General features: G+C 40.6%; 1 long non-coding RNA gene and 1 other non-coding gene across 9 annotated transcripts; one reads left to right on the top strand and one right to left on the bottom strand.

The window, feature by feature from the left end:
* Positions 1-7,916: 7,916 nt before the first annotated feature.
* LOC144376575 (small nucleolar RNA U13) lies at positions 7,917-8,018 on the bottom strand. Its single transcript, XR_013437157.1, has one exon. It is a non-coding gene; the product is annotated as a small nucleolar RNA U13 (small nucleolar RNA).
* Positions 8,019-36,067: 28,049 nt separating this feature from the next.
* On the top strand, positions 36,068-137,947 carry LOC144376217 (uncharacterized). Of its 8 annotated transcripts, none has more exons than XR_013436453.1 (10): positions 36,068-37,283; positions 39,438-39,488; positions 43,160-43,327; positions 65,065-65,113; positions 106,885-107,008; positions 107,871-109,393; positions 109,677-109,762; positions 110,288-110,352; positions 120,195-120,350; positions 122,277-129,785. It is a non-coding gene; the product is annotated as an uncharacterized LOC144376217 (long non-coding RNA). The 8 variants fall into 8 exon arrangements; XR_013436448.1 differs by having other exon boundaries at positions 36,069-37,283; positions 107,871-109,406; XR_013436450.1 differs by lacking the exon at positions 110,288-110,352 and adding an exon at positions 137,374-137,947 and having other exon boundaries at positions 36,070-37,283; positions 107,871-109,406; positions 122,277-122,476.
* Positions 137,948-144,179: the final 6,232 nt, after the last annotated feature.

The following is a 144,179-nucleotide window of genomic DNA, read 5'->3' as shown; positions in this document are numbered from 1 at the left end:
CTACCTCTGAATTTCTAGAACACACAGACCAGCACATCAGAGGCTCCTGAGGCTCCTGGCTTTGGTATCATAAAACTTCTTTTCTTTTCTTAAGAGAGAGATAGGAGAGAGAGTGAGAGAGGAGAGAGAGAGAGAGAGAGAGAGAGAGAGAGAGAGAGAGAGAGAGAGAGAGAGAATTTTTTCAGTTTTTGGTGGACACAACATCTTCATTTTATTTTATATGGTACTGAGGCTTGAACCCAGTGCCCCTTGTATGCCAGGTGAGCACATTACCACTTGCGCCACATTCCCAGCCCTTATAAAACTGATTTTCAGGAGGATAAAATAATTTACATTAAATCACACAACTGACATCTAATCTGTAAACATATTTGAAACTTTGGAAAAATCAGAGCTAACCAGGATTGAACTTGCAGTCACGTAAATGCCTGTGTGCGGATCATGTGTTAGCACATTCTCAGATGAGGGTCCCCAGCTATGAGCTATCACTGTGTGGACTTGTCCAGATGGTTCATCAGGTATACAGTTTATTCCATGCATAGAAATTTGATGATTTCATCACGTGAGTGGGTGCACAATGAGCTGAAGAGTAGCCAAGCCTGGGTGGGCAGTTTTCAATGACAGATGCCACAGGGAAACAGTCGGCAGATGTTGATAAGCAATGGTGTGCCTGTCTCTGTCCTGGCCATGGTGTAGCCCAGAGCAAGTTATTTCCAATGTGTTTTGCCCAAAAGATGTGAAAGAAAGCTAGGAAAAAAAACACTGGTTCAATCTATACAAAAACAAAGTGCAAAGGTTGTAAAAAGGTCTATGGCAATAAAGATAATTTAGACCTGTGCTTAAGTGTGTTCTGCCCCCACTAAGAAGAGAGAAAAAGGAGGACATTCATGAGACACCAGTTGTTGTCAGCATCAGACTCAAATATCACAGTATACCCAAGGCAGGATCCAGAGCCCATTTCACAGATGAGGAACCTGAGACTTGGCATACGTCCTTCTCCCAAGGAGTCAGCACTGGACACAGGGTCTTTAGTAGGGATAAATCACCATGGAAAAATAACTCCTGTGCTCTTTCAATGAGGGGTCACAATGTCCTTTGTCTTCTAGAGAATGTGATGGCCAAGACCTAAGTTCAGGCATGAAGGGTTCCCTGTTCCAGATCATATCCCAGGGCTGGGTGTGAAAAGGCCAGATAGCTACAAGGGACCCTTTTCAGGCTTGCTTATCCCATGTTTCACATCAGTCTGGATGGTCTTGGGGCCAGTCACTGCTGTCAGCTCCACCTCAAAGGCCACCCAATACCTTCATTTAGCATGAGCTGATGCCATGGCCCTCCTAAGCTTCTGTGGCACCTATAACAGAATCAGAGAATAGTCATAATCAAAAGGTGCTGATTGGATAGGCCCCAACCTGCAGACTGACCCTTTGAGTGTAACAGGGATGAAAGTGAGAAGGGATAGACGCAGGGCTAGGAATACTCTCTGGAGGGCATGAGGAGCTCAGCAGTTCCCTGTCCTTGCTCTGTGGCTGTCACTCAGTTCTTCACCCTGCTCTTGCCTTGTCCATCCCTCCTCTCTTTCTTTTCTTCTCTATGTTTATTTCCTAGCTTCTGGCCTGGATCATATCCACAGACCTACAAAGGGCCTCATGGCCCTGCAAATGGCCATGGAATACCCATTTCTCTCCTTGCCTACCTACACCTTTCTCTAACACTAGGACATTTCTTATTTTGCCTGCTGCTCCCAACTTTGCAAAATCCCACAGGAGCTCCTTGGGAGATACTGGTGGTCACACCCCAGCCCCAAAAAATGAGTCATGGGGGCAAAGTAAATCACAGAGGCCCTATTCCCCTTGAAGTGGTTAGATTAGGCAGGAATAGGACAGCACTTTATGATCAAGAAGATGTGAGGAGACATCATCTGGAGGCCTGTAGCAGAGGTGGTCCTGGCCATTGGGAAGAAGATGGCAAAGAAGCAGTTCCTTCCACATCATTGTCCACTGCAGTCACTGGATGTAGTGCCTGACTTGTGGCTGGTGGTTGGTAGGGAGCTACCTTCCCCTAACACAGGAAAACATGCAGAGTAAGATGGAGACTGAGATTTTGGACAACGCTCAGGGTGTGAGTTAGTCAACTCTGGAATCACCCTGATTCCATAATTTGCAGTATGTGAGAAAATGCATTTCTTTTGTCATTGAAGCTATTTTGAATTAATTTGTATGTTATTTTCTCTAAAGTCACCTGAGCTTAAACAAGTATCTTCCACCTCATGTAACACGTTCCATGGACTCTGAAAACTTTCCATAAGGTACAGGCCCTGTCCCCCACAGAGGCTACCTCTTAGTCATAACCACTGTGAATCCTGCCCCCTGACAGTGCTAATATGTGCCCAATTTTGAATTCTTTACCTTGGCCTGCATTATCCCCCCACTTTCTCCTGTCATGCCCAAAGATATGGCAAATTTTACTTAAATTGAATCCCCAAACTTCTGCTTCTAGTAATGATGGGTTAGGCCAATTAGAAGCAAAACAATATGAAAGCTGAAAACAATGTAAAATCATCTGATTCAGGGCATTTGAGAATCAAGGGGAGCCAGAGTTTGAGTGAAGATGGAGTCCCCAATGGTGAGCTCAGCTTAAAGGCTACTTCCCCTGGAGCCATTTTCCAATGTAGAGAGGGTAGCTCAGATATGGAGTGGCACCTATAACAGAATCAGACAATAGTCACTCTTATGGTTTGCATTTGAACAGGAAATCCATGTAGCAAAATGAACTTAAACCCCTATCTCTCACCCTGTACAAAACTCAAAGTTGATCAAGGACTTAGACAGTAGAACAGATACCCTGCATTTAATAGAAAAAAAGGTAGTGCCAAATCTCCAACATGTTGGCTTAGTAACTGACTTTCTTACCAATACCCTTAAAGAACTAGAAGTAAAATCAGGAATCAATAAATGGAATGGAATCAAACATACATGCTTCTTCACAGGAAAGAAAACCATTCATAACATGAAGAGAGAGCCTACAGAATGGAAGAAAATTTCTACCACATGCACCTCAGATAGAGCATTAATCTCCAAGATATACAAAAAACCTAAAAAATTCAACACCATAAATACAAATTACCCTCAATAAATGGGCAAAGGAACTGAACAGACACTTCACAGAAAAAGAAATACAATCTATCAACAAATATATAAAAAATGTTCAACATCTCTAGCAATTACAGAAGTGCAAATCAAAACTACATTGAGGTTTCAGCTCTCTCCAGTCACAATGGCAATCATAAAGAATAAAAGCAATAATAAATGTTGGCAAGGATGTCAGGAAAAACGGTACACTCATGTGCTGCTGGTTACACTGCCAATTGGTGTAACCACTCTGGAAAACAGTACGAAGATTGCTAAGAAAACTTGGAATGGAACCACCATTTGACCCAATTATTCTACTTTTCATTTTATACCCAAAGAACTTAAAATTAGCATACAACAGTGATGCAGCCACGTTAATATTTATGGCAGCTTAATTCACAATATCTAAACTATGGAACCAACCTAGATGCCTTTCAAGAGATGAATGGGTAAAATAAATGTGATATATACACACAATGGAATATTTCTCAGCCTTAAAGAAGAATGAAATCATTGCATTTGCAGATAAATGGATGGAGCTGTAGAATATTATGCTAAGTGCAAGATGTCAATCCCAAAGAACCAAAGGCTGAATGTTTTCTAGGATATGTGGATGCTAATTCACGATAAGTGATTGTGTGGAGGAGCTAGGGAAGAGTAGTGTTACTTTGAATTAGACAGAAAGGAGGAAGTATGAGGTTAGGAAGGATAGTAGAATGATTAAGATATTATGACCCAAAAAATAAAAAAAAATATTATGACCCTATATACATATATGATTACATGTCTTGTGTAACTACATCATGTACAAACAGAACAATGAGAAGTCATACTCTATTTATATATGATGTATCAAAATGCATTCTACTGTCATGTACAACTAGCTAGAGAAAATTTTTAAAAATTAAAAAATATAACATGAGTTACAGAAAGACTAGTTAAACATTGAGTAAAATCCATAAAGGAAAAGTCTTGATAAATTGTTCTATAATAATTCTAACACCCTCAAGTAATGAAAAGAAACCAGGAAAATGTCAAAGGTAAGCCATATAGCAGAAGGAAATCTAGTTGTGTGTCCCCTAGTGACATGTTGGTCAATGATGGACCACATATGCAATGGTATTACTATAGAACTGTACTGGAAAATTTCTTCTAGCCAGTCATAGCATCCCAATACGGTAGCAGAATACACTGCTCATGCATTACACTGTGGCAGTACTGACATAAACAAAACCTGCCACACTGATAGTCATTTAAAAGTAGGGCACCTACAATTATGTACAGTAATAATTGATAATAAATGACTGTTGTTGGCTTATGTATTTATGATGTTATGTTTTTATCATTATTTTAGAGTTTAACTTAAAAAAATTAGTGTCTAAGAGTATGCTGTGCTACATACTGATTGACAGCCACCACATGCACCTTGCATTTACTATGTATCTTTTTTTGGTGCAAAAAATTGAACCACTGAACCATATCCCCAGCCTTTTAAAAAATTTGATATAGGATCTTGCTTAGTTGCTTAGGACCCTGCTAAGTTGCTGAGGCTGGCTTTGAACTTGTGATCCTCCTGCCTCAGCCTCCCAAGCTGCTGGGATTACAGATGTATACCACCAAACCCAGTTTATCACATCTCTTGATAGCATTATTTCCTCTTGTGCATGATGTAATCTTGTGTTGCTTTGTTTCTCATAGTTCTGAAAGCAATATGCTATACAACACACACACACACACACACACACACACACACCATATAGACAAAGTGTATAACAGGCTACATATGGTCTAGGTTGCTGTAAATATATTTGATGATGTTTGCAAAATGACAGTCAACTAAAGACATATTCCCCAGAACATCCCTATCATTAAGTGACACATGACTGTATTATTGCACGTTTAACATCCAATGGATTTCTACAAATTAATTAAGAAAATGACAACCAAATAGAAAACTAAGCAGGAGGCTTCAAAGGAACAAAAAATAGATAATAAAGGAAAATTAAATTAAAATCACAATGTATTATGTCGGCATACCTCATAAAGGTCAAAATGGAAAAGATAGAACCCTCAACTTCAGTGAGATGTGAATTGGTAGAACTATCACACACTACAGAAAAAAAAAAACTTTGGGAAGACATATTGGTACAATTTAATAATACCAAAATTGTGAATAAGGTAGGACCCAGCAAATTGACCCCTGGCTACATCTTTAACAGAATGCACAGATGTGTGTATCAAGGGACAATGAACAATAGTATTCATTGCAATAGTGCTTGAGACAGCCCCAAACTGAAAAATGACCCAAATGTACATGAATAACAGATCTACACATAAGATGTAGTGCTAAGTAGGAATGATCACCAGCTAAGCAGTGAGCACTAACACCAGAACACTCACTGTGTGATTCCATTAATATAAAATGAGCAAAATCCAGCAAAAGGAAACTATTATTTAGTTGCTAAGGGAAAACAAGGAAGTTATTTCCGTAATTGGGATAATGGCTACTTTTAGGGACAGGTCCTGGAAGTAGCAATATTCTCCTCTCAAATTAGGTCCTGATTACACAGGTATTTACTTTGTGATAAATATTTTTTCTGATTGTGTCTTATATTTCACAATAAAAAGAAACAGATAAAAGGACATTTTGCACCAAATCACCACAAGATGAAGTCTTCCAGAAACAGTCTCACTTGGCTTCCCACAGTCCACATCAGCATACACACTCAGATTAGAAATACTGTAGTAGTCCAATGACAGTCATGTGTTTACCTTCTGAACTCTGGCTCTTATAGCTGATCACATCTCATTCGATTTTAGTGCACGAAGCTGCACACCACATGCAGACATTTGGGATGCAACCACAAGCCTTTCTATGAATTGAATTTCCTTTGGGATTTATTAGTTTTTCTCTTCTTAATTTCCCTACATAACTTCCTCAACAATTCATCTGATCCCCTCTTAGTACATGCATATTGATTAGTAATTGTATTTTTTTCCTTTTATGCATTTTATAGTAGCCTCAGTTCTTATAAGTAGTATTGTCTCAATCTTCCATTTCTGTGCAACCAACAGCTCTAAATTCATGAGTCAGAACAATGGAGTCTTTGCCATGACTCAGAAATCTGGGCTGCTCTCATCTGGACTGCGCAATAGAATCTGCAGCTGGAACATCCAATATGGCTTGGGCTATTAGGAACTCTCTTTCCATAGGGTAATTGTCCAGCAGAGTAACTAATTCTCTACGTGAGGTTCAGGAATTCTGTTAGTCCATTTTTTTTTTTGGTTATTTTAACAAAATACTGGAGGTTGAACACTTTATTTTTAAAAAAAAAAAGGTTTATTAGTTTTCAGTTCTAGAGATTGAAGGGTGTGGCATTGCTTCTGCTCAGCTCTGTTAAAGGCTTTCTGGTTCCACCACACCAATGATGGGAGCACATGGAGAGGGAAAGATCACATGGTGAGATAGGAAGTCAGAAGTACTCAGCAGCCTGGCTTGCTCCTTATTACAGCTTGCTCTCACAGGCACTAACTCACTCTGGAAGACCAAGGATGAAAACCCATGAGCTAATTACCTTGCATTAGGCCCCACTTCTTAAAGGTTTCACCAAATCCCAACATCATCACACTAAATATCAAGCTTCCAACACATGAACCTTATCCAGACCAGAGCATTCTATGTCACTGTAAGGACTGTGGATTTTAATTCTACAAGATGACAGACCATTGGTATGATTGTAGTATAGAATTTATGATCAAAACATACTCTGCTCCTGCATATAGACATAGCAAAAGGGGATCACAAGAGAAAACAGGAGACAGGACAGATTTGATGGCTAAGATTTGAATGTGGTTTCCACTATTCAGGGTGGTTGGATTCTGGAATTGTTTGCAAAATAGAGAAGTGTCAAGGGTGACTCCTATTTGGAGAGGAAGCAACCCAGCAAATGGGGATACTGTGTATAGACTGACAGGTGGATAGTTGTATTAGTCAGTGTTCTGCCACTATAACAAATACCTGAGTTAGTCAACCTATGAAAAATAAGAAAGATGTATTCTGTCTCACAGTTTTGGGAATTTGGGTTTATGGTCAGTTGGCCTGGCTGCTTAGGGCCTGTGGCAAAGTGGCACATCATGGTGGAGAGTGCATAGCAGAGCAGATTATTCACTGAATGCTGAGTCAAGAGAAAAAGAGAAAGAAACTGACATCTTATAATCCCCTTTGAAGGCACACCCTCTGAGCCAAAATTTCCCATGAGGCCTCATTCCTTAGTTTCCACCAATTTCCAATAGTGACACCCTGCAGATCAAGATTTTAACACCTGGTTCTTTGGGGGATGTTGAGGGTCTAAACCATGGCAACAGTGAACAGTGAGTCTAGTTTGGTGGCTGTAGCTTTTAAAGATTCTTCAGTCACCATGGAGAGCTGTGGGTTGGGTGGAAAGTTGTCATTTGAAGCATACATTTGGAGTCCTCTGGTCCTAAGAGAAGAGCATGCCTAAGAATGTGTCCTCATAGGGAACAGCAGTGGGCAAATGGAATGAGGCATTTCAGTGTCATACTAATGAGCCCAAAAAGAGGGCAATGAAGCGGCCTGACCCTACCCTTTGTCAAGAGGACCACTTGCCCAGAGCCAGGGCCTCTTACCTGAAGGTCCATCCCAGCAGGACCCAGACCTTTCTTAAAGATACACCAAGACAGCTTCCCCACAAATAGCATTTATTAAAACTTGTGTTCTTCCTACAAGGGTTTGCCAAGGTAAAGGTGAGAGTTGTTCTCCATTTTTCACATCAGACTGATAATGTGCTCACACTGCAACAAAGTTTGAGGGAGGCAAATCTCACACAATGGCATTAAAACATGCATTGTACATAAGAACATCCAAGGAATCATGCTTTTGTTAGTTAATTTATGTCAAGTAAGACTGTGATATGATAATTGCAAATTACAATATTGTATAATTTGGAACTCCAAAAGGGAAATACAAGTTGTTTTGCAAGATAAAGTACAGCATCCTGAGACCCACAAACTTTAGACTAAAAATTGAATATTGTGTAAAAATCATAGCTCAGTAGGCTTTTGACTGGCATTTTATGGGCCACTGCTGAGAAATGCTGTTCTACACTTTGCATGTTACCTTATTTAATATGGGAAATTACCTTGAAATAAAGTAGCTTCTCTCCTCCACATTTTGCAGGTGAAAAAATGGAGTCACAGGGAGAGGTTCCCTAACTCTCCCCATTTACCTTATATTAAAGTTGTCAGAATTAAAATGGAGCCTCTTGGGTTAAGCTTGAACAAAATGTAAATTAATCAGGGAGGCGGTAATGGAGGCAATGTCACCTGCATTTGCCTGTTAACAAGAACTGCTACAAGAGACTGCCAGAACCATCCCCTTGCACAAAGCCATCACAACCTTGCTCACAAAACACTTCTGTAAGAACTGTCCAACAACTGCCCACCTAACCTCAGGTAATGACACTTCTAGGATTCTTGGTGAATATTGGTTTATTCATGCAATATTGATATTCTTCATGCAATCTTCCTGGAGACTGAACCCAGAGGGCTTTTACCACTGAGTCACATCCTTATTCCTTTTTAATTTTAATTTTTATTAGGAAAATGAGTCTTAGTTACTAGGGTCTCAGTAAGTGGCTGAGGTTGGCCTTGAACTTGCAATCCTCCTGGCCCTGGGATTACAGGCATGCATCACCATGCTTTTATTATACACATGGTTTATTATCACATGCATATTCTCATTGCAATGTTTTTCCAGAATAAACTTAATTTTTGAAGAATCTCTCTATGCTTGGTACTGCACTAGCTGACTAGGAGAGCTAAAGGACTGGGTTGCAAGCCCACCACTTCTCTCTTATCCGGGGTGGCATCTATACCTTGTGTAACAGCCTTCATACTCAGGATGGGTGATGTAGCCTACTTCTTCCACACTAAAACACTGCAAAACCAGTATCAAAATCAGCAGGCAATATCAAAAGTCATTCCAATTAACCCACAAACAATTCGGAGAATATAAATAACAAATTCAGACTTTGACACATATTTGGGAGGTGACATGGGGCACACCTAAGTTACAATAGTGATGTACTGAATGATGTGCCAGATCATTGACCTAGCTGGAATTTTTTGTGCCTCTAATTGAAAGACTGTGGGAGGGCTTAGCCTGTGGAGAAGATCACATTTGCAGGCGGGGCAGAGTGAGCACACAAATCCAGAGGTCTCCTTTCTTCATTAACTGGCACCCAGTTAATGCTTATGGGCCCAGTTCTCCACATCCACACAGAATCCCAGGGCACCCCACCTGGCAGGGATTGTGTTTTGTCCAGTGCCTGTGAGCAGCATCAGGGAGGCCATGCAGGCAGCTTGATGAATAGGGGAAGACACAGTGACCACACTTGCCTGCAAAAAGGTGAGGCTTGTGAGTGAGCAAGGCATGTGAAACTGTTAACTAGCACAAAGTGTCATTCAGATGTGCCAACAGGTGAACAACACAACTCACACTTCCCCTGCAGGACTGCTGGGGGTGTGTAATTCTCCTTCATCAGATAGGTCACCCTTGCACTGGGAGCACTAAGGAATTGCAATGCAAGTTTCCTTCATTGATTGTACACTGTGGTCTCTTGAAACAAGCTACAGATCCAGATCTGTTGGAGAAAATGGGCAAAATGTGTCTGGAAAAGACCCCAAAGTCATTACAATATTGTTCTCCCATGAAATAGAGTTTCGCAGAAACTTCCAAAACAAATCGCCTATTTGAAAAATAAATACCACAAAAGAAATAAAATTGTATGTGTGTGTGTGTGTGTGTGTGTGTGTGTGTGTGTGTGCATGTGTGCATGCACACAAATTTTCTGATGAAATTCGGTGGAATAGATTGATTCTTCATATTAAGTAGATTTCACAAAATGATCCCAGATGTTACATAAACAAATTTACATCCTAAGAACTATGTATTTATTTTAGAGTTTATAAAAAAATAAAATTAGTATATCCAACCTATGACATCAGTGGTGACCTAAAGTTTTCTTTATGAGTTTACATAAAAAGAATCAATTTCAGGTTATGGGTAGTTTATCCATTTTGAATGAATTGTCATTAATCAGTTCAATGTCTATTAAATATCCATTTGGAGGTTGGAAGAAAATTCATACTAAAAACTATTTGGATACATTTTTAATCCTCACTATGTCTTTTAAACCCATTGGGGCACACTTTTCTCCCTCCTCCATTACCTGAGGAGAAGCCCCTGAACAGTTCACCTTTAGTACATCTTGGGGAAACAGTGTCAACTTCCAAGCCCAGCCAGGGTTCCAGAAGAAGGCTCTGTGTTTGGTAAGTAATGCATGTGTCTTCTGTTTCACTTTCCACGGTTTTAGTTACAAGTGATCAATTATAGCCCAAAAATATTAAATGGGAGATTTCAGAAATAGCAATTCACCAGTCTTAAAATGATGTGCCATTCTGAATAGATATTCTGATGAACTCTCACACTGTCCCATTCCATCTCATCTGGAAGGTGCAGGATTTTGTCACATGACAGGTAAGGATGCGTATGCTAGCCACGTTCTTCCCCCACCTAAGCTGGAGCGCATGTGTGCACACCTAGTTCTACCAGAACACACAGTAGAGAGGGGCAGTCACCTTAGATTTGCCTCAGGAAGTTTTTTAACCTCTTGTTTTTGCATCATTGCAAAGCCGCAAATTGAACCCAGGGTCTGGCACAACCTAGGTAAGTGCTCTGCCACTAAGCTACACCCAGGCTGGGGAGCTTTAATAAGAGGGAATCTAGTCTTCCCAGTACAACCTGTCTGTAATTATAAAACAATCTCTTTATTGACCTGTTTCATGGACCAAGACCCAAAATGACTTGGACAAAATAACTCTCTACCCTGCCCCCAAACATCAGGGCAGTGATGACGTTCTCCATGTCTGGATCCTGTTAAATTAAATAAATTTGTATAAAGCCAAATGTAAAATTATACATCTGGAGGAACAAGAGTTTGTTTGTTCCTGGTGGCGGGGGGGCTCTGCCACCGGCTGAGATACCCCTGGGCAGGAAGCACTCACCATGTAGATTCTGGAGATGGTGTGGGGTACTCGCTGGCCTGGGGCCAGGCCAAGCATGAGCAGTCCCATGTACACAGCTAGGCGAAAGCCAGGTTGCCTGGCTGTCATCACCACAGCACAATACCAAGGGGCTTGTGTTTGTTTATAGAGGCCACACTCTCTGCTCATATTACCACACTCTGTGAAGCATCAGGACTTTCTCAGGACATGCTCTCCCTGCCACCTACTAAAGGGGTGGATGGTTCCCCAGGCTCCAAAGACCTGACCCCACACACTGCTCTCTCTTTGTGTCACATGGATACTCCTTGGGCTTCTTAATTTATTGTCCTCTGCTCACACTCTACAGATTTCAGAATTTGCTTTTCATAATTCAATCTCATTTTCCATATTTTTTTCTTTATTCCATATTTAAAGCCAATAATAATTGACTCTGGTACAAAAAAAGCCAAGGAAGAAAGAGGCCCATGTGCCACACTTTCTCATGTGTATATCACACAGAGGGCAAGTATTGTGTCCTGAGACAACAGAGCAAAAAGGCCACACTATTTCCCACCTTCCATTCCCTTAATGAAATTGCTCCCTCCCTCTCCAGCCCTGTATACATACTCAGAATGGAGCCATCACTACCCCTTGGAGCTGCTGTTCTATTATTACAGAACTACAAGGGGAGGGCAGACAGGGTGAGCAGGAGGCAAAGAGGAACCTCTGGTCACAGCAGCCACACCTGTCCTACCTAGAGCACCCGGTCATGACTTCAGAATGCACAGCCTCATCATGCATCTGCTGTCCTCTACTTCATTCTAGTCTCTGTCACAGCATACCATCACAAGGCCTATAAACAACAGAAATTTATTTCTCATAGTCTTGAAGGCTAAAAAATCTAAGACCAAGGCACTGGAAGATCTGATGTTTGATGAAGACCCACTTTCTCATCCACAGGTGGCATCTTCTCTCTGTGTCCTCACCTGGAAGAAGGGTGGGTGGTCCTTTGGAAGTTTTTTCTTTTTCCCAGAGGTGCTTTACCACTGAGCTACACCCTCAACTCATTTGATGTCTTATTTTGAGACAGGGTCTCACTAAGTGGCTTAGGGTCTTACCACATTGCTGATGTTAGCATTGAACTTGTAATCCTCCTGCCTCAGCCCCCACCACACCACTGGAATTAGAGACATGCACCACTGAACTTGGCCTTGGGCCTTTCTTTAAAGGATACTAATTCCATTCATGAGGTATCTGCCCCTTGGCCTAATCACCTCCAGAGGCCCCATTTTCTAATACCTTGGAGGTGAGGATTTCAACATATGAATTTGGGGATGTCACAGTCAAATCACAAACAGCAACTATGTGAGAACAGAGCAGTTCCCCAAGCAGCCCTAGGAGAAGAACCCTGTTCTGATGCTGGGTGTCCTTCCATCCTGCTGTGTGGTTCTTTTCCATTGAGGATAAGGTTAGGAGCCCTGTATGGATGTCTCATCTCCTCTTTGTGTGTTAGTGGTTGTATCCATGATCACAATTGTGCTGTTTTCCCAGATAATAATATTTGCTTTTTTCCCCATAAACATGTGGCCATTGGAAGGGCCATTCTGAGAGGACAGAAGGACTTTGGTAGAAGGGAAGCAGGCCCTTTGGTCTAGGTGGGTCCCTCCTTCCTTGGGCTGCCCCTTCCCCACAGGGTCTCTCTAGGAAAAGCAGAAACACCCATGCCTACTTAAGATTCTTTTGGGCTGGGGGTGTGGCGCTGCGGTAGAGTACATTCATGGACCTGGGTTCCAATCCATTTCCATTGCTGTAGCAATCAGCGTTTTGTGAAAATGAACTCCCCACCCTTTACTCAAACCATTCCTGTCTGAATTTCATGAGCATCCAAAAGTTCAAGTAGCTTTTTCTTAGCAGAGCCAGATCTCAATTCTTATTTTGCTTAACAGCAGAAACTCTTCAGGTACAACATGTCCTGTGCTCAAGAACAAAGCAGCAGATAACATTTACTGGATGCTAAGAAGTGGATCAGTTTCCTTCTGAGGACTTTACAAACATAATATATAGTAATCCTAGCACAAGCAAGCAGTCATTCACATTTTACCGATGAGGAAACCCAAGTGCTGGATAATAAAGTAATTTTCTCACTGCTCCTCCCAGCAGGATTGTATACTTTAGCAGAGAATTGCTGCATAAAGGCATCACTATCAGCTATGGCTGAGTTTCCAGTAGACAGAAACTAATAAATATGGGTCATGGTATCTGCTTTCCACTGCACCTTGCATGTAAAGAGCTGTTGCTAATTTTATACCTGCATATACAGACTCCAGGAAGATTTGCCTTCCATCTTAGGCTCAGCTGGTTATCAGATCCTCTACAGACCCCTGGAATTGTGTTTTGCTTGAAAAGCACAGGGAGGGGATGGAGAAAACGTTTCTCCCATCTGAGTGCCCACAGCCAATGCTCAAGTCCCTTCCCAGACACATCTGGGTCCCTTCCCTGCTCCACAATCTCCTACAGGCTTGGTGGCTGGTAAGAGCACTGGGGACAGGGGAAGAAGAGATAGGGTTGGATGAGACTGTGCAGAGCTGGGTTGGGACCAGGGAGATTAGATCATGGTGTGACTTTGGTTTCACAGGAAAAACAGAATCTAGCCAAGCCCCAGTTTCTGCTCTGCTCCTCTCTGGGCCTTGAATCAGGTGCCTGGTGTTTCAGGAAATGGAACCCTCTTGGCTTCCTCACCAAGTATCAACAGATGTGGGGTGTTTTCTAGAACTCTCCCTCTCCTTCCCATCCTACACTGCTCTTTCTGTTGTGGCTGTGGGGTCAAGGAGACACATTGTGACCCATCGATGGGCTTGCCATCTGTGGAAATGCAGTGGGGGAGAGAATATTCCTCTCAAGCTCTTAGCATAATGTTTACAGAGATTGAAAGGTTGAAGGAGCAGCTCAATAAGTACTGTGCACATGTTGCCTGGATTCAACATTGAATGTCTACGAAATTTCCTCTCTCTCCCCATCCCCTCTTGCTGAACTGCTTAGAAGTTAGTTATGGACATCATTATATTTTATCTATAAACTCCTTTGCAAACATCTACTGAAAAAAAAAGATGGGATCATTGGATTAATCAGTGAACCAATAGCATGTGTCACAGTAGTCCCTCTTTATCCATAAAGGACACATTACAGGACCCTCAGTGGGATCTCAAAAATTCAACTGGTATCAAACCCTATATACACTATGCTTCTTTCCTATATAGCATATCCTAAAGTCTACTTCATAAATTAGGCACAGCCAAATGATTGGTAATAAACTGTAATAAAAGAGAACCATTATAACCATGTATGTTGATGAAAGTTATGTGAATATGGTCTCTTCCTCTTTCTGAAATTCTGAAAATGTGGTCCTCCTCTTTTTTGTGATGATGTGAGATGATGTAACTGTTACCGCTGTTGGCTGGTGACGAGTCCTTGCTTCCCCATGTTGAAGAATAACTCCAAAGAAGCACGCCGAGGCAAGGTCAGAGTAGGAATTAGAAGTTTATTAAAGGACAGCAGAAAAGACTTCTCCCTAGAAAGAAGGGGACCCAAGAGGTGGAATCCGTGGAAGTGCGGTTGTTTCTCCTTTTTATAGTTTTGGGGATGGAATGTAGGTTGGAAGGCCTGAGGGGTGGGACACTTCTTTGTGATGGGCTATCTTTAAGTTTGCTGGGGGCTTTTCATTAACACTTCTTTGAGGTGGACTTAGACCTAGGGCCTTTTCGGACTTCATTAACATTCCATGAGTTGTCCTGTGTTTCCTAGAATCATTCTCAGCATGGCCTCCATTTTAGATTTCACTCGGTATTAGACCTGATTTACCTAACTACACTGACTACCTAATTTTAAATCTGGCTTCATAACCACTCTGTGAAATGAGGTGAGGTGGATGACATGGACATCTTGACACAGTGTCAGGTTACCATGTGATGGTTACATGAACACAAGTATTGCATCACCAGGACAACTGATCTGTAATGGATACAGGAACCAAGTAAGTAAGGATTGGGTACCCTATACAGATGAGTACACTGGACAAAGGGACAATCCATGTCCCAGCATGGATGGAGGGGGATGGAATAAGATTTTATCATGCAATTTTAAATTTATGAGTTGTTTATTTCTAGAATTTTCTGTTTAATATTTTTGAACCAAGGCTGGCTGAAACAAAAGCAGGAAACTGAAACCTCAAATAATATAAGAGAGAGAAAGAGAGTGCACGCAGGAGAGAGAGAGAGAGAGAGAGAGAGAGAGAGAGAGAGAGAGAGAGAGAGAGAGATTGAGATTGATCTTAAGAGACTGGCAAGTCCCAAACTTGAAGGGCCATCGGCAGTCTGCAAATGTAGGTAAGAGTTTATTTTGTAGAATTGAATATAAAATCCCTATGGCAGCTGGCAGACTGGAACACTCAGGTGGGATTCCTGTGTAACAGTTTAGAAGCAAAGTTTTTTTTTTTTTTTTCTTCAGGGTTTCTCTGTCTTTATTTTCTTAAGGCCTTCAACTGATTGGGGAAGGTCTGCACACATTCTGGAAAATTCATCTGCTTTATTCAAAGTCAACTAATTCAAATGCTGATCAATCACATCTACAAATATTGGTATTTGATCAAACAACTGGGCATCTTAGCTAAGGTGACACATATAATTTAAAGATATGTTAAATTAAGAATGAGATTACTATAATAATAATATGAAGTTTATGATCCAATACTTCCTTAGAAGCCAGCTCTACTGTTGCATAGAAAAGGAAAATTTTGTGTAGAGAAGGAAAAGTCTCAATGCTATTGCATCAGCTTATGCAACTCACAGAGGATTTACACAAAGCCAATGAAAATGGAAAACAGGGCTAGAGGAGGGAACATGGGATGGACCAGAAAAGGAAGCAGTTCCCTGATGGCCTGTTTTGACTTATGATCCACACAAATGTGTCACCTAGTAAAAAAAATAAAAATAAAAAGTAAAATATCAAAAGGAGGCAAATTGTAAGCAAAACAACATAAGCCATGGCTCCACCCTGGTTCTAGTCTCTTCACTGGAGGTTTTGCCCACCCAGTGATCTGGATACATTCTAAGGAAATCAGAACAAAATATAAATGAGTAGCATATAAAATCATGCAGGCTGAGATTATCACTGATTCTTAGTAAAGCAAGGGCCATGTCTGAGAAGTGTCAGAGACACTTACCATTTGGATTCTGGCAGGTACTGGATCCAGACCTGGAACCAACCAACAGAATCTGCTGGAGGATCTGTCCCTATGTCCCTGGTCCAGTCTCTCCCTCTGAAACCCCTTCTGGTAGCCTTATAGAGAGCATCTGGGCAAGCCCCAGGCTATTACTGCACTTTGACCCCTCTGCTCAGCAGGCTGGGAGTCCCCATTTCTCACTAGATGCTCTGGAGGGTAGGCGGGGCATGTAGAATAGCTGTATGTAGAATGAGGATGTATTAAGGAAGACAAATTGAGCATCCCTTATCTCAAAATCATAAACTTTTGAAATATAATGTGGGCACTCAAAAAGTTTTGAAATTTGGGACTATTTCAGATTTTGTGTTTTTAGATTAAGGAAGCTCAAACAGTAAAATCTCTGTAAATATTCCCAAATCCAAAATAAATTCTGAAATGTTAAATACTTCTGCTCCCAAGGGTTCCACTGAGGGGTACTCACCTTGTGTGTACAATTGCCTGGTTCCCACACCCCTGCCACCTTGTTGTGCTCATAGAGCCTGTGAGGCCCCTGAGCCTAGGCCTGGCTATGGTGCTGTACCTTCCCTAAGACCAGCACCAAAGGCGTGAGCTCAGAGGGCAAATTTGTTTTATTCTCAAGGCACTGAATTTCTGTGCTCATCCAAGTGGCCTTTTAGATATGACTACTCGGTGACCTTTTCCCTTCACCAAACATCTATATGTAGGATGGTTTTTCCACCCACCTGTGCTAGCTAGGAAACTTCCAGAAGACTAAGAACGCAAGCCATACTTTCCAAAGTGTGCTTCTCATGCCACTTGGAGACTGTACACTGCAGGGAGAAAGCAGATGGCCTTATGATGACTCTTCCTTCTTGTGCATGAACCATCAGGGAGCCTCCAAGGATAAGTTTTCCAGGATTTTTAGACAGAAACGACATCCCTCCTTTGACTTGGCTCCTAGAGCCATGTGTCACCATTTCCATAGCATCCTGTTGATTACCAGCCAGCCTTGACCATGAGACCAGATCTAAGGGGAGGGAGTTGGTCTCCCCAACACTCAAGGGGGAGGGCCAGGTTTATTGTTTGGGGGTGACAGACATTGTCAGCTGAGCTGCCTGTCCCAAAATAAGTCCTGTCCCCTCCTTCTGCTAAAGCTGAGGCTCTGAGTTGGAGATGGGACTTGAATCCCCAACCCTCCAGCCCAGGGCTGCTGCTACCAGGCCACACATATTCCCCATGGACCATATATATTTTCTGCTTCTAGGGCTTTCTAAATGAAATAAAGCAAACACATTCCTTCCAGGGATGACCTATATGCAGGCAATTCTGCCCATGGTTATTTAAGATAAAAATGAAGTATGATTGGTTTTTACTTTTAAATGAGAATCCAGCTGCTACAGGGGCTGGCCCAGACCCCCATTTTCTTCTGTAGTCCCGGGAGTTTCTTCCTTAAAGGCTTTCCTTAGGGACTCCATCTAGTCCTGATCGACTGGGATGTATAAAAAGAGGCCTCACTCTCAAGATCAGGTACGTGGAGGATGCTCTGTCAGTGTTTTGCCCACGGTAAGGACGTGAGAAAAGTCCTCTTAGATTCATGATCTACTTTAGGTATACCATCACCTCTGGACGAAGGTGAAGTCTGAATGATTATAATTAAGACCCCCAAAATACAGTAGCTAAAATAAGTTTGGTTCCTTCTCCTTTGAGATGACAATGACCTGGGCCAGTGCTACAGCTCTATTGTTTTCAATGCCTGGCTTTATTTCTGTGTTCCAATTACTTAGGTTGGAGAGCCAGGGTAGAGGGGTGTAGTGTACACTCTGTTTCTTTACTGAGGCATACATCACTTCCTGTCTCATTTTATTGGCCTGAACTTGGTCATATGGTCATATCTAGCCACAAAGAAGACCAGAAAATGTGATCTGTAGATCAAAGTTAACTCATCCAGTTAAAACTGAGGGTTTTTATTCCTAAATGGAAAAAAATAATAAATGGAAATTGGGGACAGTGATTTGCCTATGCACTGTGCTCACACATTTCTCTTCTTGATTTCCCATGAGAGAGCAGTATTTATGGAAATGCCATGACATTAGACTTCAGGAAGCATTTGTTACTGACCAACAGTGCAGGTTATATACAGGTGCTTGCTTGCCTCTGATCGAGCAAGATTTTAAGAAAGAAATCTGTGGTCTGAATGACCACTATTTCCTGGTCATTGGTTGTTTCTGGTATTCTGTTGGTCTTTAAGTCCAAGCTCTCTCAGAAGCTAGAAGTCAACCTCAATTACTTTATCTAAAAATTAAATATTTTGTCACGCAGCTTTCAATTATATAACAACACACCTGAGATAACTACTTAGAAAGAGTAAAGGTTTATTTGGGCTCATAGTTTCTGAGATTTTGGTCCATGTAGCCTGACTCCATTGCTCTTATGACTGTGGAGAATGAAACTGAACTTCATGGCGGGCAACATGAGGAAGAGCAAAGCTGCTCACTTCAAAATCAAATGAAAAATATTGAGAGAGGAAGGGGATGGAGTTACCCTCAGTGACCCCCCACTTTCACCCACCAGGCTCCATCTCCATCACTTCTCAATAATGACACAGACTACTGGCCAAGCCACTTAAAATACTTGGGAGTTTGGGAGACATTCGTCTATATGGTAGCAGATACTATGTTATTTACTGTCTAGGATGAGTTTGAGGATTGAATGGAAAAATATATATATATAAAGCACTAGGTCATAAACATAATAGAAAAGAGTCAGGTAGGACATAAACCACAGAGCCCAGTTTGCTACATTAATAAATAGATCTCTGTCAGGCATGTCAAAGAAGACCCTCAGGTCCTTCCCCAAACTGTCCCCTGCTGACTCTACTGCTTCTTGGGTCTCACTCCAGGGACAGCCTCACTATACTGGTGTTGGGTAGACTAGGAAACTGATTGAGTTCATTCTTCAATGTTGTGTGGTAGAAGCAGCCCTGAGGATGGCGCTATAATTTGGATCTGGAATGTCTCCACAAAGCCCATTTGTCAAAGGTGCATCCTTCTGTTTGGGCTGCTTTTGAGAGGTACTAGAACCATTAGGAGGTGGAGCCTCATAGGATGCTTTAGGTGACTTGGGGGTATGTCCTCGGAGGGGATTGTAGGACCCCAGTCTCTTCCTTTCTCCCTCCTTCCCCCACCCCTCTCTTGCTTCCTAGTCATGAAATACATGGCTTGGTTCCACCTCACATTTCCTGTCATGATATATTGTCTCATCAAAGGCCCAAAAGCAATGAGATTAACCAATCCTGGATTGAAACCTCTGAACTGAGCCAGTAAACTTTCTCTTTTTATAAGTTGATTATCTTAGCATTTGTTACAGTAACAGAGAGCTGACTAATACAGATGGTATAGACTGCCTATTAATCCCTACCTGGTTTGACTGATGGCTTTCTGACTAAGGCTGAGCATCTTGGGCTCCAGTCATTAGTCAGCTCATGGTTTATGGGTGCACTTAGACATGTGGGGGTTAATCAGGAGAATTTGGGACTATCCTCTCCCTGTGAGTCATGTGGAGGCATGCCCAACTCTCACAGTGCTTCTCAGATAGTCCAATTGTGTAAAAGTCTGGGATTTAGGTCTTATCTTCTGTAGGTTGTAATCACTTTAGTATAGACTCTGAGCACCCCCCCTACCCGTTGGGCTTCCTGTCTTCATGAAATAGCTCAGCCAGCTTAAGGTATCTGCTCTGATGATCTCTATGAAAACCCTGGACAGATAGGAGTGAATTGTTAGCAGGCACTGTCAGCAGGCAGGCTCATATAACTGACTGGATGATGTGTACAAGAGCTGATCACACCTGGCACCTAAATAAAAGGGTGAACTTACCAGATGTGAGTCTTTTTAGTTGTGAGTCTTTTTAGTTGGTACAAACATTTCTATTCCTGGCCCAAGGAGTGTCTTGCTTGCAATTAAGCACAAATCCTAATGTATATCTAATGCCCATATTATCTCCTAGAGATATTGTGTCATTCTTATGTTATAAATGAGTAAGAGATGGAACTTAATCTGAACTTAAGGATTCTTGTTTTCTTGGGATGCTGAAGCTGAAATAGGTGTTCATTTTTCACTGATTATCATAATGTCCAAATTTCCAAAGAAGAAGGAGGAGGCAGAGGAGAAGGAGGAGGTGGTGAAGAAGGAGGAAGAGGGAAGAAGAGGAAGAGGAAGAAGAATAAAGAGAAGGAAATGAAGAAGGAGGAGGAGGAAGAGGAGGTGGGGTAGGAGGAGGAGGAGGAGGAATAAGAATGAGAAGGAAAAGGAGGAGGAGAAGAAGAAAGAGGAGGAGAAATAACAAGAGGAAGATGAAGAAGAAGAAATGGAGGGAAGATGAAAGGAATGAGAAGATGGTTGAATTGACATGAGGTTGTCTTGCTTCATGTTGTTTCACACATGTCAAATATAATGACTCCTGCCCTTACCTATCCCCACCACGTTTGCAGAAGCAAAGAAAATAACTTATATTCTCAGAATGTGAGAAAGAAAAAAAAAGGAAACTCTGAAGGACAGCTGACAACTCTGATTGCCATTTTCCCAGGGTCTCCATAATCCTAATTTCCATTTATGTAACAACTCAAGCATGTCCCATATGTGAAAAACAAAAGGCGAGGACATAGCAGCGCCACAGATACCCCTACCCCCTTAAAATGATAGGTTTTCATTTGCCTCCAATGTTACTCAAAGCTGTGGAATCTAACTTTTCAAGCCCTGGTTCTTTTGAACAACAAAATATGGATCAAGCATCAATAAATAAAAACTATAAAACTATGTGTCCATATTGAGTATTCCTTATCTGAAATGCCAGATGTCAGAGTGTTTTTTTGATTGTGAAATCTTTGCATAGACTTTACCAGGTGAACATTGCTAATCTAAAAATCCAGAATCCAAAATACTGACACTTTTTGAGCATTGTAATCAGAAAGCTTCAGATTTCAAAGCATTTTGGATTTGGATCTTCTGAATAGAGAGGTTCAATCTGAATATGGTTCAAGGAAGATAATGAAGAAAAAGGATTGGCTCAAGAAAAACTAAAATATTTTCATTTGGTTTATTCGGAAAGCACACAAAAAAGCTGAAAATGGTATTTGCTCATTTACAGACATAAAAGAAAAATGTCAATCTCAGGAAAAACAATCTTTAGTTAAATTTGCTAGCTGAATCACAAATTCTTAAATGGTAGAGGGTGCTAGAATTTTGGAGATGACATGGAGCTCTTCATTGTGCTGTTACCTACACACATGGCTAAAGTGCCTGATGAGATTCTAGGAAGGCAAATTCTGGAAACAGGAACTTTGAAACTGAGTTTGCACTGAGGAACAGCATTTATGTTCTCCAAGGGTGTGTGGGGTCTCACTTCTGGTTCATTATGGATTACACTCATGTCCTTCCACACCAGATTCACTGTGCTGGCCTCCTGAAGTCTACAGGCAGTGACATGTGATGGCCTGGGCACCAAGAGGAGAAACACCTGTGGCTGGCAGGCTGGGCTTGATGCAGCCTGCTCTGGCCCTGCCTGCCTCCCTCCCAGACTCATTGTTCTGTACACATAAATGGCCTAGCAAGTCTCAACCAGGTTTAAAGTGTCATCTCTTTTCCTAGGAACAAAGAAGTCACTTCTTTCTACTAAACTTGGTGCTGCATTGTAGGAGGTAATTCACAAAAACGGTTAACATTTACAAATTGGATTACACTTAGCACTTCTTCTTTTGGAATTCTGTCATTCATTTTATTGTCCAATATATTTTGCAGAGAGATGGTCCCATAGTCACTCAGAGGTAAGCAAAGAAACAATGGTGACCATTCTTTGTGTACTTGCTATGTGACATATGGCTTAACTGTGTTTTCTGCAATCCTTGGTTTCTTAAATCAGTAAAGAACAGAGTAGAATGATCCAGTCTGTGTTTTGCAGATGAAGAGACTGAGACCCAAAGCAGCTAAGTAATTCCCAATATGTCACAGCTAATGAATAAAATCCAAGTACTAACCTTTCCGACCTGAAGACATCCTCCCACATACCCTAGTGGCTGAATGTCCATTCAGGCGCCAGCCAGGAGCCACCCATAGATCCTTCCAACTCCCTAGCAGACAGGCCTTGCCAAGTTCTCACCTCCTCTGTGAAGAGGATTGCACCTCCCAGGATTTCTCCATAATGCTCTGCTTTGTGGTTCAAATCAAGAGCAAGAGTGGAAACCAGGGTCAGTGGCAATCATAATCCTGTAATCCCAGTTATTCAAGAGTCTGAGGAAGGAGGATCAAGGCTTGAGGCCAGCCTGGGAAACTTGGAAAGACCCTGTCTCAAAGTAAAATAAAAGGGCTAGGGATATACTTCAATGATACTATGCACAAGGCCCTGGGTTGAGTCCCCAGTGATAAAGAAAAGAAAAGAAACAAATCAGAGGTAAAACATTATTGCTCCTAGAATGGTCAAAATATTCCTCTGTAGGCACACAGAAAAAGAAAAAAATTCCCCAAGGGTTCTTTGAGAAAATAATGACATCCATTTTTGAAAGTACCTACTGGAAAAAAAAAATTGTGCTAATTTAAATTACTTAAAGGATCAATCTAAATGAAGATAAGCATTGAGGGAAACTACTTTAATGAATTGAAAAGAGTGACCAGTGCTTAATTCTTTACATCAGAATGTGTCCAGACTTTATTTTTTTTCCTTAAATGGTTTCACACTCCTGTTACATCTTATTATCCATGGTTACTCACCTACATTAATACTCACATTCCTATAAGCCTAGTTTCATGAGCCTAGCATCTCCTGAGTAGATAAATGCCTCCAGAAATTAGTCATAAGAAAACTCAGCCTCTCTGTGATCATGGCCTTTGTCAGTTTCTGGACAATGGGTAGAAAGAGAAACATAGAAAGTGGCACACTTGAGGAACAAGACCTCAGAAGGTTTGATGTTCTAAAGACTTTCTGGAAGCCAGCGTTTTCTGTTTGAAGAATTGAGTGAGTTCCCCCTGGCCAGGGGCATCATGAGAATTCGAGGACACTTGTCAGGACTTGCAGGTCTCAGGGGCCTCTGGAACCTGGGTATTGTGGTAATTATTCAACCCACAGCAAGAGACAGCACACAGGACAGAGCCCCTCTGTTCCACTCTGCCTTCAGCCCCTCCCAGGTACTTAGACCAGGAGTTCACTGACCAAACTCCTTTCTATCCTGAGGCAGTTTCTCTGCCTCACTGCAGACAGGTGGGGAAGCAGAGGCAAAGGTGAAGGGACTCTGCAGGGCCTGCAGAGTGGGCAGCAGGCAGAGCTCAGGCCAGCTCCATCCCGGACGGTTCCTCAAGGAGGATGGAGTGTGACAAGGGCCAAGTAAGCTGCAGGAATTCCACAATCCTGCTTTTGGAAATGACTTAACTCTTAAAATAGATCTGTAAGAATTGGAGTTTAGGTGGTGATGCTCATTTCAACAACACAATGACATAAACAAAAGTCATGGCCTGGTGACTTAGTGGTGTCCTCAGTCTCTCATCTACAATAGCCTTACACCATGAAGTCAAATAGAGCCAACCTCAGCTTTGAGACCTGGGCAGCTGGGACCACAGCACAGTTGGTGAAGAAACCGGTAATTAATTACCTGTGAGTCACAACTAACACCCCTCCTTCCTTTTTTCTCTCTCTCTTCCTCCCTTCCTTCTGTGGTCTCATCCTCCCTCTCTCTCTCTCTCTTTCTCTCTCTCCCTCCCTCCCTCCCTCCTCTCTTTCTTTCTCTTCCTTCCTCCTCATTTAGGAGCCTGACCAACTCTACCACAAAATTCATGGCATTTACGATGTGTTAAAGCACAGTGTACCCCAGAAGAATGTACAACTGTCATATATCAATCAAAAGTAAAAATATCAAAAGAAAAAAGGCAACTGGATTTGGCAGAGCCCTGGAGACAAGCACAGGAGTGTGTGTGATGTTTTTAGTTTTAAAATGAGCACATAATATTTGTACCTATTTATGAGGTAGAATTAATGATTGTTGAATGAAAAAAATAAGGACTCACAACTGGCAATGGGGCCCTTTCTCTAATCCTTTCTTTTTACTCAACAGACACAAAGGAAAAGAAACAAAATCATCCAGGGCCTGAGGGAGGTCTACCTTAGGCCAGAGAGAGTTCAGCCAGAAGGCCCTACCTGTAGGCTGGGCCACCAGCTCAGTCGCAATTATCAGTTTCTTAATCTGGAGAGTGAACAGTTGGCCAAGAAGATAGGCCAAAAAAAGCAATTTCACACTCACTGAGCTGTGGTTTGAAGCTACATGCATGCACTCTAGTTTAACCTACTAAATCCAGTTAAAAGTAGTTTAACCTACGAATTCCAGGTTTCTATGTCATTCATTCTAGTTCACTGGTGATTAACTTTTGTTTTTCAAAATGATTTAATGTTTGTGGTTCTGTTCCATAACAGGATTTGTACAGAAAGTCTAAGGATTTGAAGCTTTTAGTAAACACCATGTGGAAGTCTGATTCTGTAATGGGAGGGGCATGGAGTGGGGGAGAGAACTCCCCCACCTTAGAGATGTCATGGAAAAAATACAGTGGTTCTTCAGCATGGTGCCCCATGGTCACTGAGGGGCTGTGAGCATCCTATACACAGGTTTACTCAGCCAGCAGAGGAGATATGGATAACACTGGCATTGGTGAGTTTAATTCCTAAAAAAAAAAAATAAACAAGTATTGCCAAGCCTGGAACACAGCCCACAGCAGTCAGCAAGAGAGCCTCTCATCCTGAACATAAGCATGGCTGTCCTGAGCAAGACTGTCACCAAACAGAAATTCCTTCCAAAAGGAATGATAAAGTTCTTCGATAGTTTTTTTTAAGACGGAAGTGGCATCACCAAGAATTATTGTTTTCCTCCTGTGACAACTGTGAAACCGTCTCACCAGAAAAAAAATGACAGATAGCCAGGAAGCTTTAGATCTTGTCTGTTTCCATGATCAGTAGAAATCCTGTGACCAACAGAAAGAGAAAACAGGAGCCAGCAGCAGAAAGTGAACTGGAAAGAGCTCAGCACCCTGGGAATGGCTCTGTCCCCCAACCTGTGGAACTCTTCTCTGGGGCACTGAGGTCCTCTCTTTAGCACACACTTACCTGCCACTTGCCTGAGCACAGGGTAACTAGAACACAGAGAGTCCTATAAGCACAAGGGTTAGAGGGGCAGGGAATGAGAAAAGAAGAATGATGTTTCATATTATTAATAGGGAGTGCCAAGAAATGCCAACAATGGGACACACTCTTGTCAAGTGGAGGATGAGAAGCCCCACCAATATGAAGTGGGTTGGGGTTCACACTGGGAACTATCCCTGGAGACAAAGGCCAGTATCCTTGGAATAAGACAAGCCAGAAACCCTTGCCCAACTGGGAGAGTGGAGCCCAGCAGGGGAGGTTGGAAGACAGCCAGGTTTTTTCCAGAGAGTGCACAACCCATGGGAACCCGGTTGTATTATATGAGGTAAAGCCAGTTGTATTATATGAGGTGCCAGTGGTGAGGGCCTGCCCTTAGGAATGGAATGCTGCTTCCCCTTGGAGAAGCTATCCTCAGGGCACACAGGTCCTAAGAGAGCTAAATGGCACCCCTGGAATTCTGCCCTATACTCGTGATACAACTACTCTAAATGAAATTATCTGAATTAGGAAAGGTTCTTTTCCTAGAAGTGCTCACTACATTTCCTTAGAGCAGTACAATGGAAAAGTCAGCAGATGGGTTTTCAACAGGAGGGGAGATGGAGAGCCGAATGACATGAAGCCATTGAAGGCGCACTTATGATCACAACACAATCCTGGAAAAATATGTTTGTAAGAGGAAAGTAAAAGCCAAGTGTGAAGCATAGGGACACTCGGATCCTGATGGGATGGGAAGGAACAGGCTTGTGCAGAACAAGAGATACTGGGATAAAACTGATCAGGTGGGGGATGGGCAGGGTCATTGGCTTCTTTTCTTCCATTTTCTAGGGTGTTTTGCAGGTGCATATCAAGGTGGAAATGTAGGCTACTGCCTACAGTTTGGAGCTGTCCTTCAACCCATGAAGCTCTCCAGCATCTGTGTTGAGGATCTCAGAAGCCCAGTACCCAAGGGGCATAGCTGACCATGTGGGTCAGGGGGAAAATCCTGCAGGGCATAGTGCAGCCTGGAACCTTAGTATTAAATCCCCTGAGCATGGCTATGATCCCCAAAGCATTTCCACAAATATTGATGGACCAACCCTGCAGACAAATTGGCTGGACCTCTTTGGGCAGGGTTTGTGCCTGTGCTCTTGTAATTTTTCCTCCCTCCAGGTGGACAAAGGAGTTGCAAGAGAGATCAGCTTGGGTCCCTGGAATCTGCACCAGAAAATATGTCTCCAGAGCTTCCCACAGGAGAAGCTAATCCTCCCTGGAAGAGAGATGGACTATTAAGTGGGTTTCCCATGGCTTTAATTTGGAAAAAAATTCAAGTGTGCCAATATTTATGCCAGTTTCCCCTTATCCTAGGTGCAAACAAGGCCCCTACATGTCCTCATGCCTATCAGCTCAACCCAATCAACACAGAGACCAATTTTGACCATCTCCACTTCTTCCACCTTCCCCACCACAGAAATGTATACCCCAATTTTGAAGGTGGAGACTTAATGTCTGAAGATGGGAATTCCCAGTTTTGAGGGAGTGGAAATGCACAGACTTTGCTATATTAAAAGGTGGGGGGAGGTTGGGTGGATGGCCCATGCCCATAATACAAACTCAGGAGGCTGAGGCAGGAGGATCACAAGTTCAAAGCCAGTGTCAGCAATTTAGCAAGACTGAACCACCCAGAAATTTATCAAGATAATTTCTTAACAAAAGAAAGAAAAATAAATTAAAGACTGGGGCTGTAGCTCAGTGAAAAAGTAACCCTTGGTTTAATTCCTAGTACCAACAAATAAAATAAGTGGCACACATGTTTGTTCTGGGGCCATCTCAGACCAGCCGATGCCCTAACCCCTAGGTACATGTCACAGACCTCATGGGCCTAACGGGTTTCATGAGGACTCAGGCTAGAGCATTTCAGTAAACTCCTCTGAACTTTTTCCCCTAGCTTCGCTCCACATCCATAGCAGCTCCCAGAACACCCAATATTTAATGCCTGGAAAGTCATCTTCATATAGCAAAAGCCTTAGAGATCAAGGATATGGGACAAGGGATATAGGATGACCTCATACATTCATGAGAGCTGTTTGCTCTGGGAAGTTTATTTGCTTCCAGTATGAAAAAGGAAGTGAAGAGGACACTCTGCTACTTTTACATTATGGCTGAGTTCCTAATAGGCTTTCTCTATTCCCACCTGAAGATGTAAGATGATCCCTTCACAGAAGTGCACAAGAAGAGCCCAGCAGCTTTGCTTCTTCCCAGTGGGCTCTAGGGTTCAAAGAGCAGCTTAGGATCAGATCTGGGAAGGACATGCTGGGTGGAGCACTGGGATGTCCATCATGGGCTGTCAAATGAAACCAAGGGGTAGTCCTGATCTTCAGGTTCCTATATTTATTTTACAAAAGTCGGATTGATAACAATACATCTCATCTGGTCCCTGTAAGCTTTTACTCTTGCAAAATTAGAGGAATAAAACTTGCTTTGGAAAGATTGTTACTGCTCCTTCAATAAGTGTCTTTATGATGCAACTTCATGTTTGGGTATTCCTTTAGCCTGCATGTAGAAAATGCCCTTCCCCAGATAGAATCTGTTTCTAGAATTTGCCATTGTCTTAGCCTTTACTGCTGCTGTAATAGAATATCACAGACTGGGTGATTTATAAACAATAGAATTCAATTTAGTTGATGGTTTTGGAGGCCAGGAAGTCCAAGAGCATGGTCCTGGCATCTGGAAAGGGCCTTTGTGCACATTATAACATGATAGAAGCTGGAAGGGCAAGAGAGAGGGAGTGAGGGAAATGGAGAAATACAAAGGAAAGGGGAAAACCCCTCCTGTTATCAGAAATCCATTCCCACCATAATTAGCCCACTCTAAACCTTTTCTTAAGGGCAGAACTCTGTGACCTGATCACTCCATGAAGTTCTCAGTGATCAGCACTGTTGCATTGGAATTCAGTTTCCAACATATTCGGTTTCCATGCTCCAACCAGAGTGTCCTTCCAGACCTGATCCTCGGCACTCTTGAGCTCCAGAGCACACTGGGAAAAAGCAAACCCCCCTCAGGACATGCCTGGCTCTCCTTGTCCACCTCTGTGAAAGAACTCAGGCATAATATGAAAGTGGCAGGGTACATGTTCATTTCATTTTTAGTAGTAAGAATGAATTTGCCTTTTCAGCTAGAGGAATTTTTTTTGCAGACAATTCAATGTGTGTGTGTGTGTGTGTGTGTGTGTGTGTGTGTGTGTGCATGTGCGCATGCGCGCATGTACATAAATATAAGTATATAATATATATATGACATATATTATATGTATATCTGTATATTTATATAATAAACATACAGATATACATATATATATAATATTAGTAAAAATTCACAGTTTTTATCTCATTTGACCCCTTAGCATTTGAATTAATTCTAGTGGCCAGGTAAAATAATCTACCTAGTCTTATGTTCATTAATGCCTTTAGAGAGACAATGCTCTCAATTTTAACATTCTTCACCTGGAGTCTAAAGGGTCTCAGCCGGCAGCAAACTTCCAGCTGCCAGCAAACTTCCAGCTGCCTGCTGGTCTCCCCAAGAGTTTCTGGGTAAGCTGGTTGCAGTGGCATATGCTTGTAATCCAACCAGCTCAGCAGGTAGGAGAATCGAGAGAGCCAGCCTCAGTAAAAAGAAGGAACTAAGCAATTCAGTGAGACCCTGTCTTTAAATAAATACAAAATAGAGCTGGGGATGGGGCTTAGTGACTGAGTTTCCCCAAGTTCAATTCACAATGCAAAAAAGAAAAAAAAAGAGTCTCTGGTTAGGATGGGGTGAGGTTTACATGAGCATAAATGGGAAAAATCAGCCTGCACACTTGTTAACCTCTAACTGATCTTGGTATTGACCAGTTTGAATGTGGGCAGCAGACCCAGCAGGAACAACACACCTCACAACCTGCCCTGTTGCCTTCACAGCTATTCCCATGACACATTGAAGTGACTGCAGGCAAACCATGTGTGGTTGGTTTCCTTTGAACTCTCTGTATTTCAATTCATTAAAAAATATTTTCATAGACTTTATGTGGGCAAACTGAGCTACAATAGGTTGGGAACACAGCTCAGCTGGGAATTCAACATGTTCATGTCCCTTGAAACTCAAGCCAGATCCAACAGGTCCCATGGAACTGATAATATGTAATTTCCTTTTCATACTATCTTCAGACTGCATTCTGCCCTCATTCTAATCTTACCAGGGAAACAAAGTAAAGGCACCTCAGGTTTTATTATCCTCAGAGCCCTGAAGCAGAGAGAGGTTCTGTGATTTGACCAAGGTCACACAGATGGAAAACAGTGAAGGAAGAATTTGTTCTCTGGAACACACTTGACCTCCCAGGTGGAAGTGAGACCGGCAGTGTCTTCTGTCCCTCCTTCTGTTGTTTAACCCCTTCATGGGAACCTGATCAGTTAAGTCTCTTCCAGACCTTTCCTGGGCAGTTCCATCATTTATTCAGTCTCCCAATCTCCTCTCACCTGGCTCCTTCCTACATCATGGCAGCCTTGTGCTTTTCTGTAGAGAACCACAGCAGCCCATTTTACAGATGTAGCCAGATCCATGAAAAAAAAACTGAGCATGCCAATGAGCTGGTGCCCTGAGGAACAAGCTCTGCTGATCAAGCTACAGGTGGGACAAAGAATAGAGAAATGAGGTTGGAGCAGCAAGGAGAACTGAGAGCAAAGCAGAAGGCACCTGGGAAGCCCATTATAAGAGATTGATATGGGGTGAGGGAGGGTGATTTGATATTCATCTCTGTACAGCCTCTTAAAACTGAGTTACTCTAAAAATTACAAATTACTGTAATTTTCTGGCATTTTTTTCTTCTACCAATATCTGTCTAGTACATTCTGTCTTTATGCCATTTTCTTTTTCCTTCTATTATCCTTTTTAGCCTGATCCAGGCCTGATCCTTGACACTCATGTTGACTTAAATTTTAAAGTATTGTATTTGTTAAATCAAAGGTATATAACATCCCATTCTCTCTCTCTCTCCACTTCATTAAAAGAAAACAGCTGAAATTGTTTCAAAATTGTTTCTTACTGGTGTGAAAGAAGTCAGTAGTTCTTAACATAATAAAAAGTCTTCCAAAGGGTAATTACTCTTAAAAAGTGAAAGATAATGAAATTAAATTTTGGTACCCGAGCACTTCATGATTAGAAAAAAATGGTTAAATATTAAGTAACAAGTGTTTCTTATTGAAATTTAATATACTGTTTTAAACTTTTAATAAAAATCCAAATTAGAATTTAGGAACATTTTAACTTGATTAGACTCTTCACTTTTGAATGAAAACAAAAAGTTCATGTGTGCCTAATTAATATAGGTTGAAGAATAGTTTATAGAACTATAAAATTTCTTAACTATAAAATTTCTGTAAAGAACATAAGATACTAATACACTATATTTGTATATTAACTATGTGAGTATATTCAAATAGTCATGTAAGGTTGTTGTTTGGGGAAAATTCCAAGCATCACCTGGAAATCCATGCCTAGTTGGATATAAATAATGTCTGAAATAATAGCTCAATCTGATATAATCACTCTAGTAAAGAAAATTTTGTACATATGTGTGTGAGTGTGTGTGTGTGTGTGTGTATATATGTTTGCATACATATATATATACACACACACACACACACACACACAGTTATTCAATTTGATACAAAAATATGCACTGCTTACTAAAGACACTGCAAATGAGGATCAACATTGCATCATTAACAACCACAAAACTTAATAAACTCACCTAAGTTGTGTGTTGTAAATACCAAATAATTACAAACAGCCGTTAGGGACTGATACCAGAAGCATATGCACCTGCACTGTGTTGCCTGAGCTAAGTAACTACAGAGTATTTTAATGTAGAATGTATTATATAAAATCCAAACAAAGGGATCCCATTATAAGAGATTGATTTGGGGTGAGAGAGGGTGATATGATATTCATCTCTGTACAGCCTCTTAAAACTGATTTACTGCAATGGCTTGTGGAACTAACAAATGTTTATTTGAATGAATATTCATTTGTTCACATCAAGTCCCAGTAGAAAACTCTTTCCTCTTAAAAGGTCAAATTTTCCTCTTATGCAGTGTTTACTATTATGGTTGCCAATTGTCTGTTTAGAAGATATAATATTAAGGAGATATGTAAAGTAGAGTCTTGAAGGATAATGATGTAGAATCTGAAGCAGAGATAAATATGCTAATTAGAAACAGCAATAATTTCAGATATAAACATTATAGTGACTTACCTTATATTTCTTGACAGCATGGTGATAATTTCTCATCAACCAGTCATGAATTCTCTCTCAAATTACCTTATTATCACACTGCTTGAGTTATAAAAATTTATTTAAGAAAGAATATTATCAGGCTGGTGATGTGGCTCAGTGGTACATCACTTACCTAGCATGAATGAGGCCCTGGGATTGAGTCCCCAACATTGCAAAAATAAATAAATAAATAAATAAATAAATAAATAAATAAACAAACAAACAAATAAATTAATTAAAAAAAGAAAATATATAAGAAAAATAAATAACATTACCAAAAAGTTAAGTAACTTATTTAAATAACTATAAAAATCAAATAAAGAATTTTATTGTGAAGAAGCTTTAGAAGCTATACAATTCTATATGAATAGAAATAATCATCATCTGGAAGATTGTCTGCATTTCTGCCACTTGCTGTAAAAAATATTGCTTTCTCCCATGTTTACTTTTCAAGCAAACAGCAATATCAGAACTACATATAGCCTGTTTGTTTCATAATTTCATGTATTGAGGCCAGTTTATCATACCTGAAGTTATTTTGGCTCTGCAAAAGATTATTTTGGCAGAAGTTTTATTAGTATCTTCAAATTGTCTTTTAGGAAACTTGGCTAGATTTACTGCCTAAGATGGCCAGTTATAAATTTTAAACCTTATTACTGCACACTCGCAATCTCCTTCTCCAAGTCAGTAGTACTATGGTATTTTCTGGTGCAATGATTCAAACATAAATTTGTTACAGAATTCCTTAACAAATAGGATAATTTTAGGAGCAGAGTTATAATGAAATAATCATTTGGCTTTATGTTTTTGGTGCATGAAATGCCTAATATATTTGCAGCATAACTCAGTCTCCATTATCTATGGTATTAGAAGAATAGCTATAACATCTACAGTAAAATATATATCTAATTCAAAAGCTATTTGAGTCAGCCTTCTTTCCTCAAACTCTCAGACATCTATTTATTCATGGGAAAAGGTACATTATTCTATGTACTACTACATTAACAAACCTAGCTTTCATAGCAACTTGGACAAAGCATTAATGTATCTAAATTTTTATTATTTCCTTAGGATAAGGGGCTGGGGTTGTAGCTCAGTGGTAGAGCACTTGCGTAGCATGTGTCAGGCTCTGGGTTCCATTCTCAGCACTACATATAGTTTCTAGGGTGAATTATGAGCATTGGAATTGCAGAGCCGACATGTTTGTTACTGTACAGGTTTGAAACATATTGTTAAATTTACAAAAACCATACAGCATATTCATTGTCTACTCAAATATTACTTCTCTTTAGCCTTCCTTACTCCCTGAGGCAAAATGAAAACAATTAAGTGCTATGCACCATGTTAAGAGCTGATCATACAACAATGAGCCAACAAAGTCCCTGCCTCTTGATGAGCTTATAGACTCATTAACAAGACAGACATTTATTAGATAACTATACACACCTTGCATGATCCTTCTCCTGCACATCCCTTGAACTTTATATCTAACTCCATTATGACATTACCCTTTTAAACTTAATTGGTATTTTTTTTCTTGTTAGACTTAGTTACTTAAGGTCAGGGACAAACATTTGTGACTATAGTGTCTAAGTGGGATCAGAGTTTCTGCAATCAAACAATCTTAATCTACATCCTGTCTCCACACTTATGCATCTTTGGATAATTTTTTGACAACTCATGCCTCAGTTTCTTAATGTATAAAATTAATGGTGATAGTTATAATATTCACCCTATAGTGTTGCAAAAGGATTAAGTCCTAGGACATGTACAGAACTTAGAATAGTGCTTGACATATAATAAGTGCTTAAGAACTAATAGCTATAACCATCTTTCCAGATCTAGTATAAGTATTTTGTAATGTCTAACACTTAGCTTAATAGATAAATAAATGCATTTAATTATATTAATAATTCTGAGTTCTTCAACATAGTCAACAATTTGATGACTAGTCTTAAAAATTAGTATGTGCTTTTGCCATATGACATGAAATTGAAAGTTTGATTCTAAAATAATGATTATTTTGCCTCTAAGAACATTTGTTGTCAGCTAAACAATGGCAGAAATTATATTATCAAATTAAAGAGTTAATTCAAAGATCAACATTATCTTATGTGCCATTAAAAAAGAAAAATCACTACCAATTAAACTGTGATAATATTTTTTGTTACTTAGAATTCTTATTTTATGTTTGCTGAAATAATTTTCTTAAACTTATTTGGTCGTTTAAGTAAAACTACTCACGTGGTGAGGAAAGGTGGCTGAGCTGGGGTCCATGTGGGAGGCAGTCGGGGTGGCGATGGTGGCAGCGGCAGGTTCCGCAGCAGCTTCATTCACGACGGGAGGTAAGGCTGCGAGGCTGGGGTCCTCCTGGGGGGCAGCTGGGGTGGCAATGGCGGTGGCGGCGGCAGCGTCCTTCCCGCCCTCCCCCCCTCCCCTGTGAGGTAAGGTGGTGAGGCTGGGGTCTGTGGGCGTCCGCCAAGGCAGCGGAAGCGGCAGCTTAGTTCAAGCCGCGAGATAAGGCCTTGGAGCTGGGGTCCTCCTGGGGGGCAGCCAGGGTGGCAGCATAGTTCACACCACGAGATAAGGCTGAGGGGCTGGGGCCCACGTGTGCGTAAGCCGGCGCGGTGGTGGGTGGCTTCAGCTGGGTTCAACGCCGCGAGGTAAGTCGGTGAAGCTGGGGTCCCTGTTGGGGGTGGGGGGCAGCGGTGCTACAGTCATTCATGCGCGAGGAAAGGCGGGGAGGCTTGGGTCCGCCTGGGCGTCAGCCAGGGGCTGGTTGGGGTCCGCGTTGGCGTCAGCTGCAGCAGCCACGGCGGTTTTGGCGGTGGCAGCTTAGTCCAAACCCTAGGTAAGGCAGCGGTGCTGGAGTCATTCACGCTGCTAGGTAAGGCAGTGGGCTGAGGTCCTGGTGGGCTTCAGCTGGGCAATGGCGGCGACTGCAGCAGCTTTGTTCCAGCAGTGAGGTAAGGCAGCAGGGCTGGGATCCTCCTGGGGGGCAGCGGGGGTGGGCGGTTGGAGGGGGGCAGCGGCAGCTTCCTTCCCGCTTCGAGGTTAAGTTAGCGGGATTGGGGTCCGCATGGGGTCAGCTGGGGCGGGGGCGGAGGTAAGGGAGCGGCAGTTTAGTTCAAGCCACGAGGTAAGGTGGTGGGGCTGGGGTTTGCATGCGGGCCAGTGGGGGGAGGGAGGGGCGGCGGCAGCATAGTTCATACCACCAGATAAGGCTGAGGGGCTGTGATCCAGGTGGGCGTCAGCTGGGCGCAGCGGTGGCTTCAGCTTGGTTCCCGCTGAGAGGTAAGTCAGGGAACCTGGGGTCCGTGTTGTGGTGGGGTTGGGGGGCGGCCGGCGGCGGCTTTGTTTCCCGCGGCGAGGTAAGGCTGCGGGGGCTTGGGTTCGCCTGGACCCAGGGCGGCTGCAGCAGCAGCAGCAGCAGCAGCAGCAGGTGGTAAGGCAGCGGGGTTGGGGTCTGCTGGAGGTCAGCTGCCATTGCGGTTTGGGCAGTGGCAGTTTCGTTCAAGCCCTGAGGAAAGACAGCGGCGCTGGGGTCCGTGTGGGGGCAGCCGGGCTGTGGTGGCGGCCGTGGCAGTTTCGTTCAAGCCGCGAGTTAATGCGGCGGGGCTGGGATCCGCGTGAGGGGCAGCTGGGGTGGAGGCGGCAGCTTCGCTCAAGCCGCGAGTTAAGGCAGCGGGTACAAGGGTCTGCATGGGGGGGCAGCGGTGGTAAGGCGGCTGGGCTGGGGTGTCAGCCTGGGTGGCGATGGCGGCGGCAGCTTTGTTCCCGCCACGACGTAAGGAGTCAGGGCTGGGGTCTGGGTGGGGGACCCGCGGGGAGGCAGGAACCAAGGAGAGGTAGGGCAGGAGGGTGGGCACCCAGGCGGAGGCGGAGTGCACACAGCAAGAAACACACACAAGCTTCCTGGAGCGAGGCTGGGAAGACCACGTTGGCCACCTCCTGCTGCACATCAGACCTGAGCCAGCTGCCCTTTCACATGGGGAGTCACATGGGGAGTTTCCGCGCTTTGCAGCAAAAGCCTTATTAGCCTTAGTTAAAAATAATCCAAAAACAATTCAAACAAGTCAAAGTGCCATTTAATGGAGATTCTCCAGGGCACTGTTTGGTGGGCAGGCTCCCCTTGGATGGCGGTAGAAGCTTCGCTCCAGTGGGCTGGGCTCCGTGTGGGGGGCAGCCGGGCCCAGGCGGCAGCTTCTTTCACACTGGCGCCCGCCACAGGTGTCCCCGAGCCACGGTGGGGCTGCTTGGCTGTTCCCATTACTTGGCAGCTGGGGCGGAGAGCTGGCCAAGCGCACCACTCCTCACAAGGGCCGCGGAGCTGCTCAGAAGCCAGCAGTGGCAGCGGCTCACCTATGAGGGCGCAAAAATTTGTTGCAGCTCTTGGGGCTTTGTTTTTCCTTGGGCTTTTACCCCTTTTCATTAACTTTGGACAAAATGTTGGTCAGTGATGTAAAGATTCAGCAAGGAACCTTGGTGAATGGGAAGCTTTTAAGAAAGCACAGTTTGGATTCTGCTTTTCCCAGGGTGGCAGCTGGGTCTTGGCTGGATAAATCTTCACTGCTGGCCATGGAAATCACTAGGGAAGCTTGTTAGTTGAGTTTTAAATTTCCCAGTGTTGTGTTTAAAGGTTTTACAGTGCATAGAAGAGGAATGTTCACCTGAAACAAGCATATGAGTGATTAACAGGGTATGTTTTCCTCTGGGAGAGGGAATTGGTAGCCAAGGCAGCCCCCCACACGGACCCCAGCACCGCTGCCTTTCCTCAGGGCTAGCACTAAGCTATGAATAGTTAGACGTGTAGTGACTTTTTCACATTTTTCAGCAAAATATGTTATTTACAATGTGTCATATGTTGTTAATGCTCATTGCCTGAAGTTCCCTGGAAAATCTGTTTCAAGCCTTCTGAGAAAGTAGACAATTGATAGATTGTCCAAGGAATGGGGAAAAAAATGTGAGTGGGTGAGTTTGGACAATCCCTGAGAGCTGGCATTATAAGACTCATCCTATCCCCAGTAACATTGCCATACAATAAATATGAACATTTTGAAGCCTTTTTATAAGATACAATTTGAGGATAATATTAAGATAAGAAAATGCTGTTGATTTCTTGGATTAACATTTCTTCCCTCTTCCTTTTTCTTTTTAAAATGTTTTCCAAGTGATAACTTCATCAAGATGGCCAGTGATGAGCAAAAGTCCAATGATGACAACCCCAGCAGCAGCAGTGGCAGTTCAGATAAGGACCAGGGAGACCCTGCTGCTCCAGAGCCTGAAGATCAAGAAGACTTAAGGCGGCAGGGCTGGGGTCCACGTGGGGAGGGAGCAGCCGCCATGAATGAAGAAGAAAAAGAAGAAGAGCACCAAACTCCCTAGCAAAACCACTGCTAGTTATCCACTAGTGTAACAGGTAACATTGTCAGGTTGTCTTCCAAGCAATTGGATGTTTGTATTTTTACTTTCAGAGCAAGACTCCAGAATTATTTCATGATTAGTTATATTTGTACTTGAGTGAATTGTCATCCTTTAGGGAGCATGAAAATGTCCTCACTAAAATTATGCTCCAAAGCAAACTTATTTTGTACTTTGGTAACTTCAGGAGGAGTCTTAGAGATTGAATTCTCATTCTGACAGTTTAAGGAGTTGGCAAGGAAAATTTGGTGAAACTGAATTAGATGGTACACTGGGGATGTTTCCTTTGGTGAGTTATGCTTTTGAGTGAAATTGGCACATCTAGAGATTAGTAGTGTCTCTTTTCATGATATGAAATGATCAAAAAAGTTTACATTTGCTAAAAAATTTTGAACGTCAGGCCTTGGCTGTATTTGAAATCGGATTTTAAATTTGCTTAGTTTTACAAACAAGGCTTTAAATCCTGCATAATAGATATAATTTTTTGTAGTTAAATTATAGTTATCCCTCCTTGTTCTTGTGAGGGCAAATAAAACTGAAAAGTAGTTATTCACAATCTCAATTGTCACTTTGCTGTTGAAAACGTTCATTGTCTTTGCACATCTTTAAAACTTGTGGATGTTCTTGACATAGTAGTGAAAATCAACAGCAGGAAAAACATTTTGTTGAGTGTAAGTGAAAGATTATTTGTTGCCTGCTGACTTTTATTTTTTTATGATGGCAAAAAAAAAGATTTAATTAAAAGGACTCCATCAGTGATAGTGGTTGTATTGAGTAGAACTCTTGTAATCAAACACAAAATGTATCTATAGCATTACCTAGTGTTGATGTTTTGTTGATTTTCATTAATCATCACTAAAGGAAAAATAAAATATAAAAACTGATCAATTATTGCATTTTATAGTGAATCATGTTCTTATTTTTCTATACATTTTGACGGTCATCGTACTTGTTGGGAGTCTCCCTGAGAACTCCCCAGGGCGTTGCAGACATGGTGGCAGGCAAATTGCTAGTAGGTGGCTAAGAATTCCCCAGGCCTTTCAGATAAGGAGCCCCTAATGCAATATGGCGGCGGGCAAATTGCCAGTGGGCGAATAAAAAGTTGTTTTGAAATTTCTCTAATTGGTCCTCCCATCTTCTGCACTAGTGCACAGTTCATTCCCCCATGAATCTTATGCAGGGCGGACATGCGTGTACCCTAGGTGATGACCTTACCTTTACTATGATTGGCCCAGAGAGCTTCCTGGTTTAAGATAACTGACTTTCACTTTCTATATAAGCTAGCACCAGCTTGCAGTATAGTGCTTCATCTTGGTCACTGCTACCTGTATGTGCATTTTAATCTCCGACTACAAACCTTGGCCTTTCAGTACTATTAATCAAACACTTAATGAATTTGAGAATATTATATTGAATAGCAGCAGTCTTTGAAATAATTCAAAATTCTTCTCAGTGTGTTGCAATATTGTGGAGAGTAACAATAAAATTTTGAAAACATTTTAAATTTCAAGAAAATCAGAGAAATGCTCTTTTTCCCCTTACCTCAAGGCCCTCTTTCCTCCAAGAGTATGAAATTTAAATTTACATGCTGTACCTAAGATCAGAGAAAAGAAATGGTTAAATAAGATTGCCAAAATAGTCCTTGGAAGTTTTTCATTGGTAAAGGTATTTGTAAATTTTAAACTTTTTTTAGACAGATAAAATATTGACAAAACTATTAATGTGCTCTTCCAATAGCTTTCTAATTTTTACCACAGTAAAAGTGGATTGAAGTCATTGTCAAAAATATTCTAGTGCTTTTCCTCCTTCCTTTTTGTCTCATTTGCATATAAGCTTGAAAAGAGAATTTCTTTGGTAAAAAGAGTTTTAAAATAGATTTTATATCGTTTTGTTGAATAGTGGTGGAGGACTTTCTCAAATCAGGTGTAAATGACTTAACTATTTAAAGTAGCAAGTAAGAAAAAAGCTGCAAAGTTTCTGTTAAGGAGTTTGGGTTATACCTCTGAGAACAAAGAGGAAGCAGCCATGTTAGCATTACTGAAGGCAAAACCAGCCTTGCTTTTACCTGCATGGCGGTAGAGGGCAGTCTGATTTTCTGGTTATTCTGTAGACTGTCTCAAATCCTTTTTGTCTGTTCCCATTTCACTAACAGAATTCAGAAGGAGCTAGCTGAAATAACCCTTAATCCTCCTCCTAACTGCAGGTAAGAAACAAATTTTGTTGTTTTGATTTCTAAATTGTGGAACGATATTAGGATATGAACCTATTATCCTTGTATGCATGTGCAGCAGAAGAGGCTAGCTAGCTATGTTTGCTTCCTTAAAGCTTTGCAAGTGCTTTAAACAAAAATTTCCTAGGTGAATTAAATTAAATTAGGAGAAAAATACTCTTTAGCATGTATCATATATTCTGTACTTATGAATATACTGATCTTGTGCTTCTTGCTGAGATTTGTTTGAGTGGTGTTGATTTTTCTATAATATTTCTGTGGAATATATTTACTCAAAAGTATTTTGTAGAAACCTGTAAAGTTTTAAGTTTCAAAGTTATTGCTTGTGTGCAATCTGAATTGATTTTCCAAATTTAGAAATTGTTGAATGTGTTATTATAAAATGTTAAAGCATTAAACAAGAGTATAGTTGTTTCTGTTTAATTTATTCAGTAACTTGCCTAAAGGACAAATTTTATGTGCTAAGCTATGGTTATAGCTGTTATTTTCTAGAAAACACATTGTTGAAATTATTTACATTTTAAGCAAATGTCCTAATGACTTGGGAAAATTCTTAGCAGTAAATTAATTGGAATTGTGAGAAGAATCACTTTCTGTGGAACTCAGAATTTAAGATTGGTTGACAAATTGTATTAAAAGTAGCTGGTTGATTTTTTTTCATTTGTGTCTTATATAGTGTTCTGTTTATTTTTGAATTGTGACTGACTGTATGGTTGACAAAATTTATCAAATTTAGAGAGCAATATTATAAATAACTTGCATAGAAATATGTGCTCATGAATGAGAGAGGAAAGGATGCTAGAATTAAGGCAGTGTTATGATTTGATATAAAAATGTTTTGGTGTTTAACCTGTGTTTTGGTTGTTGAGGGCTTCGATCAAGTCAAGATGGCGCCTGGCAGTTTGCCAGGAGGAGTGGTCTGTGAGGCAATGCCACCAAGCCATTAAGATGATGGAGATTCCTTATTGGCTGACTGCTGTATCTAGATGATGCTAATTAAGTTAAGCTGTGTGTAATTAGTTAGGTATATATACTGCTGTTGTTCCATAATGAGCTTGAAAAGTAAATTGAAACACACACACACACACACACACACACACACACACACACATACACACGAGAATCAGGATATTATTATAGTATTCCAATATAAAATTAAAGGGGCCTCAACTAAAAAATTATAATTAAATTAGAAGAAACCAAGTGGAACAATTTGCAAACCCCTAGTGTCAAGCACTACTCAGTCTCTCCAGTTTGAACACCTATGCCCATCACATTAGCTATTTTAGAATATGAGAATATAAAGAAGTACCAGTAGATATTTTAGAATATGAGAATATAAAGAAGTACCAGATTTTAACATTCAGAATTCAGAAAATATTTACCTTAGCTACTTATTATTTGGAATGTTCATAAAACACAATGTAATGTCTTTTTGAAGTGGGATATAATATGAAAAATCAAAGAGAGTAATGTTTTATTAGAAAAATGTGTTTCATATTTGATGTTAGAACACAACACATTTGTTTTCTAACTTAGATTCAATAAAGATAAGGAGCTTAAAGTTATCTGGACAGAAGAAGAGAAAGGAATCAGTCATCAGTTAGAATGAAAGAAAGCACATGATTACACCTGAAAGGGTGTTAGCAGATGCTGTCCAATAAATTCACAGAAGATGCTTCTGCTTTAATAAATTGTTGTGCTATCAGCCAGGCACGGTGGTGCACAACTGTAATCCCAGTGGCTTGGAGACTCATGAGTTCAAAGCTAGCCTCAGCAACATCAAGGCACTAAGCACTAAGCAACTCAGTGAGACCAACTCTAAATAAGAATACAAAATATGGGGGCTGGGTTTCTTTTCTGCATATAGTGTTTGCTTAGCATGTGTGAGGCACTGTGTTTGATTCTCAGTACCACATATAAATAAATAATAAATAAAGGTCCATCGACAACTAAAAAATATCTAAAAAAAAAAATACAAAATAGGGCTGGGATGTGGCTCAATAGTCCAGTGCCTCTGAATTCAATCACTGGTACCAAAACAAACAAACAAACAAACAAACTGTTGTGCTATGAAATCCTTTTGAAGCACTTGAGGTTCATTTTCTCTACTTGTACTGACAGATCAAGGTTTTGTGTGTCCCAAAATCTATAATTTAGTGCCAATTATCTGTTTATCTTCTGAGCATGAAAGGGAAATCTAAGCCTTGAAATTTTTTTATTATTACTGTTATTATTATTACCCTGGCAAGAACCACAATAGTGCTTTCATGAAGCATAAGAAAATTTGAGGTTCTAAGACTTTATTCTGAAAAAAATTAATTTTATAAATATTATTTCATGTTCAAAGTATGTTCATATACACCCTTACATTTTCAAATGACCAACCAATTATGAACACTTAAAAAGAATGTGTTTCATTATTCACATAGATGGTAATAAAGTTGTAGCTTAAATTTTAGCATTAGTACTCATTCTCTAATTCTGCGTTATTTCTATCCATTGTCAAACATCTAACAATATTTTAGGAATAGGATGTCAATTTTTTTATGTTCAGAAAGTTCAATGTAAAATAAAAAATAATTATCCTCTTGATTATGGCTAATATTTTCTGTATAATCTTATGAATCATTATTACTGGATAAGCATTTTTCAAAACCAGGATCAAACATTTTTTTTTCAACTTAATTACCTTTTATACCTATTATTAGAGTAAATAAATTGGCATCATAATTTTAAGTTAATATTTTTTTTCACATAATGGATATGCTAAAATTAAATCCATTCCTTTATATGGACTTGTAGAAGCTACGCCCAATTTTCAGGTGCTATAAACAATGTCACTGTAATCTTTATATATAAATAGTGTTTGGTTTTCAAACTTGTCATATTTTGGAAGAATATTCATGAGCTAAAAGGTGTTCATATTGTTAACTATTTTTTTAACATCAGAAAATACATTAATTTGCTCTTTGATTAGTCTAAATGCAGCTTGAACTTTGCCCATTGTCCTCCATCTTTTACAACACAGTTGTTTTCAGTTATTAAATTGTGGAAACAATAAAGACATTATTCTGAAACAACTCTTAATAGGCATAAAAATTTAAAAAAATGTTATCACTAAGAGATAATCTATAAATCTAAAAAGCTCCCATTTCACATACAATAAAGAAATTTCTTTAGCTCTACTCTATTTACTTGTGCTTGATAGCATATGGACATTATTTAAGTTTCACTGTCAGCAAAACAGCACAAATTTAACAGTTTTGTGATCCATTTTTACTAAATAGCAGAAGAGAAAGTGTTATGTCAAGGGCAGTGTGAGTTTAATTTTCTGTATCGTTTAAAATTACTTGAGTGTATCCCCAAAGAAAACTAATATATTGATCAGATATAATGTAAATAAAACCTTAGCATGAGTTGTTTGCATATACTAGCAAAAGAGAGGTAAGTGAAAATGATCTATGAAAGTTCATAATGCTTTTCTAGCACACAAGAAATCTATGCGATAATAATAACAAGAGACAAAATTTGATGTGTGGCAGAAGAAATATATTTTAGTGAAAAAAGTTTGAAATTCAATTGTGGCTTTAAAATATTCTTCTATATTAGATTATGTACATACACATTTAATTTTATTGTAGATAGAAAAAGAGAAAATATTGCATCCTGGTCACTCTCCAGAAATCTGCCCATGTCACAGACTGGTGGACAGACAGCACTCTGACTCACCCTGTGCAGGCAAGCAAGGAGCTTCCTGTCCCAGCCACATCAGAGGAAGATGCAAGACAAGCACCAGTTCACCTGCCATGGTATGAGGGAGGATCTAGGGACCAATGCCCAGAGACACATTCTTTTTAACAAATGCAACCCTTACTTCCTCAGCCACTGGAAGTGGAGCATGGGTCTACTGGGGGAGTGGCCAATCTGACCTATGGTCTCTCACCCACCTACCAGAACCACTCACCTGGGTTGCTAGAAGGTGAAGGCATGCTGGGTCACAGTGACTACTGCATCCTTCTGTCAGCACTTAGGGACCCCTCAGTTCCACTGGACCTGGGACGGACTGCAGGGGGATGGGAGGATGTGAGGATATACTTTAATATGTGTATATATAAGCATTTACTTATTATATCTTTATATGTGTGTATATATCTTATGTTTGTATATACATACATGCTTATGAACTTTATACTTCCATGTGTATATTGATACCTAACTTGAGAGTAGAGCTTCTATTTATCTTTATTTTTTTGAATACTGTTTCTTTTTTTTTTTTTTGAATACTGTTTCTTCCATATTTATAACTCTGTTTGGAAGCATAGAGGGAATAATTTAATTTTCCTGTCTCATAAATGCTCATTTCTTTTGTCCTATAATACATATCAGTCAAAGAATAAAATTGCAATAATTCCACAGTGTGATTACTGGAAGCATTCTGGAGTTTTATTGTTAGTATTGTTATTTTTGGTTTTGGTTTTTAGCATATACTCTCCCATTTCTTCCTTTTTTTCTTTCTTTTTTATTTTTTGCATTTTCTTTTTCTTTTTTGCCAGTGTTTTTTAAAAATTGATTTAAAAAATAAGTGACAGCAGAATGCATTACAATTCTTATGACACATATAGAGCACACTTTTTCCTATCTCTGGTTGTATATAAAGTATGTTGACATTAATTCGTGTTTTCATACATATACTTTGGATAATGATGTCTATCACATTCCAACATCCTTGCTAGTCCCCTCACCATTCTTTTCTCTCCCACCCCTCTGCTCTATCTAGATTTCATCTATTCCTCCCATGTTTACCATACCTACCTCTCTATCAGTTAGCCTCCTTATATCAGAGAAAATATTCAGCATTTGTTGTTTGGGGATTTGCTAACTTCACTTAGCATTATATTCTCCAACGCCATCCATTTACCTGCAAATGCCATGATTTTATTCTCTTTTATTGCTGAGTAAAATTCCATTGTGTATACATGACACATTTCTTTTATCCATTCATCCACTGAAGAGCATCTAGATTGGCTCCATAGTTCAGATATTGTGAATTGTGCTGCTATAAACATTGTTGTGGCTGTGTCTCTATACTATGCTGTTTTTAAGTCCTTTGAGTATAGACTGAGAAGAGGGATAGCTGGGTCAAATGGTGGTTCCATTCCCAGATTTCCAAGGAATCTCCATACTGCTTTTCATATTGGCTGCACAACTTTGCAGTCCCACCACATATGTATGAGTGTACCTTTTTCCCCACATCCTCACCAACACTGTTGTTGTTTGTCTTCATAATAGCTACCATTCGGACTGGAGTGAGATGATATCTAAGAGTGGGTTTGATTTGCATTTCTCTAATTGTTGGGATAATGAGAATTTTTCAAATACTTGTTGATTGATTCTATATCCTTTTCTAGAAGTCTTTTCAGGTCCTTGGCCCATTTGTTGATTGGGTTATTCATTTTTTGATGCTTTTTGAATTCTTTATATACCCCAGAGATTAGTGCTCTATCTAATGTGTGAGGGGGTAAAAATTTGCTCTCAGTATGTAGGTTCTCTGTTCACCTAACAGATTGTTTCTTTTGCTGAGAAGAAAATTTTTAGTTTGATTCCGTCCATTTTATTGATTCTTGGTTTTAATTATTGCATTATAGGAATCTTATTAAGGAAGTTGGGGCTTCATACCGCATGATGAAGATTAGGGCCTTGTTTTTCTTCTATTAGACACAGAGTCTCTGGTTTAATTTCTAGGTTCTTGATCCACTTTGAGTTGACTTTTGTGCAAGGTGAAAGATAGGGATTTAATTTCATTTTTTGCATATGGATTTCCAGTTTTCCTAGCACCATTTGTTGTTGTATTTTCTCCAGTGCATGTTTTTGGCACCTTTGTCTAATATAAGATAATTATAATTTGGGGGGTTTGTCTCTGTGTCCTCTATTCTGTATCCTTGGTCTACCAGTCTGTTTTGGTGCTGATACCATGATGTTTTTGTTACTATTGATCTGTAGTATAGTTTAATATCTGGTAAAGTGATGTATCACTTTTCTTGCTAAGGATTTCTTTCGATATTTTGGGTCTCTTATTTTTCCAGATTAATTTCATGATTGCTTTTTCTGTTTCTATGAGGAATGCCATTAGGATTCTGATTGGAACTGCATTGAATCTGTATAGTGCTTTTGGTAGTATAGTCATTCTGATAATATTAATTCTGCCTATCCAAGAGCAAGATAGGTCTTTCCATCTTCTAAGGTCTTCTTTTATTTCTTTCTTTAGGGATCTGTAGTTTTCATTGTATAGATCTTTCACCTCTTTTGTTGTTAAGTTGATTCCCAAGTATCTTATTTTTTGAAGGTATTGTAAATGGGGTAGTTTCCTCATTTCTTTCTCAGAGGATTTTCACTGTTATACAGAAATTCCTTTGATTTATGAGTGTTGATTTTATATCCTGCTACTTAGCTAAATTCATTTAGTATTTCTAGAAGTTTTCTGGTGGAGTTTTTTGGGTCTTCTAGGTATAGAATTATATCATGAACAAATAGTGCCAGTTTGAATTGTTCTATTCCTGTGTGTATCCTTTTAATTCTTTCATATGTGTAATTACTCTGGCCAGTGTTTCAAGAACTATGTCGAATAGATGTAATGAAAAATGGCATCCCTGTCTTGTTCCAGTTTTTAGAGAGAATGCTTTTAATTTTTCTCTATTTAAAATGATGTTGGCCTGAGGCTTAGCATAGATAGCTTTTACAAGATATGTTCCTGTTATTCCTAGTTTTCCTAGTGTTTTGAACATGTAAAGGTGCTGTATTTTGTCAGATGCTTTTTCTGCATCTATTGAGATGATCATATGATTCTTTGAGTTTATTGACGTGATGAATTACATTTATTGATTTTTGTATGTTGAATCAGCCTTTCATCCATGAGCTGCATCCCATTTGGTCATGGTGCACAAACTTTTAGATATGTTTTTGTATTCAATTTGCCAGAATTTTATTGAAAATTTTTGCATCTATGTTCATTAGAGATATTGGTCTGAAGTTTTCTTTCTTTAATGTGTCTTTGCCTGGTTTTGGGATCAGGGTGATATTGGCTTCATATAATGAGTTTGGAAGTTGCTGCCTCTTTTTCTATTTCCTCAAATAAATTACAGAGTATTGAGGAATTCCTCTTTAAAGGTCTTTTAGAACTTGGCTGAGTATACATCTGATCCTAGACTTTTCTTGACTGGTAAGCTTCTGATGGTGTGCTCTATTTCATCACTTGATATTGGTCTGTTTAAGTTGTGTATGTCTTCCTGATTCAATCTGGGCACATTGTATGACTGAAGAAATTTGTCCATGCCTTCAATTGTCTTCTATTTTATTGGAGTATAAGTTTTAAAAATAATTTCTAATTATCCTCTGTATTTCTGTAGTGTCTGTTGTGATATTACCTTTTTCATCATGTGTGCTAGTAATTTTAGTTTTATCTCTTCTCTTTATTAGCATAGCTAAGGGACTTCCGATTTTATTTATTTTTTTAAAAAAAACTTCTTTTGTTTTGATTTCATTGATTTCAGCTCTAATTTTAATTATTTCTTGCCTTCTACTGCTTTTGCTGCTGATTTGTTCTTCTTTTTCTAAGGCTTTAGATGCAGTGTCAGGTAATTTATTTGTTGACTTTTTTAAAGGAATTAACTTCATACAATTAATTTTCCTTTTAGTATTGCTTTCATAGTGTCCAAAAGATTTTGATATGTTTTGTCTTTGTTCTCATTTACCCCTAAGAATTTTTTAATCTCTTTCTTGATGTCTTCTGTAACCCATTGTTCTTTCAGTAGCATATTGTTTAGTCTCCAAGTGATAGTGAAAATTTTATTTTTTATTTTGTAATTCATTTCCAATTTCACTCCATTATGATCTGATAAAATGCATGGTAGTATCTCTACTATTTGTATTTGCTAAGAGTTGCTTTGTGGCATATTATATGGTCTATTTTAGATAAGGATCTATGTGCTGCTGAAAAAATAAGTGTATCCGCTTGATGCAGGTTGAAATATTCTATATATGTCAGTTAAGTCTAAGTTATTGATTTTATTATTGAGTTCTATAGTTTTTATTCAACTTTTGTTTTGAAGATCTGTCCAGTGATGAGAGAGATCTTTTAAAATCACCCAAGATTATTGTGCTGTGGTCAAATTGACTTTTGAACATGACAAGAATTTGTTTGATAAACATTGCTGCATCATTGTTTGGGGCATATAATATACATTTATGATTGTAATGTCTTATTAGTGTATGGTTCCCTTGAGCAGTATGTAATGTCCACCTTTATCCCTTTTGATTAACTTTCACTTGAAGTCTACTTTATTGGATATGAGGATGGAAACCCCTGCTTGCTTCAGCAGTTGATGTGCATATTATGATTTTTCTTATCCTTTCACCTTCAGTCTGTGTATGTCTTTTCTTATCAGATAAATCTTCTGTAGGGAGAATATTGTTGGATCTTTTTTTTTTTTTTAAATCCAGTCTGCTAGCCTAAGTCTTTTAATTGGTGAGTTTAAGCCATTAACATTTAGGATCATTATTGAGATATGGTTTGTATTGCCAGCTATATTTGTTTATTTTTATTTAACACATTTATAGTTTCAGGGAAACAGAAATTCAAACTTGATTTGCCTTAATTGAATATATAGTGATTAGCTTATAATTCACTACTAGAGGTATTTTGGGATCTTAGGAAAGGCGAATAAGCTGTGAAAGCACAATTTCCCATATTTGCCTTCCTTGTTTCCTTACTACCATACAGCAGGTATAGAGTGTGCTCCCAATGTTGATATGTGGGTTTCTATATGGAATCAGGCAGCAATTCGATAACATCAGTGATTCAGATTTTTTAAATTCCTTAAATCCTGCAGTTGTTTTGTCCTCAATTTTATGTGCGTAACAGATTGACTTCTCTTATAGAAAAAAATTACATACATATTTAAGAGTATTTATTGGTTCAATAAAATAGAATATCCATTGATAGGCAAAGTCTATAAAAGGTTGGTAGATTCAGTTGCTTAATAAGATCACTAGTGACACAGTTTCTCTGTACACTGTCATGAAGGGAGCCAGCTTTACACTAAAATGAGCTTTCTGGATGGAATTGGATGGCTTCCAGCACAAGGAGCACCAATGCCTGCCTCATTTACATTCAGCTCAAGAGAGAGTGCTGGAACAACATGGACAAGTTGTCATGAGCTTCATTCTTAGAGAACTAGCTGAGCTAAATAATGCACAAATGCACAGAAAAAAAATCTATGAACTCTCTGCTTTCCTTCTTTTACAACTGGGTTTCAATAGCCTATTTCTTTCAACACTTTACCTTCATTGCAAATTTCCAGTACAATGATTTCAGTTTTCGCTAACAGTGAAAAAACATTCCATTTCTCATTTGACAGATGGAATTTGCGTTACATTTCCTTAAGTCATAAAGAAAAAGAGATGAATGACAACTCTATCTCCTAACAATAACTGCCCACCAATGCTGCATTAATTTAGTGTGCATGATAATGCCAGAGGTAATTTATTATATCTGAAAATTCATAGTATGCATCATTATCCCTCTACTAAAATTTGCTTAAAATTTGTGAAAGATGATTGATAAAGCTAACACTATTTTAACCACTAGTGGAGAAAAATATTTTTAAAGGAGAACATTATTGAGAACTGAGATAACCATATTTTATGACTGATAGTACTTGTTTGATCCCACTAGTTATAGCATGAATGCATGCATTAAACTTATATTTTAATATTTTTAGTTATTTATACTGAACATTGTCATCTAAGGGCAAATCTCTTGTAATATGTGGAATTAAATTTGCTATGTTAATAGAGCATCAGTTTCTATTCTAGAAGGTATTGAAATTCAAGAAAAACTGTGTCAATGTATTGAAAGGAAATAAGCTGAAGGAATTTTTCCTTAATCTTAAAATTTATATTTCTTTTGATAAATGTAAATCCACATATATTACCACAGCCTTCTTCAAAACTATTTCACTGCAAATATTTATATAGTTTTTTGTTTGTTTGGTTAATGATGAACATTTTGAAATGCTACATTAAATAGTTTGTAGGGTTAAATGAAATAAAAAATTTGGTTCTGATTAGTGTAAATAAATAATTATGAATTAGATTTGAAACAATTGAAAATAATCACATATAACTTCTAAAAACAGAGGAAAGATTATTTTACAAATGCTTTGACTCCGAAGAACTTTCTTTTGAATATTTTTCTATTTAATGCCACTGAGATGTATCTCCTCATGTAAATCACTAATCTTTCCTAAACTTAAAATAAATTCAATAACATCATTTTGAAAGTTTAATTGTTTGGAGACTTACATACAAGTTGTTGCAGAATAACCAAGTATTAGTTACTTCTTCATGCTAAAAATTTACTTTCACAATACTTACTTATCAGAACCATAAAATGTAGTGATTCATATATAACTACATTTACTACTTGATGGGTAACTATTACTTGAATTATTTTGTGAAGCTCTTTGATTAAATGAGATAAGAGCAATTTCTTTTTTTCCAGTAAATTTATCTCTTATTTTATAGTTTGACTAATACTTAGTATTATATTAAATCTAAAGCAAAACAAAACTAGTTATTATTGTTAAATGAATAACATCAAAGGTTTTAGAATCACACATAGTGGTCCAGATACCAGGAAAAATTAGTCAAGGTAGGTTCATAACTATAGGAGGAAACTCAAGCCAGACTTGGGGAAGGAAAAAAAAAACTGTTTTGATACCTTTTAAGAGAAAATAACTTTTCTAACATATGGCAAAATAGGACTGATGGAGAGAGATCATGTTCAAGGATGAAGTGTTTTGGGTAAAATTAACTTTCCTTTACTCCAGTGTATTGGAAGAAGAGAAAAGAGGTCTAAAACCTCCAAGTCCCAAGTGTTCAGTTTGCCTTGTATCATGTATGAGACAAGAAATGAACAAGTCTTGCAAAAGGCTAGGTAAAATAATTACCTTGGATAGTAAAAGAAATTTTACTAAAATTAATATTAGCAGGTCTGTTATTGAAGTCCAGAATCTTCTGCTGTGTCATCTTAAGACTTCTCATCCTGATTTATTTTCTTAGCAATGAATGAGGAATAATATACTTTTCTGAGGATTAATGGAATGATCATTCCAAACATTTTATATGTTTGGTAAACTATGAAGCCCCACTCAAATTTCAGATATGACAATTTTAATTGATAGTAATGCAATATTGAAATGTGGTAGAGACATAAAACAAGATCCCCTAAAATGTATGGGAAAATTTACAGAGGTGCTGAGGAATACTGACAATTTTGAGTTATTAGACTTAGAAAGTGTCAAAACTATTACTTTTGAAACAATATTAACAAATCTAATAATAATAATGGCTAGGACTATAGTTCTTTTGTGGAGTGTCTTGCACATGTGATGTGTTGGGTTTAATACTCATCACCACATAAAATAAATAAAATATGATTGTGTCCATCTACAATTAAAAATATTATAAAAGATATGTTAACAACAACAGCAACTCCACAGGTGGAGACTTTTGTAAGTATATATTATATTATTTCTTCTAAAAGCACCAACAGAGGCAAAGTAATTAATTTTTTCTAAAGTTTTTAATCTCAAATTCATTTTATTATATATCCCTTTGAGAGAAATACTTGAAATGAATGGAATTAACCCACCATATCTCTTCTCATGTCTTATTTGATTTTACCAGGTTGAGTATTCTAAATATTTACTTGCCAAAGCATTTTGAACATTATTATTTCCAAGAATGATAATAATAAATAACTTGAGTTTACCAGGATAAATCATTATTGTTATAGAATTAATTCAGATAAAATCAAATATATTTAGAACTACATGCATTTTTACAACTAGGAGTTAATTGTAATTTCAAAAACTAATGTCTATTTTGTGATATATGAATAATGACATAGTTGTGTCTTATTAAACTAAATTAGTAATTTCTTACTGTTTTAGTAATTCACGTAATTTCTCTGTAATTTTGAAAATGTTTGTAATAAGTATATACAAATGAGTTGAAGCTCATTTGTTTTTATGTAAACAGAGTAATTATAATCTCAAAGTGACTTAACTGTCAAAATGAATATGCTTATGGAAAAATCCAGGCTTACTGCATTGAATTAGAAAATATTAGGTAACTGGCTTTGAACACAATAAATATATTCATAAAATTCAAGAAGGCATTATATAATAAATGTTGGAGGATATGATACTGAGTTTCTCTCTTTTTCTCTGTGATAATGAAAACAAATTATGACAATGTTCATTTTAATAGAAATGAAGGCAATTGATCTTAGTTCAAGAGAATAAAAAATTATGAGGTTGGTCACAATCCAATCTATTCTTCCTTTGTCTTTGGGGGAAGTGTCATTCTTATATATGCTCATTAAAATTTAATTGGAATAAAAGTGTACTCTTTGATACTCTTCCATGAGAATATTGAAAATATGATGTGTATCTCTAAACACCAAGCTGTAGTCAATTACAAGTCATACTTTTGATCTGTGAACATTTTACTTTGGATATACCCAAGTATCACTGTTACTATATTCAGAAAGTAGGTTTAAGTCCCAAAGAGAGAATGTTAATGAAAATTTATTTTTGGCTCTTTTCTATTTTCAACCTTTGAGTGGGTCATTTAATGATCTTTCCACATGAAAACTCACATTCTCTTGGCAAATTATATTTATGTCTGTTTTATGTTAATGTTTTATTTCTGTACAGTTTCTCTATTTTCCACTATTTTTTCCTGCCATATTCTTTTTTAGGATTGCTATTTTACTTTTGCCTTTTCTGTTACATGGAATGTATAAATAAGGTGTTAAAAGGTACAAAACATTCTACAAGTGAGCCCCACTTTTTGTATCTGAATAGGGAATGAAATTAAACTGAACATCAGAATCTGTTAGTAATTTATTGAGAAAAAAGTTACTAAGATGAGTTTAAACTTATTAACACTATTAAATCATATCTAATATTTAACATTATATGATTCAATATACCTATAAAATACAATCATACAAAATGTGTTGATATTAAGTAATATAACTCAAATTAAGATAGCAGATAAAAGCTATATAAGTTTTTTTTTTTTGGGTGGGGGATACAGGAGAATACTTTTGAAATATGCACATAACTGCCCATTCTTTTACAGAAAATCTACTGCACCAAGATATCAACCTGCAGAAAAATCACACATAGTATTACTAAGCATATTTCCAAAAAAAATGTACAACATGCACAGTTGGAAAGTACAAAATTTTAAAAAATGTTTTCAGCAACAAGTGTGCTATATATTTACTTATTTTATGCACTTGGAAATTTCAAAATTTTTAAAAAATGTCAGCAACAGGTGTGCTACATATTTCCTTATTTTAATTAAAAATTTTTGTAGTCGAGTGATGCAATATCTTTTTTATTTTTTTAAATGTGGTAGGCAAGAGCTCTACCAACTGAGCTACAAAACCAAACTTCATATTTAAAAGAATGTGAAAAATGTGTGTGTGTGTGTGTGTGTGTGTGTGTGTGTGTTTATCTCCATTAGATTTCTTGATTTTCTTCTTAACTCCATGCTCTCTTACTAGACTGAAACCTGAAGCTTTATTCTTTGAAGAGAATCCTTCAGATCCTGTGAATTATAGGAAACCAGGTAGATTTGAGGATAACTCTCCAAAATGTAAGCAAGGAAAAATAATAAAAAATTTCACAACAACTATAGACCATTCAAATTTTATTACATAGCCCAAACCAAGAGATATGATAGACAGTAGAAGAGAATGCATAAACAGAGTTTTCTATTATAATTTGGACCAATCCTTACTCAGAAAGAAATAAAGAAATGGAAAACTGACATAACCATCAACATCTGAATACAAAGATAATCAATAATGAAAAATAGGAGGAGGTCCAGTGGGAGGCAGACAGCGACAGGAGCAGTGGCCTAGGGAGAAGGGGCTCCTGTCCTGGGAGGTCTGGCACCCCACTGCAGTGCCTGCTGTCTCTCCCTTCCATGGGCTTTCATTGTCCTCCCACTGCCTACCTTCCTCTTGGCCCACCAGCAGCCCTGGAGTCATGCCTTTGGGTGACCCCTTCTGTGTCGCCACAGAGATGCTGGCCTAGATCTTGAAGCTGCAAGACACTGAGGTGGAGATCATGGTGGTGGAGATGACAAGGATGATGGCTGCAGCAGTGGCCAAGACCATTGTATCTGTCTCTGGGTGGCCAGGGGCCGGCCGGCCACCATCACCGTCCCTTGTCCATGATCATGCTGCAGTCAATGGTCATAAAGGACAAGACGAGTAACTTGTAAGGAAATGTTTAACTGTGAATTTGACATATGAGAGTCACACCCATAAATACCAGTGGCAAACACACGAAATGACCTAAACACATTAGACAATGTGCCCTGAACATTGTCCAGTACTTTTTTCCTCTTTTATGACCTTAGTGCTTCAAAGCTGTACTCCACTTTATTTTAAGGCACTTATGTTCAATCTGTTTCAATAGTCTTGAAAAGTGTGTCCCTGACTATTTAATTCCATTCAGGATAATTTTATTTTGATACCTTAAAAATAGTCAAAGCAATATAAAGTACATGCTCATAAGAAAAATATTTAAATCATTTTTGTTTCCTTCTATCTAGATCTAGTCATAAAGTAATATGATTAAGTCAACTAAAAACTGATTGGAAATTATAATTCAGGTGTTTTTCTATAAATTGTCTTAAGTTATCCTTTACCTACATATCAGAGTCTGTTTTCTCACCAAACTGTTAACTCTTTGAACTTTTTTACATATTACTAGGTTATTTTGCCTTTAAAAAGTGACTTACTTAAAAATAATTTTTGTTATTAATACTGTTTTAAACACATTGCCTATAACTATTTTCTCTTTGTTTTTAATGCTTCCTTATCTGAAACCCCTTGATTTTGTTTTGCTAAAACTCATTTACTAAGACCTAACTATCTTTGGGTTTGCTGTAGTGGCCTTGACTAAAACCATATTATTGGGTGCCCCTAATGACTGGCACTGACTTTGTGGCCCAAGTCTGTTGGTTGCTATTTACTAATTCAGCAGTATTTAGTTATCTCTGTAAAGTGATAATCATTTTTGGCCTTCTGTCTCAGGTGAATGAGAGAGAACAAGGTGAAGGAGAGTGGAGAGAAATGTTAGGATTTCCTTAGATAATTTAATTTTTAAAAGGACAAAAATAGCATCTTTCTGAATTCAAACAACTGATCTACTAAGGGGAAATTTTGGAACATAGACTTCTGTTCCCAAATCCTTTTTAATTATTTTATAACAGGCATGAAACTAAGCAGATTACGTCATGCCACAGCTTAGAGAATATATGAACTATGGAGATAAGTAAGACTGACAAACTCATCGTCAGAGAAGTTCATGAAGTTGGATAAGCAGTATTTCAAACAGAGCTATTGTAGACATAATACTGTCACATAAGGTAAATATATTTGATGTCTTAGGAGAAGAAAATTTTAGTTACCATCCTGTAGACATTTTTGTATAGAATATTAATAAAAATTTTAGAATAAAAAATATAAAATTAAATATTTTTTAAAGATTATCAACTTGCCCTTGTGGGTTTTTTGGTTGGTGGATGGAATATGTTTTTGTATTTTATTTAAACTCTCTTTGCTTCTGCCTTACAAATGAAGTGTAAGTGTATGTTGAAGTGGCCAAACAGGGATTTCAGGAGAACTCAATATTTCAATCCTATTAGAGAATTCAGCTACTGATGTTCCAGGAAAAAAATAGAAAAGCAGCACAGATTTTGAGAAACTTCCTTCAAAAACTTATCACATTGTCTGTGAACATTTTACAGTGGTTCAAACAATCACAAGTCATGTTTCATTACAACACTGCTGTATCTTCCAGCTTAGTCAGGGAAAGGTAAAAGGGAAGTGAACTAATAACGGACAGCAACATAATTCCATGTCCCTATGTTAAATAATTCTGTGACTAATTAAAAAAAATACCCTAGCTATTTTACTTGAAGAAACAATGAGTCTTTTAAATTTATGGCATGAATCACTTAAAGAGATTAACATACTAAAAACTTGTTCTACAACATGTATTTCAAAATACTTGCCCAGAAATCCAAGGATGTTATGTGATAATACCAGTTAATGCAATATAATTGCCAGCCTTGGTATTTTAATGTGGAAATGCCAGGACCTAAAATCAGTCTTTTAATATTTCAACCTGATTCCTCCAGGTAAAGAAATACATAACAATCTTGGAAGCTTATTTTTTTCTTACAGAAATAATTTTAGTAAACTTGTTAGATTAGTTAACAGGTGAAATCTAACAGCTCTTTAAAGAGATTGACTCCAACAGGATTTTATGATTTTTACAGTAATAGGGAAAATAATCTCAGAACATATAGGAAGTCCTAATTTTGTTTAAAAAATTAATAATTTCCATTCATGTGAGTTTTATTTATACTCTCTGTATATACAATGGAAAAGTACCATTTATTGTAAAGCTAAAGGAGATATCAAAGGCATAAAACTAAATTGTATTAATTCCTTGAATTAGACATTTGATTAGTGAATAAAGCATGTTAAGAGGAGTTAAATTGTTACAGGTTACATGGAATTTAAATTGATCATAATAAATAACTGAAAGCCAACACATAAACATAATTCCCGTATATTGTAAAGACTAAGAAAAATATTTCATATTAAAATCTGATAAAAATACTGATCAAGATTACAAATTCTAAGGTGACATGAAAAATAATTTAAGTGTAGATTCATTTTTTGGTATACTAGCTTTTTACATAGACCCCAATTCAATGCATCTCAATATAACTTTACAGCACATTATGTGAAATAATCTTGTTATTTATAAAGTATATTTCATTTTGAAAATTTAAAAAATAACAGCAGCTTTAATTTCACACAGACTACCACCATCTAAATGTGAAATACTTTTAGTAAGGTATCTAAAGGTTAACTTAAATATCATAAATAAAAATCTCTGATAACTCTCAAATGCAATATAATAAATATAATAGATGCAATTATGGAAGGAGTATTGAATTGCTATGTAAATCTATAGCTAAGAAGCCTACCTTGCTTTTTGTAATGTTACCACAAAAAAGAAATAATACAGTGAGCCACAGTTGCAGTTTAACCAGATGGTCATCCACTAAAGTTTTTGAAAACATTTTAAATATTTCTTAAGGTTCTTGACAGTTGAGGGAAAACAAGATTCTTCATCAAATTCTGACTAAGCCAATACCATAAAGATTCTCTGAGATTATTGTAAGCTACAACTAATGTTGTACTACATTTGAACATTCAGGAGTGATGTCTTCCTAGGTGCCTATCTGGCTCCGAGACTTATTTGCCTGAATGCATTAAATGAAAAATGAGTTTTGGGGGTGAACTTAATATTTAGCATAATTAATTAAAAGTTAATTTATTATAGATTTGATATCATGTTAACAATACCCTCTTTTCTTTATTTTATTTTACTTGTCATGTAAAATTTAAAAAGACCTTATGGGATATGGACAGACTGACCTCAAATAGGTTACATACTGTAAGTTTTATGTACAAGTATAATATATATATATATATAATTCTAAGAAAGTTGAAATCCATGTGTAGTCAGACTTCTAGATAATAATGAGGATCTAACTTTGATTTTGATTATTGAATAGGCTTTATTGTTTTGCTTAAGTAAAATAATAAGTAGTATTTTTTATTCAAGTAGAAGTGAGTTTTGCTTAATATAATTAAGTAAAAATGCACATGCACTATTTTGTGTGAAAATAAAATTTAGATGAAGAGAACACAGTCTTAAATTATATTTCTTTATAAAGTACTATCATTTTATATCTTTAATTAATTAACTTATATGTAATTCTGAATATTAAACCTGGTGCCTCACATGCACTAGGCAAGTGCTCTACCATTGAGCTACAAACCCAGCCCTAAAATACTATCTTTTTTTAAAAAAAAAAGAGAGAATTTTTTAATATTTATTTTTCAGTTTTCAGTGGACACAACATTTTATTTTTTTTTTTATGTAGTGCTAAATATCAAAGCGAGCACCCCGTGCATGCCAGGTGAGCTCATTACTGCTTGAGCCACATTCCCAGCCCAAAATACTATCTTTTAAAACTACATAAAATAATGCTTTATAAGATTATACTAATAATTTCAGAATATACACATAGCTAGATATACATTGATATGAGTATTAATGTAAATTCATGCATAGATTGCTGTTCTTAGGTAAATACATTGTCTAGGACTTATCTGGATATACCAATAAATATGTGGGCATAGAAGCCACTGAAGTTCTATGGAAAACTGCCTCCAAGGAAGAGTCTCATGGCACTAAATTCAGAATTAATTTTTCAAGCCCCTAGACATTTATCAATTTTAAGTTACAATAACAGTATTAATGAATTAAAGACTATTCTGATTAACTTTTTTATTTGAATAATAAATGAATATAAAAGTAATGAAATTTGCTTCAAAAAATCTCAATGGTGAATATATATATATATCTCCAAATTCCTTCAGCTTCTTTTATAGACATAGAAAAATGAAATTATTTACACAGAATTATTAACACAGGTTTATCTAAAGAAAAGTTTTACTCATATAATAACCTTTACTTTTCTCTATATAATATTAACTTTCAGTTTCTATGCATTTAACTTTGAAAAAAAAACTTTTTGACATCTTCTAGGTTTGGGGAAACAGCTAGTAGTTTCTGTATTAATGGTGGGAAAGACAGAATTGTGGTCAAGAACACAAGGGAAACTAACTTGCATCAAAGCATCACATAAAGCTGAGCATAAATAAATCATTTTGACACAGAACATTTAAATCCACAATCTTAAAAGTATTTTCTAAACCTGTGGGAAATTAATAAATAGCATTAGTATGTTGACCTTAACAATATAAATCACATATTAATCTGAGTTTAAAAGTATATACTAAAGAGACAGAATTGCATGAGACCTTACTTAGTTGAAATAATGTTAAAATTTTTGTAGAGCTAATTACAAAGAGTTGTGGCTGTATAATAAAGCTAGGAACAGAGGCCAATATTCTATGGTAGATCTAGGAACACAGCACTTACTTAGTCTCTGTGCCAATTATATACAGAATTGTAATGCCAGGAAGGTTTTCCAGATAAGGTGACATTCAAGATGAGACCTGAGGGATAAGTATGGAATGTCAAGGAAAGGCATTCCAAGTAGGGAGACATGATTTTTCCAAAAGTATTTTTTTAAATTATTTGCTAGCCATTCATTCAACAAGTATGTATTGAATAACAGCCATTTTGCTCCAGGCACCCCCTAGCACGGGAGGCCCGGAAGGGTGACTGATGTCTGCTCCTGCCCTGGTGTCCCCTGCTTGCTCTTGGGAGGACCTGCTTGTGACTGTGGCAGAGAGGGAGTTTCTGATTGCCTTGGCCAACCGGCCAGCCAAGCAATTGCCTTGCCTGAACAGGAGAGAATGGAGGCAGTGAGGGCTGCCACCAGTGCGGGAACACGGGGAAAGCCGACACCAGTGCTGGGCCATAGTGTGCCCCGGGTGACCATGCCCAAGTGGTCACTGGTTCTGTCCCTGGCACACAAGGCACACAGGCCAGGACCCCTTGGACCGGGAGCTGCCAGCATTTGGCAGCTCAGCAAGGAAACCATGGTTAAGCAATAAGTTACATTTTTTATATTATGGCAGACACAGGAAACTAATAAGCCTAAATAAATTTCTTTTATGTTTAATTGCATATCAGGACTATTTCTCTAAGGGCCTGGACTAGAACAACTGAAAGATTTTGTCAACTTGAAAAAATTCTGAGTTCATAAAATTACCTTTTTCTTTTTCGTTTCAAATGTTTACAATTTTAATAAGATAAAAAGTTGACATTTTCCCATTAAAAAGAAAAAAATGTGTATTTTACATAAAACATTTTTTATTGGTGGTCATTGCCATTTACATTTAAAAAATAATCTAAGTTGATACAGACTTTACATTTTTTAATTTTCAAATATGTTGGTACAAATAACAGAATATGTGTTAACAGCTTAATGGAAGTTATCCAGCAGCACATGACAAGGACTCACATTATGGACTGGAAGATTGTGACCTTATAATGCAGTGACAAAATATGACAAAACTTTTTTTCTGTTTTTCGTCATAAGGCAGATCAGATACGATTGCAGTTATAAACTAAGATGTTATAATACATAGACTTGAGTTGAAGTTTTCTCAAAAATCATAAGTTGAAATCTTAAACCTGAGTTCTTCAGAGTATGGTTGCTTTTAGAGATAAAATGCTTAAAGAGGTAACTGAGTTAAGTGTTTGGGCTGTACCTCAGTGGCAGAGCACTTGCCTAGCACATATGAGGCACTGGGTTCAATCTTTAGCACCCCGTTAAAAGAAATAAATAAAAGTTCTGAAATATTTTTTTAAAGAGGTAACTGAGTTAAATTGTGATCATTATGATGAGCCCTAATTCAATATGGCCAGTGTCCTTATAAGAAGAGCACTTTAGAACACAGACATGCACAGAAGGAAGACCACAGGAGGACAGCAGAAATGGCTATCCAAGAAAAAAGATCTCAGATGAAATAAAACCTGGTATTACCTTAATTCTGGAATTCTAGGTTTCATACTTAAGAAAATGAGATTGTACATTAATTCTCTTGCCTCTATTAGTAAAATTTTATAAAGAAAGATAATAGCATGTAGATAACATATGCTGAGAGAGAAGGGACAGATACTTTATGTTGAGAAAGCCCTTCTCCAAGGGCAGCAGAGACTGGCCTTGGGTCTTTCTGGGACCTTCAACTCAGCAGCCCACACCTGCCTAGTACCTTTTCTTGTCAGGCAGGCACCATCTCAGGAAGCTCTTCTCATCCTACAGGTTGCTCAAGGGGGACAATCTGTGGCACAAACTTCTCCAGTCCCCCTGAAATTGGTGTGGGTCCCTGGTCACCCCCGAGTCCTGAGGCATCACAAAGTTAGTGCATGTTCCTCAAGCCCTGGAGCAGAGCGTGAGTCCCTGGAAGGGCAGGAGAGACTGGACCTGGCTGCTGGAGGGTTCCGACTGGAAGCCTGCACTGGAACCAGGCTGAGAGGTGGCCAGGCCTGGTAGGGGAGAAGTTACTTGCCACTTGCCCCTGCTTTGCATATTCACAAGGCTGAGCTCCACCTCCTGCTCCTGAAAGCAGCTGAGAGAAATTACATTATTCATAAGAAGCATTCCCACCCCCCAGGAAGGCCTAGATGATTATTCATGAGGAAGCATGGCCCCTAGATGATTATGCATGAGGAAGTGTTGCCCCACTTTAATTTTAATTGCTTTGGGGTCCAAAATTTTCTGAGGACAAGTGGAAATGACAGGCTGAGGAGGGGGAAAAAGGGAAGCTATAGGTGACACTCTGGCTTTCCAGGAGAAAAAGTTCCACACATTACAAGAAGGATATGGAGAAGGAAATAGAAATGCAGTGCGACATCCACATCCCACTATCTAGAAGTTTAAGATTCATTTTTGAGAAGTTGCAGGAATGGGCCTGGGTGAGGACTCAGCAGCCATAATCAGCTGTGAGGCAGCCAGGGGCTTTGCACTGGGAGGAGTCACCTGTGGAGCTTTAGGAGTTTTCGTTGGCAGACCAAGAGATGAGCCACCAGTGTCACCCTAGGATGACCTGCCTCAGGAGCCCAGGTGAGAGGGCTTTCACTTTATAGAGGATTTGACTTTTTTATCTCTGTAGACTTCAGTTTTCCAAACAGGCCAGATTAGCTAGTGTGGTAGAACTCAAGATTGGCCAATCACCAAAATGTGGCAGTTGTGTAAAGCACACTGGCTGTGCTCACCTGGTGAAAACTTAGGAAAAGCTTTGTTTTTGTACCTAAAGGGTTTTTAAATCTCATTAAAAAGAGAATCCACATTTTCTCCTGTTGACTCTGAGTCTCTCAGCTTCTAATCCTGTACATGGCAGTTGCCTAGTGAATGCTGAATGAGTAATTGAAGTAGCATGAAAAAGATCTTTCAAGACCAAAGAGCAGAAAAAAAATACCCAGCTACTATAGTGAAAATCAATTACTCTGAATGAGCATGGAGTACCAGAATTATTAGGGCCAAATGGAATTTGTTAAACTAGTGAATAATAATTCATTGAAACAAGCTCTGTGACAAGTCTAAGTCACAGAGTGAACTTTGGCAAAGTTTCTCTTGCTGAGCTTCACTTTCCTTTTCCTTAGTAGCTTTATGTTTTACTTACAAATCCATGATTTTTTGGGGGGGTACTAAAGATTGAATTCAGGGACAGTCAACCACTGAACCACATCCTGAACTCTATTTTTGAATTTTTTATTTAGAAAGAGGGTCTCCCTGAGTTGCTTAGTGCCTTGCTTTTGCTAAAGCTGGCTGTGAACTCATGATCATCCTGTTAGTCTCTCAAGCCGCAGGGATTACAGGCACGTGCCATCACACCAAGCCCAAGATCAAATTTTAATTAATATTTGTACATGCTGTGAGTTATAGGATGATGTCAGTTTATTCCCTCCTTTTTTATTTCTTTCTCCACCTCCTTTATGCCTGGGATGTCTTCTTATTCTAATACTATTTCATGAAACGACTTTCTTTTCTTCACTAAGTTCACTTTTCTCTTTAAAATTAAGAAGTCAATTTAATATTAGAGGAAATCTCTCTTTCTTTCTGGCTTTATGAATCTTTTCAACCCATTTCTCCTTACATGCACTCCCTTGGAGCAAAGTTATCTTTTATATGATGTATATGTTAAGATGGTCATCTAGTTGAAATTCAAAATTCATGTGTTGGATATTGTTCAGTTGATGGGGTTTTCCCATTAAAACTATGAGAAAAATGTGTAGAAATTCTTAGTATATAAAAAGAAGTCTTTAGTGTATCAAGTATGACCTTTTTGGACAAACCTAATAAACTGAGTTTTGCTTCACTTGGCAAAAAAAATGTGACTTAGGTCTCAGTTAACAAAACAATAGCTGGTCAATTTTTACTTTGGATTCACACACAGAAGGCTTAAAATATTAATTGTGCCACCATTTAAAATAGAGTATTTGAGATTTAAGTCAAGAGGTAAGCCTGGAATCATTTTATTTTCCCAAAGGAACACAGAAATATTGACTGTCAATAAGATGATAAATGCTTGCCACAAAGACAATATATCAAACAAGAGTGAATAATATGGATACCCTGTAAAATTTCAAATGTTTGTGTATCCATTATGCAAAAAATTACTTATGCAAAGACATTTGAAAGAGCTAAAATTCTTAAAGCCCAGAGTTGGAAAATCTTTTTTTTCAGTTTTAAGGTAATGAATTAGAACAAGGTGATACAATACACATAGAACTATTCTCTGAGAATATGTGACTCTAGGGCCACATTTCCTGGGGCTATCAGCTTGTGAGATTTCAAAATTAAGCAGGGCTTGTAGTTTCGTAAGAGACCTCCACAAAACCTTTTCTCAAAGGGAGAATCAACAGTAGTAACAGAATATAAGAGGTTAAAAGGGGCCTGGTTATTTTGAGAAAATTATTTGGGCATTTTTCTTGAAGCAGGCTGATTCTAAAATTCCATAAAAAAAAACCCAACCATGTTTAGACACAAAAAAAATAAGCAAGCCCAACACCTAGGGAGTTACTGGTCACTGCATCATATTAGATGAAGTTAAAGCAAAAGAGTACCTTTACTTTGAGGAGTCAGTCAAGAAAAATTCTTACATTGTGAATCAAACTTTTTGTATTTTTAAGTCTCACTTCTGTCACTAAATAAGCTGACTGTCCCTGTGTTAGTCAAATATTTTTCTGGATCTAGATTTTTTCACCTAGAAAATTAAATATTTGAACTAGATGACTAGATGACATTAAAAATCCCTCCTACCTCTAAAATTTTGAGAAATACCAAAATCACAGGGGAAAAATGGGCAGGGAATAGATTCTGCACTGGACAGTGAGAAAGAACAATTGAGAGACTAGAGGAAAATTGGGAGATTGAACACTAATTGTTTAAAGCAAACATGATTTGTTACAAAAAATGAAACGTGTATCAGAGAGTCTACAAGTGCTTTACAAATAATGAAAATTCAGTCCTTGAAATAACAGTTTGGAATTAGTTTTGTTATTTTTTTTTTTTTTTGTAAATGAGAAAACTGAGGAAGATAACTTGCTTGAGGTCATATGTGAGTACATTACGAACTGAGATGTGATTTTAAGCAGTGCAGCTCCATCGCAGTACAAGTGCTTAACTGCTATGATATGCTACTTCTCCTGATAAATAGATGCTCACATAAGAGCACAGAAAGTTGGGTCAATTGTCTCCATTTTACAAAAAGGGCACTTGTCCTAGAGTAATTAAGTAATTTAGCAAGAGTCTTATAACTGCTAGGTATTTGAGTCAGAATTTGAACACTCGTCTCTTAACTCCAAAGCCTCTTTTTACTAGATTGCATTGCTTGTTATTTGTCTCAATATAGACACATTCATGTGTGTAAAATTTAATTTTACTCATAAATAATAATTCTAAATAATTAAATGTATAGTAAAAGAGCCTAAATTGAATCTTTTCTCAAAATCAAGTGTTCTCAATAACTCAAAGTTTTCAGTAATAATATAAATTTAATCCAGGCTATCTGTATACTCTAAAAACACAGGTATAATAGTGCAATGTGTTCTAATTAATTGATGCTATTCTGAGGGCTAATTTTACTAGACATGCCACCATAATATTTCATGGTCACAGAGAAATAAAAAAGAACCCTACCAGTAAAGAAAGTTATTCAAAAGCCCTTATTTCTCTTATTTATTGTCTATAAGACTAATAACTACCCCCAGTGGATTGCTATGGTTTAATGGGCTAAAACTGGATCTGAAACTCTTATTGCTATTACCCCATGCTCTTCATTTTAATTCACAAAATTTAAGGGAGTCAACAGATATGTTGATTCAGATTTAATAGATCAATGCTGAAGTCAAAAGAGATAACTTGGAAGATTTAAGAACTATTAGGTAGTTTTCAGCCTCATAAAAATATTGTAGTAATAGCCCCTAGTGCTGCTCTGAAGAAGCAATTAGAAAGTAATTAAATATTATCTGATGTTTGTAATTTCTATCACTAATTTGTGGCAGTGTTCTGAAATAAAATGAACACAAACTCTGAATGAATTGCGTCTTCCATCCTGGATCGAAGAGGCTTTGACCTATACTACATCTTGTAGTGACCTGGACATTGACCCCATCAGGAAGTTTGAGGGTATGTCTTCAGACCTAGGTGTGTTGTCCCATGGCCCCTTGGGTCAAATTACACTTATCTGCCCTTTGTATCCCTGCCCCTTCTGGCCTTTATTTGGATGGAATTTTTTAAGAATAAGGGTCCCCCCAATAAGAGCCCACTTCTTAACGTGCTTATTCTCTCTCGCCAGCCTCTTCTGACTTTCTCTTGCTCTCCCATTTAGGGATCCTGAGGCCAAGAGAAGAGAAAGCTGTCCTGAAGCTCCTTTAAAGGTAAAGTGTGTGTGTCTCTGTTTTATTTGCTGTGCCTGGATATTCACACGAACAAACATAAGTTCAACTACCTGTGGGGGGTGGGAGAGAGAGAGAGGGGGGGGGAGGTGGATACAATACTTTTATTTATTTTTATGTAGTAGTTAAGATAAAATGCAGTGCCTTACACATGCAAGTTGAGTGCTCTACCCTTAGCCACAAACCCCAGCCCTCAGCCCTCATTTATTGACAAATATCTTCTAGTATCTTGAATCAATCAGCAATGCAATAAATAATCGCCTATCCAAAATATTTTTTTCTTCAAATGGGTTACTTTACAAATATTTTATTCAGAATCAAATAAAACATTGAAAAAAAAGCCTCAGTAGAAATTAAATTAAGACCTTTGAAAAGAAAAGGGCCATTTTACTTTAGTGTGTTTCAATGTGTGTGAAGCAAAAAGCATAAAAAATAGATGTTTTAAGTATTAACTTTAAAAAAAATTTGGTATACAATACATAAAAAAACCATACCTCACATATTCTCATTTGTACAATTTAGTGCAACCAAGAACCTTAACTATGTTCTGTAACTTTCACTACTTTATGCTTCCAAACATTTTTAATCACCTCTAAAAGAAAATTTACCCATTACAATCCAAATTCTTGCCACCTTCTTGACCCAGGTAACATCTATTTTATGTCGTTTTTTCTATTTGTATGAATTTGCCTGGTATGGTTACTTCCTCCTTGGAATCATTTAGTATTTCTATAATTGTTTTAGGCTTTCTTCATATGGCATAATGTTTACAAGATTTACTTCCATTGTATAATGCATAAGAATTTTATTATTTTATAAAGATAGAATATTATTTCCTGATAGCCCACATTTTTGTAAATGCATGCATCTAAATATTTTTGTTGTTTGGGTGCTAAAGATTTAAACCAAAAGCAATATGCCACTAAGCCACACTCCAGCCTCTCTTATTTTTTTATTTAAAGACAGGGTCTTATTAAGACACTGAGGTTCCAAAAATACTAATTTGTAATTTGTCTAAAAATTTTCATATGTATGGTAGAATAAACTCTCGGGTTAATTAATATAATATTTATTTTAACAGTAACATTACAATCACAGAATTAGTGACTAGGCCTGAACTCATGTTTAAACCAACTTAATTTTAAATAAAATGATGTATTACTATGAAAAGACATGCACATGGCTACAAAAAAATCAATTTCAAGGATATTGATGCATATATATATTCTGTCTTCATAATATTATGTATACTGCCAACCCCCATTAAAAGCATTCCTAAATATATACCTCACGTGATAATTTTCCTTAATTTAGAACTTTTATATATTAACATCTATATTCATACATATTTGGACAAATACATACTTTTGACACTTCATGTATGCAGACATTCTCATTCACTGTCTAACACACACCCTGTTACAAAAGGACTTTTAGTCCAAATGCTAAATTCATTCTTCTTCCTAAATGACACTGCAAACATACCTACTGTCCCTGTTTCACTGCATGTTTCTTCTACATTGAAGTATCTGAGGTACAGGATCCTCTGCCATGGTGTATTGATGTCTATAGCACTCCTGTGCAGAACCTAATTCAACACTATGTATCCAAATCACAGGCCCAATGCCCTTCTATGTTTTAGATCTTACCTAGTTATAAATTTTCATCTGTACACTTCACCTATACATTCTTATAAATACTCCAATTTCCCAAAACAAATATTCACCCACCAGAATGACTCCTAACCCAAATCGACCATGATATTAACCCTAACCATACTCTGCTTTCTCAATCTAATTTCACATAAGAGCAGGATCCCTGGAGAAGATGTAGGCAGTAAAACCTGAGAGACATAATGTAATCTTGCACAGCAAATACCCTGGGATATGTCTGAATAAGCCTCTTTCTTCTCAATGCAGGGAAGATGGACAGAATCAGGCCTGTGTGGATAGCTGATCCCGGGCTCCTAATTCAACACTATGTATCCAAATCACAGGCCCAAAATATATAAATAAGTAAAAGAGCCAACGTCAGAGCCAATGGGATTAGTCAGCAGACCATCACACAGTATCTCTGTGATGGAAAGAGTCCAGGGATGCCTGACAGGCAATGAGCACCATCCTGGGACATCATATGAGAGGAAGCCAGGGGAAGGCTGTGCTGATAGTAGGGATTTCCTTTCCAGGTAGTATGAAGGAAGCTGTGGACTTGCTTTTTGGAGATGGATCATTCCATCTTAGGACTCCAGTGTCATTGAGTAAATTACTTTTTTGTGTTGCACAAATAGTAGTTCAGAGGATTAAATAAGTTAATACAATTAAAAATAAATCTCTCTACAAAATTCTAAAGAGGTAGACTGATTTTTCTGTGAAAGGTGAGCTAATTCATTCAGGAAGTACAATTTAAAATGAGCTCTGTCCCTTCTAAGTACATCTTTGTAAGTATTGGTGATGTAGCCTGGAGTTGAGTATTTGCTCCCTTTATGTAATATTCCAAAGATCTGGGTGTAAGTATAGCTTGAGTTTCTTTATCTTTTTAAAATCAAGCATGGTGCTTAGTTATCAGATACATTGATAGGAAAGAGTCGATACAAGAGCAAAACCCAGAAAGTGATATTTAAATATAAAATATTTAAATTGCCCATGATTGTCCTCTCTCATTTGTTTTTTAATGTGCAGGAGCATTCTGTGGCCTGAGAGTTAGACTTCAAATCTCATTCAATATATTGTAAAATATACTGTCATGGAAACCAGAGTTCATCTATTATTTACATTATCAAATTAACATTTTTTTGTCTTTCGATTAATCCAATACCATGTTAACATCTAAACTTTTCACTGATTGCAGAGATTATAATAACTAAGTAAACACTCAATTTTTTAAATTTTATTTTTAAAATTTTTTAATTTATTTTTTAAATAAATGATAGCAGAAAACATTACAATTCTTATGGCACATATACAGCACAATTTTTCATCTCAAGTTGTATATAAAATATGTTCACCCTAATTTGTATCTTCATACATGTACTTTGGATAATGATTTCCATCACATTCCACCATCCTTACTAACCTCCTGCCTCTTTCCTTCTCCTCCTACCCCACTGTCCTATTTAGAGTTCATCTATTCCTCCCATGCTCCCATTCCCTACCCAACTATGAATAGGCCTCCTTATATTAGAGAAAATATTTGGCATTTGTTTGGGGGGATTAGCTAACTTCACTTAGCATTATCTTCTCCAATACCATCCATTCACCTGCAAATGCTATAATTTTATTCTCTTATTGCTGAGTAATATTCCATTGTGTATATATGCCACATTTTTTTGTCCATTCATTTACTGAAGGGTCAATTCAATTATTTTAAAAAAGCCCAGTGGGCTTGCATATTGTTTTTCTGATCTGAAGAGACACAAACCCATTATGATTCAGGCTTCCTGCAGTAGGTACTTTGGAGGTCATAAACATAAAGGAAAAAGTCTTCTAGTTTCAAATCTACGTATTTCCATTATATATAATTTTAAAAAGTTAACAGCTCAGAATATGATAAGTAGTCATTAAAAAATGGTAATACTAAATTCACTATGTTTTTTTAGATTACTTTCACTGCATATTTAAGTTATTTTTTCCTAAGAGAGTAGCATTCAGCTGATTAGAATTAGTGTTTATGGTTGCAACTCTGATTGCATGTAATGAGTGTTTCAATGAATATTCCTTGATATTGCTACCAAACTTCATGCTCATTCCTGAAGTGTGATTTACAAAGCTTAATATATCAATACTTCTTCTGAAGGATTATTTATGTGTTTTCTCTTTTATGTGTATGATTTTTCTTTTATACTTATGCATTTGATTTATTTCTGTATTTGTGTTGTTTTCTATTGATTTTTGAAAAGTAATGAAGTATTTCTTAGCAACACTTTTATGACAAATAAAAGAAATGGGTCTTATGAACTGTACTGGGAAGGCTGAGTAGAGAAGTTTGGACAGGTTCAGGTGTTTCCAGTGACCAAAGACAGAGAGGCAGTTCCGAAGGGGCTGAGCATCATGGCAAGCGATCTTGTGGCCATATTTGAGTCAGTGATTTTTTTGAGTTTCTTACTGGAAGAGAAAAATTATTGTAGTGATAGTAATGGATTTGTATTATTATTCAACATAGAATTACATGCTCTTAAAGTTTATTTTTTATTTATACATGACAGTAGAATATATTTTAACATATAAAAGTAGAGTACAATTTCCCATTCTTTTGGTTGTACATGATGTGGAATTACATTGGTCGGGTATTCATCTTTGAACATAGGAAAGTGATGTCAGATTCATTCTAGTATCTTCCCTATTCCCATTCCCCCTCCCTTCCCTTCATTCCCCTTTATCTAATCCAAAGTAGTTCTGTTCTTCCCCTACCCTAGTGTGAGTTAGCATCCACATATCAGAGAGAACATTTTGCGTTTTTTTTTTTGGGGGGGGGTTGGCTTATTTCACTTAGCATGATAGTCTCTAGTTCCATCCATATACGGGCTAATGCCATAATTTCATTTCTCTTTATGGCTTAGTAATATTCCATTGTACATATACTACATTTTAAGAGTTTATTTTTAAAAGCTCTGCTTGTGGTGGTTCTTCAGGAATTCCCATTTAAAGCCTAAGGGTAGGTAGGTTCCAGGTATACATTTAATAGAGTGGCCCTGACATGATATGCCTTACATTTTTATTTCAAGAAACATAAACTATTTAAAAGTTAACATCTCTCAATGCCTCCCCTAATTTTTTTTAAATTGATATATTTTTAAATACCTTCATTTTGTTTATTTATTTTTATGTGGTGCTCAGGACTGAACACAGTGCCTCACACAGGTGAGGCAAGCGCTCTACCACTGAGCCACAACCTCAGCCCCAAAATTGATAGATTTTAAGAAGTACAACTTATTCCCAATTATGAAAATTCATGTCATTAGATACAGGTAAAATTCCTTTTTTAAAGAGACACTTTTTATTGTTGTTTACTTTCAGGACAAGTTTAATTTGTAATTAAATATTAGTTCAATTTTAAAGCCTTTAACATGACTATCTTTTTGCACCAAAATATTTTCCTCTTTAATTAGAGGTTATAAGTTTACTTATTTGAATTCCCCATTAAAGAAGTACTCTCGGGAGATAGTAGAGGATAGGAAAGGCAGCAGAATACAACATATACTAGTATGGCAATATGTAAATCAATGGAAGTGTATCTGATGTGATTCTGCAATCTGTATACGGGGTAAAAATGAGAGGTCAAAACCCACTTGAATCAAAGTGTGAAATATGATATGTCAAGAGCTTTGTAATGTTTTGAACAACCAACAATAAAAAAAAGTACTCTCAATTTTAGCTTTTGACCAGAAATGCATATCTAAGGCATTGTTACTGAGATATATTTGGACTGACATGGTCCAACAATAATCATATTCTTGCAATTTTTAAAATTGTTTATTAATTTTTTATTAGTTGCTCATGACAATACAATGATCCTGACATATCATACATTTTAATCAAATGGGGTATAATTTCTCATTTTTCCAAGTCTACAGGTTGCAGAATCACATTAGTTATACGGCCACGTATATACATACAGCAACACTAGTGTCTATTTTATTCTGCTGCCCTTCCTATCTCCCCTTCCCCATCCCTCTCCTCCCATCACCTCTCTCTACCCAATCAAATGTGACACATTTCTCTTCCCCTCCTCACATCATCATACATGTATTTTTTATAATGATGAGGGTCTGCTTTCACCTTCTGTGCAATTGATACAGGTGAAATTTCTAACAAAATTGGATTTGACTGTTTACTTTGTTGCCATCAAAATTAAATTTGTATTTTCTAAAATTAAGAGTTAGTATGTTTTATACAAAAACAGATTGCTGAATATGCATTCTAAATAAAAACATGCTATAATATTAATTTTCACTTTTTCTTTTCAAAATCTTTCTTAAGAAACTTTCTACTCCACATTTATCCAGTTAAATGTTAAAAAATAAAAAAAAAACACCCACGAAACTATCTCCATGTGAGCTTTCACTCCACATTTTGCTTGTTCATGGACTCTAGGGACCGTAGACTCTAGGGATTGTAGCTGACTCATAGCATTCAGATGCTGTTGCCTTCCAGCCTCATTGGCAACTTCTTATTCTGTCAGTCATGGGGGCTGTAGGTGCAGACCTAGATATCAGAGCCATGATCTTGGCAGAGGTGGTTGAAATTGACTAGAAAATCATATCAGAATTTTTTTTCTTTTCTACTTCCCCAAGTGCTTGCATAAATGCTCTTTTCCAAGAAAGGACTGCTTTGTTCATAACTCAGATGCTGAAATTGTGAACTCTAAAGCTGAAAGTGGCCACCTGCATTTGTGATCCCATTGGAGACAGTAGAAATTGTAAACTTCTTTGATTGCAACTGTATCAAAAGTGGCAGTGAGAATGCAGTATCAATTTTTTTTGCATAACGAAAGTAGATAGAGACAAATGGAACTGATTTGATTGTTCCTCTTTTCCTTGTAATTCTCAGCCTTACCAATGCCATTGAATATGTTTCCACAGAACATAAAGTGCAATCATCTGTCATCATTTCCATTTATCTAATCCAAAGTACTTCTATTCTCCCCTTACCCCATTGTGAGTTAGCATAAGCTAATCTGTGTTATGCATTCTGTAGAAACTGTACTTTGAATTTTGTATTTTAACATTTTTACCTCATCTGTTGGTGGATCCAGGAAAATATTTGCCTAATACTTCCAATACTAGTCATTGCTGAGCATTTTATAAACTCTTGTTAACACTAAGATACTTATTTCTCACTTCCATACAGTTAGTAGTATATACATTTATGTTATGAGCATCAGGAAGATAAATAAGAATATAAAAATGATTAGGTAAGGGAAAATATTTAAATTTGTCCATAAGATACTCAATAGCTTTTTACAACATGAGGATTGACAATTTGAATTCTGAAATTTCCCAAATAGGGTATGATATAAAATTTATTGGATTTTAATTCAAGAAATGTTTTTTAAAAAACTTAAAAGAGTAAATGATAATTTAAAATATCTGAAAGTATGTCAATCTCTGATACAAATCAGAATATTACTAAATATTCAAGGTGAATCTTACCCTCATATTTTTTCCATAGAACCTAGGTTTGTTTTTTGTTTTGTTATGTTTTATTTTTTTATTTTCATCATTAAGCACAGGCAGATGCCTAATGGAATTGGCCTATGTTCCATCAAGTAGGTCAATTCAAATCACAGCAAAGGGACTTGCAAACTAGATTTCTATAAGGTGGATGAAATACAGGGATGATTTTGCCTTTGCACATCAGATATTTAATTCTATTTAATTTTTCTAAAAAGTTTAGACCTATGAGGGCCAAGAATTTTTTTTTAAGCTAACATTATTTTTATCCTGAGATAAAGAAAGTTTTTTTGTTTGTTTGTTTTTAACCCTGATAGATGCACTATGGGTGTTAAGTGCTGTGGACAGGCCAAAGGTAAAAATTTGTGTTTTCATTATGTTCATGTGCTAGCACACAGCCCTTTCTTGGCAGTTACATAGCTTTATTTAGTCAGCTTTCACAAACTGCAAAATGGTAGCATGGGGAAGCAACTTGAAACAACAAGGTTTGGACAGAATCTGCCCTGGAGTAATTATATGGAAGGTAAGCATTCATCTGCTTTTGTTCTTTTCTGCTCCTCCTCTAGTTTAAGAGCCTCCATATTCTCCATAGAGCTTAAGTTACCAGATGAGATAAACAGAATAAACTGGCCAGGTTTGTTATAGTCAGCAGCCTTCAGAGAGGCAGTGTTAGGTGTGACTTTGTTTCCAACTATGACAAATTATAGAATTACCCTCAGAATCTGGACTCTGCTGGACTCAGTTGCCTGTTTTGGATGGTTGAACACTTTCCAGGAATGCTTAGATTCATTAGTGCTGTTCCTTCCTTGCAAGATGGTATTTGGATGCACAGGACGGTCTCCTTCCCTTGTGGAACTGTATAATAGGAGGAGTCATCATGGTATACATCAACTCCTCATGCTGGTCCTTGGCTCTTGCTTGTGCTGAGGAAGTTTGCCTGTCCTTAACCCTGAAGACTAGTTGCATCTTCTCCTGAAGCCTATGGTGGACTTTCTAAGTGTTCCCAGGGAGCAGTCATCATCCTGTGCTGAATGTGTCCCATGTCATTTGGCTTATTGCTGATGGTGTGGTGGCCTCCCTGAAGTCTATGAGTTTCATTTATGGCCTGAGCAGAAAGTCAGGGCCTGGATTATGTTTACTTTGCCCCTGTCATGTTGACCTTCTGTTTAGATTCTGTTAAACTCAGCTTACTTCTTTGCTTCCTTTTGATGACATTTTGATGGAAATTCTGAGTCACTCTGAGCCAGTGGAAAAAAGTACTGATTTGTTTGTCCTGGCAGGTTAGGCTCAGAACTGACCTATCAGCTCAGCTGCAACAACTAGTCACTTTGTCCAACGAAACCACAGAGGACATGGAAAATGAAAGCTTTACCTGGCCAGGGAGTGTAAAACCAGGAACTGCAGTCTGTCTCTGACTTGGCATGGTCCAACATGTGATTTTTCAGCTTTACTATGGTGTGATAGTGATTTGCATTCTACAGAAACTGTACTTTGAATTTTATATTTTAACATTTCTTGGGCCACATAATCTACTATTAAGGTTGAACAACCTGTCCTCTATAGCATATTGTGGTATTTGGTAGCTTAGGTGTAGGTGTATTTAATGCATTTTTCCATTTACAATGTTTTTAAATGATGGGTTCATCACTTTGCAATGCCATGTGAAGGAATATTAGTATTTCGAAAAGGGTGGTAATTGCTGATGACCACTGCCCCTACAAGATCATATCCCTAAATTCCATAGGGAAATGAAGCAAAAGCCTGCCTGTGATTTTCATATATTCCTCTGACTCTTCTGATCTTCTGGGCCTTTGTTCCTGAGCAAGGAGTGTGGATTACTTTCCCACCATGTGTTAGGCATTTCTTTCTCCTGAGCAGCCTGAAGTCATCACATCCTACTTTCCTCTTTTCTGAATTGTTCATACTCTCTCTGGATTATCTGGGACATAATAGAATAATGATACCTGCCAAACAGCAATAACTAAAGGCAAGGAATGACAATTACAGCAGCTTATTTCAAAATTATTTCTTTGTATATGATCTGTGTGGTTAGTATAACATGGTGACCACAATTTTTCCATGAAAGTTTTCCAATCATCTGAGAGTAAGTAATACTTAAGGCTCACTTGGTACCTTCCCAAATGGTGCTGGGAGGCCTTCTTGGGACCAACCACATTCTAACCTAGTTGGATAGCAAATTCTACTTCTTTTCTTTTTCAAAATAACTATTCTTATTTTTTAGCTTCTTATATTATTTCTGATACACTGCGAATATTAGTGTGTGCTCTTTTAATAACCAAGATGTCTTTGTTTACTTAACCTGTTTAAGAATGAAATGCTTGACCCTATGGAGGTGTATTTTGCCCATGCCTTGCCATACTTTCAATGGCTCTTCATCCATGCACAAACAACTGCATTGCGTCTTCTGTGGACTGAGAGATTCCCCTTTTCTCCATTCAGGGATCCTGGTAAAAGGCCTATCAACAAAGGGGGCCTTCATTCCTGGCCAAAGGCTGAGGTTGAATTAGCGACCTTTCATGAGGCAGTTGGGATCACTACAGTGCGTGGATCCTTTTTAAATCAAAGCACAAGGGATTCCTAAACAGCAGATCTAATTTGAAGCATAGAAATTGCTCCAGACTAATGGAATGTCTCATTTTGCTGAATGTTAGTGGAGACCTTCCTGAGTAAAGGTTGACTATAAGACTGTTTCTGGAACTCCCTCACCTCTCTTCCCCATAATCCTTTAAGTATCACTCCTATTATGTTGCTCCATGGAAATAAGGTCAAATGTCACACTACGGGGACACATGCCCCCTCTTGGAATATTCTTTATGAGTGGAATTCACTGTTTGTGAAGATTGGACCTTCTCTATTGGACCTCCTCTTGGACCTCATGTGTATTATAACAATATATATCCTATGACAGGGAATCTACTTGTGCCTCTTTTCTCCCAAGACCCTCACAGCACATTTAAAAATTGCAGTGAATTAACCTATCATAGTATCCTTAGAGAAAATGTCTTTCCATCAATGGGATTTTTTTTCCCAGAATCATTTGGCAGATCATACAAATAAATAGAGTATTTAGTTCTCATGGAATTATTTCTGAGGGCCTCACCCTTGAATTTCATGCCATGGATGTATACTACATTTAATTTTTGAAAAAAAAAAAACAGTGACTAACTAACTTCCTTAGGAATAGTAACAAAAAGCTCTCAGATTTGGGGTACCTGGCCTCCTGCTTGCTGGGCAGACTCCCAATTGTTATGAGGATATCAAAGGAACATACTACTGTTCTTACCTCCTGTGTGACAATCTGAAATCTTATGTATTGAAGTAACTCAGGGGACCTCTGGAAGATGCACAGAGATGCTTTCATTGACCCTGATCAGATCTTTGAACAACACCTAGTAAATGTGAGGATTCTACATGATAAAATCAGCTTGGTGGCATACCTATTCATGTATAAATTAGATACTGTATATATTCAGATTGTCTATAGGCTTTCTAGGCAATTCTAGTTTTATTTTTAATGTGAAAAGTTAGCAGAACTGTTTTAGAATTTGTCAGTAAAGAACTTCCAACAACTAAGACCTGAAAGCACCAGATCAACACAGATCTTCAAAATGTCATGGTGCCTCTCTGGCCTCTTCCTTTTCAACTTGTCCAGGAGACTGTGCACATGAAAAAACAGAGTAACACACATTATTGGTAGATTTTTGCCTATGTAGGAAGAGCTACAGAAGTGCATATCAAATGCCAAAAGGCACTGAAAGTTGTTGCTGGGGATGGTACACACAAAACTTCAGGAAGCTAGTGGTGACCTCTCATGATGTGTTCTCAAACCAGGCTCCTTTTCCCCCCAAAACAGCATGCCAGTCACTGAAATGAGTTTTGTAAAGGAGCAAGGGTTTATCCACAAGTTGGCCAAGCATGAAGATGGGAAGCCTAAGTCTCATATTGACCTCCTGGGAATAGGGTTTGGGGACATTTATGGGATATGGAAATAGGGTATTTAAGGTGTGGGCATAATTGGAGGTGAGGTAATCAGTGGTTTTTATAGGTGTAATCAATCTTCATGGCTCTTCCTGGGTTGTGTATTCAGAAAATGTCAGCATTAGCATGATATGAGAGTGGAGGTTTGGCCTTTTGATATCAATAGGACACCCATTGCATACCTGAACAGCCCCATTGGAAGAGTCCTTTTTTAAAAAATAAATAAATAAATAAATAAATAAAACAAAATTAAAAAACAGCCTTCTCGTGCCTGAAAAATTACCTAGGTAACCATTATCATTGTTACACCTGTGTCAGAGGTGCTGCCTACAGCAAGGCTAGTAGGAGACTAATATTATTTTGCTAAACTGAGTGACCTTCAGAGTTAGTGATTTTTAAAGGTAACTAAAAGAAGTAACTAAGCAGGGAGTGTAGGGTCTCAGAGTCAGAGAAATACAAAGGCTTGATTAGTGTAAGTGAGAGTAGGCCAGCTGTGTTTGCTGTAGGCTAGTAATTGTCAAATTTAGGGTTCATTCTTCCCTTGGAGACTTGGGACAAATTCTTCTGATGATTAAGTTCTTGAGAATGATCTGAGTGGGGAATATGAGGTTGACCTTGATGGAGCCTTTGTGCTTCAGAAGATACATTTTTACCATTGTAGGTCGTCCTTTTACTACATGCCCAAGGGATGATTGATTGTGGCCCATCTAGCAAGGGTTTGGTTTTAAATGTACTTTTTTTTGCCTCAGTATTTCTGACATTTAATTGAACATCTCAGATTAATCAATATAAACTTATTTTCAATTTATTTTTGAATTGCTTATTCGCAGAGCCACTGTAGAGTATGTATGCACTTCATTAGAAACTGTTTTACCATTAGGTTTTTTGATTGTGATTTTTTTAATTATGGATGTACTTTTTGGGAAATTGCACACCAGCTCAGGCTTCTGGAAAATTGCAAGAAACATGGAGAAGCGAGTCAGAGAATACCTAGATGGCTCTAGAGAAAAGATTCTGCATTTTCTACACCCTGGTAGCCAGAAAGCCTGCATGTAGATAACTGGAATTGTTCACTAAGGAATCAAAGCTAAAGTAAATACTTTTGTAAATTCCAGGGTCATGTGCAAAACCTCAGGTGTAAAGCCCAGAGATCTCTGAGAGAGTGAGCAAGTACCATGCATCCAGCTGTTTGCATCTTCCTATGAACACTGCCTATTGTCTGCCCTCTAACTCACACTGGTTATCTAGAAACCCAAATGAGACACCTGTGAATTCAGATGCAGTTAATTGAGGAAAGAAACAGAGCTGGTTCCTATGCAATTAGAAACAATGTTAACAGTGGGGGAAAACATACCTTGGCTACAATTCCAACTTGGCATTTATTTGAGTGAAATCTGGATACCCTGAAGTTGGGCAAATCTGTGCTCTTATGCTTGTCAGTGCTGGCTTTGCAGGCACAAGGCCCTGGGTTCAATCCCCAGTACTTACACACAGACAAAAAAAATAGAGGAAGGCATGCAATTATTTTTACCTTTCATCTCTGAGTAATTTTCCACTCTTTAAAAAGCTGACACTCTGACACTCTTTAGGGCAGTGTATTCCCGGGGGCCACCAAAACATTGGCCCGAGTAATGTAATCATCTTTGGCCCGAGTAATGAAGGCAGGGAAAGTTCTGAGCTTTTCACATGATTGTGGCTAGTTTTGTTTTCTTCATTTTCTCATCTTCTTCTCCAAATTATCCAGTATTTTTGAGTTACCTCCTGAGGAACCTGTAGTAAAACTGGCAGATGACTGATTACTAATCATGGAATTGCTGCAGATTGCAACACTTGGTGTGACCTCTTGCTGTAATTTCCATGAGGGCAGCAATACCTGCTGCAGGCAGCCTGACTGTTTTCCATCAGGTTATGGTACCTGGAGGAGAATTATTAGGCACTTCACACATCTTCTTATTGGGTCTTTACACAGGGGGAATAATGTTTCTGTGGCAGATGGTTTCCCAGATTTTAGGACCGTGCTCTGTCCAATTGGGGCCCTGTGGACATGTTTTTATTTCTATAAATAGGTTTTTGTTGTTGCTGCTTTTGTTTTGTTTATTCTGCCAGGCTTTCTTTGAAGAGGCTGAAGGTGGTGAAGAGGAGGCAATAGACAAGTAGCATATGCTGTGGGCAGTGGGAGAGCTATGGTGATAGAAATAGGTAGTTTACAAAATGAAAAAAAAGAGGTGTGTTAATAATATGTTCATTTCCTCTTACCCATGAAGACATGCAAGATACAACAGTGTGCTACAAAAAATATTTGCCAGTACCATTGCTTAGAACAGTATTTTCCCAAAGGTGCCATACTAAAAACTGCTTTTCATTTTAAATTTGTGCATCTTTTTGAAATTTCAGATTAAAATGTAAATAGCATATGAGATCTGTGATATCACAGGATAGCAAGAGCATAAAACTAAAGAAAGAGAATTATGAAACAAACAAAAGAAATTATCATAGCTGAGTGCCTGGTGAATGCCAGAGACCATGCTCTGTGTTTTATGCACATTTATTCCCTGAATCCTCACATGGGCCCTGCTATGTAAGAATAAAGAGATTGTGTGAGAAAGGACACCAGTTGTACAGTGTAACCTAGATCATTATGAAGTCACAGGCCATCAGCTGCAGGACCTACACAAAAACTGTTTTGTCACAGCCAGCATGGGGGATTCAGGTGAGAGATGCAATTGTGACTGTGAAGTTAAGATGATTCAGCATGTGGATTCTCTTTCTCAGGGCACAGGGGAAGCAGGTTCTCTCAGTGTAGGCAGGTGCATAAAAATGACTAATCCCTTTCAAGATTTGTTTCTGTGAAATTAAGTCAGTGTCTAAAAGCATCTGTATTTTAATTTCCCAAGAAATGAGAATCCAACAGGATTGTTTTTTACAGGGCTATGGGCCTGTGCAGGACCTTGTGCATGCTAGGCAAGTACTGTACCACTGAGCTATACTTCCAGCCCCAGGATCAGTGCTTTAAGTTCCCTAAAGATACCATCTACACCACTTAACACAACCACTGTTTTGAAATTAATCTCAAAGAGACACAGAGGTGAACAGATGGTGTGCCAAAATACCTATTTACTCATTCTTTTTTTAAAAATATTTTTTAGTTGTTGATGGACCTTTAATTTATTTGTACGTGGTGTTAAGGACCGAACCCACATGCTGGGCAAGTGCTCTGTCACTGAGCCACAACCTCAGCGCCCCAGCCTATTGCCTCATTCTTAACAATCATGATCCAGCTCACGTAAATAGATGAGCACATGACACATCACGACACCTACATTTTATGGAATACTGAAATATGCAGGCACTTTCTGTTAAAAGAATGAAATAAATATACTTATTGATAAACAAGCTTTAAGAAACATTTGGTAAAGCACAGAAAAACAATGTGTTACTGTTGGGAGGTGCCACTCAGGAAACGAGTGCCCGTTAGCCTGGAGTGATGAGAATATGGAGATGTGGCAAGCCAGCCATTGTCCATGTGTGTGAAATATGGGCATCAAGCACACAAAGTGGACTGAACTGATGTTGTCCCTCTGTTCTCTGGTCTTTTTGCTTGCTTTGCCATAATCCCCACACACTCATGAGATGGGCATGGCCTCCCTAGATGTCAGTCAACCTGCTGACAGCAGACACCATGAGGCTAGATTCAATCCCCTGAAACCTGACCCCTTGCCTCATTTGAATGTCCTCTCCACTTTTTTTTCTTAATAGTAATCACAGCAACTTGAAACTGTGTTTCTATAACCAGGGTTAAGCAATTCTCTTTCTCTCTCTCTCTCTCTCTCTCTCTCTCTCTCTCTCTCTCTCTCTCTCTCTCTCTCTCTCTCTCTTCATGGACCTCTAAGGTCAGAGGAGTCATCACAGGACCCAAATAAAAAGGTATATTTCTGTCTCGGTGTGGTTATTTCATGCAGCTTAGTTCACCTGGAGTGACCCTGAGTGTTTAGTTGTGACATATGACATACTACATTGTGTGATGATTTGATATTCTTGAGATTAACATATACATTTTTGTGCACATAAATGTATGGAGTATTTCTGGAAAAATACTTAAGAAATTATTAATGGAATTTCTTTTTCTGGGTATAGAAGTAGAGGTAAAGAACATAAAATTATTTCCAGTTTTAAACCACATGCATGCATTGCTATTCAATTAAATACTAGGATTTGAAATGAATAAAGAGAAAAATACTTTATAGAATTTAAAAAAATATATAGCATTCAAATTTCTATTTTAACCTTTTTAAAAGTATGTAGTTCAGTTGTGTTTAAAAGGCTTACATTGTTAGGCTACAGATCTCTGGAACTTTTTTATCTTGCAAAACTAAAATTTGGTACCACTGAACATTAATTCCATCCCTTTGTCTTTTGGAAGCAACTTCTTTGTTTCTATGAATTTGAATATTTTAAATACTTTCTACCAAGTGAAATTATACAGTGTATATTCTCTTATTACAGACTTATTTTGCTTAGCCTATTGTCTTTAAGGTTTATCCATGTTACAGCATGTGATTGGATTTCCATTTTTTATAAGGCTTCCTATATTCCACTATATGTACATTCCACATTTTCTTCATCCATTAATGTGTTCATAGATACTTTGGTTGTTTCTACTTCTTGGCTACTGCAAATAATGCTTTGGTGAATATGGGTATACAAATATTTCTTTGATATCTGGATTTCAATTTTTTTTTATATACACACACACACAATCAGAAGTAGGATTGCTGGATTAGATGGTAGTTTTTTGTTAATTTATTTGGAATAACTTTCATGTTTTCCATAGTGGTTGCATTATTTTGCTTTTATCAACAGCCCATATGGATTGTAATTACTTTGCACTCTTCCCATAAAATTGTTTTCATTCATTTTCTTTACCCATTGAAATATAGTAAGTAGTTCTTTCTTATCTATGTTTTTCTTTCTGTGTTTTGTTACTATGATCAACCATTTCTTAAAAACACTAACATTTGTCTTTATTCTTTGAAGAGATACCACAATCACATAAATAACATTTATTGTATAATTATACTAGTTCCATTTTATTATCAGTTGTTGGTAATCTCTTACTGTGTCTAATTTATAAATTAAACTTTATTGAAATTGTGCATGTATTGGCAAAACCTAGTATATTTAGGATTTGGCATTATTGGGCCTCCTCTGGGGTGTCCAAATTTGGCTCCCTTTGGGATGGGGGGCTATTGTACCCTTAGGATGTGTAGGGAGAGGAAGTCTGCAAATGCAAGTTTTTTGAGTTTGAGAACCCTTATTTATTGTTGCATTTTCTTGTTGGATTTTCCAGAAACACAAGGCTCTGGCTTCAGCTTATCCAGGCCAGGTGTATTTAAAACAATAGTCCTGAGAAGTGAGGTGCTGTTGCCCCTCAGATGAAGGGCAAGCCTGCTGCTGCTGTCCTTCCTGTGGCTCAGCATTCCTCTGCTGTGGAAAGCCCTGCTGTGTGCACCAGCACACATGCTGCACTCTGGGTCACTACTTAGGGAGGCCCAGCAAATCCACATGATCTTCACTGAGTCTAGTCTCCTCTGTTGTGGGAGGTTTCTAAAATCCTGCCACTGTCTAGAGAGTTTCCTGGATTGGAAGATCTACAGCTTCCTACCTAAGCTTTCCATTATGCATCTAAAGCACTTTCAGTTATTTTTTTCTCTGGGTCTTCCATGTTGATCTCTTCCTTCAATTGCATGTTTGACATAAATTTTGTCATGTATAACATACATATGATAATGGCTAGAAGACATTATTTCTACTCATTTTGCAAAATTTAATAAATTAAAATTAAATTAAGTTGATACATTTAAAAAACTCATTGCTTTTTGAAATTATTGGTTAAGTGATTATTTAGTCTTGAGTATCCTTCATATCAATACAATCTAAATCATTTATCTCTACCATGAATATATTCCTAATACAAGCTCTTCGATTAAAAAATAAAAATAAATACCACCACGTTTTTTTAAAAAAATTGTTTTTGTTATGGTACCAGGGATTGAACTCAGGGACACTCTACCACTGAGTCACATCTCAGCACTATTTTGTATTTTATTTAGAGACAGAGTCTTCCAGAATTGCTTAGCACCTCGATTTTGTTGAGGCTGGCTTTGAATTCACGATCCTCCTGCTTTAGCCTCCTGATCTGCTGGAATTACAGGTGTTTGCCACTGTGCCCAGCTACCTTTTTTTAAATAAAATTAGTACATTATCATTATAAATAATATTGGGGTTCATTTTGACATAATTATACAAGCATGAGTATAATTTTTTCCACTTCAGGCCCCAATACTTCTCCTTTTCCTCCCCTCCTCGCTTCCGTTTCTTTTTCTGTACTGGTTTTCTTCTACTTATTTATAGTTTTGTTAAAAATAGTCTTATCAGATATAAATAAAATATATTTCTGCTTAAAAGATAAAAGGACAAGTCCTCTAGGGATGTATCTTGCTATTACGTCTGATATGGTGTCTTTGTAAATACCTACAATGACAGTTTCAGGACAACAGCATGCAGCTCACCTTCTGTTCATATCCTAGGTAATCTCTTCTCCATAATTTATGATTGGAAAGACTTTCTTTCACTTTGTCCTTAAGAAAGAAAACAGGTCTTCACTTGCTAAGAGCTGACGGAGAGCACAGTTATGAAAAAAATATTAAAACATCAGGGCACTTTTCTAAAAGTAGCAGCAAACAAAGAAGAATGGCAGGCAGAAGAAATGCCAGAACTTTTCTTCAAAATATGTCTGCAACACACTGAGCAATGCTCAAAATAAATCACATTTCCTGTTCATCATGCAAATGCAAGTTTTTTGGGTTTGAGCACCTGTCTTCTATTTTATATTTGTTTTTTCTTTATAGAAGTTTGAATTTTAAGAATTCTATACAATTCTGTATTGCAAAAAAAGTTTTAGAGCTATCAGAAAAGATTCTAAGAAGTGAATATAGAGGCTGGGGTTATGACTCAGCAGTAGTGTGTTCACCTAGCATGAGCAAGGCCCTGGGTTTGATCCTCAGCACCACATAATAATAAATAAACAAAAATAAAGGTATTGTGTAAAACAAAAAAATAAATATTTTATAAAAATAAGTGAATACAGAATTGCTGTGGTACTATTTTTTAATCTGTATATCACTAGGTAATGAAGGAAAGGGTGAATTAACTATATCTCCTTGAAGTAGATCAACAAGTGTATACATTCAATTAGCTTCCAGCAATATCCAGGCTTTATTGATACATCCGCCTGTCAGTCATAGCAATGAATCTTAAAAATGAAAGAAAAGAGTTCTGTCTCAGTTTCCTAGGGGTCCTGTACCAAAGTACCAGAAACTGGATGGTGTGAATGACAAAAATTTATTCTCTCATGGTTCTGGATGTTAGATATCCAAAGGCAATGTGCAAGCAGGGATGTGTTGCTCTGAAGGTTCTAGGGGAATATCTGTTCTCAGGTTCTTTTTTTTTTTTTTTACTCTTTTTTTTTTCATTGTTGGTCGTTCAAAACATTACACAGTTCTTAATACATCATCTTTCACAGTTTGATTCAAGTGGGTTATGAACTCCCAACTTTACCCCGTATACAGATTGCTGTTTCACATCAGTTACACTTCCATTGATTGACATATTGCCTTTCTAGTGTCTGATGTATTCTGCTGTCTGTCCTATTCTCTACTATCCCCCCTCCCCTCCCCTCCCCTCCCCTCCCCTTTTCTCATCCCTGTTTAATGTAAATCTTCTTCTCAAGCTCTTCGTCCTTACCCTGTCCTTGTTTACTCCCCTTATATCAAAGGGGTCATTTGGTATTTGTTTTTTAACGATTGACTAGCTTCACTTAGCATAATCTGCTCTAATGCCATCCATTTCCCTCCAAATTCTATGATTTTGTCGTTCCTTAATGCAGAGTAATACTCCATTGTGTATAAATGCCACATTTTTTTTTATCCATTCATCTATTGAAGGGCATCTAGGCTGATTCCATAATCTTGCTATAGTGAATTGTGCTGCTATGAACATCGTTGTAGCAGTGTCTCTGTAACATGCTCTTATTAGGTGGTGTTCCTTGGTTTGCAGGTGCATCACTCCAATCTGTCATCATGTGGCACTCTATTTGTGTTACATCATTGTTTTAGTGAACTTTCCTTCACTGTGAACAAACGACCTGACAAAAACAACTTAAAGGAGGAAGAGTTCATTTTGGCTCATGGATTTATAAGCTCAGTTCATGGTCAGATAACTCCATATCTCATAACTCAGTTCATGGTCAGATAACATGGTACAAAGATGTGGCAGAGGATGTCAGCTCAGGACACATAAATAAGGAAGAAGAGGGAGAAGTCTAGTCACCAGGGAAAAATAAAAACTCCAAAGGCACATCCCCCAGTGACCTACTTTTTCCAGCCACATCCTGATGTGCCTACAGTTATCACTCAGTTAATCCATACCAATGGATCAAACCACTGATTAAGTTAAAGCTCTCACAATCTAATCATTTCACATCTGAATATTCTTGTATTAGCCCACAAATGAGCTTTTGACTTCATATCTAAATCATAACATTCAGCCCAAACCCCTAAACTCTCATGTTTATTTTACAGCACAAAATAGACTTAGTCTATTTTGAAGAGTCCCCATAATGTTAACAGTTTTAGCACTATCCAAAAGTCTAAGTTCAAACTCTCATCTAAGATTCAAAGCAAACTCATGAATGTTTTTTTCCCTATAAAGATCAAAAGTAAGTCACATATATCCTAAATTTGCATAGAATAAACATTTTCTATCCTTAAGAGAGAAATAGAGACATAGATAGAAGGGATGGGACCAAAGCAAGAACTAAATCCACCTGGGAAAACAAGTTCTGAAGTTCCATATCCAATATCTGGAGCACCTGGCACCACAATTCTTTCTTATACAAGGTGAAGCTTGTATAACTTCACCTCTGGACTTGCTATTTGTAGTCCACATGGACTTCTTCTTTGCTTTTTTCTGATCTGTTTCTACAGTTTTCCTCAGCAGATGCTCCATGTTACTAACACCCTTGAGGGTCTCCAGTGCAGCTTTGGGTTTCTTCTCACATATTTTTGTATTATCCACTCAAGGATAGCCCTCTAACTCCAAACCTACTGCACCTTGCCTGGTCTCCCAGGTCTTCCTTAGAAATCCCAGTGGAAGCCTCCATGACCCCCTAACTCCATCATCCTAAATTCCTTCAAAAAAAAAGCACCACATGCTTGAAGCCAAGGTCAGCCATCATCTTGAGCAGTACCCAAGCCACTTACACTATTGGCTACAGCAGCCTCTGAGTACCTGGGCAATTGAGCATGTTGAAACAACTTCTTAGACCCCCACCCTATGCAAGCAGGATGCCCCCATGGCTTCTTCTGAATGGAATTTTTGTTTTACACCCTTGAATCTGAAATGGGTATGGTCTTTCCAATTTCCAAAATGCCCTCAATCTATCTTCCTGTTTTCTCTATGCCAATTCCTTAGCATCTCTTTAGTGACTATAAACTCTTTAACAATCACAACTATCTCAGTCCCAGTTTTATTCACACTTTTCTGGCCAAACTCTATGATTTTCAAATCTGTGTGCTTCACTTTCTGTTTCTGATTATCACAAAAAAAGTTGGTTAAAAGCCACCAGCAATATCCATGCCACCACCTGAATGTGTATTGCCTCCACCAGATTAATTTAATCACATTTAAGTTAAGTGTCTCAGAAAGTCTCAAGGCATCGGCAAAACATAGCCATGTTTCTTTGCCAAACTACAACACTAATGGCCCCTAATCAAATTTCCAATAAAATCCTCCTCTACTGAAACTTCACGATCCCAGTCTTTACTTTTCACAGTTCTATCATCATTCTGGTGTTTTTAACTCCCAGCAGAATCACCAATTAAATTCTATTTACAGTATTCTAAAGCTTTTCCAGGTTGTGTCTCTAAACTTTTCAAAATCCTCCCCCAGGGAACCAGCTTTGTAAACCACAGGTTCACAGCAATGCCCCACTCTCCTTACTGATTTCTCTTTTCGTCAGCTTTGTTTCACTGTGATCAAAAGATCTGACAAGTACTACTTAGAATAGGAAAAGCTAAATTTGACTCATGGATTCAGAGATTCAGTCCATCATTGGACAACTCCATAGCTTTTGACGACAGTGAGTTCTTGCTCTCATGAGACTGAATTAGTCAGAGGTGAGGCAGAGGTGAGGCAGAACATTATGGTGGACAGGCATGGGAGAGGGAAGCAACACATATTATGATAACCAGGAAAGGGAGAAATAGAGGGGGTGGGTATTTCTGATTTGTTCCCAAGGGACAAAATATAAATCCCAAAGGTACAACCCCAGTGTTTCCTTCAGCCACTTACTACCTGTCTACAGTTACCATCTAGTTAATTCCTATCAGTGGATTAATTCACTGATTGAGTTTAGGCTTTCATAATCTAATTATTTCCCCTCTGAACTTTCTTTATTGTCTCACACATGAGCTTTTGGGGGACACCTCATACCTAAACCATAAGAATTCTTTTCTGTGTCTTTGTGTTTTTCCTCTTCTTATAAGTATACTGGTTATACTGTATTAGCGCTCCCCCCAGTCACCTCATCTTGATTATATCTGCAAAGACATTTTTTTCAAATAAGATGACATTTAAAGATTCCTGGAGTTGCTAGGGTTTGAATACACTTTGTTCTCACCAAAACTCTTGTTGAGACTTGATCCTCAGTGTGGTGGCTTAAGGCCTAAAAAGTGATTAAATCCTTAGGAGTAATTAATGCTTGTCTTTCAACAATGAGTTCTTGCTCTCATGAGATTGGATTAGTCAGTGAGAGAGGGTTTATTCTAAAGCAAGTTTATGCAAAGTTTTTTGCCTCTTTGCATGTACCCACTCATCACTCTCCTAAATGATGCCATCCTGCATGTTATAATGTAGCATACCTTTATTTTGTACTTTCTAACCTTCAGAATTATGAGTCAAAATGAATCTCTTTTCTCTATAAATTATGTGGTCTTAGACATTCTGTCATAGCAATAAAAAGAATAGATTAAGACAAATTCTTAACAACATGACAACATTTCAACATGATAGTGGTCACTGTGATGGTTAATTTTATGTGTTAAGTTGACTAGGCTAAGGGATGCCCAGATAGTTGTCAAAATATATTTTTAATATAACTGGAGATTGTTTTTGAAAAACATTAGCACTTGAATTGGTAGACTGAATAAAGAGGATTGCCCTCAACCTCATACAATCTATTTCTGGCCTGCCCAGAATGGAAAGTTGTAGGAACAGCAAGTTTCTTTCCTGTTTGAGCTGAGATATTGGTATCCTTCTGCCCTTGGACATTCAGGCCTGGTTCTGAGGCCTTTCAGACTCAGGCTTGGACTTAAACCTTTGGCTTCCTGCTTCATAGACCTTCAGGCTTAGATCTTGCACACAGCAGATTGTGAGACTTCTTGGCTTCTATAATGATGTATGCCATTTACTAGAATAAGCCTCCATATATATTCATCTGTCTTATCTGTTTTATATATCTGTCATCTGTCTGCATCTCCTGTTAATTCTTTCTCTGATGAATCTTGGCAAATGTAGCCAGGAAAGACAGAGGTGGCATAAGTGATAGTTTTCTAAGAGAAAAGGCATTTTCTCATTTTGTTTGATTTGTTTTTTAGAAGGGAGGAAGAACTAAGATCTGGGGGTTAATAAGAAATTTATTACAAAATGCTTTGGACTCTTCATCAAACAGAATGTGTGTGCATGAGAGAACAGCAACTCCAAGGGCTATGTGGCATTAGAGCCAGAAAGGAAGCCCAAGTTTGTGTCAAGATGAAGAACAGTGTCATTTAATATTCTGTGTACCAGGCTTTGTTTTAATCATTCCAATAGTACCCAAGCATGAGGACAGTGGCCAGAGGAGTCCTGGGCATTGCTCATGTGAGGATGCTGAGTTATGTCATTTTGCTGTACTCCTGTTCATAGAGGCCTGTCACCTTTTTTCAAATTTTCACAAGAAAGCAAAGATCCCAAACTGTGTGGTGACTATATGGATTCTGTCTTCCTAGCAATGGTGAGACAGAGAACAGGCATGGTTCCCCAAGTTCATAAGGCAGCATCCAGGAGGCATTCAGTGTTGGGCAAAATGCTTTGTTTGTGATGCAGGCCAATAATCGACCAGGCAAAGGGAGAAAGGATGAATTGAGGATACAGGTGAGAAGTTGGAGGGGTATGACCCACCTGCAGAAGAGGAGGGATTCCACCTGATTCCTGCAGCCTTATTTCACTTGCCCTCCCAGATAGTGGTCAAAGAATATGCCTAGACTGATCCTTGTCTATTTATAATTCATTATATCATTCTCAAATTCCATTTCAAATTCATTTTCTCATGTAAGCTTAATTTGCAGTTGAGCTTGCTTTGTTTTTGCTTTCTGCTTTGTTTTCTTTCTCCTGATTTCAGCTGTATTATTCCAAGTTATTTCTTTATTCAGGTACTATTTTCCTTATTAACACCATTTCATTCTGCATTCCAGAGGCTAACTTTGTAGTCTTCATATCTGTTTCATCTATTTGGCAGCCCCAATTTGTTCCCAAGGGATCCAGTCTAAAGGGCATTCACCTGGGAAACTCTGTTCTCAGTGTTCTATTAACTGGCTGATTTCAGTTGGAGGTGCTTTCAATCAAAACCAACTGACTGTAGTTGGTTGGTGTAAGCATCCAAATCATAGGCTAGGAGGCTGTGGATCCTTAGCTTTCCTCTCAATGGAATCCTGAGTGTGAAGCTTTCTGGGTTTTGTTTATTTGTTTGTTTTGTTGTTGTTGTGTGTGGTTTTTTTTTTTTTTTTTTTTTTGGTACCAGGGAATTTTACCACTGAGTTACATCCTTATCCCTTTTTATACATTATTTTGAGACAGGGCCTCACTAGGTTACTGAGGCTGTCTTTGAACTTGTGATCCTCCTGCCTCAGCCTCCTGAGCCACTGGGATTACAAGGGTGTGTCACTCTACCCAGTGCTTTCTGTCTTTTAGTATTCATTAGTTTAAGATGGAAAGGTATTAGTAATGGTAATATGTCGACAAAATAGTGGAACTCTTACTGTGTGAAGTTTTTGTTGGTAGAGAAATTCTTGTTCACATTGCCTGGTGGGTAAGTAGGATGAGGACTTGTGTCCCGCCACTGGGTGGCTCCATATGAAGTGCAATGGCAAGTGTCTTCATAGCCTGCAAATGAGGATGAGGACAGATGGCAGAAGCCCAGAGTGCACAGGAAGTCTGTACTTGTGTGACCAGGTTGATGGGGTCCCATCACCACAGGAAGTTTATATGCCAGAAGTTCTAAACTTCTTTCTATATCACGAATCACTGTCAGCTTCATTGGCAATCTTCGCATTAATTAAGATATTCTTTTGTTTGTTTAATTTTTTATGGTGGTCAAATACACATAATTGACATTTTAAAACCAATTTTAAGTGAATAGTTCATTGGCATTAAATAAATTCTCATTGCTGTGTCATCATAATAATTATCTATCTTCAGAACTATTTGTTTTCCCAAAGGGAAAATGTATGGCGATTCAATACTGACCTTTTTTTTTTTTTTCTGAGCTCCTGTGAGTACCATCACTCTTTCTGTCTCTATGAATTTGGCTGCTCTTTATACTGCTTAGAAGCAGAATCATATGGTATATATCATGTAATGATTGGCTTATTTCACTCAGCATAATATATTTCATGTTAGAGAGAGAGGGGGAAATACATTTTATCTCTTCACTTTATTTTAATTTAATTTTGTCAACTCTTGTTTTAATTTGTTCTTTTTCCAGGCACTTGTGATATAAAATTTTTGCATGATATCTTCTTATTTTCATCAATCTCATTATATTTCTCTTGCAATGTTTTCCTTGACTCATTGGTTGTTTATTTTAAGGTATATTGTTTGATTTCCACATATTTGAACATTTTCCAGTTTTCTTTCACTCACTACTTTGTTTTCTTTGAATTATGATAAAAATATACTTTGTATGATACAGATACTTTGAATTTTTCAAAATTCATTAATTATTGTCTTATGATTTATGGTGCTGGAATATGCTGCATGTGCATTTGCAAAAAGTGTATATGCTTATTTTTAGGCCGAGAGTTTCCTATATCTTTTTAGGTCTAATTGGTTGATCATATTGGCTAAGTCTTTTAATTCATTTTGATCTCATTATATTCTGTCCACTATTGAAAGTGTGCTACTGAAGTCTCCGACCATTCTTTTGGGTATGTGTAATTTATGTTCAATTTTTGTTCTGTTCATATTTTCAATTTCTATTTTTTTTTCTATTTAATTTGAAGTGGTTTGATGTTTGCTACATATATATTTATTATGATTTTTACATCATTTTGGTCAATAGATCATGTTATTATGTTATTTCCCTCTTGAAACAATTTTTGGCATTGTATGTTTCTGTCTGTTGTTACTAATAACCATGCCTGACTCTCCTCCAAATTTCATAAACTATCTTTTTCTATCCTTCCACATTCAACCTGTACTTGAATACTTGAGTCTTAAGTGAGTTCCTTGTAGGCCATTTAGTTACTCTCCTCCAAATTTCGTAAACTATCTTTTTCTATCCTTCCACATTCAACCTATACTTGAATACTTGAGTCTTAAGTGAGTTCCTTGTAGGCCATTTAGTTCAATCCTGTTTGTTTTTTTAAACCATTACTATAACGTGTACCTTTGGATTGGATAATTTAACCCTATTTTATTTAAAGTAGTGACTTTTACTGATGGCCTTACAATTGGCATTTTTTTTTTTTGTTTGTGGGGGTACCAGGGATTGAACTCATGGACACTCAACCACTGAGGCACATCCAGAGTCTTATTTTATATTTTATTTATAGATGGGGTCTCATTGAATTGCTCAGTGCCTCAGTTGCCGCTTGGTAATTTGGTTTCTTTATTTTTACATTTGTTTTGTTTAGGGGCTTTCTTCATGTTAAATTGAGTTTTTGTTGTACAGCGTTTTTTAGACCCTTCTATTTTCTTTTTGTGTAAATTCTGTAATTTTTTGTAATTATCATAGATTTTACATGTAACATACAAAAGGTAAAACAATCTACTTTAAATTGATACCAGCTTAATATCATAACATACAAAACTCTTTAGTACCTCCTCCTTCATTTTCTATTATTGGTGTTACAAATTACATCTTTATGTATTTTTTACCCATCAACATAGATTTATAACTATTTTATGTCTTTGGCTTTCAAATCTTATAGAAAAATGAATTGTAGCTACAAACCAAAATTTTAGTAATAACTGGTCTTAAATTTTTTCATGTCCAATTTATCTGTAGCCCAAGTGTGCCAGGGTACTGGGGTTGTTATAGACAGACCAAAGAAAGTGACTGAGTGCAGTATGGGAGACATGTGGTTTGCTGGAGAAAGCTTGTGTGAGATCAGTGACTGCTCCAAGAAGAGTTCAGTGCTGACAGGCTGACAGCGCTTCTGCCCTCACAGTACTTTGCTAGCTAATGACTCTTCTCTCTCAGTGTTTTTTTCACTGGTGGGTGGCTGGAAAAGTGAAATATATTCTTTCCACAAAGCTATGTATTCCATGTCTGTCCCCACTCAGAAAAGGGTTTTTTTGTTTGTTTGTTTTATGTTAAACTACAGAAGCAGTGATGTCATCAGCATTAGCAGGCTTAGCCTGACTACATCCTGAGGAGCAACTGGCCTGATGTATGTGCAAGAAAGTAGCTTTCTGCACATAGAACAGTTGTTCTGTATTTTCCAGTGTGCAAAAGAGATAGCCAGTGTCTTTTGAGATAGTATGCATCCAGACTTTCCAGTTCAGTATTACTTTCATTATTCTCTTAACTTGGTGAGGTATTTGGGAACAGAGAGGGGACATTCAGGGACATAATGTATCATTGAACCTCTTTGCTTTAGGGAAAATGTACCATGTATTTACATTTACTAGAGAACTTGATACTCTTATATGGCTTTGAGTTACTTTTTATCATCCTTTTATTTCAACTTAAAGAACTTTCTTTAGCATTTTTTTTTGTAGGGAAGGTATAATGAAAATGGACTCTTTTAGCCACTGTTTATGTGAGAATGATTCAGGAGAATTACAAGTTCAAGTCTATCCTGGCCAACTCAGTGATGACATCTGACTCAAAATAAATTCTATAAGAACTGGGCATGTTAGAATACTGGCCTAGCATGAATGAGGACCTGTGTCCCATCCTTAGTACAGCAAAAAAGAGAATAAAAGAAACCTTTTTTTCTAGTAAGTCCAAAATTTATAATTTCAGAAGCTTTATCTTGTTCTTTTGAGTAGACCAAGTTTATTGATTCTTTGTTTGTTGAAAATTGAGCATTAAAGGAAACAGTCACCACACTAGTTCTGTTCATGAGGAGCCCTCACTAGCCAGCCTGCTTGAAAGCTTTTGCCTTCTGAGAATTCTTATGCAATAGCTTCCCTACCTGTTTGTCTCTTTTGCCTCTTTTGCATACCTGTGTGTGCTTCCACCCTGTTTGAATTTCCTTGGGAGTCTACTCCATCTTTTCCTAAGGACTTTGAGCTTTTCTATCATATTACTCAGTCAGTGGTCTCATGACTTAAGCATCAGTAGTTTCTATAAGAATGTTTTTCATGAATTGTACATATTACTTCCAATGGTTTCTCCTATTCTGAGCCATTTCTGGCTCTTTAAGCTCTTAAGTTTGGTGCTTCAGGGACCAACTGCTCAGGCAGAGTTTCAAATCATTCTCTGCTATCTCTGGGTTGTGGAAGTAACTGAAGATCCAGCTGCTATACCCCTTAAACTGCAAGGTAGGTCAGGGGAAAGTAAAAATTAAAAAAAAAAATATATATATATATATATGTATATATATATATATATATATATAGAGAGAGAGAGAGAGAGAGAGATAGGTAGATAGATAGATAGATATTTCCCCCGTACAAAAAATCAGTCACTGTTTCCCTAAGTTTTTACAGACTTCAGACATGGCAGAAAGCTCTGAGGAACTTAATATCTGAGCATCTATAGCTACCTCCTCAGAATCAGGGCACTGAACAGGGCAGGAAATTTGGGGGCAGCAGTTCTGAGCAATCTCACCATCCTCAGTTCTTCTACTCTTCTATCATGATAACAGGACCCTGTGGGTGTTCCTCTGGTATCCAGGTTCCTCCATTGTGTCCATCTTAGAAACCAGAAATCTGTATAGAGACCCCTCAAGGCCTGTGACCCAAGGCACACAGGGTTTGAGGCAAGTTCAATGACAAGAAAGTTGAAGCAACTGAAGACAGAGGATATTATTTGGCTGAAGTGAACCTCTGAGCAGTGGATAATGAATTAAAAATGCCAACCTTGCACTGAAACATCTACCACTCTTATGCCAGGATCAGAACATATCACACTCAAAATTATAAACTATAAGGATTCTTCAAGGCCAAGTTATTTCTTTCATTGTTTCTATAGTACTTGCGGTATTGAAATACCAAATAATCATGAAAATAGGGATATTATTAAAAATGCTCAAGGAGATCAAGGGGAGGGAAGAGTAGATGAAAGGGGATATGCTGAGAAATGAAACTGACCAAATTATGTGCATGTATAAATATGTGAACAATATTTTAAATTGCTCTTTGTACAAACTTTTAACCTGGGAGTCCCAACCTTTGGCTACAAATGGGTTTACTGTATGGTGAACATTGCCTAGTAACAAAACTATCCAATGAAAAAATTGTTGCAGCTCCTTCAGTAATTTGGCATCCTCTTGCTAGTTCTGAAAATCAGTTAGGTAAACTGTACCTTCGTGTTTCTCTATAGAAGTACTTCAACCAGGAAGAAAACACAGAGTGAGAACTGATACCAGATTGTAGATGTCACAATTCAAACAGTTAGCACAAACTGTATTTGATTGGCAGCTCTTTTTTCATCCACTTTTACAGTGATTTCCTTATGGTTTTAATAATAATTTTATATTCTTTTGTTTATATAAGTGAATATTTTTCACAGAAATAAAAAAATTCACTTATGTAATTAAGAAAAATAAAATCCTGAATAATTAATATACTAAGGAAATTGAAATGCTGTCATAGGAAAAAATATTTTATCAAGAGATGGAACATTAATGGTCAAAATAGTCATACATATTCCCTAAAATTTCCTAATAATATAAAACGTTATTCCCTCCTAAAATAACACATGCTAGTATAATTCATCAGAATGGTAACCAGTTATTATTTTTCTTTTAGGCATTAAAATTTAATGAAAAGTCAGTGTTATTAAAATGTTATTTAATGTTGTTTGTCATAAGAAAATTTGATGAATATAATAGAAAAGAGAGGTAGAAACAAATTCAAATATATAATAATGAAATATTGTAAAAGATTTTTAAAAATTTACTGCAAAAGGTATATTTATAAAATAAATGGTGTAAAAATTAGCTTTTATCAGTAAGTTATAAGTGTTAGCACCTATTTCTTAACATAAAACATTCAGATGAGTTGAAGGTGTGAACATACCAGACTGAACAATATAAATATTAAAAAAATAAAAACTCCTGTACACTGACCAAATGAGTTATACAGCATATTTGAGAAAAATGGCTAAAGATATAATTCTGAAGGGAATTTTTAAGTGGCCAATAGACATGAAAATCTTCTCAGTGCCACTAGTAGTCATAGAAATACAAACTCAAATAACAATGAATTAGTTTTTTCCACTCAAATAAATAACATAACTTACAATTATTTATAATGTACATGTTTGGTGATGATGTAAAAAATGAAAAATTTTCATATGTTGATAAATTTGTAAATGTCCATCAAAATCAATGAAATACCTGCTGTCTGGCACTATTTCATTATTTTTGGTAAGTATTAGTATGTTATATGAAAATATATATTCAAGATGTTTGCTGCATTGTTTGTAGTAACAAAAACAATCAAAAGAAAAATACATCACCAAAAAGCTCATAAAATATTGTTGAATATTATAAATGTACTGAGAATATTATGAATGAGTAAAATAATTAAATACATCTATACATGAATTCCAGCATGGCCATAATATATCAGTGTGTAATCTAATAGGATAGCTTATTACTAGATTATAGAGTACAAACTAATAATAATCAGTGATTAATTAGGACATTAAGAGTGTATTAAAATTAGGGGCTGTGGTTGTGGCTCAATGGTAGAACACTCGCCTAGCAAATGCAAGGTTCAACATGGGGCTCCACATGCCTCCATTTTGGGTCACCTCCATCACCATCTTTTGTTGGGGCAACTACCAGTTTGGAACACCAGATAGCCAGCTACCCTCATTTTCTAATCCCAGCCACCACCACCCTCTCATCCTCAGCAGCTGTTAACTTGGCAGAGTGAATTCCCAATACAAAGTAGCCCTCCGTGACAGGTGCACAGCCACCAGAGTGCAACACATAAGACCCCGAGAGGAAGATTCCTGATTAGGAAGTAGAAAGGAAGAGGGTGAGGGAGTTACATTTTAGAGACTAGAGAGCAGGAACTGTTAGTTCTACAGGTGAGATGAGGAGATAAAACTCGGTGCCCACATCACAGGAGCAGACCCCAAAGAAGATCCTTGAGGTGCAGTCTCCCAATGGGACCAGCGGATGCCATACCCCACCTCCAAATTCCCTGCACCCAAGACCAATCCTCACAACCAGGTAACCCCAACCATCCTAAGGGCAGAGATACCAACTAAGAAAAGACAACCCCACCTATTGGATAAGAAGGGAAGCAGGAAAGATACTGATCTCCAACCAAAACAATCCTGGTTTCTTCCTTCGAGACTTTCTTTTCTTTCTTCCTTCTCTTTTTTCTCCCACCCTCACATCAATAACATATGTGAAACCAAGTACTTTGCATGAATTATGATATTGAGGACTGAGATTACTGAATAGTCTATTACAGTCATATTACACATAGTATACTACACCCTGATTCCAAAATCAGGCAAAGACACATTAGAGAAAGAAAACTTCAGACCATATCACTAATGAACATAGAAGCAAAAATTCTTAATAAAATTCTGGCAAATTGAATACAAAACATATCAAAAAGATTAAATAGGGTTCATCCAAGGGATGCAAGGTTGGTTCAACATATGGAAATCAATAACCCCATAATATCAATAGACTTAAAGATAAGTATCACATGATCATCTCAATAGATGCCCCAAAAGTATTCAACAAAATATAGCACCCATATATGTTCAAAACACTAGAAAAACTAGGCATAACAGGAACATATCTCAACTTCATAAAAGCTATACATGCTAAGTTCCAGGCCAACATCATTCTAAATAGAGAAAAATTGAAAGCATTCCCTATGGAACAAGACAGGGGATTCCCTCTTTCACCATTTCTATTTAACATAATTTTTGAAACACTGGCCACAGCAATCAGATGAAAGAGTAGCACTATTTGCTGCCAATATGAAGACCAAAAAATTCAAACCAGAAAACTTCTAGAACTAGTAAATGAATTGAGCAAAGTAGCAGAATATAAAATCCACACTCATAAATCAAAAGCACTTCTGTATATCAGTGACAAATCCTCTGAAAGGGAAATGAGGATAACTACTCAATTTACAATAGCCTCAAAACAATTAAATACTTGGAAATCGCCTAATGAAAGATGTGAAAGACCTCTACAATGAAAACTACAGAATGCTAAAGAAAGAAATTAAAGAAGACCTTAGAAGATGGAAAGATCTCCCTTGTCCTTGTATAGGCAGAATTAATATTATCAAAATGACCATACTACCACAAGCACTACACAGATTTAATGCAATTCCAAACAAAATCCCAATGACATTCCTTATAGGAAATAGTAAAAGCAGTCATGAAATTAATTTGAAAAAAATAAGACCCAGAATAGTTAAAGCAGTTATTAGCAAGAAGACTTCACTATACCAGATTTTGAACTATACTACAGAGCAATAGTAACAAAACCAGTGAGGTATTGGCACCAAAACAGACTGGTAGGCCAGTGATACAGAAAAGAGGACACAGAGACTAACCCACATAATTACAGTTATATTAGACAAAGGCACCGGAAACATACATTTGAGAAAAGATAGCCTCTTCAACAAACAGTGCTGGGAAAACTGGAAATCCATATGCAATAAAATGAAATTAAACCCCTATCTCTCACTATGCACAAAATGCATCTCAAAATGGATCAAGGATCTAGGAATTAAACCAGAGACACTTCCTAAAAAAATGTAGACCCAAATCTCCACCATGTCAGATTAGGCCCATCTTTCATAATAAGACTCCTATAGTGCAAGAATTATAATCAAGAATCAATAAATGGTATGAATTCAAACTAAAAAGCTTCTTCTCATAAAAAGAAACAATCAATGAGGTGACTAGAGAGACTACAGATTGGGAGCATATTTTTACCCTTCATACAGCAGATAGAGCATGAATCTCTATGATATAGACAGAACTCATGGAGCTAAACATCCAAAAAACAAATAGCCCAATCAATAAATGGGCCAAGGAACTGAACAGGCACCTCTTAGAAGAGGATATACAACCAATCAACAAATATATGAAAAAATGTTCATCATCTCTAGCAATTAGAGAAATGCAAAGCAAAGCTACTCTAAGATTTCATCTCACTTCAGTCAAAATGGCGGCTCTTTAGAACACAAACAACAATAAGTGTTGGCGAAGATGTGGGGAAAAAGGCACACTCATACATTGCAAGTGGGACTACAAATTGGTGCAACCAATATGGAAAGCAGTATGAAGATTCTTTGGAAAACTAGGAATGGAACCACCATTTGACACAGCTATCCCACTCCTTGGTCTCTAACCAAAGGACTTAAAAACAGCATACTACAGGGACACAGCCACATCAATGTTTATAGCAGCATGATTCACAATAGCTGAATTGTGGAAGCAACCTAGATGTCCCTCAGTAGATGAATGAATAAAAAAAATGTGGTGTATATACACAGTGGAATATTACTCAGCAATAAAAGAATAAAATCATGGCATTTGCTGGTAAATGGATGGAGTTGGAGAATATAATGCTAAATGAAGTTCACTAATCCCTAAAAATCAAATGCCAAGTGTTTTCTCTGATATAAGGAGGCTGATTCATAGTAGGGTTGGGAGAAGGAGCATGGGAGGATTAGATGAACTATAGATAGGGCAAAGAGGTAGAAGAGAAAGGGAGGGGGGAATGGGAGTAAAAAAGGTGGTGAAATGAGATGGATATCATTACCCTAAGTATATGTATGAAGACACGAGTAGTGTGAATATACTTTATATACAACCAGAGATACGAAAAATTGTGTTCTATATGTATAATATGAATTGTAATGCATTCTGCTGTTATATATAACAAATTAGAATAAGAAAAAGAAAAAAGGCTAAAATTTAAAACACTTTATGAATTACCATTCAAAAATTATATGAATGGTAATTCACATAGGAAGAGATATTAAACACTGATAAAACTTTCAGCTTCATTAGTTATCAAAGCAATCATAATTATAGCAATAATGATATTTCTCTCAGGCTGGCCAGAGTTAAAAAAGAATCAGTACTTCTCAGTATTATACAGCATGTAGGAGTGTAGGAAAATCTGCATATATTGCCTGGTAAACATTCCTGTGGGCAGTTTGACAGTTTTAACTGAATAGCCCCAATTATGTCCAAGGCTATTTCTGGAAAGTAATGCTGAGGAAATAATTTCTAAGTTGTGTGTATTGATGCTCATTTCATCTTTGTAGTAGTGAAAAAGTTATATATCTCTAAATTCTAAAATAGATGAGCCTTTAAATAAGCCCAGCTACAAATTTTATTACATTATAACTACATAAACAGAAACTCTCACTTGTCAATGTTATGAAAATTTACACACGTTGATTTAGATTACCATTTATGACATAGAAAGACATTCATGAGTGCTGGGGATATGGTTCAGAGGCAGAGTTCTCACCTAGCATGCATGAGGCACTGGGTTCAATCCTCAGAACCACATAAAATAAAGTTATTGCGTCCAAATATAACTTAAAAAATAAATATTAAAAAAAAGACATTCATGAAATAGTTGATTCATGTATAAGGTAGGTCCCAGTTATTATAAAGCATGATATAACTCTGGTATATTTATGCATTAAGAAGAATGATAGTATGCATACCAGACTCAGCAGGAATTTCTCTGGGTGCTGTGGTGATAGACTGTTGTTTTTATTTTTGTATTTTCTGAACTTTTCAAAATGTGCTTCATGGGCTTTATCAAAACAATACATTGAATCTTTTAAAAACATCCTGATTTTATTAATTACAAAAAAACATACAACAACAACAACAAAAAAAACTAAAGGCCAAATTGGAAATGTTTCAAAAATTAAGAAGGGGTAGGGCCTTCTTTGAAAAAAAGTCCAGACCAGTAAAGAAAACTTATTATTTTACTGGTCTTAATAGCAGAGTTTATTAGTTCATAATCTGGGCCTGAGAGACTTATTGGAAAGTTTGTTTGAAGTCTATTGTTACCTAAATATCTGACCTTTTGGAATTAGCTTGTAGTTTATCAAAGGACACTTCACTAACATGTTTACTTTATCCTATTTTTTTTTTGAGGATGAAGTTTGCAGTTTTCTTTCAGAGAGTAAATGACTTCCTGTACCTTGTTCCTAGACACTTATCTCAGAAGCAGCACACCTTTCTGATAGAAGGCAAATGTCATGACTGAAGGCATGGGAAAGAGGCCTGATTGATATTCCTAAACTGCCTCTTTTATGTCCTAGAAGCTAAATCTGCATTCTTTTGAGTGGTGTAGAATTTCAGTACAAATGTTGTATCTATGCTGAACCTAATGGAGAAAGGGAAAAAAAAATGTCCCACTCCACATCTTTATTTAGAGTTTGCATTGAGAAAGGCAAGAACTATTTGAAATGTCATCCCATTTCAAGTAGCAGATAAATAGGAAGAAAAGACTCTGGCTTTTACAAATAATTTAATTTCATTCTCCTTGCCATTTCTGCAGGCAATTCAGGATATTTTTAAAGCATTGATCCATAATTATCTTTCAGAGTGGTTAGTATTGTTAGATGTGTAATTGTTCATGTCTATAAGGGAGCAATACAGTATCCATTTTACTCAATTGTCATTTCCTTTCCTGTGCAAACAAATGCATATTATAGAAGACAAATCATTGCTTTAAGAAAAAGAAACAAATTAATGTTTCAGATTTACTTTTTACTTGAAGTCCTCTTTACTTAGGCATAGCTGTGTTTATAAAGGTCAGCTCCTTTGCTTCCCTATAAGCAAATTAACATTTGCATCTATGTAGCAAATTTATGTTTATAGTCTCTGGGTGCAAAGATAATAGGGATAAGAGGGGTTGAGGGGGTCACAAGCCACAAAATACAAATTTAGTATGTTAATAGAACATAAAACAGGAACAACTAAGACTTAAAAATGGCTTGTATTTGTGGCTTATTCATTGGTGTGTGCGTTGAAGTGTTCATAATCTAAATGAGTTATTCTGATTGAGTTGAGTTTGCTAGGAAAAAATCAGGATGCCCCATTTTTGAATTTCAGAGAAACAATGAATACATTACTTTAGTAGCTCTCTGCTCCAGGTAATACTTTATAAAGCCACCTCAGAATAGAACATTCTATTTAAATACAGTTTTAAAATATAATTTATGAAGGAAAAGTATATAAACATGTTTAATAAATAATTACAAATTACTAATCTACCCAGACAAGGCAGGATTTCCAGGAGCCCCACAGTTTTCCATTGAAAACCTCCCTGGTCTAAACTGTCTCTTACCACTTTAGAGGGGAAAACACTACTCTCTTCTTTGAAATAATAGTTTGTTGTTGTTGTTGACAATCAGCTTAAGTACCTGGAATCATACTCCGTGTATTTTGAATTTTATACAAATAGAATTACAATCCATGCCTCTTTAAAGTAAAATATTCATAGTCAAATTTGAGAGCAATGCTAGCGATGTTTCTCTATCAAATTGTGAGATAGGTAACACTGTTCAGTTTGCACATGCTTGAGTTTTCTACAGAGGAAAGACTGAAGTGTGATCATTTAAAAGAAATCTCTCTAATGAGTTCACTCTTGTTAATGGTGCCATAGATATTTGCATTTTTGAATACTGTTTTGTCCAAATGTTTGTTCTCCGTAAGCCACAATGATTTTCTAGAACTCGAGGCCAATCCAGTGATATTTTCACTGGGTTTCTGTTGCACTGATGTCAGTGGAGTAAATCACATTTCCAAACTAAGGTCATAATGTTCAGCAGTAAGTGGATAAAAAGCCTTTTGATTTATTATTCATGTTGATAACAATCCTCAGACTGACTAAGGAACATTCCCTTTTATGTCATAAATTTTATATGGTGACATTTAAAAAAATGTCTTCAGAGCCCAGCCCTCTGATCTGTGGACTCTTTTCTTTTGTTCATAGCAACATATTGTACTTTCCTTTACCTCCTAAATGCTGAGAATGGCACATTTTCCACATTGCTTTTTAGGGCCACCTTCACAAGAGCAAAAATAATGCAATTTAAAGCCAGATTTCTAGATGTTGTAGAATATAGGCAAGTTTGCATGGCAAGCACTGGAACCCAGGGGTGATTTATTATTTATTTGACTGTGGTGAATATTCATGGTTTTGCATGTTAAATTATGATTACTGAGATTTTTGTTTACCCTCAAAAAGTATGGAAAGTTGTCTTTAAAATTTAAATTTACTGAAATCCACTGTTTAAGGTACAGAGAACTTTATATCCAGATGAATCTTTTAAAACGATTTGGCTAAAGCATCTAGATAATCTATGTAAAACTATTCAAAGTTGTACAAAACTGGACTGAAGTATTTTTTGTGAGGGCACATTGGTATGTAGAGCTAAGTTTCTTTTATCTTGTAGAGGAGGACCTTGAACTCAAAGAAAAGTCAACATATAACCCAGCTGGCTTTACCCTATTTGACTAGAGAATGGAGCTGGGTCATTGTGCTTCTTGTCTCCACCACCCCACATAGACCTCCAGAGGTACTACTACAGAACTCTTGGTTTTCCATCATCACAGTCTTGGGCTAAATAACTTATTAATCAAACATTATGCACCAGGAACTATTCTGAACACTCAACAAATATTAACTCATTTAATTCTCAAAATAGCTCTCATAGTGATTATTAATAGTATTTCAATTTTATACATGAAGAAGTTGAGGTATGAAGAAGTTAAATAAGTTGCCCAATATCATACTGCTTGTCAATAGCAGACCCTGGATGATATTGTTCCAGAGTCCCTATTCTTGTCTATAATGCTTTGCAATGTTTCCCTAGCATCAGCAGCAGTTACAGCGAACTCTTATTAAAGTTAAATACTGTTTCAGGAGAGCATTACGTGAATTGTTATAGCTGATTCTTCCAAAGCAACCAAGGAAGTAACTGTATTATCCTCAGCTTATGAATGCAGGAAATGATGGATAAAGAAGTTACATAATGTTTCTATGAGGTACATGGCCAGTATTTATTTCACTCATTTATCTTTAAAAGAGTATGATGATTTTCTTTTTTTTCTTCATGCCTAACAGTGCTGAGACAGCAATATGTTCTGAGGAGCTGAAATGTAGCTCTACCAAGCAAGATAATGCCCAAAAGACAGTTGTAAAATTCAGCATCATTGTGTTCCTTGCCCATGTCCTTAATGATTCTCAGATTTCCTTTCTGGTCCTTCTCAAAATACCTTGCTTAATTTCCTCAATTTTACTTGCAGTTCTACTAATCAATATCATCAAGTAATTACACTTATTTGACATGAGGTTAGTGGTTTTCCTCCTAGGTCAATTTTCATTTTGACTTAATCTTGTTGGAGAGCAAAAGTCCTTAATCTTTTGGATGATTGCAATGGTGGAAAATATTGGATTCTGCTGCATTCAATGGTAGAGGACTCTTCTCTCCTTAGTGCTACTTTAGTGAAATGACTATGTCTCTGGAATAATCTTTGTAGTATGCAAACATGATTCTTCTAGTAGGACTGGTGAGGAGCTTGATGTAATAAGATCAGGTACTTATAGATGCATGAGTTTATGCTAGTCATTAAACCATTTTGTGCTTTGGCCCTTTGTAAACTTTTGAAGGACAAGGTTAATTGAAGAGTACTGGCTGCCACGTGGTCCTCAGCACCGGTGAGGCAGAAGGCCCTGCTGTATTAACTCTGTAATAATGTGTTTCTTTTAGAGAGAGTAGTCTATATCTTGGAGCTTATATGCCTTTGTCAATTCTCTCTCAATATTTACTCATGACTTTAGCCTCTTGAGTTAAAAATCTTGTGTAAATACAGTTTACACTGATTTTCAGAGACCAGTGAGTAGAGAAATACCTACTTAGTTATGTCAAAACTTATGCAAATCCCACTCCTACTGGACTCCCATCCATGTAGAGAGAAACACTGAAAACTGGTATTTTTTCTTCTTCCCCAAGGAAAATTACTGCTACAAAAAATTAAAATTGGCTGTGGTTCTTATTAATGGCAGGGGAGGGCCTCTTACACTTTGGAAATATGCTCACTTGAAAAAGTTATCATTTAGGTTTGCATTCACTTATGAAGGAGTAATTCAAGAGGATCAGCACCTTCCCCCAAAAAGAATTGAAGAATGTGTGAAATTAAATTGAATTCTGGGTAGTGGCCTCTATTATAACTGCTCCAGTTTTGAACAGAAAGATTCAAGAACGTATATAAAAAAAAGTCACTGCCACTAAAAATTAATTCTTAAAAAAATGAACCTACTCTAGATTTCTGTCAAAAATTCTACTACAAGAGATGTCTGATGACATCAGAATGAACAATTTCAACTGATGTTTCCCTGGCGTTGTGGCTAAAATGAGAGAAAAACTTTAATCATTTAGCTGATATCATTATCCTGCTGCAAAGCATGTATATGCTAATTAAAGTGAACAAGCTCTATGCCTAATAAGTACTTTTTTTAAAAAAAGCACTTTTTTTAATTAACATTTTTCTGCATGTGGCTTAGTGGACAAGTGTCCCTGAGTACAATCCATGGCATCCCTAAAAAACAAGTTGGCATCCTCAATAGAATAAGGAAACAGAAGTATATAAGTTTAAATGACAAAAAGTAGAGGTATTTATTTGGAAAAGGTGATGGGTTAGTCACGAAAACAGGGTGAAGAAACCAGAATGCCATAACAGAATGAAAAGCTAAAGACATCAGCATCTAAACTTTGTAAATTGAAAGGAGGAAAATCTATAAACTCAATCAAAATGAAAAAGTACAATAAAATTAATTAAATAGAAAAGATTAAAAACAGAATGTAGAAATCATTGGCTTAAACACTAGCACCTGTCTATGAATTATAGATGTGCTTAAGGCGGAAGAAACAATTAGAACACAAATAGTAATCTAGAAGACAAATAGTAATGTGTCTTCTAATTGTTTTTTTAACTAATTAATACAAGTTCTTTTGAGGTTAAAAAAAGTCCATAAAACAAATTTTGAAAGGAATTTCTTAGGCAACATTAATGAAAACAGTTTCATACCATTATAATTTGGCATTATTTTAAAATTATGAGAATAATGATAGACTCCTTCAAGCACATGGGCAAAGTAATATTTACCTTACAAAGGAGCAACAGTTAGGCTGGGGTGTTTTTCCTTACTCTAGATGATACAAACTATTGCTTTAAACACCTACAAAATTTGTATGGTGCATGTATGAGAGTATATCTAAGAAATTTGTATTGTCAAGTTTCCTTTGTGATGGTGAAAGGAGTTTTCAAGTATGAAGAGAAAAGCAAGTGTAAGGCTTCTTAAGGAAGAAGTTTGAGGATTGAGCCCACGTCCATGCTAAAGTGAGGTACAGGGTTCAGCACCATCAGCATTACGTGGAAACTTATTAGAAGTTTAGATAGATACTTGTGATGGATTGTAATAATGTCTACATTAAAATTCTTTCTAAGAGATTCTCACATATGCTAACAATTAGGAAGTCCTGGACCAGAGAAATCAAAGTTAAGAATTCAGTATCAGAAATGGAAATTAATTTCATCTCAAGTTTCATTTCACTCCAATCTGAATGGCAGCCATCATGAATACACACAATAATAAATGCTAGAGAAGTTAAGGGAAAAGAGGAAAACTTCTACACTGATGATGAGATTATTAATTAGTACAACCACTGTGAAAATCAGTATGCAGTACTCACAAATATCTAGAAATGACCTAATTATAGCATTCCGTGGTATTTATTTCAAAAAAAATAAAGTGAGTGTACTATAGTAGTACATGCATACTCATGTTTATAGCATGACAATTCACAATAACCAAGTTATGGAACCAGCCTGTTAATTGAAGAATGGATATAGAAATTGTGGTATATATACATGATGGAGTTTTTTCAGCAATAAAGAAGAAGGAAATTATGTCATTTGCAAGAAAATGGATGGAATCTGAGACCATTATGTAAAGTGAAATAAGCCAAAATCGGGACAAGGACATATGTTCTCTCCTGTGTGGAAGCTACAGAGAAAACAGGGAAAAGGAGCAGAATGGGGAATCTCATGAAAATGAAAGGGAGATCAGTGGAGTAGAAGAAAGGGGTCAGGAGTAGGGAGAAGGGGAAAGAAAGGGAAAACACTCGAGAATGATATTGATCAAATTATATTGTTATGTTCTGTTCCTATATGAGTTTGTAATAACAAATCCCACTATTATGTGTAGCTATAAAGCACCAATAAAATATGGAAAAAATGAAATAAAATTAAGATAAAATCTTGTTAAGAAGAATAATTCCATGTAAGAGAAGTAAAGATACTATGCCAGCGGCCCTCCATACATCCACATTTCTGAGCCTTGGTTTTCTTACTTGGAAAACACAGCTATAACTCCTGCCTCAGAGATGTTAAGAATCATTGAGAGAAATAATTTGCACAAAGATACACATTAGCAGGAGCCAAGCCAGAGTTCTAACCAACATCTGCCCACTCCTAACAGAAATGTGAAGCTGCTTTTGACTTCAGTAGGCAGAAGCAAGCAAATGCGAAAATGTGTCTCACAAAGTGGGGATTATTCCAACTTGGAAATGGGAACATCAAGAAATGATGAACAGCAGCAAATAAATTAAGAATTAAAATTAATCTCCTCTTATTCATAAAGAGGCTTCCCATGGGGTGCTTATGTCACTACGTCAATGTGCCTGAAGCACAGGTGAGTGAGTCTGGGGTCGTCATCCAGGATCCCAACTTCTTCCTACACTTTTCACATAATAAAATTGAGGAATCGGGTCTGGCAAGTAGACATTGAATTACATGCCTTTATTTTCCATCCAGAATATTTAAACTCAGCTCCCTCTGCCTGAAAAATAAAATCTAGAAAAATTTAACCTTATGCTCATTAATATGGCTGTATCTTAATGTGCTGCTTATCACCATTCAGACTCATTCTGCAATGTTGCAATGCAGTCTTCATGAAGCGGTTGCTCTTTCCTGATTTTTCTTTCTTCTTCCTCACAGGTCAATATTCCTTCCACTTGTGTCCAAATGCTGCCTAATTAGATCATAACTTCACAGCTGCCAAAAGAAAGACAAGGCAAAACACCAACCGACCACCCGCAGGGCCAGCATATGGGGAGGCAGGGTAAGTCTTGGGGACTAGCAAAGACTTCTATTGCACAAAGAGGAGATTTACCTTGCTGCCTTCCACTAAATAATAATAAGGACCGAGTTCAGCAGGTCCTTTATGCTAACCAGGACATATTTTATGTCCTTTATGCTAACCAGCTCCAAAAGGAGACCTGGTTCCTGGCACACAGCGTTAGCCCACGGACAGGTGCTTATATCCCCTCAGCTGTAGCTTGTAGGGACTGTGCCAAGGATCCCTGGTAGGATACCTGCTCCTCCTCCACCCCCTCCATTTTCTCGCCTTCGCCGGTGGTGCGTTGGCTCTGGCAGGGCCCTGCGTGCCACCTCCCAACCATCCCGAGAAGGTTTAGAGACTGAAGCCCTGAGCAGGCGCTGCAAGCCAGACTGGGAGCCCGTGCCTCCAAGTTGGCCATCTCAATTAACCCCTACGGTGGAGGGGTGTGTCTGGATCTGCTCTGATTACTCTCCGCTGGAACCTTTAGGGATGTGGAGGGGTTTGCAAAGGTCCATGCGGGAGCAGAGGGCCAGCCTGAGTCCCTCGCAGCGGCGGCGCTGCCCCGCAGTGTGGCGTGAGCGCGTCCAGGTGCGAGGCTCTTTCTGGGGTTTCCCAGGTTTCCCCTCCCTTTGCTCAGGGAATAGCTTAGCCCTACACACCCCGCTCCCGAACACACCTCCTCGCCCCTCCTCTGAGCTCCTTTGGGTTTGCTAGGGCCTCTGGTCTTGAGTCCTGGACTGTTTCCCAGGAAGGCAGTACTGGGCAGGGCGCCCTTGGAGCCGCTGGCGCCAGCCAGACTCCCTCTGGGGTCCAGGCAGCTGCTTCTCCTCCAGCATGGGCCTGCGGATTTTGTCGTCCCTAGGCCAGGAGCCTAACAGAAACAAGCAGCGTGGAGACTCCCCTCACCCTGCCCTTGCCACAACCACCTGGAGAGGGAGGACTCACCTTGCACCTCACCAGAGGTGCGCACCTGTGCCACCAGCCTCCACGCGCCGAGAAGTTCTTAAGGTAGCAAATCTGGAACCCCCAACTTCCTCTGGACATGATTCAAACAGCTGGAGCCTCCAATAACATCAGGTGTCCCCCCGGGAAAGACCACAAGGTAAGGGTTCCGCAACAGAGGGGGCTGGTGCTTGTCTGGAGAGCGGGTCGAGGGTCCAGTTTGCTGGTGGGGAGAGACGCCAGCTATCTTTCAGGTCAGGACAGATGCGGGTCTGCCTGCGGGTCTCAGCCAGGTCCCAGCCTAGGCACGCACCTTCAGCTAGAAGGTAGCTTGGCCACCGGGGTTTGCGAGATGTGAGATGTGTAATGGACCCACACCCAGCCACCCTGCTCTGCCTGGGCACCTGTCTGTGGCTACCCTGGGCGGGTCTGGAAGACACAGCTGTTTCCCCATTGACGAGTTGCGGGGGAGAAGTCTGTGGTGAGGGTTTGGGAGTGCAAATCCCTTGGGGGCAAGCTTGCAGAGGAGGCGTCCCTGAAGCGCACAAGCCTCTCCCCAAGGAGGCAGCACTTTTCCGTACTGCAGACATGTTCTTCATTAACTATGGCACATCCCCTCATTGTCCCCTCCTCAAGGGCCTGAGATGCCAGAGACCTCAGCAGAGGCTAGGTATAGGTCCCTTGCTACTTGCAATTGAGGAGCCAGCCCTCTTCTTAAAGGGGCCTTGTAGCCTGAGGCAGATTTGTGTTCATACAGGCCCCATTAGAATCAAATATTTTATGTCCTTTATGCTAACCAGCTCCATCTATAGCTCATAATTCTTAGTGCTAATATTCTGTCAGGATAGGAAGTCACAGACCTAGAGAATACAAGTTTCTTGGCAATGATTGCTAACTACACCCATTTAAATATACAAATGCACACGCACAAACAAGACATGGGCCTGTGTGTTTTTGCACACATCTGTATCCCCCTTCTCACCTGCATACATGTAGGGAATGCACACGAGCACACACACACACCTGCACATTCATGCACCTGCCTGCACGCCTGTGCACCCAAGGATAGGTGTGCACACATGGCAGGCACACAGCACACTGCACTCTCCCACCATGTCTATTGAGCAGCTGCCTTCCTGGGGTGGAGTCTGGCTGGCATCCTGGTACTCCACATCAGGACCAGGCCAGCTGGTTCAGAGCAAGGAGCCCAGGTAAATGGAAGGGGCCCTGGCCTTGCTGCTGGAATGGCTGCAACCCAGGGCTTTGGGTAGATGGTCCCTTTGCTGCTGGGCAGGAGCTGTAGGGACTTAGCCTGTCTCTGCCCCTGCATCCATGCTGAGGTGCCAGCGTCAGCTGCAAACCTTCTGACTGGTGACCAGACAAGTGCCACACAGGAACTGTGAAGAGACACTTTCCTGCCCTGGTTGGGCTCCCTGGCGGCAGGTGAGAGGGCTAGGTGAGTCTCAATTTGGGTCATATTTCAGAGTTACTAGAGCCACTCCAGGCTGGTTTCTAGGGCACATGAGAGGTCTAGCAGCAGCACATTCCCCTGTGAGCCTCAGTGTCACTTGGGGCCATCGTATTCCTGAAAGTTAGAAATGACTTGAGCCCTGGGGTGGGAAGCCCCTGGGGATGTGGAGACACTCAGGGAGAGAGGGGCTGACCTATACCAGGGGAGCAGCCGCCTGACCCTCACCACTTGTCCATTCACCCTCGCATCCTGCAGGTGTTGACAGGAACCTGGAGAAGAAGACACAGTGGGCTGAACGATGGCCACTCCCCACAGAGGCCCACAGCCTAGTCCCTGTGAAGGTGAGTTATTTGGGAAGGGGTTTTGAAGATGTTGTTTAGGATCTTGAGAGTAGGAGGTCATCTTGTATAATCTGGCTGAGCCCCAAGACTAATGACAGGTGTCTTCATAAGAAAAAGGCAGAGAGACCTGACACAGAGAGGAGAAGCCGTGTGAGGACCGCCAGAGATGGGCATGACGAGGCCACAGGCCAAGGATGCCCACAGTCACCAGGGGCTGCAGAGGCAGGAGGGAGCAAGCCCTGTCCACACATTGAATGTGAGCATGTGGCCTCTGGAACTGTGAGAGAATGAATTTCTGTTGTTTTGTGCCACCATTATGGTCCTTTGCAGGTAACCATGGAGAGCAATGCAGCTATGAGACCAGGGGGGAACAGGGTAGGGCAGGAGCCAGGGATCCCTGCTAGAGGCCCCTCATCTAGTAGGGAGGTCAGGCTGGAGGAGGTTCAGGCCTGGGCTTCTCTGGGTGGACACAACACATTAAAACATGGAGCCCGGGGCTGAAGGTGGGTCTCTCTCCCATCTCAGGAGTGCTCTGCTCCCCTCTGCACGTCCATTGGCTGCAGTCCCAGAGACAAAAGAAGGATGAGCAGGTACTTACGAGGGCACTGGGTTTGGCACAGGAAACCCCAGGCTCCAGCACCAGGGTACTGGTTGTTGGATCCCAGCTGAGGGGTCCTAGGGACACAGTGGAGCCAGGCTGCCCCAGCCCTGACCCCAGTGCACTGCCTATCCCCACAAGGGGGAAGAGCTGTCTACGCAGGGTGCAGCTGCTTTTGGGAGCCCCCTTCACTTTCTCCAGGACTGAATCACTACACACCACCAGCTGGGCCCCTTGCCAGGACCTGGACTGTCCCCTGAGTCTGACACTGGGAATCATGTGTTTTATCTGCTGACCAGGGATGGCAGGCTGCCTGAGGTTTCCCCTGGGCTTCTACCAATGGGGCCACAACTCATACTGGAAATCTATAGCATGGGCTCCCATGAGATCTGGGGGCAGGGGACATTGCCAAGTATAGTCTGCCCAATGAGAAGGGCTCTTCTGCAGAACCGTGGGCATGACAGGGTCCCATACACCTGGCCTTCCTGCAGCTTGGTGGGGATCTTGCCTCCCCAAGAAGAAAGCATCCTGTGAGGATTGGCTAGCAGCTGGCTCTGGGATGGAGGTCTCCCTGGCTGGTACAGCTGCACACCTGCTAACCTGAGAGCTCCTGCCCTTGGTCTCCCAGGGGTGCCATTTTTATCATCATGGCAAACTTTGGAGGTGACCATGGCTATTGGCCCCCTTAGTAGATGATAAAAGCCCCCCTGCTGCTCTCTGGGGCAGAGGGAGGTCCAGGTTATGTTCTCTGATCTTTGGCTCTCCCAAGGGGGCATGTGGGGTGGCGGTGACAGGTTGGGAGGGGACTTACTTCCAGGGGTCCTGGATGGGCTGTACAGAACCTCAAGCCTGTCAACTCAGCAACAGGGTCCCGCACCATCTGGATTTTCAATCACCAGCCCCTGACAGTGACTTGCACGTCAACCTCTATGTGGGGGGGGGGATTTTACATGAATTCATTTGTTTCGTTTGGGGCTATTTTGGAATCTTGCTTTAATTTAATTTGTTGATATTTGACTAGATTAAAGGGTATTGATCTGGGGTGCCTAAAATTGCTGCCATTTGTCAATAGTGGCTTATTTGTGAAATCTCAATGTTAATAAATCACATCTCTGGCTGCTCAATATGTAGTTATTATAGTTAGGATACAGATGAGGTTTCTCCCCCTGGTTCCTTGTGACAGATTAATACCATTAAAAGTTGCAGACATGGCTTTCAGAGAGTCTGCTTCTACGTGGACTTTCTGGTGCCCAGCCTGCCTCATGCACACATTTTGGTCCTTAAAGGAGAAGTTCAAAGAACTGAGAAGAACCTCACTTGTCAGACAAAAACAGCCAGCTTCTGTTGCAGGGAGCAGCCCGGGTTGAGAGGTCCTGGAACTGTGGGGTCACTTCGTTGGACCAGTGCTCTCACAGGGCTGCCGTCTGTGGACCCTGGCCTCCTTACCAAAGCCCTTTTGAGAGCCCATCTTATGGAACGGTGTGGCTGCTGCTGGGGCCGGGCAGCAAAGACCAAGGGTGGCTGACAGTCTCTCAGAACAGCTGTATAGCATAAAAGACGGGATCCAGGCATAAATCGTCCAGTAGTCAAGTATTCATGAACAATCTCCTGATGTGACCTGCATCCCCCAGTGGTGATAAATGTCTGTTCATGCATCCTTATACATAAGAAAGGTCAACCTCCAGGGCTGGAGCTAAGAGAACCCAGGAACTCAATGAAGCCAGTGCCCTTGTTTCCAGAGGAAGCTTGAGGGTCATCCTCCATAAACCAGCATGTGCTCAGGAAAGGCCATGACGCAGGAGACCTGGGGTGGTAGAGCGGAGGTGGGGAGGGGTGCCGGCCATTGCCCCGGCCTCTCAGCTTGGGTGGGGCAGCTGGGGTGTGGGAAGGCCCTATGGTAGTTGGAGGACTTTCACTGTGGTCCTTCAGGCATTTCCACTGCAGGGCTTGCAGGGTGTCTGTGCCCAGATTCTGCCTGTCCAGCAGCTCTGAGTGGTCAGTTCTGCTGGCCCTGGACCCTGTCTGTTCTGACCTCTGCCTCGGTGCTGGCAGTGGATGGCAGCCTTTGAAAACCTCTCTCCCTTGGGGTCTTCTCACTCTGAATCCCCAAAGATGGCTCTCTGGTCCTTTCTCCCTTTGTTCTTTCTTTAATGTACTGCAGAAATGCCTTTGGGAGACCTTCTGGAGGCCAGTCCTGGAGCAGGGTCCTGTGCAGACATAGGGACAGAGGGGTCCCTGCTGCAGATCCCCTGTCTCCAACCCCCACCCCATCCCGGAGGAAGAACACGGGTCTGCAGAAGGCTGATTTAGTGGGACAGTAGAGGCAGAAGATGGGCAGTAATGGCAGTGGTGTGGCTGGGGGTTGGGCAGAGGTGCTCCTGTGTTCTTGTCCCTGCTTGCCCCAGCATGGCGGGAGGGGGCTGTAGTGCTTGGGAGGTCAAGCCTCCTGGCCCCTGGCACCTGGAAGCTTTTCCAGCACCACACAAACTGGAGGAGCTGTGTCTACGTGAGCAGAGAGCCCTTAGCCAGCTGAAGGGCCAGACAGGGGTGCTGGGAGCTGTTTGCAATGCATAGAAATTGGCGGGGCTTGTTTTCCAACATCGTTCTTTTATTCATAAGCCTCAGTTGGAGAGGCTTGTAAATGACATTATCAATTTTGCATTAAGCAGGTCTTGCAAGGCTGGTCAAAGTTATGCATTTGGGACTTTGCTTGGGGCCAGATGGGCTTATGGGCCAATTGCTTTATTAGGCATCTTAAGAACATGCCAGCCTCCTGACTTGCTGCTCTGAAAGTCATCCAGGGGCCATGTGCTGGGTGGGGCTGGGGGCACGCCCTGGTGCTTGTGTCCTTGGCAGCTTCTGTGACTTTGAAGCTGTGGTCCTCCCCTGCAGCCCGCCACCCGGCCTCAGCTCAGAACTTCCTGTGGCTCTTTCCAGCCATTGCACCCCAACCTGAAGGGTGAGAAAAATCCATTTCCCAGCACTCTTGGGAGGGAGCAGCCTAGCCTGAGCCGCTCCCTCAAGGAGCCCAGCTCGGCCTGGCCCTGCACATTCTGTCCACCACTGTGGAAGGGACATGGTCCACAACAATGCATCATGTGGCTTCCTGTGGACATGCAGCCTGGGATGCTGCTTCCTTGCTCTGCCTATGCCTGAATGTGAAGCAGAGGCGCGAGGACACCTTCCTGCCTGGGTGTTTGTGAGGTTCGGGGACCGGGTCCTACTGAAAGAGATTTCTTCTGTAGATCACAGAGGTAAAGTGATTCCAGGGCCTGAAAGGATTTTAAAAGTAGCTGGAAAAGCTGACAGCAGACACAATGGGCAGTGCCACTCAATTTGCCACCTTTAGCCTAACAGATGCTGGAGGCACTTGGCCCTGTCCAAACATGCTTGCCTGGCTCCAGATTGCGTCTGGAGGTGTCAGAAATGGAAATGCGGGCTCTGCTGGACTCCTCTCCCGTTGGCCCAGCTGTTCTTTGTTTTCCACCCTGTTGTACCCAGACCCAGTGAGGCGGCCAGAGCCCTCCATCAGCCTGATGCTGCATGGACGTAGTGTGAGTCCGTGTGAGTGTGAGTGTGTGTGTGAGTCTCCCTGCTCAGCGTGGCGGCCTCTGCCTGGGAAGGACCCACACTCCCTTCAACACCTTGCTGTCTGGAATGCTTAGTAACTGTACCTTTGTAATCTGTGATGGAGGGCAGGTGGGTAGATGTGGAAGGATGGAAGGGCAGATGATGGATGGGCAGATGGAGCAAGTGTGTGTGGTGGAGGGGTAGACGGATGGTGGGTGGACGGATGAAGTGTGGGTGATGGTGTATGGTGATGGATAGATAGATGTATAGTGGTGAATGGAGAGCTGGAGGGGAAAGGAGGCCCTGAGCCTCTGGGGCTGGTGGGCAAGGAGGAGGACAGGGCAGGGGTGCTGCTTCCACCTGCCTCCTGGAGAGGCCACCTTCTGATGTCCTGCTGCAAGTTTTCAATCCAGATTGCTTGATGGCCACTTCTCTCCTCACCCAGTCCTGGGTCGAGTTAGCCACTAATTCCCAGTGATCCTGGGTGGAACTCCAGAGGTTCTGGTTGGTTGCTTGGAAACCAAACATGATGGTCAAAAAGTGTCTAAGAATGGACTGAGTTTCCAGAGGGCAGTCCTCCAGGCCTACACCATGGGTTGCTTCTCTGGGTGGCGCCTGGTCCTCTATGGGCTGCAGCATAGGCCTCTTGGCCTGCTCTGCACTTCTGCCACTGGATTTGGACAACTGAGCTCATTTTTCCTAGAAATCTGATGTTGGATACCAGTCAGGGTTCATGTAATAGTCTTCAAAAGTGCCTAATGCGGGGTAATCAAGGCCCTTGTAGGCTTTGCAGGGATATAGTGACCCTGGTATTTTATTCCTTGCTAACCTTCAATTTCTGTTCCTGACCTTTGTCTGTGAAATATTTTAATATAAATAATGCAGTTTTGCAAACATATTGCCCTGATTACTTTGTAAGGCCCTGATTCTCCATGTGTGAAAGTCTCTGAAGGAAGTAGTAATTTGTTCTCCTTTCTGGTAATTGCTGTTTTAGAAATAGCTTCTTCAGACATCTGCCACAAATTGGCATCACCCTGCTCTCTGAGTGCTTGCCAGGAGGAACAGCTGGAGGCATTGCTCCTGCTGTCCTGCTGCAGGGTCCCCTTTGCAGCCGGTCTCAGGCTGCAGGGAGAAAAGGGCCTGCAGGCGGTGCTTTCACCTGGCCCCTGGGCCTGAAGATCATCCTAGGCCCATCATGGAGAAATGCTAAATGTGCCCTGTCCTCTGCCTGCTGCCCTCAGTTCTGAGGCTTGTGGCATCAACAGCTGCAGCTGGAGCTTGGTGCAAGCCCTGTCTGGTGGCCCGCTGGCTGGATAGGTGCTGGAGCACAGCCCAGGCCTGTGCTGGAAGACATATGGCACAGAGGTGAATCTGAGCTTCTCGTGTGGGTCCCAGTGCCACCCTTGAGTCTCCAAAGTAAAACCCTTATGCCCCCGATGAGCTGTTGGCAAATCCTTGTGTGGCCACTGATCCTTGTTCTCTGTGGGCCTGGCATGTGGGATGCACTTCACAGCCACAGGACTCCAATTCAGGAACCAAGAGTGGACTCATAGGTCACTGGTGAAGAGTTGGCCCTGGGGATAGCTGGTGAGAGCCTCAGGCCAAGGTCAACCATCAACCCCAACAACTCTGACCAGAAGAATAAGGAGGCTGCCTTGTCTTTGGTTCAATGCCCTTCCCCTTTGCACCCCTGCTGCTCACCCAGCATCTACAGGCGCCCCATGGACGCTCAGGCCCCTTACAGAATAGTGCACATGGTCACTAATGTTCCTGCAATTGAAGTCATCTCTAGGTTCTGTATAATGCCTAGGGAATGCACATGCTAGTAAATAGTTGTTATTCTGTGTTGTTTAGAGAATAATAAGGAAAACTCTCCCCAGGTTCAGAATGACTCAGTGTTTTCACAGAACATTGTCCCTCCATGGTGGGCTGCATCTGTGGATGCAGAACCTGTGGACACCAAGAGCAGAATGGATGATCTTCAGCCCAGCCTCCGGCCTCTGGCCTTGCCCCTCGGGAAACCTGCAGCAGTAACAGCAGCCAGAGCAGCAATAGCTGCTCCTGTGCATAACTGCTGCAAAGGAAGAGTTCTGGGTCTGAGAGGCAGGTGCTGGGGAGTGGCTTTCCCTGTCCTTGAACCAGGGTCCTGGTGGCCCAGGGACCATCCTGCCTTTGAACTGGCCTTGGCCTTTCCTCCGACCAGTCTTCCATGGCAAACATCAATTCATGCCTCAGACAAAGCCAAGGAGCCCATTATCCAGGGGCCCTCCTGCTCTTCCTAGGAGCAGGTGCACTTCCTGGGACCAGGTGCTAGTGCATGTCCACTAGACTGGGCCTCATCTAAGGGCAGTGACTGGACCTTGCTGGCTTCCATATCCTGAGTACCAATGCAACTCTGAGCATATCATAGGTGCTCAATAAGTGTTCTGGATGTAAATATACAAAAGAATAGCTGTGGGAAGTTCTTTGCCCTGGCAGCTGACCATGAGCGCTGAACCTACCCTTCTCCCCTGTCTCCTTGGGACAGAGCCCTTCTCTACCACTGTGTGGCTGACCTATCCCTCCAGTGGTAGGGGCTGACATCTGGTAAATGGCAGAGCTTTCTCCCTACTCTGGGGTAGTGGCTGTGAAGGAAGAGGCAGGCGGGCAGGGGGCTTCAGGGAGGGGCGAGGGGAGTGCAGATGAGGAGGCCCTTCCCCTTCCAGGGGCTGGCCGGAATCTCTCCCCACACTGTGAACAGAACATGCTCATCATTGTTGGCTGTTTTGACCCATCTGGTGATTAATTTCTGTGGAAGGTTAAGATCCAACAGGAGGGAGAAGTCAATGGCTAATCTATTAAGCTCCTGGGGTAACTTAATTTACATATTTTGAATGATTACTTCCTACCTGAGCATTCAGGAATCCCAGCATCCTGGAGTAAATGAGGACTTGGCTCCCAGGGTGGACAAGGAGCCTCAGGTTCTTCGGAGTTCTTGGACGTTTCCCTTGGCCGTTGTTTGCAGGGGTGGAGAGTCTCCTCTCCATCCTTTAAGAGCCATAGACCCTGTCCTCACAGCTCCACTGTGATGGCTGAGAGTGCCTGCAGCCATTTGTCATTCAAAATGCAAATGAAGGCCACATTGACAGGGACTGCTTTGCCCAGACCTGGGGAAGTGCCAGACAGCTTGCTGGGGGCATTAGACTGTACACAGTGGACAAGAGGCCCAGGGCACATACTCAGCAGGCATCTGTGGCCATCTTTGACAGGTGGTTTGGCTGGGCCTGAGGACCTGACTGCAGCATTGTCTTGCAGAGAGCCGGGGCCTCCAATGCTTCCCCTGCTCCTCATACCAGGTGGAGTGAGTCCTCTGGTCCATGTCAGGCTGGGCCCTCGGGCAGAAATAGGGGACTGGAGAGGTGTTAGGGTGAGGCCTCTGTGCATCAGGGCAGGGCCCTCATCCAATATAATGGGTATCCTTATACAAAGAGGAGACAGACCCTGAAATGGGCATACACTAGGAGAGGGCCACGTTCAGGTGGGGACAGAGGGAGAGAGGTGGCAGTCACAGTGCTCTAGGGATTGCAGCTACGCAGGGCCACCCTCCCCAGGGCCTTTGGATCCAGCCACACTTGATCTCCGTCTCCTGGCCTCTCTTGGCTGAGCTTCAGTGGTAATTCCCTCCCCTCCCACGCATTCTCATGTAGGCACAGGCACCTGCCGCCACTCTGTCTCCTTTGTTCCTGGAGCAGAGCAGGCAGAAAGCCTCCTACCTGTCCAGAAAACCTGAGTTCTGAGCTGTCTGGGGGAGTGTGTCTCTGGAGCCTGCCTGGGAGACAGTGGTGACAGGACTCTGCTGGCTCCAAAGGACCTGTCCTGTGAGGATCAAGGTCCTGTGGGCTCTGCCTCTGTGAGGTTGTCTCCTCAAGCACCCTGGAAGCTCTGGGACAAGAGACATGGTGACCCTCCTGGGGTGCCGACTCAGGGGAATGCCCCAGGGGATGTACACACTCCTTTTCACCTGCCCCCACCTCCAGCAGAGCCACCCCCACTGCACTTGCTCAACAGGAAAGAAGAGGGGACAAGAGGAATTGTCCAGAACAGGTGCCCAAGGGCCCCCAGAGGAGGCAGCCTGTGGAGGGAAAAGAACAGGTTTAGTTTTCTCTTCACTGGTAAGAGCAGCAGCACCCAGAGCCACTGCTGCAGGTGTGGGTGTTGCCAAAAGCTCGGTCCTTTACCTGACGCCAAGCCAATAATGAAGACATGATTTTGAGAAAAAGGAAAAAAGATTTATTGTTTTGCTAGCAAAGGAGGAACCAGGGACCTTCTGTCCCAGAGGCTGTGATTCTGCCCATCAGCAGGGGCTTTTAAAGAGGTGACTCAAAGGCTTCATTCCTTGGGTTCTCTGTCTGGAGTTGTAATCCACTTGTTAATTTGGGAGATAGTCCCAAATTTCTGAGATCTTCTGGTACCACCCCCAAGGTCTGGATTACTTCATTCCTATGGCGGGTGTGTACTCAGGACAGATAATTCCGCCTAGGATGGGGAAGAAAGGTGATCCTGTTCCCCCTGAGATTAGGGAGGGGAAAGGGAAGAGGAGGGACAGAAAAGTGGCCATTTCAAAAATAAGTCGCAGTGGCAGAGCAGCGAGGGTTGTATTCAAAGCATAAAGTGGGCCACTGTTACACAGGGACAATGGTCCCCGGCATTAGCACCTGAGATGGTGAGTGGTTGGGGCAGGGGTTGGGGCAGGGGACACTGTGTGGGATTTTGGGTGGGTGCTTCTTCCTCCTCCCCTCCCACTCAGTTCCCTGGGCGCGTAATAGTGTTGGGCCATTGACTGTGCTAATTGGTGAACTAAACCTCTGATTGTGTGCTTTAAATGTAGACAGGTTTTGGTGGTCACAGCCAGGGGCATCTACTAGTAGAAGCAGAATTCTGCTGACATGGAGCTTGCACAGAATGTCCCCAGGGTCTGTGGAGCTGTGGTAGAGAGACCTAGCAAAAAGCTTGCGAGGTTAGGGGCAGCTCGTCCACTTTCAAGTGCTTCCTCAAGTCCTCATGGGTGCCACAGGCCTAGAAAGTGATGTACTTCCCTGAGACTCAGTTTCCCATTTGTCATCCCCTGGGTGAGGACAGTACCCACCTCCTGTGCAGAGTGGGCCAGGGAAGGCCAAATTTTCCAGCCTCTGTCCCTGTGGCGAGAGCTGCCCTGCCTAGTGAGTACCACCACGGCCCCGGCTGGACTCCTGCACACTCTACCTGAACGCCTAGGCAGTCCTTCCAGCCTAGAAGGAGCAGAAGTTGGGTTTGCACCAAAATTTTTGTCTTGTTTTTGCCCTAGGGATTGAACCCAGGGGTGCCTTACCACTGAGCTACACCTCGGGTCATGGTTTTATTTTCTATTTCAGTTTGAAACAGGGTCTTGCTAAGGTGCCCAGGCTGTTGTTGGCCTCCAAGCTCCTGTAATGACAGGAGTGCACCACTACATCTGGCTTGCATCCAAAACCTAAGCCATAAACCCAAGTGATTCTTTTGAGGGCACCTTGACACTAGGTAGCCTGGGCACTTAGAACACTGTGAAAAGCAACCTTCAAGGAGGGTGCCTTGCCCTAGTCTCAGGCAATTCAGCAGCCTCCCCTTTGACCCTGGAGAGGGAGTGCATGCTAACACCACAGAGGGGGAGAAGCTGAGGCCCAGTGACTTGCAGTAGATTGTGGGGACATGGCTAGTAAGGGGTCATGCTACCAGTACCTGCTCTGTGGCCACAATCCTAGGTCACTCTTGGTTTCATTCTTTGAAAGGGCCTGGAACAGCTCTGGGGCCGCCTGTTCTTGGCCTCAGCGAGCCCAGGAACCAGATGAGCTCAGATCACCCCACTTCTCATCTCATTCTCCCCACTGTATGTCTTTCTGTGGCTGAGACTCCTCCATCAGAATCAACTCCAGAGCTTCAGGCCTGTCCTTAACTCAAAACTCCAAGGAGATGGTTTCTAGGGTTCTGGGAGCAGGAGAGATCTGCTGGAAAGCAAGTGTGGGCCTGCCATGGACCTCCTGCCATCTCCCAGGCCCCCTGGCTGCCCCTTGCCCCACCTGGGACCTGCCCTCAGGGAGAGAATCAGTAAGTTTGTGGGCAGAGCCGTCTGTAAGACCACGCTCCTCAGGGAGGCAGAGTGAGGCCCGCAGAGCTTCCCACTGGGGCCCTGGGGTGCAGCTACAAAGACTGTCAGATCCCATTAGTGTCCCCATTGAAGGACAGTCCTGTCTTCTCTCCTGTGTTCATAAGGAGCCTGAGTTCTGAGCTGAGAAGCCCGAAGCTTGGGAGGCTCCGGCCTGAGGCTGTCCAGTGTCTGGTGATGTCTTAAAATCAAACCCTTGTGCCCACCAAACACGCAGGACTCTGACCGTCCTGGGATTGAACTCAGCCCTCTGACCCGAGCAGGTAACCCTGTGGCTGAAAGGTAGGTGGGGCTCCCGTCCTCAAGGGCCCTTGTGAGAAGCGGCCTGGGGCAGGGGGCTGGGCATCGGCTCTGGACGTGACCCCCTCAGCCCCTCAGATGGCTCACATCCCCAGTGGGCTCCCTCAGTGTGCTGATGGACAGGGGCTCCAGCAACACAACACATGGATGAGCTTGGTGACAATACCACTACTGTCCAGTCATATTAATTGGGGTCAAGTCCACGAGTACACAGCTCTGCAACATTGTTCCTGCAAGAGTGTCCCCAGATCAGCTCCTGGAGATGGGGGAGCGGGTTATCCTAGTGGGCTTCCTGGGAGCCATCTGACGAGGTGTGACAACCCAGGGGAGGACAGGCTAGACACGGGTGGCCACTACGGCTGCTGGGAATTGCCAGTGTCCAGCAGCCGCCATCTAGCCATGTCCTCCTGCTCCAGCTTTTCTCAGGGTGACACTGCTGAGCCCTGAGTGTGCTGGGTCTTTCTGAAGTGACAGGACTGCCTCTGAGGTAGACCACCAGGGGCCCTCTTCTCCTGGTGCCAATGCCCATCCTCGTCACCTGCACATCAGAGGGTGTGGCACGAGGGGGGTCCTGGAGGCACCATCCACCAATTGGTCTGTTATTAGCTCCTTCCTCCCGTGTCCCTTGAGGTGGCACGTAGGGCTGGGTGTGGGACAAATGAGGCCTGTAACCTGGTCAGGAAGACATTCAACAGTTGGGCCGGACAGCCCAGAGCATGAGGCAGGGCACTGCCCTGTGGCCAGGATCCCCTGGCTGGGAGCCCTGTGGCAGGGCAGAGCCTGAAGCCTGTTTGGGTCTCTGATCTCTCCTGGCGGGTTGGCCTATTGCAGTCTTCTGTCCCCTCCCGTCCAAGACAGGAGCCACAACAGTCTTACAACCTCTGCATAGAGTCCAACATGTGTCAGGCTGCAGAACTGTGTGCCGCTTTGAAGGAACTCAGGTCCTGGGGGCCAGGAGGGTTCTCTTGCCCCCAAGGGCTTGCCGGGTGAGACCACCCGAGGTAAGAGGCTCTCCGCAGCCCTGGAGAGGGGGCTTGAGCACCACTCTCCCTTCCCCCACTAGTGCAGGCTCTGGACAGCAGCCCTCTCTCCTGTTTCAGTGCCCTTCTTAGGTGATGTGACCGTGGGGTCGGGAGCCACAGACTAGCCATTCTCAGGGCCTTGGCATCCCTCATCTGAGGAATTTAATTAGTACCTTTTAATCATTTATTCTAAATGGATGGATATTTGCTGCTAACATCCAAACACTTGCACACTTTATAAATAACTCAGCCCTAATTTGGAAGAAAGACAGGCTTTGATAAAAATTAGCCTGGGGACAAATGGCTTATTTACTTGGGACTTGGACACACATAGCCGGGGGAGTGCTGACTGTCACCTGCTGGGTGACTGCCTGGGTTAAAGGTTCTGCAGTTAGTGGGGACAATAAGGTCAAAGCTGCTCATACAGAGGGGTGGCCAAGGGGAGAACAGGGCATGTGTGCAGAGTGAGAGTTGCATTGACCAGAAGCCCGCCTGGCCTGGCTGGTAGCCATGAGACTGAGGACAGAGCAGCTGACCAGGGGTGGCAGGGAGGACCTGACACACAGGCAGGAGAGCACTACAGCAAGGTGCCCATGTTCTAGCCCCGACTCTGGCAAGACTTTCAGTCTGGGATGGTTAGAACGTACTCCTCCTGTGGAACAAGAGTCAGAGACAGGACCTGTTGGATTTTATGGAACTCTACAGATTCCCAGACCCTTCTTAGAGTGTCTAGAATCCAGCCAAACAGCAGACCAATGGGGAGGGTTCCAGTCAGAGGACGTGGGACTGGAGGGTGTGTGAGGGTTGGACGATGGCCGAAAACAGACCCAAAGTTCTGATGTGCTCCCTGCTCTTCTGTTTGCTCAGGACTCTCCTCAAAGCATGGCCAGCCTTCTGGGAAGATGGAGATGCCACAGACCCCTGCCAGGCGTCACCAGCTAAGTGGACGCTGGGAATATGGGAACCACTAAGTGGCTGTAGATGTTGGCTGCTTTCCACCACTGGGTCCACGAGACTCGACAAAACAACTTAGAGGAGGAAAGGTCTGAAACCTGGAGTTTCAGAGGGTCAGTCGATGGTAGGGCTGTCCATGGCTCTGGGCCCAAGATGAGGCTGGTGGAGGGCAGGATGCAGGAAAGCAGCTCAAAACCTGGCACCAGACAGCAGAGAGAGCTGTGCTCAGCAGGGACAAAATGTAAATCCCAATGTCACACCCCCAGTGACCCACCTTCTTCAGTCCCACCCTGCTTGTCAACGGTCACCACCTAGACATCCAGCTAGGGGATCATCCACTGATCAGGTCATTTCTTGTAATCTAATCATTTAATCTCTGAACGCGTTCACATGTCTCACACATGAGCTTTCGGGGGCCCCTTGTATTCATACCATTACATGACACAGGTGCCATAAATGTTTTCATTTTAAGATAAAATACATAGTGGTCATGTTACTTTGTCACTATATAGTGAGGGACAAACCATTTTGTTAGACCCCTGGCCCTGCTCTTACAATTCTGACTCTCCCTCATAAGCCACACTTTATCACTTAGTCTTGTATTTCTGGTTTGGTTTCTTGGAGGTGGACTGGAAATTTGAGATCATATATAAAACCATCTCAGTTAGAGTCCTTCCAGGTTCAAGTGATTTATTTTCCATCTTTTATGGCTGACTTGCCCAACCTGGTTCAGGTGCTACATGTTTAAACTTGCCTCATCCCGTTCTTCCTGAAGCAGCCTCTGTGGTTCCCAGAGCAGCGTCTCTGCAGACAGGCTTGGGAGGTGTTTAGTCAGGCACCTGAGCACAGCAAGGCTGGGATCAAACCCCGTGGCCTCCTGGTGAGAGGATTCCTAACAAAGCACCCCCAACTGGTGCATGAAATAATGGAAATATTTCCCTCCTTTTTCTGGGGTCAGAAGTCCAACTTCAGGTGTGGGCAGGTGGAGCCTCTGGAGCTCTGAGGAGCCCTACTCCTGTCTCAGGGCCTGCAGGTGGCTTGGAGCAGTCCTTTAGCTGTGTGGCTGAGGAGGCTGGCCTCCACTCTGTTCGCACCTGCATGTGGCCTCTCCCTGTGCGCCTGCCCCCTGTTTCTGTCCTCCTCTCCCAAGGACCGTGGTCATGCTGGAGGGAGGCCCATCCCCTCTGGTAGATGTCTCAGCCTAACAGGGCTTCACCTGCAAAGACCTGATATCCAGGTGAGGACACCTTTGCAGGGTCTGGAGGCTGGGATATCACCACAATATTTGGGGACACAGTTCAACCCACAACAGCACGCTGTGCTTCCTGGGGGGACCAGGAGGGTACTGGATTCCACTAGGGTGCTGAAGAGGGCTCTCTGCAGGAGGCTGGCCCCATGCTTGGTTAAGGGTGGAACCCTCAAAAGCGCTTCAACCTCCATTGGTTAGGCCACTGGAACCCGTGGCCTGCAGCAGGTTAATGGGGTATTTTTCATACCAGAAGGACCGTGGCCTCAGGCTGGGGTGAGGGAGGTGGTTTCAGTGGCTTGGGCTGGAGTAGGAGCCCTGTTCTGACAGGAAGCAGCTGAAGGGTGGGGTGCAGAGCCAAGGAAGCCCACGGCCCAGGGCGTCCTGGTGGCTAGAATGGACAGATACATGTCAGAATCCCATCAATTTTCCCTGGAGGTGGTGGCTACAGGACATGGACCGAGCCAGGCGTCCTCCCACCTCTCCTGTCCCATTTTATTCCATCACACATGTGCACACTCACAGGCTCCACTGCACATGTGAATACCTCAAGTACCCGAAACTGAGAGTAGAACATTCCCTGAGGGCAGTGAAAACTGGTCCTCGGGGTCCCCAGGGTGGATGGGCTGGTCCTGAGGGGGGCCGGGCAGGGCATCCTTGCTGCAGTGGGAGCTGAGCTCAGGCCTGCGCAGGAGAGAGCAGGGTAATGAAGTGATAAATTACACACTGGGAAGCATATAAAATATGCCGAATTCGAAGGAACGTTAAAGCAAGTGTGTTTAAAGTATTTCAGGAGATAAAGGGAAGAAGAACACCATAAACCAAGAATATGACATTATGAAGAAAAGACAGCAGGGTGACATGGGGTGGAGGGGAATGAAGCAGGAACACAGCAAGGCAACAGCCGAGCAGGAGCAGCAGGACAGGTGACAGAACCCAGAACGTGACCGAGGCAGACTTCCTAAAGTCATCCACCCAATAGGAAGCCCGGAGGAGAGGTTGAGCCTCGTAAGAGGCAACACTTGAAGCCCAGGGCTTGGAATCTTCCAGATCTCATGAAAGACTCAGACAGATGGGAAAGCCAGTCTTTCAAAAGCAGGATAAATAAAAACAACCCCACACCCCGAGGACACATTCCACCTCATGTTTGGTGATGTCAATTCAAAGACAGAAATCTCAGCTGCCACCAGAGAGGAAACAGACAGTGCAGATGCCACTGGGAGGGAGCTGGCAGATCCTTTGGAAGATAATTTGGTCCAACAGACACAAATCCACTTTAAAAATCCACAAACTCACTTACTTGTTGTTTCCACTTGTGGAAAACATTCTAAGGAAGCGGTAATTGACGTGCTGAAGACGGCCGTTCACTCCTGGTTGCAGTGGCCAGTGTAAGGGGAAATCTAAATCATTTCTAAATATCAAATATACACAAACCATGGTGCTGACCCGAGCCAAGGTGACCCAGTCATGTCAACCAGGCTGAAAGGGGTGCGTATGATGGACGAGGAGAGAGGGACTGGAATATCATCAACTCTTCTCTGCCTGAATTCCAGGTGTTCCCATGTGTGTATGTGTGTGAGTATGTGTGCTCATCCATGCATGTGTGGGGCTGGGATTTGATGGACACTCCAGAGTCCTTCTCTGGGTAGCAGGTCGCTTGAATCTGTTATGCATGTGGGTTGGCATCACGTGCCGCCGCCATCATCAACCCTATTACATTGTTCTGACATGTCACTCCCCAGCCCCACCAAGCTCCAATAAGCCCAACCACTACAGCAGTAGACACTCCTGACTCCAATCGCCGGGCTCAGGTGTTCACTGTGCCACCTTATCTGGGTCACTGTGCCTGCTGTACCTGGAGCAGGTCCCTTAAGCAGTGTCAGCCTGATTCCTGTGACAGGGGCCTGGTGGCTCCAGCACTCCTGTGGCTGCCAGGGAGCTCTGGCGGGACAGCCCAAGCCAGGCACACTGTTGGTGCCTGAGAGAGTGACTAGGGAGGCCAGCGTACCCCGGCTATGCGCCTCACCAGCCACCTCCCGGGTCCTGTGAAGCCAACCTCACAGAGCCTCTGCCTCAGAAAGGACCAGGAAGGGCCACTCACAGATGAGGGAGGAGGAGAGAGGCCTGGAGAGATGGCCAAGGAGGGCCCAGTGTGCAGAAGCCAGATGGGGACGCGGGTTCCATGTGAGTTGAGCGCTCATCAGAGACCCACTTGGTGAGAGGCCTCGAAACAGATCATTTTCTGAAGACGTAACTCTGAGTGGTCACAGGGACAGTGTGGTGGACAGTGTGTCACGTCCTAGGCCATGATCCCTAGGCCATGTGGGGCTCAGAGCCTGTCCAAAGCAGCAATGGTACATGCCCATGCCTGAATCCCCTGTCAGCCAGCAGCTGAGGAGTCTGGGGAACAGGGAGGCTTCAGGCCCCAGGCCCTGCAGATGCCTTGGCAGGGCCCAGCGTGTCCCTCTTCAGGAGGGCCCCTCCTCTCGGGGCACCTGGCAGGCCCACATGCATGCTTGCCATCCTCCTTCCTGAAGGACAGCCCTGAGCCCAGAGTGAGTAGTAATCAGGTGGGCAATCTGCTGAGGACAGTGATGGGGGAGGGCTAGTCCTGGCTTCATCCCCTGTGGCTCTCCAGGCACCTGGCCACCTGGCCATGGCCCCCTGCTAAGGGCCTGCACCAGGTCGAACAGGAAACTCCACTGAGCTGTGGGTTGAAGAAAACCAGTGTTTGTCTCTCTACTGAAGCAGGGAGCCCAGAGGCAGGCCCCTGGAAACTGTCCAACCCTGGCTAGAGGGAGCCCGGAGGACACAGCTTCCTTGAAATCTCAGCCCCAGATGTCCACTCTCAGCCGCAGCCAGGGACCTCCGCACGGTGTCTGTGGTCATGCCAGAGCAGGGAGAGGACAGGGGCAGAAGGCACAGTGGAATGATCCTGTCCCTGTCAGGAGCTGGAGTGGGCTGAATGATGGAGCCCAGAGGCACCACATCCCAACCCCGGAGCCTTAGATGTGGCCTTGCGGAACTCGGCTGTTGCATACGGTGCCAGTGTAGGATCTCGAGACGAGGACACTACAGGTGAGCCCCAAACACCATCAGAAGTGTCCTCAGGAGAGGGAGAAGAAGCAGGCAGAGTGGCCACTGGGCAGGTGGAGATGGGCCATGTGGCCACGGGAACTGTACAAACCACCAGCCACTGGGGGCATGGGATAGCCCTGGAGCCTTCAGAAATGTGGCCCTGCCAACACCTTGATTTCTGCCCAGTGGGGCTGATTTGGGGATTCTGGCCTCCAGAACCTGAGGATGAACTGTAGCTGGCCGCCGCCCAGTGGCAGTCCTTCCTTACATCAGCCCGGCAGCCCCTACCATCTCCACTGAAGCCCTACAGCGGCTGCTGCTCAGTCCAGCTCACAGTGTGTCAGGGGATCACTCCAGCTGCCAGGGAGGCTGCCATGGGCTGGCACTTTTAGCTGACTCTATGATACCTTAGTAAAGTTTGGGTTGTGTTAAGACCAGAGCAGGGCGCAGTGGGTCTGGCAGACAACGAGCAGCCTCTGCTGTGTGACCAGAGCTCTGGGGTCTTCTGAGAAGAGAGGGCTGCGGAACTGGTGCAGAGAGGACCGAGAGGGGGGCCACTCTTCTGGCCTCAGTGCAGAGTAGGTGCTTGACCAGGGAAGGTGGTGAACTGTCCTTCCAGCCACCGACCCTGCCTCTGTGGAAGGTGTCTTTTCCTGGTTGCTTGACAACTTAAGTGAGCTTTGGGCCTTGTGTTTGTTCTGTAGGGTCTCTCTGAGCACAAATCCCTTGGTTGAGGGGGTGGGGCTGGTGCGATGATCGCCCATGACTGGCAACCAGGATGATGGGAGGGATGAGGACATGGGCTCTCACAGGGAAGGAATGGGAGGAAAGCCGCTTATCTCCACCAGACTCGGAATAGCAGGAACGAGCAGCCCTGTGCTGGGCCGCCTCCGCCTGACCCAAGGCTGGACCTTCATGGTGGTTGGATCCTGAATCGCAGGCAGGTTGCACCCCAGCAAAGGGTGAATCGGGGTGGGGCAAGGCTCCCTGGGCCCCCACCAGGGCCTCGGTGGTCCTAGAGGCAGGGATATGCAGGCTGCCTCTCTGCTCTGCTGTGGCCCCTTGTTCTAGAGTGTGTTACCATGGCGCCAGGGCAGGGCACAGGCAGGGCACCTCAGGAAGCAGGGGACAGTTTCTGGGGAGCACGGAAGGAGTCAAGGCACATGCTAGAGAGCTGGGAGGATGGCGTTGGGTCTGCTGAATCCTGAGAGGGAGGCACTGGGGAGGTTGATGGGCCCCCGTTAGGCCACTCAAGGTGCTAACGACTGGCCCTGAGGCCTGGACAGGCCCCAGCTCTCTTGAGGATTCATTTCCGTGGTGTAGATTTACTTCTCAAGGGGCCAAGAAAGAAGTCCCATTCACAGGTTTCCTAGTCAAAGCTAAGGTGGAGGTAGGGTGGGGCCCAGAGGCAGGAAGGCCCCCAGTTCAGCCCAGCTCCAGGGAGCCCCCGAGGCTATCCTGGGTGAAGAAAGGGGAGTAGAGAGCCAGCTCCTCTAGGCCCAGGTGGGATAGAGGGAGACAGAGGGAGAAAGGCAGCCAGGGTGGGGCGGTGAGGCCTAGAAGCCATGGGCAAGGGGCAGGTGGGGCAGGGGACCCTGTGCTTGTGCCCACTGATGTTCAGGTCACTGCTACTGCCTTCGGGCCTCTGCCATAACACTGGGTGGGCCCAATCATGGTGAGAGGTCATGATGAGGCCCATCAGGGAAGGGGGATGCCTCGGTCTCCCACAGAGCCCATGAGGCCAGGAGGAGACCAGGAATCCTGCCCATAGAGGTGCCCTGGGTGTGGCCACTGGGGACTCAGGAGGACAGGTGGAAGGGACAGGAGACACCTGCACCTCCTGGTGGTCCCCAGGTGTACCCTGGGAAGTCATGTGGCTGTAGTGAAAGCCAGGCTGGGACTGAGTGAATCAGAAGGACCTGGTGGGTCCAATCTGCTGGCAGCCTCTGCCTGAGGGGCTCTAGGGACAGTGGCCTGGTCAGCTGAGGATGCTTTTGCTGTGAAGTCCAGCCTCTTGGCAGGAGAAGGCTCTGCTCAGCCCGAGTCCTTCTCCCCAAATTCAGGAGCCCAGGAGCTGGAGATGCTGCCTCTGAAACAGGAAGAGGGGCCTTCGTACCTGTCTTCCTAGTCCTTAAGCCACTGGTCAGTTGGGGCTTGGCTTCAAGGTTAGACTTTGACCTTCATGAGGCAACTTGCCCCAGCTGACCTGTCATGCTGTGGGAGTCTCCTAGGACTGCTGGTGATCAGGAGGAGAGTCAAGATGAGTGGAAGAGTAGAGCCGGTTCCCACGGGAGGGTTCAACGTGGGATGTTTCAACTTCACGGTGGCACAAGAGCTGCCTTTTCCAAGGTGACCTGCCCAAGACAGCCAATATTTTATGAAAAAATAGGGTTAGGGTTGGGCGCTGCTGGCAGCTGTGGGTGGCTGTGAGTGGCTGTGTTGAAGGCAGGCGAGGTTGGGCCAGGATCTTCACAGGTGAGCTGCATCACACACGTGTCCCACTAAAGTGGGCTTGTCAGGATGCTGCCACCCTGAGTCAAGCAGAATGACCTGGACTGAGTTAACTGAGTCCACTCCATTTCCTCGGCTGAGGACCTTGCTGCTATCCTGGACCACATCTCCAACTGCTGCCGGCTGCATCCCCCAGTCAGCTACTGCGAGATCTGAGAATGTCATCAACCACTTAGTGCTCCAGCCGTGTCTGTGGGCAGCCTGGGAGGTGAAGGGTCCACAGGCAGCACCAGCAGGCGGGTCAGCAGGTGGGTCAGCAGGAGGGGTGTTATGGTTTAGATGTGAGGTGTCCCCGAAAGCTCACGTGAGACAATGCAAGAAAGTTTGGAGGAGACATGTTCGGGTTACAGCCCATGGGATTAACCCAGTGGTGGGGTGTGGCTGTGGAGGTAGGGACTGGGGCATGTCTTTGAGTACATGTTTGTGGCTCTCTCTGCTTTTTGATCACCCTGATGTCAGCTGCTTCCCTGGGCCACACACTCTGCCATGACATTCACCCTCACCTCGAGCCCCTAGGAATGGAGCAAGCCTTCTATGGATTAAGGCCTGTGAATCTGTGAGCCCTCAAATAAACTTTTCCTCCTCTACAGTTTTTCTGGTCAAATTCTTTAGTCACAGCAGTGAAAAAGCTGACCGAAAGAAGGGGTCAGCAGCAGAGGTCAGCAGGAGCGGTCAGCATGAGAGATCAGGAGGGGTCTGTAGGAGGGGTCTTCAGGAGAGATCATCAGGTGGGGTCTGCAAGAGGGGTCAGCAGGAGGGGTCATCAGGTGGGGTCTGCAGGAGGGGTCAGCAGCAGAGCTCAGCAGGAGGGGTCAGCAGGGGCTGCCTCATCAGGAGACTAGACCAATAGTGCTGGAGTGCTGCTTCTGCCCTGAAGTGTTTATCCAAGGTGAAGTACTGTCCCAGGATTCAGCACCTGTCGGGGCTGGGCAAGGATAGAGGGGGTCTTCCTGGCTTTGGCTTTGCCCTGTGCCGAGTCCAGGACAGAGAACGTGCTCTCACTTGGGAAAAACCTCCCACTTAGACCAGTTTTTCTGGTCACCCCACTGACTTAGGAAAGCAGGTGTCTAACCCCAGCCTCACTGTGCCTAGGCCTGGCCTCAGGTGTCCTGTCTGCCTGACCCGCCCTTGCAGGGGCTCCTTGCTAACACACGTGTGGCCTTGGCTCTGCGCGGGTCTCCTGTGTGCTTTGCATGTACTGGTGGGGTCCTTAATCAGTCTTGTCATGTGGGCAGCATGTGGAGAAACCAAGGACAAGAGAGGTTAAGGGACTTGACTGAGGTCCCACAGCACTAGGTGACAGAGCCAGGATCCAGACCCTGGCAAACTGCCTCCCTCTGCTGTCCTCCCCTAGAGCCCTTGGGCTGAATTTCCCTGCCAGGACCCTGGCTGCCCCAGGACTCACAGGACAGTGCCCGCTTGACACTTCCCTCCTGCCAGTCACTCTGCTAGCCCTCAAGCCTCAGTCACTGCTGCCTGCAGCTGTCTCTGACCCCTCTTCAGTCTGGAGCACGTCCTGGCTCTTGCTTCCCAGGTGTCTGGCCACATGCCCTCTGCAAACCTGTTCCTCGCAGGGGCAAGTGGCTCAGCCTTGTGCTTTCCCTTTAAGCTGATCTAACCTGGGCTCACACTGGGCCTCTCTCAGTCTTGAAGAGCAGCTTGCCCTTCCCGTCTTCTTCTCCTGGTGTCTGCCTGGCGCTTTTCCTCCGCCACACCTGGCTTCTGGAACCCTGTGTTCTGCATCCCAATTGCACCAGTCTCCTGTCACCTTCCTCCTCCCACAGCTGCTGTTCCCAGGGGAATTCCAATGTATAGGTTCAGGCTATGCCATTCCCTCTGTGCCCAGAGACAGAAGGTCCCTGTGCAGGCGTTTTGGTCACCATCTCCTCAGCCCCTGATGAGCAGTGGGCCCCTGTCCTCTCATCACAGGAATGGGCTCATGACCTCTCAGCCAGCCTCAAGCAAGACCCTGCATTCTGCCCCAGTTGCCAGATCCAGGGCCTTGGGAATCAAAAGTCAGGATCAGAATTTATGTTACTAATGACTCAGGGTCACCGGGAGACCCTCTGCTGGGGTGACTGGTAAGTACCCCACAGTACAGGGTTCAATTTCAGGCCTTTCACAGCTGCTTCTCTTGGCCTTGAAGGCAATTGAAAATGAGGGGAGAGAGAGGGAGAAAGGGGAGGAGAAGAGAGCTGGGCGGAGGGACGACAGGGAGGGAGGGGTGCTCTGGCCAGCTGATCAGTCCCTGCCCATGGTGCTGGACCCTGACCCCTTGAGGTGGAACCTTTTCCCAGCTTTTGGCACCAACAGAACCCAGTGACTTCAGCAGTTTTGAGATCTGCCTCCTTTGCCAGCTTGCCTGCTGGAGAGATGGTTAAAAGCAGCCAGAACTTGGTTCTGTTCCCTTAAAGCCCATGCACCCAAGACTCCATTCTCCAAGGTGGGCCTGCAAAAATGGCACATCAGCTATCCATTGGCCCAGGCTGTGCTTGCTATAAAAAGCACAGGCCCCAGGGTGTACCTTCAGAGCCACAGTGACGGGCCAAGGCACCATCCCGCAGAGCCCAGAGTGCTCACCCCAGACCCTGTGGCCCACCGGGCTGCACCTGTGTCCCCTGATGCAGGATGCCACGGGTTCCCCAGAGTAGAAAACCAGGAGTGCAGTGGGTGCCAAGGCCTCTGGTCACCTGCTCAGGCCCGCACTCCAGGATCTCCATGGAGCCTGTGCCTCCAGCTTCCCGTCTTAGTCTCACATATTCCTGAATTTGACTTCACTTCTGTGGGCTGTTGGAGGAAGTGACCATGGCCCTCTCTTGGGGACATGTTGTTCTCCCTGGCCTCCAACCTAGAGCTGTGCCCCTGAGTGCACCACTCCGGGAGGGGGTCAGGACATCCCTTTGGAGGCTGAGTGAAGGCAGGATACCTCGTCCACATGCTCTTCTGTGCTGGGCTGAATCGTGTCCCCATTGGATGCCCACATCCCTGGCACCTGTGAGCTTGTCACCTCACAGGCAGAGACTGAAAGTGGAGTTAAGTCCAGGAGCCTGAGATGGGGAGGTCACCCTGGATCACCCTGTGGGCCCAAATATCCCCAGGGTCCTTCTAAGAGTGGCATAGGAGGATCACAGCCTGGGAAGTTGTGCAGATGGGGATGAGGTCCCAGAGCTGGGGATGGGTCAAAGGGTGCAGGCAGCCTCTAGAAGCTGCAAAAGGCAAAGGAATTCCAGCCCTCCCCACAGAGCCTTGGGTCCTGCTGGCTCACCTTGAATTTCTGCTTTCCAGAACTGTAAGATAATAAATCTGTGTGGACTGAAGTCTTGTCATTTACAGTAATTTGTTCTGGCAGGGCTGAGACATCTAGGGACAGGACTCCCATGAAGGTTCCCCCAGCTCTGTCTTTGGGCTCCACCACTGTGCACATGTATCAAGTTGCCTAGGGGACAGAGATGCCAGGCCTGTCCTGCTACCACAGCTGTCCCTGGGGTTTTCCAAGCCTGGAGGTCTCCTCTGCACAGCATCCTGCCCCAGGACTGCATCTGACCTGGGGGCAGGCAAGGAGGAGGTACTATGTCCTCCCTATCCTCGTGTCCCAGCAGCTTGTCCTGTTGCCACTGTCCTTCAACATGGGAAGAACACAGCCTGTGTGAGTGAGTGCTCTAGAAACACCCCAGGTCCCAAAGACGTGCCCCGACCACCCTGGAGATGAACCCTTGGGCATTGCTTGAATCCTTTTCTACAAACAAGCAACTCTGATGAACAATGGAAGGGGAGGCTCCACGGTCCCATCTGGGCTGTTGTTTTGCAGGCCTGTGACCTGCTGGGAGAACTGGCTGTGGACATGTGCAAGGAACTCCTGGGCAAAATGGGCCAAGCTGGTCACCTTATGTAGTTAATACAGATGAAGAAACAGATGATCAGAGAAGCCTCCAGCCACCTGATTCCTAAGTGTGGGCTGCTCATGGTGTCTCTTGGCTGAAGTGACTACATTATCCTGTGGCCACTGGACCATGTGTATGTCTTTTGGAGCTGGGCAGTGTGGCAGGGCTTTGGTGTGGTGGACTTAGAGGGTGCTTTGCCTAGGGGCAGGTGTGGTTACTTGGCTGAGTGCCCTACACTGTGGTCATGGTGGGCTGGTTCTTGGCCATCAGTGGGTTTGCTTTGTGTCCTGGGCTGTTGCCCTTCAGCTCTTGGTGTCCTTTTCTTTGCCAAAGGTGCCGGGCAGCATGAACTTTGCTTGGGAGACCTGGGCTGGCTCTCAAATGAGAGTCTAGGTCGGGATGGCCTGTGGCATGGCTACAAGCTCTGCAGGACACGGCACCAACTGGAGCCCTAATTAATGTTTGCTTTATGATGTTCCAGGGAATGATTGCTCAATGAGATAATGCAAATAGGATTTATAAAAAGCTCATGTTCAATTTAAACAGCAGCACAGCAGATGCGCAGCGGCGTGGCCTGCTAGAAGCCACTGTAACCTTCCTGAATCTGGGTTTGTAATACTCCATTTGCTGTAGAGAGTGCCCTGGGGCCCCGCCTGAGCCTCCCAGAGAACACAGGTCAGGGAGCCCTGCAGGTGGCGCTCACCTGAGATGCGGTCATCAGGAGGCTGGAGGCCCCTCAGCAGCCTCTGGTTACAAGGCAGCAGGGCTTGCTGGGTGGGACAGAGGGATCCCTGGATTCAGATCTGGATGCCAGAGTGAGGACTAGAGTGTCACCTCCGAAGGAGCTGGTAGCCCAGCCCAGGGCAGAGAGGGGGTTCCTGTTCCCTGAGGATTTCTGTATGAATGTTCTGCTGTGGAGATTGCAAACCCCAGACATAGACTGTGCCTCGTGACTCGGGGATCAGAGGGCCAGAGTGGGTCCGTGGCTGGAGTGTCTGGAGCGTTGACAGGGGCTCCTTCTGCAGCTCCAGGGCTGCCCATCACCTGCCTTTTCCAGTGGCCCCCCGTGGTCCTGGCTCATGGCTTCTGCCTCTCCTGGAGGCCTTGGTGGCCTCTCCTCCTGCTACTTCTCCTGTTCTGACTCGCCTGCCCTTTCTATCTCCAGGTAGCCTTGTGATCACTGGGCCCACCTTGTCTTCCATAGTCCCTCAGTTTAAGGTTAGTTGTTTCAAGGTCAGCCGGTTCAAGGTCAGCTGGTTTCTAACCTTAATTCCCTTTGCATCCTGAAGCCCCCCATAGTGGAGCCGGACAACCTCTCGGGTTTTGAGGCTTATGATGTGAATATTTGGGGCTCATTGTTCTGCTGACCATGATGCCAATGTTCTGCCTCAGAACAATGATGCTCTTTGGGACACTTGCTTTTCTATTTATCTTTTAATTTTGAAGAGAAGATGAACAGAAGGAGCTGGGACCTGCCAACCTGGGGTTTGGTCACTGCTCAGGCCTGGTCTGCGCTGCTTAGCCTCTGGGCTTCAGGTGGCTGCTCCTTCAACAAGAACCAAGTCCTTTGTCCTGTCTGCCCCGCAGTGTCACCTGGGGGTGAGGGACAGATTAAAGACAAGGAAATGCCACAACACAAAATTTCATTAAATAAATCAAAACAACATAGCAATCAAAAGAGATGATTACTCAGCATGCAATGACTTTCAGATACTGTTGTTTTCCTGAAACAATGTTTTATCCTCTTAAATAACATTATTCTTTTAATTCAGAGACTTGGTTTCATGTGTAATACAGAATTAAATGGGTGCAGTTGAGTCAATTTTCTCGAAGTAGTTTCTTACTAGTTTTAAACTGACACCAGAATGTGCATGTAAGCCAGCTGTATTGGTGCATGCCTGTAATCCCAATGATTCACGAGGCTAAGGCAGGAGGACCCCAAGTTTGCGGCCATTCTCAGCAATTTTACAAGACCCTGTTTCATAATAAAAAGAAAAAATAGCTGGGGATATGGCTCAGTGGGTAAAGTGTCCCTAGCTTTATTCTTTAGTATATCTTTAAAAATGAGGTAACTGGAACTGATTGAGTACCCTCTCATGAGAAACAGAAAACCAGAAATTTTGGTTGGCCATGTCTACAACATTTTCCTACAAAGTTTGCTATAAACATAAGATGTGTGGAGAAGTAATTGACTGACATACTGCTTGAGACATCCAGATATCTATTCATGATCTTCTGCAGCCCCTGTCCAGTGTCTACTGTACTCCAGTCTAACAGATTGATGAAATTGGAGATTATTAATAAATTAATAAACTCCAGTCTAACAGAATGGAGAAACTGGAGATTACAGAAATTGTAGATTATTAATAAATTAATAAAATGAACTCCTTCAGGGATCACCTGCTTTGCATATTGTGCTTCAGGATAATGAATTCTGGTGAAGTTTTCTTACTTACTGTTTTACTTGTTAGTTTTTTGTTTCCAGTGAAAATCTTTGTGTTACATTCAATCTTTTTTTCTTCAGTCCTTTTGGTGAAATGAACTGAGCATTCCTTTTGGACCATAATAAATTACATTTAATAATGATTTTTAATGTTTATTGGCTACCATAGGTTTATTTATACTTTTCAAGTTGAATTCATAAAAGAGATCAGTCCTCTTCCTTTCCTTTGCTCAATTTTTTAAGCAACCTCATTACTTTCTCCTACTCCCTAGTTAACACCAAATACTTCTTTCATTACTTCCCTTATTCCTCTAAAGTCAGCTGTGACAGGTGGTATGATGTGATGTGAAATAAATCAGCACTGAGAGTCAGTGTTTTGACTATCATCCATTAGACTTAAAATAGGACCACTACACAAAATTTCATTAAGTAAAACATATTTCAAAAGTTTATTGTTCAAATATTGTATTTGGTAATTATAGCAAAATTAATAAATTTTGAAGCATATTTTGTATTTCTTTTATTTTCTTCATATTTTTTAGCTTTGCTTTATAGACTTAAGTAAGAATGATGGTTTACTTCTTCACTATATGATGTTTTTCCCCCAGGGAAAGGAATAAGCCTTAATTGACATCAGCAAATAACCTGTAATTCCTGAAGTTAATGAATAGCTTGGGCAATTTTATTTTTAATTCATCTCAAGTAAACTTTGCTTGATGATTTCTAATGTATTGTATATATATATTTAGTGAATTTTAATTTTAAATTTGCTAAAACTCACACATAAGTATCACTGCATGGAAAAATAAGAATTTGTAAATCATACAAGTAATAGCAATGCATACCAAACTTTCCAGCATACCAGATAGTAAAATAAGTGTGCCATCTACCTTAAAAATGAATTAAAGTTATTCTAATCTTATAAAATTGTCACTTTAGTGTTTTTTAATATTATGGTTTGTAAGATCTAAATAAGAAATATATAGTAAAAATTTCCTTTGTATTAGTTATTCTATAAAGATTTATTGCATTAAAATTTTGTGAAAACATAACAGTTATGAGACTTTCTTATGGGCTTACATGTCCAAAGGTAGAATAATGTTCACAAGCTTACAATCATCAAAACCAGAAGTGATCAATGTTTTAACACAATTGCATAAAATTTTCTGATGTATCCTTTGGATTAAATTTATCATAAAATACCACTTTGTTATTATAAACTGTTTCAGTTCTGTGTAGATGCAGATTTATTTACAATTGTAGAATTATTTGCAATACTTGCAAAATAGAATTTCACATTGTATTATTCAGCTTTCCATTACTATAAAAAATGATCAAGAGAGTCGACTTGTAAAGAAACAATGCTTATTTTAACTCACAGTTTTAGAGTCTCTGGTCAATTGGCTCTGTTGCTTTTGTGCAAATGGTAAGGTGACACACCATGGGCAGCAGTAGACATAGAGTAAAACCAATCACCCCATAGCCAACTAATAAGAGTGAGAAGAGGCTAAGGTCCTACAATCTACTCTTAGGGAAAAAGTCCCAGTCTCTAAAGTTCCAATACTTCCCAATAGTGCTATGCTAAGGGCTAAACCTTTAATACATGGTTGTTCCTTTGAACATTCAAGATCCAAAGTCTCATACACGGTTATATTATTGGACTCATTATGTTCTTTCCTAGAGATTACATATTCTATTGATTTCACAGTCCTTTGAATAATGTGCTTTATGGATTGGCTCATTTGTATGCCCTGAACATATTTTATTCATATGTATTTTAGTTCCAAAGAAAAGAATTCAGTTGAGTGATTTGTGGTTTTATAAATTTTTTTTCCTTTCTTTTTTAAATAGGCCTTTAGTGAGTTTGAGATTGAACAGCATCAAGAATGTGTTTATGATCACTTAGAAGTATTTGATGGAGAAACAGAAAAGTCCCCAATTCTTGGACGACTATGTGGCAACAAGATACCAGATCCCCTTGTGGCTACTGGAAATAAAATGTTTGTTCGGTTTATTTCTGATGCATCTGTTCAGAGAAAAGGCTTTCAAGCAACACATTCTACAGGTCAGCAAATTAGGGTTGTGCTTCTCTTGTCTGACAAAGACCCAGGTTTCTTTTCTGGTGAATATGTGTATTTCATTAATAGGACTGTAAATGAATCTCCAAGCAGAGCACAGAAAAATTTCAAAGTACTATGTGAATTTTTTGCAAGACTCACTCAGTACCCTACTTAAATATCTTAGAAGAAAAAAATGTTTAGTTTTATTTGTGATTAATATAATACAGTCAAGTAGAACTAACTCTGTTGTGGAGTTGGTGATCAGATTCCTTCCTGAAATAGTTGGACCTCCTACTTTTGTTATGTTCTCAATAAAATACTTGCCAATCAGTAAAAAAAAATAAATTAAATATTTGTATAATGAACTTCGTGTTAAATTTAGTAATTTGACTCATGTGTTACTGCTAACAGAAATCTGTAGTTTGGTATTGAAAATTCATATAGTGCCTAATAACACACCAGTTTAGCTACTTTTGCATTAATATGTTTTTGTAAATAAGTATGGGATTATCTCTGTTTGATGAAGTCCATTTTTTTTTCTTTTATTTGTTACACAACATGATTTCCTTCCTAATTCTAAACTCATAATTTGAGTTTCAGAGATTGAATTTCAACTGTATTTTTCTTAAGAGAAAAATAGAAATTTGAGGCAACAGTTTATAATAAAATTGCTTGTGGTGTGAATACAATATAATTATATGCTTCAGAAATTGTCTAGGGAATATCCTTTATTTTCATTCAGTTTGACAAAAAGATTTTTCTTTAAATTGTAGCTATTTCCTAAAGTCATTTAGCTTATAGTGACACCTAGTGGCAATGACAATGCACAAACAATTGACACATTTCCAGAAGAGACTTTGTATAAACAATTAATAATATACAAATATTAATATAAAAATAATAATATGCTGTGAAATAATTTCAATGAAATTATTTTCTATTTTCTTTGTTTCTCTTTGATTTAGGGATTTGTTTTCATTGTCTGATATTATTTTTTAGTCTATTTTTATTGTGAGCACTAATTTATATTGAAGTCTATGAGAAAGTAAATATCATTTATGCTGATATTATTGGACCTCTACAAATAATACAAATTAATTTTTTCTCATGTATTAATATAAATATGGTTTGAGAAAAATCTCTTATGAACTGTGGCAATTTCATATTAAGGATTTTCCATCTATTTGACATTTTTGTTTAAACATATTTCTGATGACTTATTTAATACTTGTTAACAAGCATAGTTTTTAAAAGGTTTGAATCCTATTATTTTATCAATATTGGAGGGGGTGTACTGGGGATTGAACTCAGGGGCACTCGACCACTGAGCCACATCCCCAACCCTATTTTATATTTTATTTAGAGACAGGATTTCACTGAGTGGCTTAATACCTCACATTTGTTGAGGCTGGCTTTGAACTCAGTAACTGAGTAGCTGGGATTAAAGGCATGTGCCTCCATGCCTGGTTCATCAGTATTTTTGAAAACACAAAGTTCATGCCATTTAAACAAAAATCCTGCCCGTCAGTTTCTATGAATATAGTATAAAATATGCTGTCAAAAATTATTGAAATGGGCTGGGGATGTGTCTCAAGTGGTAGGGCGCTCACCTGGCATGCGTGCGGCCCGGGTTGGATCCTCAGCACCACATACCAACAAAGATGTTGTGTCCGCCAAGAACTAAAAAATAAATATTAAAAAAAAATTCTCTCTCTCTCTCTCTCTCTCTCTCTCTCTCTCTCTCTCTCTCTCTCTCTCTCCTCTCTTTTTTTAAAAAAATATTGAAATAACTAATGATAAAGAAATTCAAAATTTCCTGTTTATAAACATTTCTTTTTTCAGTTTTATAAAATCTTACTCTTACAGTGTTTCCTTTTATCCTTTGTAAATTTGGAGGATTTAACTTAAATTACGTTCCAGCGTGTGGATACCTTTGGGTCCTGGTCCAAGTATGACTTACCTGGCAGGGAACTTTGGAAAAGGTCATTTCTTTGAATCTCAGTTTCATCATCTGTGAAATAATAATCTAAAGATTTTTTACAGCTGTAAAATTCCATGAGTATTATTATTTTTCTATGAAGAAACTCAAAAGTTGCATGGTTAGTTAGATTTTGTTATTTTTTAAGTTTTCTTCTCATTTAGCTAGCTATCTTAGAATTTTCTGGGTGTTGTATATGTGCCAAATATTCTCATTATACTGACTGATGTTTATATCTTCCAAGTTCACTTATTTTGTAATCTTTCAACAAATTTTTTTTGCCTTTGCTTTGACTAGACAATGTGCCATGTTCATATTTTATAGGACAAAATCAGAAATCTGTGGTAAGGACAATATAAGAAATTCCTGACTGTGGACAGCTTGTAGTCTAAATTGAGTGTCTGGGTTTCTGTTTAAGTTTTTGCTCACAAGACAGCCCAGTCCAGTACCATATCTGTCAACTTTTGCTTCATGTGTAAAGCATTTTTGCATTATGTCCTGCCTTCTAGAATACATGTAACTGTTATAGACAAGTCCTCAAGTATACAATTTAATTTACTTAAACTTCTGTGTATAATTTCAATTTGATCTGCAATAAAAACTTCTAATACTGCAACTTTTAAAACCAGACGATTAGAAATATTGCTCTAACATAGCTCTGTGGCTATTTTTTCATAAGTTATACTACCCAAGTCCATGAAAAATGAACTTTATTGGTGAGAGTTCTTGTTTCCTCTGACAGTTGGTTCAGATTTTCAGTCCAAGTTTGTTTTAATCAGGTAACAACTGGTATTATTCCAGCCTAAATCAAACTAACTGAAAGAAACAAATTTTAAAGTAAGAAATACTGTTCTCTCAGAGGGGAGAAACTTGGAGAGAAAATATGTAATTTTTAAACATGGCATTGTCTGTTAGGATGTCGTTTTTGTAGTATAAATCATCATATTATTTGTCAATGACATTTAAAAATCCAATAATGTATGATTATGCTCCTTGGAAATTATTTTGATCAAAATAAATTCAATTAGAATGCTCGCTAAAAGCATTTGTAGATCAAATTATGGCACCTCTTCTTTAATGTAATACTTTACCAGGAAGTAAACACATCTTTCCAAATTAAAATGAAGCCCACCCCTTGGCTTCTCTTCCAGTTATCTTTCTTATTCAGCTCCAATTCCATTTCCCAGAATTTTGTGAAAGACTCTCTCTCTCTCTCTGGCAGCTCGTAAAGTACTTTCAAAGTATTGATTTAAAAAAATTGCTGACATACTAAACAACTGGTTTTAGGTTTTTCTGACTTGATAAATGAATGGGATATTCGCCAAAAATTTTTTGACTCTACTTAAAAATTATCTTTTCAAGGGACCCGTTAAATGCTGTTGACCAGAGTTTGAATAGCCATGGGGAATCTTTAAAAAAATAAATAAATAAAACACTCAAGCAATTGTCCTCAGGCTGCCTATCCTGGACTTTCTCTCAGGACATATTAAAATCACATGTCTTGTGCACATAATGTTCACATATTCATCCTTCAAATGTTCTTCATCTAGGCTAAATTCTCTCTCTTTTTTATGGTAAGAACATTATTTTCAGATTTATTAGTATAGCAGTGATCCGTGGTATTGAGCCCTGAAACAGATGAAAAGGGAACTTAGTGCAGCATTTAAAAATATCCATAAGTGTAGTTTAAGGCATTTTTACTTTTTAACTTCCCCCAAGGCAGGCCAGTTTTCAGTCAAATGGAGTAATGAGACCTTCCTGTGATTTTTAGGTTCATGAAGACTTGGGGAAACCTCTTTCCCTGATGTGCTTCACTGCTTGCTTCCTCCTTGAGTTCTGTTCCAGGCTGGGGCTGGCAGTGGACTGCCTCTTTTGGATGCTTTTGTTTCCCTGCCTTGTTTCTAGGAAGCAGGCACACACAAGCAAGGGCCTCCTCCACATCTCCTGGTGCTCCCTTCAGGTCTTCCTGGGCAGTTTGGTGAAAGCAATGCAAATGCTAACCCTGCAAGACAAAAGAGACCTGTCAATTATACTGAGCTTGGAGAATAGGTAGAAATTTTTTAAAAACCTACAAATGAGATTACAAGCTGGTTGACGTATTTTTGTACTGAATTCAGAAATATTTTTCACAAAATGGTTTTACTGGCCTGCAAAAATATGATTTTTCTTTTCTGATAGCAGATTAATAGTGTTTTGAATTGTTGGTCAATATTTGTGACTTTTCATTTCATACCTGAATCGATTCCAGTTTACAGATGATAGCATTTAAATGTTCTTACCAAGAAAAAATGATGATGATGATGATGATAGCTTAAAATATCTATTACTTTTAACTGTGTGCCAGACACCATCCAAGCATACAAATATAAATCCACGCATACATGTGTGTACTATGTATGATCTCCATTTTAAAAGTGAAGTTGTGAGAGGAAATAGTAGGACACACGCTTAGCATGTGGAAGGCCCTGGATTTGAATCCCCATACTAACCATATTTCAAAACAAAGAAGAAAATTACAAATGAAGTTGTGGGACAAAGTAGGCAAAGTCTGGATTTGTATGTGGGCAGTTTGACTGTGGAAGTCTGTCACAGGAAGAGAATAATTATTTATAGAGTTCCTGGGATAAGAAAAACATTGTATTGGAAAAAGGAGGATTCTTGGCTTCCAGTTTGCCAGACAAGGGACATGAAATCCCCAAAGTGATCCGAATTCCAGCCTTCAGGAGTAGTTTCAAAGGTGCCTTTATACATCTGTAACAATAGCACTATGTCAATAGATAGTGCAAGATGGGCCACTTATCATTTGCAAGACAGAGGAGCAGTTATACTGACTGTAGCCACCTTCCCCCACAGGCATGCTTGTGATTAGAAACCCAGTTGGAAGTTTCTTTCAGAATTTCTTCACAAGAAGGTCCCTGAAGGAGCAGTTGTCTGTGACAATGCCCTTCAGTGCATATAAACCTGGCTGACTGGGTATTCATGCCTTAGCATTCAGAAATGTATTGTTATTTAAAATCACCAAAGCACAATATAGGTAAACCATACATATATGAAAATGGAAAATCCAAGTAAGAATTCATCTGCCTGATCCATCTTCACTAAGGACTATCTCACCCAACTATGTGTTCTGGTACCCAGTGGTTTAGCTTCTCCAGTTTTCCCAAATGGGATATTTCCTGAGTCTTCCATAGTTTTAATACTGAAATTCCTACTTCCCAGGATCTCTTTCAGTCTTTGGAAACAGGGACAGAAAGAAAGTCTTTCTCCTGACACTTTTCTGAGCCCATCTTTTTCCTCCCTTCCCTTTCAGGTTGGCATGTGTCGGTGGGCACTGTGGCCTCCATGGCCTCTGCTTAATCTCTAGTTATAAAGTTTGGGCTTCTACCTACTAAAGATTACTGAGAACATTTTTATAAACCTCTTACCTCCTAAAACAAGCTAAAAGTTTGTATGTTCACTGACTTATTTCTTTGATGTATTTTCCTCTTGTGACAAAGTTAATAACTGGGAAATCATATGCTTATTAATATCTCTCTAAAAAAGAAGCCAAAAGGAGCATTTAAAATATTTCATTATAGCAAGCAAACCAACTGTAACTGAATTGGTTCTGGAATTTCAAAGATAAGTATAATTAATTATGCCTGTGTTTTTCTGGATCTAGTTAGATAAATATTTCTAACAGTAAAATAATATGGTGCTATATATGTTGTGTAGAATTTTTATGTAGTGTGTGTGCACGCACACACGCGCACACATGAATTTTATATATTCTGTTGAATTTTAGATTATTTCTTATTCTGGATTCTGGGTTCTGACATTATTAAAGTTAAATTCAAATTAAGACCCTGTTTGTTTTGTTTGTTTGTTTTAACCATAAAACGAGTTACTTGAGACTAAAAACTATTAGGTATAATCACAACAACAACAAAATTATTGAGAGTTATAATGTGACAAGTAGTCTTTGAAAAGATTTTATGTATAAATCCTAAAAACCCATTAACATTGGTGCCAACATCATCATCTGTATTTTACCCTTGGGAAAACAGTGTCTCAGAGAAGGGACAACACTGACCAGGTCACAGACTTTGTAGGTGTTGGAGCTTACATTCCAACTCAGGCAGCCTGTGCTCTCGTCTTTGTACTTAGGCTCTTGGGTTGTGGAAATTACATCTGATCCTGGAAATGGAAACAGAAGTTGGAGAATGTCAGAATACACTGAAGTTGAAAATTGGACCAGTTGAAGCTCATTTTTCTAATCCCTGGTAGAGTGTGGTGGACGATTGAAAGCAGAACCCCCACCCCAGAGAGCTATACTCACACGCACAGTTTGGAGATAACAACTACCCAGGAAAGATGGACTGTGAGTGGTTGTTAGTGTCAGAACGAGGGAGGCTCTCGACTTGAATTGTCCTTTCAGACCTTTGAAGTGGAAGAAGAAGCTTATTGTGGCTATGACTATGTTGAGCTCTTTGATAGTCTCGATTCCACAGCAGTGGGACTTGGTCGATTCTGTGGATCTGGGGTAAGTACACCACTAAAGGGATACTGTAGACAAAACTAAAAATGCCTATTAATTGATGATTACTGTGTGTAACATTTAAAATTTTCGATATTTGTGC

Source organism: Ictidomys tridecemlineatus, chromosome 3 (genome assembly GCF_052094955.1).
Source record: "Ictidomys tridecemlineatus isolate mIctTri1 chromosome 3, mIctTri1.hap1, whole genome shotgun sequence".
Classification (NCBI taxonomy): Eukaryota; Metazoa; Chordata; class Mammalia; order Rodentia; family Sciuridae; genus Ictidomys; species Ictidomys tridecemlineatus.
Note: the sequence above shows the minus strand (reverse complement) of the source record. Positions and strands in the feature narration are given on the sequence as shown.